Genomic DNA, 118,520 nt, shown 5'->3' with positions numbered 1-118,520 from the left:
AACGCAATAAGTCCCACCCCACTCAGCAAATCATCTAAAACAAAGGACCCCACCAAGACGGACCGTTGAAAACTAGCCATGGATCTGAGAAAAACCAAGTCTGATGTAGCCTACCCTTATTATCACCAGGATAATGGATATGGGCTTAATGACTGGATGGTACAAAGTAGGGGGGAGAGGATGTTCCCGAAGAAGAACTCTCCTCTATATGTAATAGTATTGTAAACGAAACATTTAAAGTGGTCCTGGAATCTTCATTTTTCAGAAACATTCTGTAACATTACCGAAGAAATTACACTTACTCTTTTTCTTGTGTTACCAAGATACTTTTAGATACAGTTTGGTGTCTGAAAACTGAAACTGGTTGAATATGAAGTACTTTATAAGGAATTCGGATTCTTTTAAAGGCAGATTTTGGCTTTTTTTCTCTTGCCAAGATACTTTTAGACACACTTTGAGGGATGCAAAACCTTAAAAACTAGAAAATGAAGTACAGTCTGATTAGATTTTTTCTTAAAGACTGTTTCTCTAAAAGGTAAGTTTGTGATTTTAACAATTTTCCCCGACATCTTGGCAGATGTGTGTGTAATTCTCTCACAAAGGAACTGTAAGATACATCTTTTTATGTATGCAAAACCTTAAACTTTTTTTTTTTTTTTTTGAAAATAAAATACTTTGTCTGAATACATTTTCTTTAAAGGCACTTTTTTTTATTTTAACTCTATTTCAGTGGAAAAATACAGTTTTGTTGACATCAAGGCTTTTTTTCTCTTTTCTTGTGTTACTAAGATACAAGTAACATAAAATGGGGAAACTACTATTCAAAACGCTCTGTATATATTGATCATAATGTAGTCAATACCCTTTTAATAAGTGTGGTGATGGGGAATATTGAAACAGAACGAGTAGTGACCCCCGTGTAAGCAGAATGGCTGAAGTTTGTAAACTAGAAGACATTTTGATATCGTTCGTTCTGGCAGTACTATTCCGGGTCATTGGGAACCATTGTAAACGAAACATTTAAGTGGTCCTGGAATCTTCATTTTTCCGAAACATTCTGTAACATTATCTCAGAAATGAAACAAACATCAAAAGTGTTAATCATGTGCTCTCATTGTATGCTCTGTTTGTAGATGTAATGGCATCTGTGTGTTGAAAACAGCATACACGTGAATATTTTGACTGAAGTGAAAACTTCCATCACGATATCTCCAGTAATATGGGGAATTCTATGCTGGAGACTGTCCTGGGGATGCTACAATCAGTATACTATTGATTTTGTGTGTGAAAAAAATAAAAAAAGTGGTTTTTTACATCTAACAACTGTTGTCATCCATTATAGCAAGGGGGCGTGTCTGAATACATGTGTAGTACAGTCCTTCATTGTTTGTTTTTCAGTGTTTTTCTGTGTGTCTGTACACACAAAGCACACTTCATTATCTACTTTTCAGCTTTTTTAAAAAGAAAAGTGTGTCTTTCGGTAACTTTCTCAGAGAATTTAAGCATAAATCTGTCAAATGTTTAAAACAGCCTTGTTTTACTGAAATACCCTCAAAATGACAAACTGCCATTAAGAGTCAGATTCTTAACCAAATCTACTGACACAAAGTACTTCATTATCTACTTTTCAGCTTTTATACACAAAGTGTATCTTTCAGTAACTTTCCCAGAGAATTTAAGCATAAATCTGTCAAATGTTCAAAACAGCCTTGTTTCACTGAAATACCCTCAAAATGACAAACTGCCATTATTACGAAATCTCCTCAAACAGAGTACTTTCTACAGATGAAGCCTCCCACTCAACACAATATGTCCCACCCACTCAGCAAATCATATAAAACTAAGGACGACCTTTAAAAACTAGCCATGGATCTGAGAAAGACCAAGTCTGATGTAGCCTGCCCTTATTATCACCAGGATAACGGATATGGGCTTAATGACTGGATGTTACAAAGTAGGGGAGAGGATGTTCCCGAAGAAGAGCTCTCCTCTATAACATATCCATGTAAGGTCTTTAGGACAAAAGAGGACCATGATAACATGACATATGAAGAATATCTTTCTTTAAAAGATGGTATTATAGATAACCTTTATAGAAACAGTATATCTCATGCCACTCGCCAAGATCGCAAACGACAATTAGCAGAAAAGAATAGAAAAAGTAAAGAAAAACGAAGAAAAAGAAAAAGCAACATGAAAAGGAGAAGAAAAATTAAAAGCAAACGCAGAATGCGAATGAAAAGAAAAGGGGCCATAGGACGGAAAACTAAAAAGACAAAAAGAAGGAAGGTGAAAAGAAAAAGAAACAAAGTGAAGAAATTTAAACTAGAGGATGGTGTTGTAGAGTGTTGTAGATCATAATAATCTTATAGATCATCTCCCGCTAACCGACTGCTGCGAATGTGTTGAACAAATACCAAAAGCAATGGCAGAACTTTGCTTCAGTATAATGAGAGAAAAAACGCGATACTGTGGAATTGCCCAAATTGGCGACAGTGCCAGAATATGTATTAAAAGACTGTTGGAGGATCTCTATTCTAGTGTCGGTTGTCATTACAGCGAAGGATATGCCAAAACGTGTGACGACATAGACAAAGCTTTTGAAGACAATTATATGGTACCTGTCCTTACAGCTAAACAAATCCTACGCCAGGTATTCAACAGACCACAAGAAGCACAAGAAGCCCCAGAAAGGATTACATTCAGAGCTAATAATGGAGAAACCGAAGAAGAAGCAAAGCAGATTATAATCGTTGCGGGTGAAAGGATAACACATTCGCAGCAGTCGGTTAGCGGGAGATGATCTATAAGATTATTATGATCCGGTAATGGCTCTACAACACCATCCTCTAGTTTAAATTTCTTCACTTTTTTTCTTTTTCTTTTCACCTTCCTTCTTTTTGTCTTTTTAGTTTTCCGTCCTATGGTCCCTTTTCTTTTCATTCGCATTCTGCGTTTGCTTTTCTCCTTTTCATGTTGCTTTTTCTTTTTCTTCGTTTTTCTTTACTTTTTCTATTCTTTTCTGCTAATTGTCGTTTGCGATCTTGGCGAGTGGCATGAGATATACTGTTTCTATAAAGGTTATCTATAATACCATCTTTTAAAGAAAGATATTCTTCATATGTCATGTTATCATGGTCCTCTTTTGTCCTTAAGACCTTACATGGATATGTTATAGAGGAGAGCTCTTCTTCGGGAACATCCTCTCCCCTACTTTGTAACATCCAGTCATTAAGCCCATATCCGTTATCCTGGTGATAATAAGGGCAGGCTACATCAGACTTGGTTTTTCTCAGATCCATGGCTAGTTTTTAACGGTCGTCCTTAGTTTTATATGATTTGCTGAGTGGGTGGGACATATTGCGTTGAGTGGGAGGCTTCATCTGTAGAAAGTACTCTGTTTGAGGAGATTTCGTAATAATGGCAGTTTGTCATTTTGAGGGTATTTCAGTGAAACAAGGCTGTTTTGAACATTTGACAGATTTATGCTTAAATTCTCTGGGAAAGTTACTGAAAGATACACTTTGTGTATAAAAGCTGAAAAGTAGATAATGAAGTACTTTGTGTCAGTAGATTTCGTTAAGAATCTTTGACAGATTTATGCTTAATTCTCTCAAGAAGGTTACCGAAAGATACACTTTTGTATTTAAAAGCTGAAAAGTAGATAATGAAGTACTTTGTGTCAGTAGATTTGGTTAAGAATCTGACTCTTAATGGCAGTTTGTCATTTTGAGGGTATTTCAGTAAAACAAGGCTGTTTTAAACATTTGACAGATTTATGCTTAAATTCTCTGAGAAAGTTACCGAAAGACACACTTTTCTTTTTAAAAAAGCTGAAAAGTAGATAATGAAGTGTGCTTTGTGTGTACAGACACACAGAAAACACTGAAAAACACAACAAGAAGGACTGTAATACACATGTATCAGACACGCCCCCCTTGCTATAATGATGACAACAGTTTTTAGATGTAAAAAACCACTTTTTTTATTTTTTTCACACACAAAATCAATAGTTATACTGATTGTAGCATCCCCAGGACAGTCTCCAGCATAGAATTCCCCATATTACTGGAGATATCGTGATGGAAGTTTTTCACTTCAGTCAAAATATTCACGTGTATGCTGTTTTCAACACACAGATGCATTACATCTACAAACAGAGCATACAATGAGAGCACATGATACACTTTTGATGTTTGTTTCATTTCTGAGATAATGTTACAGAATGTTTCGGAAAATGAAGATTCCAGGACCACTTTAAATGTTTCGTTTACAATGGTTTCCCAATGACCCGGAATAGTACTGCCAGAACGAACGATATCCAAAATGTCTTCTAGTTTACAAACTTCAGCCATTCTGCTTACACGGGGGTCACTACTCGTTCTGTTTTCAATATTCCCCATCACCACACTTATTAAAAGGGTATTGACTACATTATGATCAATATATACAGAGCGTTTTGAATAGTAGTTTCCCATTTTTATTTTACTTGTATCTTAGTAACACAAGAAAAGAGAAAAAAGCCTTGATGTCAACAAAACTGTATTTTTCCACTGAAATAGAGTTAAAATAAAAAAAAGTGCCTTTAAAGAAAATGTATTCAGACAAAGTATTTTATTTTCAAAAAAAAAAAAAAAAGTTTAAGGTTTTGCATACATAAAAAGTGTATCTTACAGTTCCTTTGTGAGAGAATTACACACACATCTGCCAAGTGTCGGGGAAAATTGTTAAAATCACAAACTTACCTTTTAGAGAAACAGTCTTTAAGAAAAAATCTAATCAGACTGTACTTCATTTTCTAGTTTTAAGGTTTTGCATCCCTCAAAGTGTGTCTAAAAGTATCTTGGCAAGAGAAAAAAAGCCAAAATCTGCCTTTAAAAGAATCCGAATTCCTTATAAAGTACTTCATATTCAACCAGTTTCAGTTTTCAGACACCAAACTGTATCTAAAAGTATCTTGGTAACACAAGAAAAAGAGTAAGTGTAATTTCTTCGGTAATGTTACAGAATGTTTCTGAAAAATGAAGATTCCAGGACCACTTTAAATGTTTCGTTTACAATACTATTACATATAGAGGAGAGTTCTTCTTCGGGAACATCCTCTCCCCTACTTTGTACCATCCAGTCATTAAGCCCATATCCATTATCCTGGTGATAATAAGGGTAGGCTACATCAGACTTGGTTTTTCTCAGATCCATGGCTAGTTTTCAACGGTCGTCTTGGTGGGGTCCTTTGTTTTAGATGATTTGCTGAGTGGGGTGGGACTTATTGCGTTGAGTGGGGGGAGTCAGTGTAGAATTGAGAGTTTTTAGAAAAAAGTTCTTTAAGCGTTGTAGCTTTTTCATCTCATCTCATCTCCAGCAATAGGTCATCATTTAAGAACAAGTAATAGTTTTGTCAAGATTCTACAGAAAAAAGTCAAAAAAGTATAGTACGTCAGAAATATGTAAAAGTCATATAGTATGTTGAAAATCAAAAAAAGAAAACTCAATTCAATACAAATTAATGAATATTTTACCCTGTTCTAAAGTTTTGCACCCTTAAAGAAAAACCCCTTCCTTACCAGATACTTCATATTATACCCTTTGTTAAGTGTTGCGTACATCAGGGTGTATCTCAAAGTATCTTGGTAACATAAAATAACTAAAATATGTAAGTTTATCAGAAAAGAAAAAACCTTGTTTATCTGAACAAGTGTTGCATAAACCAAAGTGTGTTTAAAAGTATCTTAGTAACACAAGAAAAAGAGAAGAAAGCGTTAATGTTAACAAACACTGGATTGTTCCACTGAAATAATAAATAAATAATTTCAAAAAGTGCTCTTAAAAAGAACAAATGTATTCAGATAAAAGTATTTTGTTAGACTATTAAGTCCACGATGGTTATATTTAACCCCTAACCCATTTGTATTATATGTTTGTTGTCCTAATAAAGCCAGAGTCACCTGAATTAATTTTGTCTCCAGACCTTTTTTATTTTTTACATTTTGTAACAATCTTAAAACATTTGTGGTTTGACTCTTTTTAAAAAAGTTCTTTTTCATCTATCATTTTCAACCAAGCAGCAAGAGGTCAAATGTAAGAACAAGTAATAGTTTGTCACGATTTTATGGGAAATAGTCAGAGAGCGATGTCACATCTTAAAGACAGCTTGAACTGGATAAATGGTTAGTCTTTTTCAAACATATCGTACGTTCTGCATGTTAGTATATCTGGCCCATCGATTTAGACCCTACTGCCCTAGACGCATGCCCTCAATAGGGTAGTCACGCTTTGGGAAGAGGTGTTTCATTTCACAGATCCACCTTGATTGTTATTGTGAAGAGGGACGGGGGAGGAACATTCAGAGGATGAAGAAGCATAAACATAACTTGTTTGTAAAACGGACAGCACGTCAGTTTCAAGAAAGATGACACCGTGTTTATGCATGACATGCAACATATCTTGAAGTCCTACAAAAAAAAAAAAAAGGGTATAAGTATATTGTGTTGAAAATATCGCCAAAAGTCGTAATATTGTATAATGTATTAGTTGCATGTTGTATTTTTGCTAGCAATCACTATGTAGTTTTTTCCAAAAATATAATGGATAAAAAGCGAGAAAGACAAAAACAAAATACGTTGAAAAGGGGATGAGTATGTCTGTCTCTCGGGGGGTTGGTGTGTTAAGAGTCACAGTCTTAAAGAAAATCTGCTCAGAAAAAGTACTTAACTTTCTACCAGTTGTAAAGTTGTCATACATAAAAAACGCTATCAAAAAAGTAAGAGACTTACTGTTCTTTTGTGAGAGAATTACACACAAATCTGCCGAGTGTCTGTAAAAAGTCTTAAAAATCACAAAACCTGCCTTTTAGAGAAACAGTCTTTTAAAAAAAAGATATGATCAAGGGGGCATTAAGATCTTTAAACTATTAAAACCCTCTTCAAAAGAGACTTCCCCTTCACTGTCCTGCTTCATTGTAGGATTTCTGCCATGTCTCTACTTCAGTTTGACCATCTCTGTTATTATGTGATGGAATACTAGATAAATAAGTAATTAGATACCTTACCGTTACTGCGCTCATAAAGAATGATAAGAATAAGAATAATGCGTATTGAACTGGTTTAATTAATTAGTGATTTTATTTAAGGTAATTAGTTAGAAGCCCTATTTTATCAGTATGTCTGCACAGCAGTTACAATGGTCAAACTACATTAACACAGAATTGTCCCCATTCTTTCTTTAATAGTTACTAACATTAGATATTTTTAATGAGATATGGACCGCAAAACAAAAGATATCCCTGGTTTTCATTTAAAAAATCAAGTCACTGAATGCAAGTAGTTGCCTTAGCTTATTTTGTTATGATATGATGATGTGAATTACTGTTCAAATTAGTTAATGAAATAATCGTTTTATGCATTGCCTAATGTTACATTTATGTGCTTAAGAATGCCTTCAAGACAGAGGAGACTGAAGCATATCTTCGGCTGTAGGCGTCTGAACCCGGCATACAAACTGTATTCGTTTCTTGATTGGAGCACCCAACGGATGTCTGTAAGTTGTCACCGGTGTCTCGCTGATTAAACTCATATCAAGACGTCTCTTGGCCATTTTCTCTCGACTTGAAAAATATTTAAGAGTGACGCCAGGTTTTTCTAAATACATGTATGACTGTTAACAAATAATTAAAGCCATCAATATATTCGGACAGCGACTGCATATCGCAGAGATCTGCTTGAATTGTTGCAGCGGTCTGAGTACGAAAACTATGTTTTCTTACCAAAATCCACCCGTGTCGACTTGTACAAATGTATATGCGTTATCCTCTGATAAATATTCTCTGACTTTCTATATATATTTAAGTATATTACCTACCTCCCTCTGTTTACAACATGTTTGTCTCCATAGGGGGTTTATGGCTTCTCCATAGGGGGTTTGGGGTTTTCCCCTCCCTTATCCTTTAGCAAAAAGGTTGACTTTTTAAAATATCTGTTTTTTATATGCTTTACTTTGATTTGGAGCACCCAACGGATGGCTGTAAGTTGTCACCGGTGTCTCGCTAATTAAATTCATATCAAGACGTCTCTTGGCCATTTTCTCTCGACTTGAAAAATGAGTGACGCTGGCTTTTTATTTAGACAGAGGGAGAGGGTGAGGGGCGGGGAAAGTGTGTGTGTGTGTGTGTGTGTGTGTGTGTGTGTGTGTGTGTGTTCCCCCCCCTCCTCCACCATATGTTCTCTCCCCTCATGTCCTGTCATGTCCTGTTCGCAAAAACAGAGAGGTTTAAATATATGTTTTTTTAGATGCTTTACTTTTGATTAATTTCATGTTATTTTGCAAGTATTTGTAAGTTACATTCGATACTATATACAGGATTAACCACACAGGAAGTGGTTAGGAGACGGGATATATATATCCTAGACATATTAATTGATTGAAAACAACGGCATTTTATTTTTATCATTTTTTTTAATTTTAATTTAATTTTAATTTAATTTTGAAAACCAGAAGCGGGGGCGGGACATCCGCCGGAAGCGGGGGCGGGACATCCGGTCGAACGAGGCGGGACTTCCGGTTTTCAAAATAAAAAGGCGGGACTTCCGGTCAAATAAGGCGGGACTTCCGGCCAAAAAGGGGCGGGGCGACCTGTCACTTTTCCTGCATACTAATGAGATTGATATGGCATTGGTAACACTACTGCAGTGTGAAGATGCCGCTCCTGGAGAAGCAGCCGTATGGGGCCATGATCGGCTGTGCTGCCTGCAGTGGTAGACAGTTGAAGTCTCATGATTTGGTCATCAGCAGGGTGACACTGGTGGACTTTGCTCTTCTGATCTTTTGTAATGAAAAACAATATCTCAAAGGCAACACCCTCCTTTTCTTTTCAACTTTGTAAAGGCTTTAAATGGTGTGCAACTCCTTTTTGTTTGGTTGCTAATCTTTAAAACCGCAGAGAAAATAAAATAAAATATAGCTTTATTTATAGTAACGGAAACATTGAAGATTGTTATTGGTCACCCGGATCATCCGTCTTTTTAGCTTGAATACTGTGAGAAATGTGGAGGGAGACAATCGTGAGATAATGATGAAAACAATTCTGCAATTTTTTGCTGGTCGAAGGGCTCTGATGATTACGCCTTATCCTTCTTCTTAAGCCACCAGAAGGATGAGATGTTTAGGTTATTATAAAATATAGTAGTAGTAGTAAAAAATCAGTCTTCTTTCTTTTAACTCAACTCAAGAACACAAATCAAAAAGGTTTGTTTTGTATGCCTAACATGATGCATCCGTTTACTGTAGAGGGGCAGAATAAGGGTATAAAAAATTGCAATAATCGTAGTTACACGGAAGCACTCTACTGGAGATGTGTTGGAGGTCTTGTTGCTGTAGAAACACAGCCTTGGAAAAGTCAACTTGTGTAAAGGCAGTCTGGTAACAAAGCCTTCTTTCACTGAACACTAAACTTATAACCTTCATAACTTTGCTAAATCCTTAACATCGGAAAGATCCTCCTAACCGTCACATTTCCCATGCAGTAGGTTGTGGAAAATATTGTATCTAAATACTGGAATTATCGAGAAAACATTGTGCATTTTCTGCTGCCCCCATGCAGTTCGTCTGGGATGTTTCTCCTTACTTAGGTGGCGTGCTGTGCTCAGACTGCAACACAGGGTTCCCTCAGTGGCATATAGAACAATTCTCCTGTCATAGTGTAAAGCAACAGGGAAGGAAACCGCTTTTCATTACACCACTTAAAGCACTGCTTACCAATGAGCGGCACAGAGCCATCCGCAGCCCCATTTGTTTGAGGAGGAAACGTTGACACTGGATAGGAAAATAGGCTTACATCTGTGTTTGCATGATAATTAGCCAAGTGTGACCTCTGGTTTTTGAGTGATGTGATAAAATTATTCAATCCAATTTATAAAGTAGATTAGGGAAAAATAACAATCCAAGCCTAATGCAATGCCTGTTCACGCTCGTATAATTGCGTCTTCATAAAGCAGGTTTTAATAGAGCATGGTGCACACAGTTAAATTGGAGTAATTACAATTAAACAGACCGTATGACACGTTCTGCTGTTTGTGTAATTCAGATTTATCTGCATATATATTGTTAATTCCTCTGGACTTTTACAACTCCATTAGTGGCCATTTATTGGATGATGCTATTTATTCTACTAATTAAAAGCCATCTCGTATCATCCTGCCTCTGAACAGGTCTCTTATTCCTTCTCATCTATCTATTTGTGTGTGTCCTTGAGAGCCATCCGTTTCTTTTGATGTATCAAAGAACGTGTGTAAAATACGAGCAGACGTGCATGTACAACACCAGATCCTGGGCACACGTGAAAAATGTTAGCACGTGTGTGTCTAAATGTTGTATGTGCATGTCTATCTGTATTTATTTGTCCAGTGTAATGTACGGTCTGGAGCACTGTTGTCTTCAAATGACTTTGGTTCAAATTGCATTACTCTAGCTAACATGAAAAGCTGATGAACACACAAAGCTGTGAGCATGATACTCTTGTATCATCATAACCTTTGCCTCTCCTTCCTCCCCTACACTTCACAAAGTTTACACTCCAGGACTTGCCACTTATGTTGATGAGCTGATTGACACTTTAAAGCATATTTACAAATCCCTTGAGATAGCCAGTACGCGTGGAGAGACTTTAAATATAAATGTCCCCGCTGTGGGACGAATAAAGCCTTTCTGATTCTGATTCCAATCAAGCAGAAAGAGACAACATCCAATAAACAAATGCCTTTTGTTCGCTGGTTTTGAATGGGTTTCACCAGAGGCACGAGCTTCAGATTTGATTAAAAGGAAAAACAAGGCACTGAAAAGTAACTTAAGCCGTATAAACTGGGGTATTGACATATTGGTTCCTCCAAAAAAGATAGAAATATCTAAAATGAACTTGTTATATCTATTGATTTAGATTTTCGGGGATGTATAACATATATAAATATCACCTAGTATACCACATGCTACAGTGAAGGCTGTGTGTGTTACACTGCCGCCTTGTCTGCAAAACCAAAACATGACAATCCAGACGACAAGAGGAAGTGTTCACTTTTTAAATGTTGTTTTATCATTTTCTTCATTCAAAAATGCATAAATCTCAAGGAACACATACAAAACATCTTTGAGCTTTACCAAACTGTACTGCCAAATCCTCAACAAAGCCAGGGAAGGAGGAAGAACTAAAACTCCAATATCCTACCAAAGCCTGTTCACGATCAAATCTCTTTTGTTATCCACACATTATGAAAATACAGCTCACAGTCACCAAAAGGAAACCAGAACACTGCAGAAAACATTCTAACATATTAACTTAGCATCAAGTCTATATAAGGTACTGAGATGTCAGGGATGTTAACATTATGAGATGTTTGAATGTGTATAATTGTTTATGAGGTGTTTATGTCAATCAACAAACAAACCTAATACACAGACAATAACATTAATGAAGCATGAGTTCAGAGTCCCATAGGATGCCTCTTCAGATGAGTAAGAGTCTCATGTGCCCCCCCCCCCCCCCGCACCACGGTATTTGAGGCAACCAAAGAAGCACCTGGGGGGCACTAGGACTTTTAGTATCGCACTTAAATGGGCCAAGTGCAGCTCTGCAGTGACATGAAGCATTGGCAATATTCCACTGGGGAACATACCCTGGTAAAATGAATGCTTTTGCATTTCAGCACTTAGAGCATAAAGTACCTCGGATTGCCGCAGCCAAAAAAGAGATACGTTCTAATGTTGTATGCAGAAGATTATTTCCATTTAGCAAAAGGTAAAGCGGATAACACTCTGCATCTCACAGTCCTTATGCACCATTAGATAGTACCAAATAAAGCAATACAACTGGTGCACAGACTCCGGTTTAAACATGCAGCTATTGCACCCATCACAATGGCAGCCGGGTCACAATACACCAGTATCAAGCACGAGCACTGGATAGCATCGAGGCAACAATGAACAATCATCCCTGCAGAAAAGCCTGAAAGAAGGACAATGACTGAATGACCACACACACACACACACACACACACACACACACACACACACACACACACACACACACACACACACACACACACACACACACACACACACACACACACACACACACACACACACACACACACACACACACACACACACACACACACACACACACACACACACACACACACACACACACACACACTATATGTACTACTATGATAACATAAATAATACCTTATAGTATTATTTTGTGAACACATGCATTGATTGTTAAATAGTTGTCTTGATATCTCACACACAGGTATAATACATATCTTCTTTTCCCTCTACCACAAAATAAAAAGTCACAGTAAAAAAAAACACCCCATGCACGTGTTCGCATTTTTCGTGTCAGAACATGACAACATCAACAAACCAATATCCAATTTGTATCAAAAGTGTTCCATTACGGCTTATTCTACTTTCCCGTCCCCCTGTCCTCTGTTCCAGAATTGCTTTCATGCCCTTTCGCTCAATTAATCTAAGAAACCCTATATGCTATTGCTGTATCGTCCTTCCTCTGTCATTCCCTCTGCTGTGTTATTTATTCCTTTTTCATTCTCCCCTTGCTATTTTCTGGCATTAGTTGCTCAGCAACATCAAGTGCTATTTGGTGGTGGAGAGAAATAGAGGGGAAAGAAACAGCACATTCAATGTGAGGGGTCTTTTGTCATTCTGCAGTAGATGGTGGGTCTAAAGAGCTTTGATGTTTGAGTCGACCTAAGGCTGTCATTTACTGATTAAACAATTCAGCAATAATTAGAAAAAACACATTATATTTTCAAATGTAGCCAATTAATGGTCCCCTTTAGTCTTTTTGACCACACGTGGTGTTGTAGTGCTTATTTCTTTATTATTCTTATTCTATTGTGTAAGTACTTACACAAACCCTATGAGCACAGTTCTACGTACTGTATGTACAGCTCGGGGCAGCAATAATTGATATTGCTAGACGCAAGGCAAGGCAAGGCAAGGCAAGGCAAGGCAAGGCAAGGCAAGTTTATTTATATAGCACCTTTCAGCACCAGGCAATTCAAGGTGCTTTACAAAAATTCATTCAGACATTCAGACAAAGGCATTCAGACAAAGGCATTTAAAAACAGTAAAAGACAATAAAAGAAACATTAAAAGAAAAACAAAAAATGAAAGACATTAAGAAAATGGCATTTAAAATCAGTCATTAAAAAGAAAAGCTAATAAAATAAACATTAAAAGATAAAAGTTACAGTGCAGTCTAAGATATGAATAGTTCAATTATTTCGGTTCTTGATTTTTAATTTATTCACAGAACCTCCCTTTAGAAATCCGAACATTTCCGTCCCGATTGTTAATTTAGACTGATTGTTTTCACCATGTTATGCTCGCATGACATCCACAATCTGACCCTCAGGAGGGTGTACTAGCCCCCTACTCTGCTCTGCGTTCCATAACAAAGTCTTTAAGTGTTACCTGAACACCCCGTGTTACCAAAACACTATTTTTCACCCGTCGGTGATGTGATACTTGTTCCTCAGTACAAATCACCCAAAAACTGATCGTAAACCCTGGCTACGATGGATATCCCAAATATCCTACTTTCGAGCAGTCCCTCTCATAAATGTCATGGAGTTTCAGACGGTTTTCACCATGTTTTGCTCGCATGATATCCACAATTGGACCCTCAGGAGGGTGTACTAGCCCCCTACTCTGCTTTGCGTTCCATAACAAAGTCTTTAAGTGTTACCTGAACACCCAACCCAGTCTCGTAAAAAAACGTGTAATAACTACGTTGGTCCACAACGTAGGACGTAGTATTTCTACAAAAACACCTGAAATTGTAAGATGCCTACGTTTTTTTTCACCATTCATTGCAATGGCTGGCGTCTATGTCACGTGATCTTCACATCTCTCCCTGCAGAAAAAAAAACCATGGCCGACATTCGTTTTATTCTCGGTGGAAAATGCCTATTTTAAGGTTAGTTTGGCGATTAAAATGCCTTTTGATGTCATTTGATGCGAGAAATATGAGTTGTTATTTCAGATTATGTGTGCAGTTGAACATGATCTTTAGTTTGCTAGTTATTACGAAGATTACTTCAAGAAATTGTGTCTATACAACGTTTTCATTGTTACCAAGGTGGTTGCTAGGGACGCTGCTATCGATATTATTTCTGTTATGTTGTGTAAAATGGTGTTATCTTTATTGCTACCCCCTTCCCCGTCAATGTATAGTGTTGGTCCACAGTGCAAACGTATTAGTTTAACAAAATCCGCATCTAAAATTGTGGCATAGTGTGGTGCCGAGAGATGGGAGTCGGAGGCGGGGTATCAAAGGTACAAGCTAGACTTTTATTTAGCATCTCAAAACACATGTAAACAGCTTCATGCCCGGGAAGCGAAGACCGGCGGAGACAGGAAGTCCGGCTCACTAAAATGTCCGTGCAGAACAATACCCTAACCCATAGATCCGTGGGTGAATAATGTCAATCACCACAATAGATACGTTATTTTCCCCTGTGCAATTCTCCATTTACTCAACAATAACACATAATTATCCATGTGTTTATTTATTTGTTTGATTAATAAACACAAGTTGGAGTCCGTCAGGACCGAGGGTCGGAGCAGCTCATTTGCTTTACAGAATATTACACCTGGAAGTAAGTATTCTCTCCGCTTCGCTTGACAAACCCCGTGATAATCCTCAAGCTCTGTGATTGGAGAGTGTGCAGAGCGTCGAACAGCACTTGAAATGGGATGGAAGACTGGAACCACGGCAGACTGTCCAAAACTGGATTTGAACGGATCCACCGGTCCCCCCCTCCCCCACCCCGTCCCCAGAACTACACATGCTGGCTATTGTGTGTTTCGCAACATGTTCTCTATGGCACGTCTCTACTGGGAATTGTAGTTTTAAAAGACGTTTTCATATTTCCCATAATAAGAAGTTGCCAGTATTAAACTGTGTACATCGCTGGAGGTTTAGGGGACAGGAAACACTCAAATTTAAAACATATAATTAATAAATGGGTGAAAATTGCTTGTGCCCATAATGGGCAGCATTAATATATACCCACACGACAGCTAAGGTCAGAAGAGCTTTATTTAACAGCTGGTCTTATGTCTGTGACCCCTCCTGTTGTTCATTGATGAGCCTGAAACATGCACTTGTCAAGGTTCAGATGCACATTTTGAAAATATGGCAGTAGCCATCGATCATCTTAAGACAAGATATACTTTATTGATCCCAAGTTGGAACATTTGCGTTACATCAGCATGTGTAACAGTTGTAATGCAGTGGTATTTATTTGTAAATCATTTAGTATAATCACACACATTCTGTGGTTTTATATTTAATAATTCTGTGTTCTTTATTTATTGATTGTTCAATACCTGACAAGGCCGGTGATGAAAAACTTTGGTCACAGGTTCCTCAACAGTGCATCACAAGACATCTTTCAATATGTGTACCTCCACCATTAAATTGTCATATTCTGCATATTTCTTATACTATCTACATACATCTTATAAGAGTATAATACATATGTATAATATCAGTTAAAATAAGTGCTTCAACATAGTTAACATTGCTGGAGGTATGCACAAATATGCACTGTTGAGGAACCTGCGACCCAAGTTTTTCATTCAGTGCAGAACTGCACCACAGTTGTGTAGGCCTATATGATATGTCAATAAACCTTAGAAAATCTTGAAATCTTGAAAGGGATGTGCAAAATAGTCATTATATACAGTCTTTAATTAACTATTAGTAGAGAATAACGAGTAATGAACATACTTTATAGGGATTCTATTAATATCTAATAATGAAATTCAATAACATGCTTTAACCACCAGGTGTCCCTTTATATCAGCTGTGCACCTTTATGGTGTAAATACAGCCTATCTACCAATTGGATCAAATATAAAAGTCAGCCGAATTAGTGTTGATACTGCAAGGAGACGTATTGTGTGAAAAGAAATGTAAGATGTTGTTTAATGGCTGATATATTTATGATCCACGTCACGTTTTCAGTTCCTCATGTTTGTCTTCTCATCAGGGCTCTATAAATACAGAACTACGGCAGATATGTAATATGTAATGCAGCCGACCCGTGTATTACAATGCCGTTATGTGATGACTTTCAAAGAGAAAAGCAAGTACACTCGGAATAAAGTGTTTTCGGTCTGTTTCCGGTATTTGTTAATAACGATGTGATGTGAGATGTGAGACTGGAATTGCACAGGGGAAAATAACGTTTCTGCACCATTTTAGATGTGGATTTTGTTAAACTAATACGTTTGCGCTGTGGACCAACACTATACTTTGACGGGGAAGGGGGTAGCAATAAAGATAACACCATTAAACAGTTACACAACATAACAGAAATAATATCGATAGCAGCGTCCCTAGCAACCAACTTGGTAACAATGAAAACGTTGTATAGACACAATTTCCTGAAGTAATCTTCGTAATACCTAGCAAACTAAAGATCATGTACATCCACTGCACTCATAATCTGAAATAACAACTCATATTTCTCGCATCAAATGACATCAAAACGCATTTTAATGGCCAAAGTAACTTTAAAATAGGCATTTTCCACCGAGAATAAAACGAAGTTCGGCCATGTTTTTTTTTTTCTGCAGGGAGAAATGTGAAGATCACGTGACATAGACGCCAGCCATTGGAATGAATGGTGAAACAAAACGTAGGGATCTTACAATTTCAGAGGCGTTTTTGTAGAAATACTACGTCCTACGTTGTGGACCAACGTAGTTATTACACGTTTTTTTGTGAGACTGGGTTGGAACACCCCGTGTTACCAAAACACTATTTTTCACCCGTCGGTGCTGTGATACTTGTTCCTCAGTACAACTCACCTAAAAACTGATCGTAAACCCTGGACTAAGTAAAAAGAACAACAGTACATTTCTACCTCAAACCTTATTACACTGTCTCCGTCAACACTTGAAAGCTGTTGCAAGATCACACAGCATCTCTACCTGCAGATTCAACATCATCCTGAAATACCACTTGCTATTCACTTCTTATTGTCAGTCACAATCGCAGGGCCAAACGGAGGCTATGAAAAAAGCACCATTTGTTTTGCGTCCGTTTCAGGGTCTTCGTATTTTGCATGCTGATAATAGTGAATCCTTCATTTTTCAATTCATTATTTCTATGTCGGGGGGGTTAAGCAATGTTGAATACAAATTGTCTACTGAAAGATACGCATCATTAAAAAAAATAAGTGTAGCTCTTCACCTTATATTTCGCAAGACCTTCACTCTCAGCAGACTTGCCTTTTTCACAGACATCCCTTGCCAGAGGAAGGATTGCTGGTATGATCACTTTAGGATATAATAAAGTGTCCTTGACGTGATGTTGCTTCTTCAAATGAAGCACAGCTAGTTGCATTGTACACAGCACCAATTAGCTCTTATATAATTGCCTCTTGAATTCTAGAAGTTGAGTGGTCTCTGGTGTATGACGCCCTCTTTGTTTGGACCTAATATAGATCTCTTTATTGTACACAACAACACTGTATGCTTTTGCTTATTAGTCCCATTTGATATCCAAGAAAGTACTGCCCAAGTTCTGATCTGATTAAGGAGTCTTATGCACCCCGCACCCTTTGCAAGATTATGTTGATTTCGCCAATGGGTTATAGAGCAATTAACTGAAAACCAAACAATCTTTTCTCCTATCTATGTTCGAGGAAATGCAATAATCCCCCAGTGGATATCGTAGAAATAAAGCTGTGTAGTGCAATACAATGCACATGTATAGCTATATGAAAAGATATACCTTGCACAATTAGAGTTAATCCATTGATCATTAAACCAGTTCATTCAGTTTGGTTTATTCGCTATTGAAAGATCTCAGGACATCTGTTGAATCTCAAATGCATGGATAATTATTACTATTACATTACAAGAAATGACTTAAACAGTAAAAGGATGGTTTCAAGGTGAAAAGAAAAGCACAACGAACATTGCTGATAAACCTGTTCATCAATGTACTTTCTATTGGTGTTGTTACAACCTTCCAAAGGCTGGAACAAATAGGGAGGCCACACAGAGTTAAATGCCAAATATGTGTTTATTTAACAGGTTATGGAAGAACACCTCTGATGAATAATGTATGTAAGAATCAGACTGTCAGTAGTGTGAGCAGTGTGTGGGTGTGTGGAAGGGTGTTGTAGCATGTTGGAGGGTGCATCACCTAACACAGGCTGTAGGCTGAGGCTGCTGCAGCATGCCAGGATCTGAATCAGAGAGTGATCCTTGCAGCTGGGCAACCTTTATACCTTCTTGTGGCTCCGCCTCTAGATGGGCGGGCACAAACAGGACGACACTCCCAGGGCTGCAGTCGAATCGTCTATTCCTTGACCTCTGAGTGAAACGTCACGGGGTTAAGGGATAGTGGATAGGAGAATTCAAAAGGACTTAGGAGAAGAGACTGCGGTACTTTAGAGAATCCGAATGCACTTTCACTAACCGACGTGTTTATGATGCGCCAGCGGACGTCATTGTGTGCGTCTGCTGCTGTGGGGAAACTATGGAAACCACAGTTTTCTATACAGCGGACTACAACATTGTCACGGATGAGTGAAGGAAGCAGGACCCAAATGCAGATAACTTTTGAGAAACCCTTTATTCCAAGGATAAAGGATAAATGACAAATACAGAACAGAACACTCTCCGGTGAACTCCGTCACCAACAAACAATGACCCAACACTGAACACAGACAGAGACAAGACTAAATACAAGAAGGGGTAATCATGACAACGAGAAACAGCCGGGCAGGGGAGGAGAAACACAAGGACAACAGGTGAACACAATCGGGTAATCAGGGAGGGAAACAGACAGAAAGCAGACAGGCAGGAAACGGGGGTGAACACTTTACACAATAAGACAGGAAACCCAAACACAAGAAAAACACCAACACAGACAAAACTACAAGCGTGACATAACATGTGAATTGTGACAGAACCCCCCCCTCAAGGGACGGATTCCAGACGTCCCTAAAATAAAAAAAATAAAAAAGTCCAAAACCCCAAGCAGGGTGGGCGGAGGGGGTCCGGAGGACGGGTCTTGGGCTGACAGCCCAGGAACACAGCGGAGGACCAGGAAGGGGTCACGGGCGGACGGCCCGGGGGGCAAGGTACAGTCCAAAAAGGGGGATTCGGGCGGACTGCCCGGGGACAAGGCAGAGAACCAGGAAGGAGTCTCGGGCGGACGGCCCGGGGTCAAAACAGAGTCCAAGGTGGGGACCATGGAGGACCGAAGGCAGCGGTAGGAAGAGTCAGGGACCCGGGTCCAATGGCGAAGGCAACGGCAGGAAGAGTCAGGGGGTCGGGCCCGAGGGCGAAGACCGCGGCTCTCAGGGGGCCGGGCACGAGGGCGAAGACCGCGGCTCTCAGGGGGCCGGGCACGAGGGCGAAGACCGCGGCTCTCAGGGGGCCGGGCTCGAGGGCGAAGACCGCGGCTCTCAGGGGGCCGGGCTCGAGGGCGAAGACCGCGGCTCTCAGGGAGCCGGGCTCGAGGGCGAAGACCGCGGCTCTCAGGCGGCCGGGCTCGAGGGCGAAGACCGCGGCTCTCAGGGGGCCGGGCTCGAGGGCGAAGACCGCGGCTCTCAGGGGGCCGGGCTCGAGGGCGAAGACCGCGGCTCTCAGGGGGCCGGGCTCGAGGGCGAAGACCGCGGCTCTCAGGGGGCCGGGCTCTCAGGGGGCCGGGCTCTCAGGGGGCCGGGCTCGAGGGCGAAGACCGCGGCTCTCAGGGGGCCGGGCTCGAGCCGGTGTCGACCGGACAGGATCAGGAGGCCGGGCAGGAAAGCGCTGATGGGCCAGTTCCGGAGATCGGGCAGGACCCGGTGTCGGCCGGACAGAAACCGGAGCCGGTCGGACAGGCTTCGGCAGGATCCCCCACGGAAAAGGACCAGGAGTTGGCAGGAACCCCGGCGAGACCGGTGATGGACATGGGGCTGGCAGGGCCCCCGGTAGAACCTCCAGCGGCACGGGATATAGGGTTGGCAGGACTTCCGGCAGGGGAGTAGACGGCGGGACCTCCAACGACACAGGACACAGGGTCGGCAGGACCCCCGGCAGGGGAGTATTCTGCGGGACCTCCAATGGCACAGGACACAGGGTTGGCAGGACCCCCGGCAGGGGAGTAGACGGCGGGACCTCCAACGGCACAGGACACAGAGCTGGCAGAACCCCCGGCAGGGGAGTAGACGGCGGGACCTCCAACGGGACAGGAGAAAGGGTTGGCAGGACCCCCGGCAGGGGAGTAGACGGCAGGACCTCCAACGACACAGGACACAGGGTTGGCAGGACCCCCGGCAGGGGAGTAGACGGCGGGACCTCCAACGGCACAGGACACAGGGTTGGCAGGGCCCCCGGCAGGGGAGTAGACGGCGGGACCTCCAACGACACAGGACACAGAGCTGGCAGGACCCCCGGCAGGGGAGTAGACGGCGGGACCTCCAACGGGACAGGAGAAAGGGTTGGCAGGACCCCCGGCAGGGGAGTAGACGGCGGGACCTCCAACGGGACAGGACACAGAGCTGGCAGAACCCCCGGCAGGGGAGTAGACGGCGGGACCTCCAACGGGACAGGACACAGGGTTGGCAGAACCCCCGGCAGGGGAGTAGACGGCGGGACCTCCAACGGGACAGGAGAAAGGGTTGGCAGGACCCCCGGCAGGGGAGTAGACGGCAGGACCTCCAACGACACAGGACACAGGGTTGGCAGGACCCCCGGCAGGGGAGTAGACGGCGGGACCTCCAACGGCACAGGACACAGGGTTGGCAGGGCCCCCGGCAGGGGAGTAGACGGCGGGACCTCCAACGACACAGGACACAGAGCTGGCAGGACCCCCGGCAGGGGAGTAGACGGCGGGACCTCCAACGGGACAGGAGAAAGGGTTGGCAGGACCCCCGGCAGGGGAGTAGACGGCGGGACCTCCAACGACACAGGACACAGGGTTGGCAGGACCCCCGGCAGGGGAGTAGACGGCGGGACCTCCAACGGCACAGGACACAGAGCTGGCAGAACCCCCGGCAGGGGAGTAGACGGTGGGACCTTCAACGGGACAGGACACAGGGTTGGCAGAACCCCCGGCAGGGGAGTAGACGGCGGGACCTCCAACGGGACAGGAGAAAGGGTTGGCAGGACCCCCGGCAGGGGAGTAGACGGCGGGACCTCCAACGGGACAGGACACAGAGCTGGCAGAACCCCCGGCAGGGGAGTAGACGGCGGGACCTCCAACGGGACAGGACACAGGGTTGGCAGAACCCCCGGCAGGGGAGTAGACGGCGGGACCTCCAACGGGACAGGAGAAAGGGTTGGCAGGACCCCCGGCAGGGGAGTAGACGGCAGGACCTCCAACGACACAGGACACAGGGTTGGCAGGACCCCCGGCAGGGGAGTAGACGGCGGGACCTCCAACGGCACAGGACACAGGGTTGGCAGGGCCCCCGGCAGGGGAGTAGACGGCGGGACCTCCAACGACACAGGACACAGGGCTGGCAGGACCCCCGGCAGGGGAGTAGACGGCGGGACCTCCAACGGGACAGGAGAAAGGGTTGGCAGGACCCCCGGCAGGGGAGTAGACGGCGGGACCTCCAACGACACAGGACACAGGGTTGGCAGGACCCCCGGCAGGGGAGTAGACGGCGGGACCTCCAACGGCACAGGACACAGAGCTGGCAGAACCCCCGGCAGGGGAGTAGACGGTGGGACCCTCAACGGGACAGGACACAGGGTTGGCAGAACCCCCGGCAGGGGAGTAGACGGCGGGACCTCCAACGGGACAGGAGAAAGGGTTGGCAGGACCCCCGGCAGGGGAGTAGACGGCGGGCCCTCCAACGACACAGGACACAGGGTTGGCAGGGCCCCCGGCAGGGGAGTAGACGGCGGGACCTCCAACGACACAGGACACAGAGCTGGCAGGACCCCCGGCAGGGGAGTAGACGGCGGGACCTCCAACGGGACAGGAGAAAGGGTTGGCAGGACCCCCGGCAGGGGAGTAGACGGCGGGACCTCCAACGACACAGGACACAGGGTTGGCAGGACCCCCGGCAGAAGAGTATTCTGCGGGACCTCCAACGGCACAGGACACCGGGTTGGCAGGCCCCCGACAGGGGAGTAGACGGCGGGACCTCCAACGACACTTGCGTAGGGGCTTGAATAGGGAATGGAGAGGGAACTCGAGCGGAGACTTGAGAGGGGACTCGAGAGGAGACTGGAGAGGGGACTCCAGAGGGGATTTGAGAGGGGAACTAAAGAGGGGACTCGAGGAGGGACCAGAGGAGGGACCAGAGGAGGGAACTCGAGAGGGAACTCGAGAGGGGACTCGAGAGGGGACTCGAGAGGGGACTCGAGAGGGGACTCGAGGGGGAACTGGAGAGGGGACTCGAGGGGGAACAGGAGAGGGGACTCGAGAAGGGACTACAGAGGGGAAACTCGAGAAGGGACTACAGAGGGGAAACTCGAGAAGGGACTACAGAGGGGAAACTCGAGAAGGGACTACAGAGGGGAAACTCGAGAAGGGACTACAGAGGGGAAACTCGAGAAGGGACTACAGAGGGGACTAGAGGAGTAACTAGGGAAGGGAACTCGAGAGGGGAACTAGAGAGGGGACCCGAGGAGGGACTAGAGGGCCTAAAGGAGGGACTAAAGGAGGGAACTCGAGAGGGGACTCGAGGGGGAACTGGAGAGGGAACTTGAGATGGAAACAGAGAGGGGACTCGAACAGAGACTAAAGAGGGGACTAGAGGAGAGACTAAAGAGGGGACTAGAGGAGAGACTAAAGAGGGGGGACTAGAAGAGTAACTAGAGAAGGGAACTCGAGAGGGAAACTAGAGAGGGGACTCGAGGAGGGACTAGAGGAGGGACTAAAGGAGGGAACTCGAGAGGGAACTGGAGATGGAAACAGAGAGGGGACTCGAGAAGGGACTAGAGGAGAAACTAGAGGAGGGACTAGAGGAGTAACTAAAGAAGGGAACTCGAGAGGGGAACTAGAGAGGGGACTCGAGGAGGGACTAGAGGAGGGCCTAAAGGAGGGAACTCGAGAGGGGACTCGAGGGGGAACTGGAGAGGGAACTTGAGATGGAAACAGAGAGGGGACTCGAACAGAGACTAAAGAGGGGACTAGAGGAGAGACTAGAGGAGGGACTAGAAGAGTAACTAGAGAAGGGAACTCGAGAGGGAAACTAGAGAGGGGACGCGAGGAGGAACCAGAGGAGGGAACCCGAGATGGGACCGTGGCAGCCGGGACCAGATCCGGGTCTGGAACCAAGGCAGCTGGGGTCGGGACCATGGCTGCTGGGACCAGAACTGGGGCCGAAACCCTGGCTGCAGGGACCGGAATAGCAGCCAGAAACATGGCTGCTGAAGCCAGAATCCTGTCTATAAGCTCCAGCTTCGACGCCGGAAACACGGCCGTATAGGGCGCTCCCGGAGCCGGGACCATAGCCGCTGGGGCCGGTCCTGGAGCCGGAAACATGGCTGTATGATCCAGCTCTGGAGCCCGGATCATGACTGTGTGGGGCGGACTCGGAGCCGGAAACATGGCTGCGGGAGCCTGCACTGGGGCAGGAACCGTGGCTGCTGGGGCCGAAACCGTGGCTGCTGGGACCGGAACCATGGCTGCTGGGGCCAGGACTGAGGCTGGAACCATGGCTGGTGGCGCCTGTACTGGGACCATGGCTGCTGGGGCCCGGGCTCCTTGTCTGGCCTTGCGACGACTCCTCTTAGCAGCCGCCTGAATGCTCCGTGGGCCTCCATAAGCCTGACGAGTTCCAGCATAAGACTCATGAATAGGAGCAGGAACTGGGGAAGAAGCAGAGGTTGACTCCAGACGGAACACTCCGAGACGTCTGTAGTCAGCAGGCTGGAACTCACACCTCCAGAGGAAGTCCAACATCCAGTCAGGTAAGAATTCCACCAAGTCGGGCTTCTCCATCGCCAACCGGTGCGCCTCTACCAGGGCGGCCTCCTTCAGCCGAACACTGGACGCTTCCTTCCACCAATCGTGGCAACATTCCAAAGGAAAAGAAAACTGTTGCAGCTCCACCTCAAAAGGGTCATCTGCTGGGTCCATTTCTGGTTGGGTCATTCTGTCACGGATGAGTGAAGGAAGCAGGACCCAAATGCAGATAACTTTTGAGAAACCCTTTATTCCAAGGATAAAGGATAAAGGATAAATGACAAATACAGAACAGAACACTCTCCGGTGAACTCCGTCACCAACAAACAATGACCCAACACTGAACACAGACAGAGACAAGACTAAATACAAGAAGGGGTAATCATGACAACGAGAAACAGCCGGGCAGGGGAGGAGAAACACAAGGACAACAGGTGAACACAATCGGGTAATCAGGGAGGGAAACAGACAGAAAGCAGACAGGCAGGAAACGGGGGTGAACACTTAACACAATAAGACAGGAAACCCAAACACAAGAAAAACACCAACACAGACAAAACTACAAACGTGACCTAACATGTGAATTGTGACAAACATGGATGTTTACTAAGAACGCGGGACTACTGTGAACTCATCTAGAGACTCTGCACCGTGCTCTGATGCTGTTGCTTTGCTTTATGAACGTGGACAACAGAGACACATATTCTTCAGGACCAAAGTTGGAATTGAAATACAAAAGGAAAGTGAAACTTATGCTCGTCCCCCTCTCCCTCCGGTCCACATTAATACAAATGATCCCAATACGTATGATTGTATGAACTAAAGATCTTAAAATCAATACAGATGTATTTATTATAAACGTTAGTCCTTAACATCTATCACTGTGTATATCACCATTCAAACATCTTTTAAAAGTTGAACAAACTCCACACAGCTCAGTAAAGACTGAAATGTTGACTTTATTTGATCATTTCAGTGAAAACTAACGTTCATATTTGTCTTTTTGATTATAATACTGATGAACGTTCAAAACAAAGCACTTTGGCAACTTACCACCTATGTTTTAAAATGCTTAATAAGCACCGTAACTTTCATGATATAATTTCTCGGTCATAATCGGTTGTTTCCGTGAACGGCCGACTGTTGAGTGACGGCAAATGCTGCGGCTGCAAGGCATTGTGGGGCAGCATTTTCGCTTCTCCTGTCGGTTAGGGAGGTCCAGTGGTTCCTAAGCTAAAGGAGGTTATAAAGGAAGTTTGAAACCTCCTTTCCTATCATTCTCATCATTCTAGAGAATTCGAACGGCACTTATCATGGCTGCCACTGAGGGACTTCCGGGTCATTTCACTCCTTTAGGAAGGTTCCTAAGCTAAATGGACTATTCGACTTCAGCCCCAGTACCTGCCAGAGGACAGCAAGGCAGGGAGCACAGCCAGGCAGAAGGGGGGAGGGGTCGTCACAGTGTAGATTCAAGCCTGGCTCTGCAATCTGCTGTCTAATGTTTCCTGCCGACCACTCACTAACATAATGCCTGACAGAAGAACACACTGACTACTGATGAGGATTTTCTCACTGATTGGCTCAACAGTAGAGCTGAATGAGTAATTATATACTGAATGCTTGTAGCAAATGTACACTTGTCTTCCTTCAATCTCACTCACTTCTACTCATGACGCTTATCCCTCCATGATACTGTTTTGCTCCTGCGTTGGACATGAAAGCTGTTATTCTGCAGAGCTGTGGGGAAAAACAATCTTTCTGCTTTCTTGCACGAGTACAAAGACTTGGGGAAATGTCAGCTTGCCCATGCTGAACCACGGCGGGTCCACACTGCTCGTGCATGATCAGGTTCAGCAAAAGTTCATTTCTTTGGTCATTTTTTAATTGAAGCTACTTTTATCCATCTAAGACACTTCATGATGAATAACAGACTCACACACAACACTTAATGGTCCAATATTGGCGCTATACATTACTCTAACACTAAGTTTATTGAGCATCCAGTTCTCACCTCATATAAAAAACCTCAAAGGCAGAGATAAGGATTGCTTGTTCCAAACCCAAAACATACTCATTTACTATTACGGCCACCTACACTCTGCTCTCTCCACCTACATTCTGCTCTCTCCACCTACACTCTGCTCTCTCCATCTACACTCTTCTATTGGGATTGTTGAGAGTCCTTTGGGAGACCAGTGGAAATCATTAACTAAAGGAGATATGAAGTGGTTTCAACAGCGGGGGAAATTACAACATTTCATCACCTCTCCTGCTTTAGGGGAGAGTGGGGTAAGTTGAGCCATTTTTTAGTTATGCTGGCCTCTAAGCAAGGAGAGATGATACATAGTAAAAATTAAAACACACACCTATAATTCAGGATGTCTCCTATCAATGGCAGTGATAATATTTGATAAAGGGCAGTGAAAATATTGCTTCTAAAAAAGTATGGCTCAACTTGCCCCGGGTTAGGGGTAAGTTGATCCAGGTCAGGGGGTACAATGAACCACTGTTCAAGCCTGGGCATACCTGTTCAAACCTGGGCATACCTACAACAAATCTTAAAGGTAACTTTAAACAATAAATAAACCAAATACAAGCTTAGTTTTTCAAATATTTTTAATATCAATTTCGATTGAATTGATTGATTTTTAAAATTGATGTTAAAAGGAAAAGTAATCATACAAATGGTGATACAATTTCATACATCTTACCAATCAAACACAGGGTAAATTCAACTTTAAATGTAGCCTACAATGAGCTCTTATTATCAACTTGGCCTACTTTCATTCATTTCTCCATTGAAAAACTGGCTCAACTTACCCCAAGGCCCATGGTTCACTTTACCCCATAGCCACCATTTTAGAAAAAATAGCCTAGCATTAAAATTCAGAATCATCTTTAGCTTAATGATTCACATGGTTTAATACGCTGCCAACACATCAACAATATAAGTGTTTAAACCTGAATACTTTTTTTTGACATGACAGCCGATATAGCTGACATCTAGAAAATGTACTTTGACAAGCAAAACACGTTGTTTTGTAAAAATGTTTACTTACCAGACCACAATGAGTATCTCTCTTTCACAGGCAAGGAGAAATGGGTGGAGCTTGCATAATTTCTGGTCACTTGATTACAACTATAAGGCGTTGCCTGGTTACAGGGGGTGGTTTAACTTACCCACTGGCTCAACTTACCCCCTTCTCCTCTATATTGATGATCACATGCTAATCAAATCTCAACGCCTGAGGTTATTCGAGGCTACTGGTTTCCATTAAGACTCAAGCATACTGATATTAGGGAATATATTAAAAGTGCTGTGGGAGCGGTTAACAAAGACAGAAAGCTGTTTCTCCAAATTAAATCCAGTGATTTCAGTCTTCTCAAAACATACCCAAACTTTAGAAAATGTTCATATTCTTGGCAAGAAATAAAAGCCTCTGAAGAATTAGGGCATAACCCACTCACATTTTTAAATATTATAAATGGAATCAAGTAAACAGTAACACATATTAATGAGTTTATATTGATGATAGAGGAAAAACCAGAAATCCACTGAGCAAAAGCTGATACAGTATCCTATTATACCAGCGTTTATTGTGCTAATGTTAGCGCATAACTATAGCTTTATGTAGCCTGCTGCTATCATCAACTGGTGAGGATGCTGACTTTATGCGTGTTCTGACGCAATGGCATGCAACAGATTTGCCATCGAACGCATATTTAGGACTTCTTGGTACCTGCTTTATTGAGTAGATTGATGCTTTAAATCCTTAGCCATACAAAATGATTTAAACCAGCTCATGACGCTAACGCTAGTTTAATTAGCTAGCGATTCATTTGGGGACAGTTGTCAATTCAACCGACAACCTCTCCAGTTGCTAGTGAGAAATGAGAATTCTGAAAAAAATATAATTATTTTTTATTTCTACTGTGTGAAAATGGAAAGTTTGCCAGGAAAAAGCAGCAGTAACCAAAAGGGATGGGAGTAGAAAACGGTCAATTGCATGTCTAATGCAGCAGAGGGAACATTGAATGAAACTCTTAGAGAATGTTTTGTAGGTAGTCAGGGTCCGCTGGCCCGATTTCAGCCTTCACTGCAGCTTAATACTGCTCACTGACTCATCATCCTCCCTGTGTTTAACCCCCATGTCTCCCCTTTCTATCAGCCCAGCATGCATAGGACTTGGTTCTGAATACAGCCATCACTTCATTATCTCGTCGCTCTAAGCACACACATTTTCTCTGAGTCTGCGTGTCTGTATGATTAGGGTCAGTTCATTCTCTCAAAAGCCCCGCGAAGAGAAGTGCCGTAAATCCTCCTTCAACGTAGCCACACAGACGTAAAGTGATCCCTGAAACGTGTCAAATGCTCAAAGTCAATGAACCCCTCTGCAGCTGAAGCTCTCAGCTAACCACCATCCCTGAGCATTTTCATTTCTGATGCGAAATTGCCTCTCTAATTTTTAAAATTGAAATGCAGGAATAGTCCTTGCTCCTCTCTTCATGTAAATAATGCAAATAAGTACAGTTACATTCAGAAATAAAAGCTTGTCTTTAATCAACATGCTCTGAAGTGATTAGGCCGTTATTAGAATCTAGAAAGCTCATAAAAGCACCACGGCTTTCCTTTTGAAATTTGAATATAAAGTGTGGTGGGATTTTTCAATCCCTTGAAGGCAGTAACAGAAATGATTCTATATTCCATAACATCATTCATTTCCTCTTAACTAAATATGACTTGTTATGGAGGTAGTGAGGCTGAATGGGCATAATAGCTTAGATCACATTATGTCATTTACTTACTGTAGGCAATGTGAGAATTTCAAATCGAGAAAAAACGTTTAAATCTCAGGGGGAAAAGAAGTTTTCCTGCAGACTGCATGCACATGTCATAACACACAGGGCAGAATGCACAGGCAGATAGTGGGGGGGGCAGCACTGCCTGGGAGGGCTGCTTCACCTCAAAGGATTAGACCACTGATGTGTGACATCATCGACTTTCAGCTCAAATAGGGTTTAGCTCACATAAATATTCAAGTGCACAACAATGGCCCTTTAACTAAGTCTGATGCCAGTGTTTTTTGGGAAATGAATGAATTTTATCCTATGAGTTAAAGCTTTTGATGCTGCATGTACAAAAGTATTTTGTATATATAGTGTATTTCAGAGTTTTATGCTAAGGTCATAAGTTATGCAAATCAACACAATTTCAATGAAAAGAAAAAAACAGTAATAGGAACCAGAAATGGTAATACTTTTCGGCTGAAGTGAAACATATCAATCAATCAACAGAATTTGATAGCTCTAAAATGATAACAGCACTTTGGCGGGTGTACTGTATAGTTCCTTTCCAAATGAAAATGCCAATCTCCCAAGTAGAATATTTCCCCCTCCCCGAGTGTGACAAGACTTCAAATATCCGTGATGTGAATAAGGCTGTATCGGAGATGTGGGCTAAATATCAAATCCATCAGAGGCAGGTCGATAGGTGTGACCTTGTATGGAACATTCTTTCTAACTTGTGTCGGAGTGAACACACTTATCATGACTGTGACAATAGAAGAGTGTCCTTTGAGGAAGAAACAGTGAATGGGACATATTTCTGTTTCTTATTCTTTCTGTTAGCTATCCAGTGGAATCAAGAGATCAATACTTGAGTTAAAGCACCAATACTTCACTGCAAGAAATACTAAAATACAGGCACAAAACTGGGTTTGAGAAAGTGAGATAGTCACGTACAACCCTGAAGGTCACACGCTTTTATGCAAGTTGTCACAAGCCACAACATGGATCTTTTGATATTTGTTCTATGTAGCTTACTAACTGATTCGTGAATAGCAACTAACTCTGTCAAATAAAACACAAGTGCCCCACATTGTACCAAAGTACAGTATGTGAGTTTCACAGAAAAGCGACACAATATCAATTTACTTTCATGAAGTTAAATAAAACTACTTTTATGGAAATATAAAGACGACAAATGTTATACCGCAGCGAAGCGCTACCACTTTTTATGTCAACATTGAAAACTGCGGTATGATAATGTGATGTAAAAAAACATGTGATGGAAGAAAGTTGATAACGTCATGACAATGTCTAGCCCCAGTCAGGTTTTAAACAGTGGTGTTAAATGAGGTATAGAGTAGGAGAAGGAGCAGCTGTGATATTAAATGGAGACTGTGTTTTTGGCAGACCAAACCGAGTGGAGTTCCCTGCTCACAAAGTATTTAGTGAATAAATCCGTGCTTTATGTTGCCCAACACTGCGCAACAAAGACTGAGAGGGCGACAAAAGAAAAAATTGACAAACACACACAAACCCACATTATACACATGTACAATGGTAATTGCCATTTGCCAAACCAACTAACACCGGCATTTTCAAAGAATTAATAATTCACAGAATCAATTGTGCAGCCACTCACACAGACACAGGCAAGGTCTGCTTCAAAGACCATAACCCTGACTCAATAGACAGTATTTTCCTTTACAAAACACCCACATGAGGCAGGTAACACCAAAGCAATGTTATTCATTATTATCATTAAGAGAGTGACTACTTCACGGTGTTCAGAGTGACTTCACGGTGTTCAGAGTGACGCAGCTTTTCTCCAAAGTATCAGGGTTGGCTAACTTTATCTTTATTCCGACCTTATTAATTAAATATGAACATAGCTCCATCCCCTCCTTGACTTTCATTTTCTTGAGATCTACTCTTTCCCTTTCAAGTAGAGGAATGTCTTTTTGGAAAGTCTACCTATTCAATGTTTTAACAGGTGCTGCCAAGATCTATTGTACGCTGTCTTCCCTCGCCCGTGAGATTTGCCTCCCTTGTCCTTGGCTGGTAAACACACTCTTCACGCTTGTCCCATACCTGCTATTTAAGAGCTCGCCGGCTCACTACCTCGCGGGAGAAGCTCTAGAATGTATTGGCAGGGAGGTCAGAGCGCCTGCTGTCCTGCTCGGGATTCATTGCCATGCACGGATACAATTCCTCGTGCGCAGGAGTGCTCATCTGAACTTATTCAAATGAGAGGGTGTCTTTGAAGCGTTTCACAGGGTTGAGCTTTGTTATGTGTCCCAGTGGATCGGCTGTTGACAGTCTCTCAGGTTTTATAACGAGGGGAGCCTTGGCACTCGCCGAAGGGCTTGTTCACAACCACTTGCTGTGTCTCTCTGATCACTCCCCCCACTTCTATATCTCCTCTTTTAAATATGGCCTTGAAGACGTGAGGATTTTGAAAGGCAAACAGAACAAGAGCGTATACAAACCAGGTACCGGTTCAGCTCTACAACAGGAGCGCCATTTAGTTCACTGAATCATTGATGGCAGTCCGAGGCTTTCCTACAAGGATGTTCTGGGAGTGACTGATGCCTGGAGTCAACTCACACTGAAACAATGGATTCAGAAACTCATGCATGTCTCTCCGCTGACACTCCCTATCTATTACAACCACTGCAGGGTCGGGGATAGTAGTGTTACTCTTCATGACGTACTGCAGGAAGAGAGGATGCCAGTGATCAACAAACAGGGAACCATTATTGTCAGTGTAATGTAAAACAAAATGCTTGTTTGCTTTGGTGAGGTGAGGTGAGGTGAGGTGAGGTTTACCGAGAGGGAAATGGTTTGAGCAAAAACGACTTAAATCCAAGAAATGCACCTTCTTGTTTGAGAGGCTTTCCCACACACTTTGCAGATGATGCCTCCAGAATGAGAAGGCTATTGTGAAATAATTTATGTCTTCTAAACATCAACCTCACATATTTTCTCCTGGAGTTAAACACTTCGTAAGGTCATAACGTAATTGTTGTCATTTTTTCTTAATTGCTCCTAACAGTGGTTAATCGTGCCTTTCATGTGCTCTGTAGAGAACACAGTATCATCAGGCCACTGGAGTTGTAATGAACTCTGAGCATGTTACATCCATTCATTTCACTAAGAATGGATGTGATGGGAACGAGTGGCAGGAGTCAAGAAGGAAGATCATTCCCCAGTGTTTCCCAGCCGGTCTGCGTAATGAGCACATTTCCCAGGATGCTTTCTGAGGACTGTGACGAGCTGAGAGCCAGGATCGTGCTTTAAAATCATTGCCACTAGATTCCTATCTGTGCTGACCGAGCACTCTGCCTGCATGTTTAATGCACTGCTTCGGGCTAGTGAGTAATATAGGAAAAGTACAAATGAAGTGCACATGAGGCCAAGTGTCAAGTGGAGGTGCTATAAATGTAAAGAAGAGGGAGGGGCATACTGAACATCAGCAGGTGCGAGACAGGAGAACATTAGGGGTCTATTAGAGAAGTTAAAATCCCACTCCCACACATGGTGTCTTTGGCTTCTCTCTCTCCCCCACTGGCCCACATTTACCATGCTGCTTTAAGTTTATTTTAATGACTTTTTGTTATGCACCTTAAACACTCTTACACCACTGGTTATACAGACATTACATCCGAACCCCAGACTTTGAATTATCCTAAATTAGCACTTTATTTTACTTAATTTGTTGCTATTTGGTTAAAAATTTGTTTCTGTTTGTTGTTGCCACAGAAGTGGTTATCCTCCACCAGGGCTAGATCACCGAGTGTACATATTGTTAGGGTTAGGTTCAGGCTGCATTTTCTTGTGTTTGCACATACAGTATAATCTTCCAAAATGAACGACTGAAGAATTTATGAGTACATTGGTTCGGTGTATTTCATAACAATTTGCCACTGAGGAATTAGCTTACTTTACCTTGGAAATAAACATTGTTTTGTATCAACAATCCCCCTATTTCCAAGACATGTATTCTGTGGTCAGCAGTATTAACCATTACGCATTGATCATGATTGCCTCTAGAGAATTTATTTTGCGTTAAAGTTGGAAAGCTTCCACTGAGCTGGTTTACCTCGTGTGACCCAGAGGAGCCGATCAGAGCCCCCAGTGTGACTGTGACAACTCCTGCTCTTCGTAATATATTCAATTATAAGCCCTTTTAACTAAATTACATTTATTTGCAGAACATCAAAAAGCAAATGTTCTTGTTCTACGTCAAAATAAAGTTCTGATAATTGAGTAATACAACATTTAATTAGTGTTTTCAATATATTTGTTCTGGTGGGACTCAGAAAGCTATCAGCTCCAGGCTGGGTGTATTTGCCGCTGACATTAAGACTTTTTCCGCCCCTCTTTTTCACTAATTGCAAATATTAGAAGACAAAACATGTTGAGCTATGGTAGAAAGGCAATTTTTCAACAATCAGATAGTGATCTTAAGAAACCGTGGCAACAAATGTGAAATCTGAGAAAAGCCAACATTTACCTCTTGCTGCAGAATGTGAATTATTAGGTATTCAGCACCAAAAACACAGACATTGTTCAAGAAAGACATTGTGGTCACCTCCGTCCCTCCATTTCTCTAGAGGCAGGTAAAATAACTACATCTGCACCATTATGTCAGTAACTAACACAACATATTGTTCTTTGCATTTCTCACAAGTAGTTTTTGGCTATAGCTAGCACCATTGTTGGCAATGACAGCCAAAACTCATGAGATGTTGTACAGACGGTTGAATAATTGTTATCTTAAAAGAAAAGCCAAATTCTGAAAAAAGTTACAGTTAAATAATAAAAAAATATATAATGTAAGATGCATTGTGGGACATGTAGTTTATGGACATCGTGCATCTGTAAATCGGCCTGTAACCGTATAATAAACATATTACATTCTTTCAGAGCTCTTGCGGGCCAGATGAAATGAAGTGGCGGGCCGGATTTGGCCCCCGGGCCTTGAGTTTGACACCCCTGCCCTAACCTTTGCTTTTGCTCCACCAGCAGGTTGTCACATTCTGTCTCTAATATATGATATTTACCCAACTTTTCAACTTTTCAACCAGTCAGAACTTAGATCTTTCCAATACTTTTTTTTTACCAAATACCCGCAGACATTTTCATCAGCATTACTTTGTGCTGATTGGTATTGTTAGCACACATATATGCCAAACTTCACATGGTAAGCGTTACATCGATATCCTGTTTGCATGCCAGGCACAATTTGCCCCACATCTGCTTTGCCCCGAGACACTTCCTGTGAAAGAGTGCTCACGCTGTGTCTCAGGGTGGGGTGAGTTAGATTGTTCCCTGATGGGTCTTGATGGAGAATTGCTGCTCTTGTCTCAGATGAGTATCTCAGCTTCGCTTAAAGTGCACTGTCACCGTGCTCCCTCAGGCTGTGCAGTTTTTTCACATCCCCTGATCTGGTAAATGCTGCAATTTGGAGAGTCGCTAAAAGTTGGGGTAACTGGGAAGGTTGCTGAGGAGAAATTGGTCCCCAATGTCCTTATACACTCAACACACAGGTTACAATTAATATAACAGAGCCTGAATGTGTCAGTGTCATGGCGACGTCTTTCTCTTCTTCCTTCACAGAATGCTTAAGGGAAAAAAACGTCCAAAAAAGTGAGATATGGTAATGAAGGAGAATAATACTGTGATCTTCCACAACAACTCAAAGAAGTTTGATTGCTTCATTTAAATAAATGTTACGTCCTGAATATGTAAAAGCACCGGTTGAGGATGCAAGTAATCTCCGGAGACAAACAAGCTGAAAGTAACATAAGTGTGGAGTGAATCCTCTCCTGAAGCCATTCGGAGGGTTTCTTTGTGCGTGTGCTGTTCCACATGAGTATTCTCTTTGGTCGTTTCTCCACAAAGACCCACATAAGATAAAAAGAAAATACAAAGTCCATTTATTTTGCTGCTCAGCACAGACTTGTTTGTTATTATGTGGATTTCGTTTGCACTCTTCAAGGAGAGCAGTGGTCAATCCTTTGAAGTGACACGGGCCACAGCTAACATTTGTTCAAGGAGTCTCAGGCAGACTGAATACTAACGAGGCCTGTTTTTTCCCCTCTGTGGTTAGTAATAGAATCATAATTAGAAATAGGCTACCCATAGACACTCGTGATTTCAACACAAGGGTCAGAGAGATGAAAACGCAATAGTGTGACGTATTCAGAAATGAGCTTTCTTACTTTTTTGTAAAGAATAACATCTAAGGTTGATAGCACGTGTCCGTACAGTAAATGTCAACGAATATTTTAATCCGATCTGTGTATTTTAGAGATTTTCAGTCTTTCTTGCATGTGCCCTGTCTGTAACTTGAGGAGGACAAAGGTCAAGAGGTCCTCTGTCTTCCAGTGGGGGAAGTTCGGACCATGCGAGTTGATAATAACAAACCAGTCTTTGTTCCAGATGTCTGGTACTAATTAGAGAAAGGGCGGGCTCTTAGGTCCCTCCTTTCTTCATGTATAGATCTGTGTTCCTGTCTTCCTTTGTCCAGAGTTGGCTTGGGATCTCATAATGAAAGTTGTGAATATACCTTGTGAACTCTCCGGCCGTATTTTCTCTCTCAATAAATATCAGTGTGTTGACTAAAGACGTTCCAGTTTCCATCCTTTCTTGAGCATTGGTTCTACATTGATGCACAGAAGTTTTCTTCACAGTAAATATAAATATGAGGCTTTGTTTGGCAAAAAGCATTTTCATTTTCCTTTGCTTCACTCCAAACTCTTTATCCCAGCAGGCAATACCAAATTGAGGAAGAACATTTTCTCACTCAGACGTCAGACATGCAGTTCCTATTTGTATTAACAATCAAAGCACTCACAGGTCATTCCATTATGAGAAAAAACGATATCACATAGGTCGTAAAGTCCACATGGACATTCAGAATCTGTATAAAGGGTTTTTGTCAGGGAAAATTATTTGCATTTGTCCCACATATGCTGAGATTACTGTGCTAAAAAACCCACCCCACTCTATTGGAGCTGTCAAATCCTTTGTGTGAGATATGCCTTGATATTTCCCATCTGAATGATCAAACAACACTTCTCCTGTGAAGTGAAATGGCCTAAAGTGTGTGCTTCTTGAACAGCCACTTATTACGCTGAGATCCAAAGGGAAATCCATAGCTATTGTTCCCGGTGACCATGAAAAAAGCAGCAAATATACAAAACTGTAAATTAGATTGAAGTTTAAAATATTTCCATGACAAACAAAATGAGACATTTTATGTACTCAGAATGAAAGGAACTTATTGTAAGATGTCTTTATTGGTTTCAAGAGAGATGGAATTGCACCAGCCCAGTCTTAGTTGAATTATCATATTGATTTAAAGCATGTACAGTAGGTAGATCTTACACAAACCATTGAGACATTCAGTTCACTGTTGTTTAGAATCCAGTTTTTAATATTTAAATGAACTATAAAAAGCACATTAAAACATTTTCTCATTTTAGTTACAAAAATGGGTCACCTAAAGGGCTTCTCATTGCATTCACAGAAGGATTTGAACAGTGGATGTCTAACAGTTAAAGTATTTCTCTCTTAAAAAAAATCCCCACCCAAAATATATAAACTTAATTGCTTAACCAAGGTATATACAGGGCATATCATCCTTGCATCTTACAGGTTATCAAGAAAGTTTGAGGTATACAACCAAAATAAAAAGCCTGTCAGAAAACAAAACAGAAAAAAAACAACAAAAGGAATTAAATAAAGGAAAAATTAATGCCATGATTGCTTCCGACAAGCACAGGATCACAACATTAGTGGGAGATGGTGTGATCCTGCCAGTTGTTTCACCTACGGTCACAAGGGCAACATAGCGAATAACCTCAAGCTTTGGACTGTCAATATATACAAAGGGAATACAGTCAAATTTAGCGATAGAGAATTGTTTGAATGCTCAATTTATTTGCTTCATGACAAATACACAGTATGTGTTGAACAAAAAAATATCAGAATTAGAAATGTATTCGATTGAATGATGTCTTTAACTTACACTGTATAACTTTGAACCAACATTGAAATCAAAGAGCCGGAAGCAGAATCAGATACACATGCAAGTTTTGAAAGTGGATTCAGAAATAACAGTATTGTACAAAATAATAATTACAGTTTTTTTTTTAATTATTATCAAAATACACCTTCTTTCTTAGCACCTCTTTATATTTTTTGTGTGTTTGAACAAGCCGTTTTCATACAGCACCTGGAGAAACCAGAGAGGAGGTCTGTGTCCCCCCCCATGTCTCCTGACCCCTCTGATGGTTACCTCCAATTCCCCCTCCTCTGCCACGCGTTCAAATGTCCTTCACCTTTGCTCCATAACGTGGTTAGTCATGTGGTTCGAGCCCTACAAGGGCAACAAGTATTTTCCTGGGATACAGGTACATACATGGAAAGACATGTTTGCTACACCATCTCTTATTCAAAACTTGCATGTGGCATTGAAAATGGTGGGGGGCTGGAAATGGGGTTTGGTGGTACCCAAAACGTCTCAACTTGACTTTCTTTGCTGGCCCCATCAAGTCCTTTTTTTCTCTTTGTTTTTATTTAGCCAAGGAAGCAGACGGGCCCAACTTCAAACCCAAACTTCTGGTTGGCGTCCCCAAAGTCAGTCAACATGACATCGATGATTGGAACCTGATCGATTTTGGGAGTATTAATCTCCATCACAGTCTTTCCATAGCCCTTCCTCGTCTGCAACAGGAGAGACACACAAAACACAGAGAAAGCCATTAGACAAGCAGAAAGATGCACACACATTGGGTTACATGTTCCTAACTGCACAACACGTTGTACTGTGTGTTCAGGCTCCTCATCAGGTCTCCAGACTTGAGCTACTAGGAAAACGTTGCTAATGTGTGTCTGAAAAGAGTTTCACAGTTATGAAATTGACATCAGCTCCAATGCTAGCCTTCCATTCTTCTTGTTGCACCGCTGATGTGATTTCATTTCAGGAACACATTAGTGCCAAATGGCAGAGACAGTGGACAGGGCTTACCGCACATCCGTCTGAGAGGGCCGTGATGTAAGGGTTGTTGTCGTAGGACATCTCCTCATCGTTGGCGCCCAGGAAGCGCAGCGACTTGTCGTAGCTGTCGCTGCTGGCCTCGTGCCACGCCACAGACTGGTGGCAGCTGTAGGTGAAGTTCTGCCTGGCAGAGGCTGTCAGCAGTCTGAGGAAGGTCATCTGGACCATGTTGATGGCGTTTCCATCTGCGTCAACGTAAGAAAGCTAATGGGGGAAAACAGAGAGAGAAACACAGGTTGAAGGTAAGAAGAATGACGAGTCGACACCGTCATGTATTATTCATCAACATTCAGCAATCACATCAGCATTTGCCATCATTCTGAATTTAAAAGCAATATGAATTTTCCTAAGAGTGAATAACTAACATTTATAAAACCCTAACCCTACCCCCAATAATAAATACATAGTATTATTGGACAGGGTTTTGATAAACATTAACCATTTCTGCCTCTCTTAACCCATTTAAAACCCAACACAGCTTTGACAATAGTTGCATGGTAACATTAACCCTAGTTGCTTTCCTACTTTTAACATTACTAACTAGTACTTTCATCAAAAAACATCTCCTTAAGAGAGTGAATATGGCCACTAGAAGACATGTTACATTTTGCTCAGACAGACGGATGGGCTTCTCGTCCCCCAACCCAAATGAAAAACTACTTCACTGACTGACGATTTCTACACTCAAGCGTCAGTTATTATGGTGCTTAGATTGTAACATCAGCAACATTATCACGTTACTTTATCAAAGCTGGAGGTTTCATTAGTTGGTTAATTTGCAGTGGAATATTTGGTCCCTTTCTAAATGGAGTAGGATAACAGGGTTTCCAAAAAGGCTGTGAGAGATGCATCAGTGTGTTCTATTGTGTGTGTGCGATGAAATACATTAACAGTTTTTCTTTTAGTAGTATAAATGGTAGTTTAAAAGCACATGCTTGTTTGTCAGCAAAGGAAAATAAGTTAGTCTCACTTTATTACATTTCAATTTATTTCGACTTGACTTTTTGTCTCTCAACCAAGTTTGAATCTAAATATCTTCAGGACACACGTGACCCTGACTGAGCCTTTCACTTTGTGTGAACCTCGTCTGAATATGTGCATTAAAAGCACCCCCGATACGTTACCAGGAGATGTACGGTTCTGTACAACGCTCTGTCAACGTCAGACCGTTAAAGTCTGTTTTATGTGGAAATACATCAGCTTGACAATGGTTTGATGGAACAGGACAAACTTGTTTCTCTCATGTCTGACTAGTTGATGTTTACTGTTCAAGGACAACGTGGGGACCCCTGGAATAATAAAATACTGAGGCATTGTTCTAGAATCCTCTGTAATGATTTATTGATGCTCGTTCTATATTAAAATTGTTTTTTTCTTCATGATTATCTGGTTTTGCCTAAAGTATGAATTTATCTAACTCACTTAATATTTAGTTGTTTCTTTTTGGCGAGCATCTTTTTGTCTCTGCCTCACAATTTCAAGGGTAGTGCTGCTATTTGAATATATATGCAGCTCCTTGCCATTTGCAGAGTCCCTGCACAGGTACAAAGGGGAATGCAGGGGGAATAGGAGATGGAGCAATCCATTCAGTTTAGCACTAAGTGAATGAGGCTGTGTTGTGCAGTAAACTGAAGGGGGGGTGAAAGAAGAGGAAAGAAGACTTACTATTTGACCACGCTTAAATTCACTGAACCATGTCCCAGGAAGTTCTTTGGGCCATGAAGATATTTTGACCTGTGAAAAGCAAATCACATTAATACCAGACAGTGTCATGGGTATTACACGTAGTGATGAGATCATGAACATGCGGGGAAACGTCTTGTTGAATGAAGTAAAGCATGAAAGTTTATAATCCAGGAGCAGAAAATAAAAAGTTTACTATTTTAACATTTTTGGAATAGTGTTTTCAGAAACTTCCTAAAGTAAAATCATTCGACAGTATTATAGTCACTTACTCCATCAGACTTCTTATCAGGATAGATGCAGCTTTCGCCTCCAGCGGTGAAGTTACAGTAGACTTTGAAGGAATCCCCGGAGCAGCCTTGGTTTGGATCGATCCAGTACTCGCCTGAGGAGAACCAAGCACACTCAAACATCCTGTTTCACTTGTGTCCACAGAAAATGGCTTAATGCTCCTTTTCAAACGAAGGCATGCTAGAAATCTTTGATTCGATGTAAAGTTCTGTTATCCAGTAATTTAATTATCTTTGTCATGGCTTATAAACTGCTCGATAATAAGATGCTTTTATCGTGATCAGGTCTACATCTTGAGCAGCAATTTTCTAAATATTCTCCTCAATTATGTAAACTGAGGGCTCAGAGGTCAAATTGCCTCAATAGAGTACAATTGGGACATATTTTTAAAGTTAGACGAACCAAAAGTAAAAAACTAAAATTGCTGAGCCCAATCTTCTCAGGGCAGTGTTTTCAATCTCTGTTCACAACAGAGTTGAAGTTTGATTTTCTTTCACTTGAGTATACGTTTGACAGATGAACAGGTGTATTGATGAAGAACAACATTTGAGAAAATGGAGAGAATCTCTAGAGACTACATTGGATTGAAAGAAGCTCTTCTCTGCTGCAGCCTGTCTTTGTGAAGTTGTTTTGTTGTTATATAAAATCTCTAGCAGCATTTATTTTCTCTAAACTCACACCCTCCTGCTTTGGTTGAGCTTACCATCGGGGAACTCAGGTTGGCTGAGCTGCAGGTCCTTGCATGTCCTGGCAGGATTGTTCTGTGTGCCCATGGGGTATTTCATGCGCTCAATGTCTTGTTTGAGGTTGTTGAGTGAGCCGAAGATGTCCTCCATGCCCTCGCCGTAGTCCATGATGTTAGCAGCTGCGTCTGACTGCATGTCAATGGAGCGCTTGCTTCTCTTTGGAGACCGGATGGGCAGGGGCTGGATAACTTCACCAGGAGGGCCCTGTAGATAAGATTTAATGAAAGAAAACAGACCTTAATTGTTGAACAATTTTACAGTAGAGACACAATATTACATAATGGGAAAAGAGACAACAGTAGTAGTCTTAACTACTTACAGGAGCACCAGGGGGACCAATTGTACCGGTGTCTCCCTTTGTACCAGCCGGACCCTGAGAGAAAAGAAACCTTTTATCCACGATAAATGAAATGTACTACTATGATTATTTATATAGCACATTTAAACACAAAAGGAGCTGCCTAAAAATGATTTATAGTCTCGGCAGATGGGTTACCACATGTTTAAATACTGGTTTGAAAAACAATATGGGGGAGTCTCATACTGTGACGCACGGTGACAGTATGTCTTTCAAAACACGATTGTACTCACAGATGAACCCTTGGATCCCTTGGGACCTTGAGGACCCTGCACAACACAGGACATAAGCACAGCAATTTAAGAAATGCATTCCATCATCAGTGTAGATTCTTAATGAATGACTGAATCAGTAAAATACTTACAGGCAGACCAGGCGGACCTGGAGGACCAAGAGGACCAGAAGATCCACTGATACCCTGGGAAAAGAAGAAAAGTCAGATATATGTTAAACAAACAAAAGGAATTATTGTGAGGCTTCAATAATGAGTGCAATACAAATATATAATATTAGCACATGATTTGGAAGTGAGATTTAGTTTGTGAGCTGAATAACAGCAGCATATTAACCCATAGAGAACACATCTTTATTTCAGCCATCAAGGGACGGCTAATCACTGCACTTGTAAGATTGTGTTTCTTTGAACCTAGCCATTCACAATCTTAAAGCTCAATTTTGTCAGGAAATAATGGCAAACATTATGAGGCCTATCTTTTTTAGTTTAAAATAGAAATGGTAAACTGAGTGAAAACTTTTCTGAAGCCTGTGTGCTCTGACAAAGGGGTCATTATGATTTCATTAGGCTTAATCTCCAGATACTTCATCCAACCCATCATCTTAAATCACTAAGCTAGGGCAGTCCAAGGGCCACAGCGGGACAGAATAGCATATTCAGTTATGCTGCAATGTTTATTTAAAAATGGATGAAGGCTGCCATCAGTCCTTTATCCAGACTGAGCCTTAACCTTCTTTCAGGACTGCTGCCTGTTTTTATGGAGGGCTCAGTGGCTGACAACATTGATGGTGACTTTAATGCTTTAGTTCAGAAGGAAACTGTGTTTTCCACCATGCAGTTATATTATCAGAGCAGGCATCGCATACACACAAGTGATTACAATCCAAGCAAAAAACTATGTTGCGTTTGCAGTGTTGAAGATGCTCATTGGTAAACAGTGGGGAATTAGGAAGAATAGCTGAATTCCTTCTAACATAGATAATTAACGAAGTGTTATCCTCCCCAAACATCTATTTTTTACACATTCTTTGTAATCAAATCGGCCAAAAGCTAAAACCAACAGAATGTTTGCCCATTGTGGATATTGAGAGTAAAGGGATGCAGTGCATTCTGGGAAGCTGAGCCCCGGACTGCAATGTGTTTTAGTCAACAGAAAGGGACTGTGGAAAGACCCATGAGCCACAGTGGAAAGACCCATGAGGTGAAGGGCGAATGGCGAATGGCTCGAGGACCATGTGGGAATGGAGTCATTATTACTTACACCATCACCCTTGCCACCGGAAGAACCTTGGGGTCCGGGCAAACCTCGGTCTCCCTTCTCTCCTTGCTCACCAGGGGGTCCGATCAGACCAATCAAACCTGGATGACCCTGTAGGACGAACACAAATGTGAAAACACAAATAACAGTCAAGTATAACAGCAATGTCCCTTTGTGTCCTCAAACTTCAAAGCCTTTGCATACATTTCTGACATGGGAAAAACTGTAATGGCTCTCTTTCACAAAACTAAAACGCACATGGGAGGCTGTGAAGGGTGAAGTTCCATTACCATACAAATCCTGAAATGTCTCTCCAGCAAAAGACCCACAAAAAACACTCTAAAAAAACCAAACAATCCACAACAAAGAGGATGACTTTAAAGTAGGCAAGCTCTAACCAGGCCCAATGATTTGACAGCATTATAAACGCACAACACGGTGCCACTTTGGTGTGCTTTAAACTGCCATCATGTCATTGTGTGGGAGGCAATTTAGATGTGTAGAGTAATGTGTGCTGTCTGAATATCCTTTGCAGTTATATTTCACCAGCAAATATGACGGCGGCAGCGAAGAAAAATAGTGAGGAAAAGATTAGACAGATTAGAGTGATACATCACATTCAGCTGCATATTTAATCCGGTTAAGAGTTTTTCTCTTAAAGTAAGGTAAAAACTCATTTTGCTTCCATAATGTTAACATAATAGCTATTATCAACGTTGCTTTGTAATACTAAAAGATGTCTTGCATTGATCAATTGCAAAGATTTGGAAGCTGTGTACAGCTGTGAATATAAATCTGAACCTCGATCACGGTCCTGCAGAGTCCCGTCACCGTTTCTGTGTTTATTGTCCAGCCTATTTGGAACCTGGGAACTCTAATCAGCTTGCAACCAGTGACAAGAACATGGGGGTATGCTCACCTTTTCACCCTTAGACCCAGGGTCTCCTTTCAAACCAGGAAGGCCAGGAGGACCCTAAACAACAAAAGCAGAAGTAAAAACTCAATTTCACAGAGAAAGACTGAAAAGAGAGAGGATAGAATAAGTACTACTAGCTAAGACAGACAATGTCCGAAAATTAGGCAACAAAGACACATGAAATGACAAAATGTCACGTAGGAAACCATCAATGTTTTACAGATATAGGGACAGTTCTGTTTTTTATTAAACTTCTATAAACTATTCCAAATCAAGAGAGATTGTGAGGAAAAGGGAGAGAGATAGCAAGATGTTATGCGTACTAACCATAGGACCAGGTGGACCATCTTGTCCTGGGGCTCCAGGCAGTCCTTGTTCACCCTGTGAAAAGGCATTCAATTGAAGTGAGCATTATAGCCTGCTGTATTTTCTCCGGCCTGCCATTGACTTGCTGTTGTCAATCATTGTGCTCAGCACAATGATTAATAGCCCGAACAGGGGGAAAAGTGTGTGGAATAAACAAGCAAAACTAAAGTAAAAGCCAAATAGGTGTATTGATTATTCCATGAAGTCTATCATCATGCCTAGCAGTTCCTTTTTATGTGTACACTGTATCTGTGTGTGTGTGTGTGTGTGTGTGTGTGTGTGTGTGTGTGTGTGTGTGTGTGTGTGTGTGTGTGTGTGTGTGTGTGTGTGTGTGTGTGTGTGTGTGTGTGTGTGTGTGTGTGTGTGTGTGTGTTTGTTTGAGAGTGGAGCTGGATGAACAAATATTGTATCACAGCGGAAGATCACTGTTGTAGTTGAGACTTACCACAGGGCCAGGGATTCCACGCAGACCCTCTGGACCGGGCTTTCCTGACGGTCCCTGGGGTCCAACTGGTCCGGTTTTACCTGCTGGACCCTCAAGTCCTGCTTCACCCTGTATACAAATGTTGGAAAAGCATGATGAAAAATATATCACAATTTTAAAGTAGACTACATCTGATGTATTGTTTTTTATATTTTTGAGAATAATTAAAATTTCAATCAAATTCAAGTCTATATTTATGTACATAAATTACAGACCCAATTGTGCAAAATGTTGTTTTCAGGTTTTCTTTGGAGCCTCTCTGTATCTCAGAGCATTTTATCAAAATGCAGCTGCAGGCTGCTTGTAGCTTTAAATGATGCTGAGACAGTATGCAGTGTGAAGATGGGGTGGAGACAAGTATACAAGAGTCTAAGTTATCACATGTGCACAAGTGCTCCGGCTCCTCCAACTGAGGTTGTGAACAGGCACAACAATATATGATGCTCCATCAAATGATGTTGTTATTTTAGGTTCATGAGACATATTTGCCTCAGCTGACTTTAATCTGAATACATCAATATTTACAGATTACAGGCTTACTGCAAAGTGTTCAAAGTAGTTTACTTAGTTTGTTGCATATGTATATTGAGAGTTCAAAATACTTACATAATATAGAAGCATAGCATACTAGAATGTTTTAAATCCATACTGACGTAACCAGAAGGGCGTAGTAGAGAAGTATGTTTGTGTAGTCAGTTGAATATATTCAGCATGCACCAGCTGGGTATGTCTGATTGAGCTTATGCACCAACCAACAGAACATATGTATAGATCGAGACGATGAAACCAGTAAGTTATTTAAAACATGTGTTGACTCAGGAAAACTTTATTTAGGCTCTGATATAGACACACATAAATATGATAACTCTGAATATCTGAGGGCCCCTTTTTGTTAGACTAGAACTAAAGTTACAGTACAATGGAAGAAACAAGGGTGTCTTAGTTTTATTTAAATAGGCTGGATCCATACATAACTGTCTAATGCGTGTGTGTGTGTGTGTGTGTGTGTGTGTGTGTGTGTGTGTGTGTGTGTGTGTGTGTGTGTGTGTGTGTGTGTGTGTGTGTGTGTGTGTGTGTGTGTGTGTGTGTCGGGGGGGCGGTGTGGGGTTAAATGACTTTGATATTTTAGCACTTTTAATTCAAGAGAGGGAACACCGTGGGTACGGTGAGGGGGGTAGATGGGGGACTTGCTGAGAGGACTCTACTGTGCGGAGGATGAATTGATTTGGTTACCTTAGTGCCCTTCTCTCCTTGCCTGCCCTCTAAACCAGCAGCTCCCGGGGGTCCCTGAGGAGGAGAGGACACTGCATGTCAACACAGCATCAACACAAACTGACTGTCCAAGACCGTACAACAAGTAAATGTTCATCATTGACCTTTCACAATATTTCAGAGAAGAAAACACAACTCTATTCATCGGTTAGTATTTTGTTTCATTATCCCTAACAAGGGATGATCATCACCAATAGATATTTTGTAAGGTCATCTCGGGAGCCTCTTGCCATTTCAGTTTATTTTTTAAATATATAGCTTGCCTGGTAAATACTTGGTGGGTGCTGTTTCTGAACAGGGCAATGATCCAATGTGCACTCCTTGAGTGATTTGAAGATCGATTTGAATGATTGGACATGCCTTTGTCTGCCCTAAAAGACGTAGCCATGTGTGAAAACACACAGGAAACACACACAGCCGTCTCCAGCCATGCCATGGGTTGGCAGGTTGTCTTGTCTGTCTGGTGAGCTCCACCTCCAGTCGTCCATCTTCAGAACCGCTCTTCATCCAGATTCCACTCTCATCTTTGGCCGACTGAAGCCTGAGTGCTACTGACTGAGAGTCTATAATGTAGGCTCGCCTCCTGTGTTGGAGCTCTCATCTTCTTCTGATGTGTGCCTCTTAGAGGTGGGGAAGAGGCAGGCTCTTGATCAGCCCAAAGAGCCATCTCAATGATATAATGCAGCTAACGTCTTTGTGTAGGGGCATTCTCTTTTCGAGGTTGCGAGAGCGCCTTTTGGTCGGCTCTGCAGCATCAGGTGTGTCTTAAGTGCGTACAATTGCTATGGATAAAAGGTTAAACAATTAAGTAGTAGAATTAAAGCCAGATAAGACTAATTACTTTTTAATGAAGCAAAGTTTAATGCATTTTTAAGCATTAAGGCATTAGCAAATGAGATTGAATACTATTGGCTGTTATGCTAAATTGACTTATTCAGAATCATAGGCTGTGCTGCTGAGAGAGATTGTTGCATTGTATTCCTACAGGCCGAATGCTGAGAAGACAGATTCTGAGGTTGCCTAAACAACTCCTGCTGTAGAATTTTGTATTCTAGAGAACCACCTCTCGGGAGCAGCAGGATTCATCTTTGGTCCTATTTTTTCCCCTAAGCGATTAAAGACCTATGAGTGATAAAAAAAGCCCTATTCCTTCCCATAATCCCTTGGCCATTTAGCTGCAGCATGTGCTGATACCATGCTAAATACTCAGAATGCAAATGTCGTTGGGCACATTAGAAAAGCAATCAACCCCGGTTTTAAAATGCATGACATGTTTTTCTCCCATTAGACTGAGCCTTGGAGTCTTTCTTTGAAATGCAGTCAGTCATTTGAGATAGTGACTTTTCTTTCAAATTCGGGAGAATAGCAGCTCATTTTCATGTGGACTTGGAGCTTCACGGCATATTGGAAATATGTTAATGTTCAACCTCAGATGTGTGCATTCAAAAAGCAGCTTACTGGCTTTGATTTCAGTTATCTCAAACTCATAATGTAATATGACATACAGAGAGAATAAACATCAAATAAACATACACTTTTAATTTGGTAAAATCTTAGTTTTTTCTCCTAACTTGCTTTTTATAACTTTGGAAATACTAACCTAATAACCTAGAAATAAAGTATAACCCACTTTCCTTTTAAAATCACATCAGAAGTGGGTGATCCCAAAGTCCCCCCCTCTCCATAGCCTCCTAACAACTTTAGCTGGTCCATGTAATGCCTTTGTTTTGCTCTGACTGTCGGTCCAGCAGCCACGGATCAATATTGTGTCAGACTTGCTGTACATCTCTCTCGCTTTCTTCCCACAGCCACAAGGGCGTAATGAGTTTGGACCCAGGGCTCTTTTGTTCCAGCTACTTTGGAAAGCCTTTTCAATTTCTTGCTAAAAAAAAGATTCATGAATTTCACATCCTGCCATCCATTTCTCAACAGGCTTTAAGGGGGATTCATTTTGCAGACAGCGCAACGCCTTGACCCCTGAAATCTTCCACTTTGTTTCCCCACTCCACTTTTAATGAAAATGAATCTCTCCTGCTTTTCTGCCAAGATTGAGCGGTTGATGAGATGTTGTTATAAAGCAAAGTGGGATACCGGTCTGTTGGCTAAAGAGCCAGAGTACAATGCCAACAAATACACACAATAATGTTTACAACACTGTTGAAAGGAGATTTGACTGAATAAGACTGAGCAAGAGATTTGATATCAAAACAACACACTCATGCATTGACACAATGGTCTATCTTGGGATGTTTTGATGGCATCACACTTACTCTTTTGCCAGGTGGTCCAGGTGGGCCAGATTCTCCTGATGGACCTGGAGGTCCCTGAAAACATGAAAGAGAAAGGAGGATGCTATTACAGACACAGACACAAGTTGTGTTAGCAAATGAGTCAGTGCTGATATGAATTTGTATTGAGCAGCATGCTTCACTAAAGCTCCCATTTGTTTGCCAAAAGGACAAAACAAAGAGAACATATTGACATTGGGGAATATTCAGCCAGGATCGTCCAGAAGAGTTGAGCCAAAACTCAAAGTTGGACGAGGCACTTAACGGCCTGAAATGATACATACTGTGCTTCCTGACACACTCTCTTCCAATTATGTGAGGTAATTGCAAGCAATCAAACCCTTTTTTATCATTCGCATTGTAAATGTTTGGTAGGCAGCGTTATTCAGCTGTTTGATAGGACACAGTTACATGTTAATTACAAATAACTCAAGGATAGATATGGTTTCCTCTTAAATAGCACCGTGTCATTATACAACATTTATCAGATTTTAATATACCTTTCTAAACACTGTTTTCCATTTCAGAATTCAATCAGAGTTCATGAACATTCATTCATTCAAAATTGAAATATGTAGCATTCATGTTCAATGGTTTATATGTTTCTGGCATTGATAAAGGCTCATTTACATTCATGAATGTTAATTGAGAGTTGTGAATCATAGCGCTTTGCACAGAGCCAGGACATCACTGGCTTTTATTTCTAATTACATTTGATGAATCTGCAAAGCAGATAAGTCTATTTACCTTACTCCCCAGAGTATGGACTAAATATCATGAATTAAAACGCTGCAGTGTTCATTTTTTACTGACTAGATGTGATAACAGCTATCACTGCAGTCCACTGTTGGTGGACTTCTTTAATATAAAAATAATGTCAAATGTAAATATTTATACACAGTGGTAAAGTAGCTGAATATTATGAAAGTTACATTATATAAGGTGTTTGTAAAGCGTCCCTTAACTGAACCATACAAGGTGCCAAATATGTGTGAAGAATCAACTTACCGCCTGTCCAGCCTCCCCATCATCTCCTTTCTCTCCTGATTCTCCATCAGTTCCCTGTAGGAGAGGGATGTGCTGGTTAGATAATGTATGCCAATCAAAGTATTTATCTTATACCTTAGATATCATAATGCTCCAATAATGGAGTTAACATCATTTACAATACGAAAAATTGCATACATGAGCCTGTATGAAGGAAATATGACTACAATATTTCATACTTACAGCGACACCGGCTTCTCCAGGAGGACCAGGGTCTCCTGGGAATCCAACAGGACCCTGCCAGAGAAAAGGAATGCATCAGAGTGGCACTAGTAACCTGAGGCGCTGCAATTGAGACCTCATTTCCCTGAACATTGGGATTAAGGAAATGTCAGTAATGAAGACAGTAATGTATTCTAGGTGCACCTGATGACAACCATTGAAGGCACTTTGATGGACTTAATGATGATGTTGCAAATCCATGAGAAAAAGCCCCCCTCGCATTCCATTACCGTGCGGCATAAAATATAAACTCTGTCAATTAAAAGGCTTTTTAGCTCTTGAATATGTTCTAGGATAAAATTGCCGGATTCAAGGCTGGTGAGGGAGGTTTACTCGAAGCAGTGTATTTGAGCATGCTCGTCTGCGCGCTGGAAAACACTCTTTGCTGATTGTGAGAGTATTTGGCAGACTTACAGGGTTGCCCTTTGGACCGTCATCTCCAGGGGGTCCTTTGGCACCGGCAGGTCCAGCAGATCCAGAGGGGCCAGACTCTCCTTTCTCTCCTCTCTCGCCTTTAGGCCCCTACGTAGCGGGGGGTAAAAGAGGACATTCATCAGTACAGCACCACAGGAGGCCGCAATAATAGTCTACACTGAACTGGGTAAAAACTGATGTGTGGACACAGCCTGCTGAGAGAATGTTGGATTCAAAGCGGATATCAGTGTGAGTGCCAGAGGACCGCAACACTGCTGATGTTGAATAAGGCGTTTTTCAGCTGCATGAGCTCTTAGGTATGATGTTACAGTTGTTTTGTATTATGCATGAAGGGAATAAGCATAGCAATGTATTGTTATATTGTGTCAAATCGTCAAATGAGTCATAAGGGGACGAGGGGACGGGTGGCGCAGTGGTCTGTGCATCCGATCATCAGATCAAGGGGGAGTGCTGGGGAACTCCAGTTCGAAACCCGCTCCCGCCGCCACTGCGTCAGGCCGTTGTGTCCTTGGGCAAGACACTTCACCCGGATTTGCTCCTGTGGGTATTGTCCACAGTACATGTATAATACTAATGTGTACTTGTAAAAGCGCCTCGATGACCTCGAGGCGTGAAGATGGACGGTGTGACGCAGTGCGCTGTGCAATGATCATCAGATCAAGGGGTGAAACCCGCCGCTGCTGCGTCTGTAAAGCCGGTGTGTCCTTGGGCAAGACACTTCACCTGAACTTGCTCCTGTGGGTATTGTCCACAGTGACCATTGCATGTATAAAACATATGTGTGTAATGTGTATCTGTAAAGCGCTTTGAGCACTGGAAAAAGCGCTATAATAAATGCAAGGAATTATTATTATTATTATAACATTTCTTTTTGTGAGTAGTATTTAATGCACCCACTAATGATGTCTCCAGTCAATTGTATAGTTAGGAATTATTGAGTAATTACTGTCCCAATGCCATTAGCACTTAATGAAACACTTCAATGCAGAATGACTTTAAGGATAAGTGAAAGGCTATGGGTTGGGCTGTACTTTTGATTGAGACTCAAGCTGCACACTGACTTTGGCAATGTCAATGACACCAGCCGTTTGCTGGGAAATTACTGTAGCAGGGGACATTATGAATGATTGTTATCATGCTCCACTCCCACTGGAGATAGGCCATATTTGCAATCTGCTGTTGTACTCCAATAATGATAAATGACACAGCCATCAATGATGGATGATTAGTAAAAGTTAAAAAAGCGAATCGAATAAATATCTGTGGGGCAATTACATAAGCAAGCACCTGGATATGGTACTTAACATGCAATCTTTAGAATTGTTTACTTTGTTGGCAATCACCATAACAAACACTAATACGAACAATCTACAAACACGGTATTGAAGCGGAGTAACACACCTTTGTATATCCTTCACTTCTGCACCATTGTGGCTATCGAAATAGGGTACAACTTAAAGCTCTACAAATAGGGTGTGTTGTTGCAATCATTGTTCTTTAGGACAGAAGCACCACAGCGTATCCTCCTGGTAATTATGTCTTAAGAGTCTGGGAAGAGACTCAATTTGGCAGGCCATGTGGACATGGTGTGCAAAGCAGAAGAGTCATGCTGAGATGAACTACCAGCCCCAATGTGAGGAGAAATTACTTTCAGTGTGATGAATACACAGTGCCACACCGAAGAAAAAAAGCCTTCTCGTCAGATTGGATTTTGCTCTATATTTGCCTTAAGCTATCCATTAAGCTTCTGTTTTCCTGGCGATAAACTTCAAATGTATATTGCTGTTGTTGCTTATACTGTTTACTACCTTGTTGCAGCAACACAACATGTTACCAACCTTAGTAGGGTGTACTTTTAAGTATTGTAGAATAAAGACAAGGTACTTTTTTATAAAGAAAGGCTCTGTAAATAATCATGCTAAGGGTGATTGGTATGTTAAAGCCTAAAAAAACGTCATACGTGTTGATAAGCTACCTACACACACACATAATCATGATGGCATACACATACTTAAAGGAACACACACATTAGTTACTCCTGTAACACATATCCAGATTCACAAACAATCTCACTCACCCCAGTTCCAGCCTCTCCGGGTTGTCCTGGGTTTCCGGCCTCACCTTGTTCGCCCTGTGGTTAGACAAATGTCAGTCTGGACAAAGAAACCTTTACCCTTCACATGGAGAGTTGCAAATTCACATGAAGTATTTTTAAAAGTTACATTATTTGCTGAAATAGTTCTCCATACAGTAATCCATATCAACAAAAGACAGTCATATAACTTTACTATTACAGCATTTGATACAGGAGCTGTATTCAAGCCCTTTTAAGAGTTGGAAGCCCTTCATTTATCATATTCCAGACTCATTTAAATTGACATGGTAAGGCATTAAGCATTTATAGCCTGCAGTCAAATGGACCAATCTTGTGTTGTAAAACGGACATTACTAGGGTTAAGTCACTAAGTCAGACGGAAAGCCTGGGTCTATAAAGGGAAAGACTGCTGGCAGTAACAAAGGGGGCTGGAATTAGTTGGCCAGCAGTATTTCAGTCTCATTGACAAACGTCACGTCAGGCAGGCTATAGTTGTGACTCTTACCTTCTCGCCAACTGATCCCATGGGGCCCACACCACCTGGAGGGCCTTGGGGACCCTGCAGCAGGAAATGAAGAAAGAGATGAGTCATCCTCCATTTGGTAGTGGAGTACACTTGATGATATCCAGGTAAGACCAGTTAAGATAGGTGAGCTATTGCCACTAATGATGTGTTTAACATTATGTCACAGTCTTAAACACAACAGGTACTATTATATCACGTTGTCTGCCATACGTACATCAGCTCCACTAGAACCCTGAGGACCTCTGGGACCAGGGGGACCGGGAGGGCCCTGTAGAAAAAAACAGTGGTTTTAAAGTGCATTAAACAATTAAAGTAAATTGAAGTGTTTGCAAGAAGCAGAGGAGTGTCTTACCATGGGGCCAACATCACCGTTCTCTCCCTTCTCACCAGGAGGCCCAGGAAGCCCCTGAGGATAACAAAAACAAAGAAAGTTGTACTATCAGTAAAGAAAGTAATCATCATATGAGCACAAGATGCTGTTGGATGAATAAGCAATTGTTATCTTATTGATTGATGGTTGTTTTGCTGCTGTTAAATGAACTAACATCAGCTGTAACGGCTTGATATTCATTTTTCTAATTTGATTTGACTGTGGGAATAAAGTGATACACTGATATGTGTGATACCTCCGTGGGCCAGAACATGCATAAATGAATCATTTTGAATCCATGTTTTAGCTGCAGTCTAGTCCTATTATCTGTTCAATAACATATTCAATGAATATATCCTGAGCAAGGTCAAGAACAAGTCCTACTAGATGAACTAAACCAGAGACCTTACAAAACAGACACTGTTGGGCAGACAAACTGAATAGAGGACTAACCTAATAAGGAGCAGTGCAATTCAGTGATGACACAAGGAGTCATCTCAATATGTATCCCTAGCACATATACTACATATATCAAATAGCTATTTGAATGAGACACAAGGCATAGAAGGGCAAGCATGCCATGCATTGACAAGCCAAATGTAACCAGACTTTCTGAAATATCTTTTGATAGTGAAGAACTCAGTTATGTGTCTGAAATGTTCACATTTGGATGTCAGCAGGGTTTAAGCGTCCTTATCTCAGGCAAAGGGGGGATTGTTTTATTCTAAAATGCTCCGCTGACATGTAAGACAAGACTGTTTGCTTTTCCTTTCTAGTCAGTAAAGGTTTCATCTTCACACAAAAGGTGCAGACATAGATGTAGCTCACTCATGCATGGGAAATGAGCCGTTTGGTCAAGACCTCATATGTGTGTTGGATCCCTGACATTTCTTCCAGTAATTGCCTTGATTAAATAGCTGTACCCTGTTTCACCTTCTGTGTGCGTGTCTGTTTTTAATTCAGAAGCAATTTGTCATTAGTGTAAGGTGTATGATTGCTAGGGAGGATATCAGAAAATGCATTCCTATACGCTGGCAGTTTGTGTATATGTGCATTGCTATACATCAACGTTTTGTTTGACATGCCCCTGTTTGCAAGCATTTTCTGTGGGGACTAAAAAGTGTAAGAAATCTCAACTGTGGAAAGGTCGCCCCAGTCCTAGATCATTAGTCGCGCTACTAATTATGCAGCATGGTGAATGTGCTCGATGAGGAACTGACTATTGGAGCAGGTCAATCCCCACAATTGATGGAATAGCTATGGGAAGTAAATGACTTTCAATTAAAAGTCCATTAAATACAATCCTGCTGAGATAGGATAGTTCCTTGGAAGGATGAACAGTAGTTTATGTAATTTCATCAAGACCCAAATCTCTGCAGTAAACTCGTAAGGTTTTTAGCTTTGATTACTTATAAAACCGATAATTACTAACAAATGGGTTACTAAAGAGGGGAAAGACCTATCTCGTTAGATAATTATTACAATGATACAAAACATAATTAAGCCGAGTTGTAGCATGGATTGGTTTTGTGTACATTAAGTTGTTCTATTTCTTTTTAACCTTAGCTTTTTCAGTGGGGCTTAAACTAAATCCTTGGTTGCGTAGAGCCTACTTTACCTTACGCTTATAACATCAAAAAGCAAAATGTAGCACAGATTATCATGCCTTTTTCTGAAGTGGCATCAGTAGATGGTGTTGGCAGGAAATAAAGGCAGCAGATGGAATCTTTGAGGCTATTAGCTTGGTCAACATACACAACGCACCAAAGATCTGATCAAAAAGTATACTACATACTGTGTAGGTGTTGACCAGCTTAACCAGCTAGTGCTTTCATTGCAACGGGTGATTTTTTGTAGAGCATGCTATTCCAAAGCAGTTCAAACATATCATCCATAGTAGATAACTGTAGTTTAATATATCAGCAAATGTTTGAATGGTACTGACCTGCAGACCAATGGGACCAGGAGGCCCAGGGAAACCTCTGGAACCTTCATCTCCCTTCTGTCCAAACATACCCTGCTGACCTCTGGGACCAGGCTCTCCATCACCTCCCTTCGAAAACACACACACACACACACACATTCACTGGGTCCATTCCTCTCAGGTTTAACAGTTCATGCATTTTCATGTGTTGTTAACAAATATGTCCTTCTACACGCTTTCAAAGCACTGTTGGCAAAGATGGAGTTGCATGCAATTACTCAAATAGTCATTACAATGTGTGTGTACAATATAACACAAAAGACACCTTCAAAAGTGTCTGGTCTCAATCAGGAAAAACATTTTTCATTTTAGAGGTCTTTCTGTTTGTGATGCTGCAGACATCATACATTCAATCAGGTATTTCGGACAGTTGTACTTACAGCAGGACCTGGTGCACCTATGGGACCTTGGAGACCAGATGGGCCAGGAGGACCCTAAACACAAACAAGAAAAGTTTACACTAATGTAAAACAATTATGCATTGGGTTAAGTGTGTGGTTCTGTAACTAGGCATCTCTTAAGGAAATCTGTAACACCACAAACTACTTAATTGTTTGTGTGTTATCTATCAAGGAATAAATGGACTTCCGAAAACGCACCTGTTCTCCCTTGTCAGCTTTGCTTCCTTTCTGACCGGGCTCTCCAACCTCTCCCTGGAAAAGAGAAACACACTCAGCTCAGATTCACTTCTTTTCCAAATGTCAACAACTTATGAAAAAAAGACTACAGCTTTACAAAAACAACCAATATCTGCAGCTATACCTGGTTGAAGGCACAAATATGGAAATGTGAGATTATTACTGTCCACTTTGTTGCATCGTTAAAGTCCTCAGAGAATGCAGCTCAGTAGAATGCCATAAAGTAACATGCAGGGGCATAATTATTACAGCAGATGGAACGAGCAACAGTATTTCACTTTAACATCTCGTCTAATTGTGTTTGGCACATTTGGTTATGAAGATGGATAGGCAAAAGTGATAGAGACATATTTCCCATGCAGATGGAACGTGTGAACTTGGGGATGAAGATTGATTGGCAATCTGGTTCCATCCTTAAACTAGTCTCAGTTTGCAATGGAAAAGAAGTTGTAACTGGGCCAATAAGATGTGGTGGGTGAGTGTGGGGGACTGACCTTGTCACCATCTTCTCCAGGTGGACCCTGAGGTCCAGCAGGTCCGGGCAGACCAACAGGACCCTGGACACCATCACGACCAGCAGGACCTTGAGGCCCTTTCTCACCCTATGTGAACAAATACATTTGTTTTAATTATATCTTGAAACACCTAGCACAGCAGAACACAAACACGTTTTCGATAACAGAAAGATGTGTTGTTGGCCACTGTAGCAAAGAAATAAATACTTACAGGTGCTCCCTTCTCTCCTGCAGGTCCAGGGGGACCCTGAGGGCCAGGTCTGCCAGACAGGCCAATTGGACCAGCCGTACCAGCAGGACCTCTTTCACCAGAAGAACCCTGTGAGTGTGAGAAAGAGAGGGTTATAGTTCTGTTAGCCTGAGTCTAAATATAAGTATTCTGAACAAAGCCACAACCCACAAGGTCCCCGTGCTAATGGATCAACTCACACACATGAAAACACACACAAAGCTCTTTTTTCAGAAAAATACTGAGAAAACAACAGGTGGCTTTTCAGTTCTCAGAAAGCTGTTCTTAAAAGCAGCCAGCATTGTCTGCTCTCGGGAGCCGGCATCTTGGTGGCTCTCTGAGCAGCTCGCTGCGGCTGCTGAAAATGCATTTCTGGATGAAAGAGGCTGATGCCGTGTATCAGTACTCAGATACGCCTAAATCCATAAGACATGACGGTGAAAGACACTCTACATTTTTTTGTATCTCTGATGCACTCAATTATCTCAATGTACATTTATACATGTACACATTTGTACAGTTATATCAAAGTATTTATTCAATGTATTTAGTTAATGTTCATAATAAATGCATTCTCCTCATGCAAAGGCTGCGTGCTAGCAAAGTGAATTACACTGCTATCGTGAAAAGGTTTTTCTTTTAAAATAAAAAAGCCTTGAGGAAACACAGCTTGACAACAATCTTCAAACTGGTGTAACCCTGTTATTTCTACTCTACAGTGTAAGGCACCTTACAGTGCAACAAGTGCTGATAACACCTGTATTCACTTATGCAGAAGAGTGAGGGAGGCGACGGTCGTGATGTCTCAATGACAGATATATAAAATTAAAAAACAAATATTTAACTAACGTTTGTGTGCAGGTTACTTATTTGTTTAGTTAGTTTAGTTTTTTGTTTTTTTTCGAGCGTGTAAAACCAAAGAAAATACAAATGAAGCAAAAGATGATACAGACATGATACAGTACTATACAAATGAATGCAATAACAAAACGAAATACTTAATTAATAATTGAATAATCTGTAGTATCATTGTCTGATATCAATAAACAACAAAGCCTTAGCTAATTACACGTCCGTTACTTCTCCCTTCTCTAATTTTCTTTTTCTTTTTACATCTTAATATATGTTAACATACAATATCAATGTATACTTTAACCTTGAATAATTTATATAATCATTCATATAATATATACAGGCAAGTTAGGAGAATGGGCTCTATATATTTATATATATATGTACATACACAAATTCATACAAACACAAATTTATAAATAGAATACAAAACAAGAATATAAACAGTTATGGTTTAGCAGTTCCTTTTTAAATAGTTTGATGTTTGGACATCCCTTTCGCTCCTCACTCAAATTGTTCCAGATCTTCACCCCACAAACAGAAACACAAAAACTTCTCTTTGTTGTGCGCACCCTAACATTAGTGAATATAAATGAACCACGTAAATAATAACTCCCTTGTCTTTCATTGAACAATATCTGAATCTTCCCAGGTAATTGAACGTTGTTTGCCTTCAACCTGATTTGTGCAATTTGGAATTCAACAAGATCTGACAGTTTTAAAATGTTTAGCTCTAAGAATAATGGGTTTGTATGCTCCCTATAGCCGACATTTTTAATAAGTCTTATTGCTCTTTCTTGTAGAATAAATAGGGATTGTGTTGTAGTTTTATAATTACTGCCCCAAACCTCTGCACAGTAACTTAAATAAGGGAGCACCAATGAACAGTAAAGAATGTAGAGGGAATTTTGATCAATTGTGTTGTAGTATTTTACGAGTCCAATAATAATTGATGCTAAATGAATCAACAAAAGGTTCAATCAAGATATTGATGCACATCTAAGTGCTAGAGAATATCCTGAGCAGAACATTAAACACAATACACGCACCGTTTTCCATGAACACAATCCTATTAACATAACATTTGAAACTTCAATTGGGGCCGATTTGATGATATAACATGTCTTTTCATATTGTGTCATAAGTGTAGCAGCTGGTGTTTTGAGATTTGACTGTTGTTATACAAATACATGGATAGGTGTGAAAAACAACAACAGCACGATTAAGAATGAAAAGAAAATCAATCTATTTTGACAGCAGCAGCCCGTCGCATCATGCTAACCATACCGATGGGTTTTGTGAAGAACCTCTAGAGACTCTGTGACAATCTGAGAAATATGAACACAGCAGGCGTAACATGCCACGAGTCAGCCTTTGCGACGGGCGAGGCAGGTGTAGGAGCAACACCGGGGATGACTAGCCACTGACTCACCGTGTGGCTGTGGGGGTGATGTTGTGTATGTGTTTGTTTGGGTCTGCTTCTGTGTTCCAAAGTGCAATGGAGCAGACAGCATTGATACTCAGATTGTCTTTCGGATGATCGCTCCTACGACAAATCGCTGTGTGCATTGGGACAAGATGACATGTGGTGATGCTTTCATTGGAAAATTAATAAATCACACACTGATTACGTGACCATGATGGCTTAATGAGTTGATGTTTACTACACATGTACTTAGTTGACTAATTTACACAACTAAATGGATTTTCTTTGACCTAAGTTTGATTTTCTCTCATGTCTGAAATGTCATTGTCTGACTCTAATGCTAGTGTGGCTGCAGTTTTAACTGATCTTATTTACCTTCTAATACCTGCTGGATTTGAAAAGTCAGAGGCTCTCCTTTATCTACTTGAGTTTCAGCTGTGATGATCTTGGGCAAGGCATTTAACAGCTGCGACAGTGCATTTCCATAAAGGACAAGACAAGAATGTGTGAGTGTCTGAATTCATAAATGTACAACACTGTCCAGCTAAGAAAGAGCATGCAGCTAACCAGATCTTACCTGGGGCAATTGAAGTTTAAGATTAATAAATAATCCAAAAAATATATATATAACTCTGTTCACAAGTTTTCCTAAAATATCCCGTGTGACATTTTTTTTTTCTAATCTTAAAGGGGCTTAGTCGATCAAATAAAGGTTTAATTAAATCATAAATCATAAATGAAAAGCAAGTATAAAGATGGGAAATAAGAGGCAGCTTCAAAACTTTCGTCTGATGATGTAAACTGCCCTCTGGTGCTTGGCATATGCAGGCTGCACTGAAACATGAAGCACAAGCCTTCACGCTACGCAATATCACAAAAATAAATATTATATGTCAGGAAAAAAACAAGACGGAGAGGAAAGAAGATACTTAGATCTCAGGTAAAAGTATACTTACAACAGGACCAGGTGGACCTTGGGGCCCCTCTCCTCCCTTCAGACCTGCAGGGCCCTGAGGAACAGAAGGGATCATTCACATGAGATGTCTTTTGAAAACGGTGTTACATTCACCGCGCATTCTTTCTACAGTGTTGCTCTGTATTTAAACATCTCTTAAACTAATCCAGTCTGGACTGTATGTCTTTGTTTACTACTTTGTTGAATTAGCCAGACAAAATAATTGTGAATGTGTACATGCACATGTGTGTATAATTTGTGATTTCTGGAATGATTTGTAATGCCAATGTTCATGCCTGTGTGTATCTATGTGTAGCTCCCAAGTGGACCACAAAAGAGCACATGGCAGTATGGGTAATGGGTCTCTGTTGGCTGTGGCTGGGTGCTGAAGTCAATTCCAATGGGAGGAAACAATCAGTAGTGCTGCTGGCCTGCAGTCTCCCTGACCTTGAGGATGCAGGCAGCAAAACCCTCCCTCCACAGTCTATCCATTTCCAAACACCTCAGTCTAATGCTAACATTTCCCACTTAATAATTTATTATGTAAATAATAACTTTGCCGTCCCCTAAAAAACGGTTGGCACTGAATTAAGAACAATTTAAGTTGTTGACCTAAACCAGCGACATTCTTTGCAAATGGATCTCTAACCGACTATTCCCTACTTCTATAATAGCGGCCCATGATGCATTGTGGCGGTATAAACAGTGGTGTCAGTGTTGGTGGAGCGATGCATAGGCACGCCTGTTCATTTGTCAGATGTCGCTTTGGGTTTCCTCTGAACCCGATTGATTGCTAGAAGTGAATTCCAGGGCTGTTGTTTCTAATGAAGTGAATGGCTCGAGATAGATGCTGGTTATTTGTTATGTAGCAATGTTCTGTCACTTTCTACCAGCAAACACATGGAGGGGGAAATAGGTTCAGGTGAAGTGTAGCTCTTACCGTGGCGCCAGGTAGACCTCTTTCTCCAGGGAAGCCTCGAAGGCCGGGAGGTCCGTCTTTACCAGCAGATCCCTGGGGTCCTGGGTCTCCCTTTACACAGATACACACATGTTTGTGTTAGAATGTGTGTACTTAAATGTACTTGCTTTATTCCATGAGTGGAATTAATTGCTACAATATAAAGCTTGGAGATTAGCTAGAGGGAATTCAAAAAAAATAAAAAGATTATAGATTATAATATAATGTATACGAATGGCTTTATACATCCCAGCAGGAACAGAAGTATGTTTGTTTTGTAGCTGACATCCATCTCAATGGGCCATTAGCCGCAGTTAGTTTGAGATATGTGTGTTTTCTGTGGATTCAAAAACAGTCAGCACTCGGTCAACAAGTCTCAACCAAGCTGGTATTGCTTTTACAGAATCAGCTATAACATGAACAGATTTTAGCCTCAAAACTCCAATCTAGAGACAGAATTGTGTTTAAAATGTTTCATAATATATATAAAACAATATTTATTGTTTAAAGGATAAAAAAATCTAAACAAAAGTGTAATATATCAAGGGTGACTGACATCAAAAGCACAAAGATATTTTGTGACAGAAATGAGCAGAGAGTGAGTTTGCTATAAGAAAAGACAATAAAAGCATGGAAGCAAAACTTGGTTCAGATTCTACAACTGTACACATGATGTCAACCTTTCGTAACCCTCACCACAAACACTGAACTAACTTCTAGAGATAGTGTAATACTGTAATTGCATGGGAACCTTGTTTACTTCTTGGTTGATTTTGGCTTTGTTGGCTTTCTTTCTTTAATGGCAGGCAGACTAATCTGCAAACATGGAGGCAGAGTAGAGTGGGCTTGAGAGGTACAAGAGGATTTGGGTCCCTGGCATACAGATGCACAGGACTGAATGGAGAGGGGAGGAAAGTGGGACTGTGAGTGGCAGAGGGTTTGAAGGTTGCCGACAGACTTGATTAAACTGTCTGCTTGGCGAAGACGGGAAGAAAATGAAAGCAGAAGACGGGGTGTTTGAGGGAGGGGATGATCAGGGCAGGCTGAGTGCTTCTGGGAGTTATTTCTTCTTTTGGAGCAGCCCTATTTTTACATAATGTCTGCTAATAATGGGCTCTCGATTGCTGGCCAGGAAGAGAATGCCCCATGTTTCCAGAGTCTAATCATGTACATAAGGTATTGGTGGGACTCTGGTGTTTGCTGATGTGTACTTCCGGGTTGAATTTAGAATTGAACACCAGAAATATAACTGTTTGTGAAAGCAGCTGGCCAATCTCCAGAATCGAATCCTGTACGATAATTGCAACTGTTCATCTTGCAGCCAACCTCCGTACTGTTTATCTGAAAAATCTGATAATAACTACATCTGAACCCACTCTACTATTAAGACCACAAATGAGCATTCATTTAAGAACAATAATTGTTTGGAATACTTTTCTGCTCTAAGTACTGAACATACCTTTGCTCCCTCCTTGCCAGCAGATCCTGGAAGACCCTGCTCTCCGGGCGGGCCGGGGGGTCCAGGGTGTCCTCTCTCACCAACGGGACCTGTCTCTCCGGTTGGACCCTAAGATGCCATAACACAGTACATTTGCAGTTCAAAATATCAAAACGAGAGCCGTTATAGCTGCATTGGGGCCGTTGGTACACAACACCACCAACACAATACAATCCACTGCTTGCTCTACATGTACATACATTTATGAATGTTAGCAATGCCCTGAAAAGCTGTTACAGTTTTAATACACAGAAACATGTGTCTGAGCCACTTTAGTACTGCTGCAGGGATTTTCCAAAAGAATAAGCAGTTGTTTAAGATGATAACAATGTCAGGTGATAAGATGTCAATTCAATGTATTCATTCAATAATAAAGGTCTCTTACCTGGGGCCCGACGACACCTCCTGGACCCGGTGGACCAGTTTTCCCTTGGAAACCCTGGAGAGAAACATTACAAAGGGTTATTTAAAGGCTTTATACTATCAAAGGGAAGCACATTGTTAATCTACTAAAACCCAAGGAGAGACACCGAAGGGATTCCACTGGAATTTGTTTCATAATCAGGGAAATATGTCTTGGCTTTGTATTACTATAGCTTAATGTAGTAAAAATACGTTCCAAGGGTATATTATACAAAAGGGGATTAATTTAATAACACTACATTGCTGGCCGGTAATTACCTTAAGGCAAACATACAGTATTGTGATATATTGTAAACAGAGATCTTTTAATTGATTAGACATTAGGGGGAGATGGGCATATGTCAGAGGGTGTACATAGGTATGTACAGTAGGCTGTATACACATGGGTGAATATAGATGTGTATGTGTGTAGATATTGTATGTTCAACTTATCAGGGAGTGTATATGTAGATATATATACTACTCAAGTAAAGATGTGGGATTGAAAGTTTTGCAGTGCAGCTTGGAAACCCTTCTTATGCATAAACATATCAAACTGGATAAGGGTTTTATGTAAAACAGTTAACAAAGTGAACTTAAATTCAGAAATCCCATTAAAATTAAATTGCCTTGACATGATTATTAAATGTAACATAACACTAGTGGTCAGAAATCTTCTCTTTGATATAACCAAATCCGCTTCAAAGAGCAATACAATAAATAAAACCTGAAGCGCATCGTGCACAGTTCTCTGTTGCAAACCCTAATATGATATCGAGGGAGTCAAGCTCCAGTGAAGGCACAGAAACAAAGGGAAGCAACGGTCTCTCGCTGCAATGAAACCAAGCTTTCAGGATGCCCATTCATGAAGTTCATGACAGGAGACAAAAGTGCAATATTTGACACAAACGATGAAGCACAACTGACAGGATTACTTGTCTGGCCACTGGACCAAGGGGCTGGCAATAAGATCACCAACCAATTCAGGACAACAAGAGTGATCCCCCTTTCCAATGGGGACGAGAGGGCTGCCTACACTGCTAATAACAAAGAGCCATCTCTTGCTCTGCTCTCGGCCACAGACCTGTGATCGGGTTGCCATACCTGCACAAATCCAGACAACTATCCCATTTGCATCTTGTCTGTTGCACTCTTTACATTCAAAGCCCATAGTTGATGTGCCTTGTGAACAAATGTAAACAGCGGAATCGGACCAATCAAGAACGATACAAGTTCAACATCTCAAGTATCGACTCAAACACTGCAGCACAAATCAAATGAATTTATGTCTGCTGGGTGAAAAACAATCCAATCTCCATTGGATTAAGATAAGGAAGGACTGGTATCTTTACCACGCATGTAGTCGTCTAATAGAGACCTATCTGCCATATGTAAGTTGCTAAATGCTGGAGTAATGCCAGGCATGGAAACATGTAGATATCCATTCGTGAAACAGTACATGGGAAGGGATTAGCATAAAGCAAGCACATCAAACTCCAAGGTCAGAGTTGTGGGTGCACACTGACAGTTTGACTTTGCCACTTGATTTTTGAAAACATTATTCATCACACTTTACACAAAACCACTTTTTAACTGAGGCATTTATATATCATTTAATATTACCCTAAAACCAAGCAAGAAAGTTTCCAAGCTTCGAAGGCAAATCCTGGCTGACTTATGACTTCCGTCTTATTGATCATTGTGTTGCGATTTGTGGAAATGTTTTATTCAACGGCAACCCTCGAGCCAGGCTGTTCAGCCACAGCCCTGATTCAGAGACACCAATTCAAATCTTTATTTGCCCTTCCTTAAATGCAAGTTGTGTTGCCGGGAATGTGTGCCTTTGAGCGTCTTTATTGCTGTGATCTATTCTCATATTGGATACTTGTGGAGCATGTTCATAAGCGCATACATCTACAGCCATTAGAGTAACACCTTAATGACGACTCTATTGTTATCGCTTGAATAGCAGCAACGGCAGGGAAGCAGCCATGTGTGGGGTATTCAGTATCTATGGGGAAGAGGCAGGCGGACAGGGGAGCTTTAATGATAGAGGCCTGTCAAGCTTTCAGTATTGCTTCTGAGTCTCGTCAAACCAAGGTTCACTGACGCATACAAGGTACAGAGGTGTGGCAGTTGAAACAGGGGATTGCAACTAGACATGCTCACAGACTCAAATGTGGACTTGATTCTGTTTTTTTATGTCCCATGGGAAATGCCATCTTTGCACCGATACATCTTCATGAACAGCTTTGAAACTTTAAGGTTAAAAAAAGCCTATTCTCATTAAGCTCATAACTGTAGTCTTTAAACTGCTGAACCACTGTGTTGTGCAGCTGCAACAAATGTGTCTACTGCCATTGTTTACCTCGGTTACAGTATTATTGCTCAATTATTTTAGAGCAATGAAAACTTGTTGCAACTGGACACTCTTAGCTTAGCATCGTTCTATTGCATATGTGTAAACTTGCCAATGTAATAAGAAGGAAAAGCTGCACTTGAAAATGATCATTTCCCATGTCCATCTCTATGCGATAGGAGTCTGAGCCATCTGGATTTACTCAGAGAGAATGCGTGTGTGTGTGTGTGTGTGTGTGTGTGTGTGTGTGTGTGTGTGTGTGTGTGTGTGTGTGTGTGTGTGTGTGTGTGCGCGTGCGTGCGTGCGTGCGTGTGCGTGCGTGCGTGTGTGTGTGTGTGTGTGTGTGTGTGTGTGCGTGCGTGTGTGCATGTGTGTGTGTGCAAATAGAGACAAGCAGATAGACTTAGACAATGTTCACAAGGGCTTTGTCTTTAGAGTTCTGCTTAAAGAGGAAGGCCTGCACTCTGAGATGATGCACCAGTGATTGTAATCCCCTGCATATAAGAGCAACAGAGATAAGATGTGGGAGAGGGAGAGTGGGAGATTGAATTGCAGTGCAGCCCACTGATTGGAAGGATCAGGTCTGTCCTGCAATCGAAAGGCAATTTGAAGAATGAGAGCTAAAAATGGTCTTGTTGGAAACGTTTACATAAATAGCAGTGGGTACCAGCCATTCACAAAACCAACCCAATGTATGTGGGATTAAGATTAGAGCAATGTGAGGAGATTCATAATTCAACATTTCAAAACATATTTAAAATGACACTCTTGTACTATTTGTTTCAGTGGAAATCTGTCCAGGTGTGATACATTGTGTTTCATTGAGTTTCTAGCTGAACTGTAGTTCTTCTCTTTCTACACTCAGCAGGAAGTCTCAGAGATGACTGACATCTCAAACAAGGCAATGCATCTGTAGGACTCACCGTCTCTCCACGCTGACCGGGGTGTCCAGGCAGTCCATCCTTTCCAGATGGGCCCTGTCAGGTTGAATTCACAACACACCCTTCGTAAGTTACAAAGTGCATTTATCTTAAATACATGCATATCTGAAGTGAATAACAGCAGTATGAAATTGGCTTTATTGCTTGCATTTTTCCAAGCATTCATATTTATTATAGCAGTATATTGCAAATGTTTTGTAGGCACAGAACAAGTTACAAACATCATTTTCAGATTGGCAAAGTCATAGTTAGACAACAGGAAGACTCTAGTGAAGAAATAACAGGTTCTGTTGAAAGGAACAACATCAGTAGCTAAGGGCTAACAGCCAGCTATGAATCTAGCCTGAATCAATATGTGGAAATGATCACTTGTCTCCTGCCTAGACTGGGGAGTGAGAACATTGGTTCTGCTTCACTAAAAGTTTAACTAATGATCCCATCACAGAATTAGGGTTATTGCCATATATTACTGCACTCCATGAACTTCTCAAATGTAATAATGTAGCAAACTAAGCTAATCCGCAGCTGGAACAGTAGGAAGAGCAGACAGTAGACGGTCATACAGCCGTACTAGTGGTTTTACACTTCGAGTAAAGTGTGAACGCAGGAGGAATACTTACAGGGGGGCCCTTTGGTCCAGAGAAGCCCACTGGTCCCTGAGGTCCTTGAGGCCCCTATTGAACACAAAAAAGAGTCAGATGAATATGAGGTGCACAAAGAATAAAGTGATGCAAAAGATAACATAGCAAAACACTGCTAAATGTTCACTGAAAACCTGAGCTCAAATCATTAGAGAACTCCTCATATTGTATCACCTACTGTACAAAGTGAGGTTTGATCAACTAACAAAACTGGTTGCGACAGAAGGGTTGCGATAGACACATGGATGTCAAATGAATGAGTAAATATGAATTGTTTTTAATGTGTGTATCCCCACAATCGAAGTGCTATTTATTTAATGTGTGCATTTAATAATCTAATGATGGTTGAGAGCAGCTGAAATAAACAATGCCAGTGAGAAATGGTAGAAGAGATAGAAGTTGGATCCCCATCAGCACACATATGCTGATGTCTGGAATGTGTAACTGACAGAGATGTTCATATCCAAAAGACGTTTGTTAAAATCAATTTATATTACGCTTTAAAGTTTATAATATGTTGAAGTCTAAAAACCATCATCATGTCATTAATATGGGGATATTAGGGAAATATTTAAGATAGACACTGAATGGCCTGAACAGAATAATAGACTTACTCTCTCTCCAGGTCCACCCGGAGGGCCGTCGTTGCCTGATGTACCCTGAAACACACAAACACAGCCATCATCACCTAATAATAATGTGTTTTCACAGTACACGTATTAAGCATGGAGTATAATAGGAGCAGTAGAAGCGTTGTTTAGAAATGGTTTAATTTCTGCTTGAAGGAATATTTAAAAATGTGAGTTTTGTTGTGAGTGGTATAACTCTTGTACCTTGGCGCCAGGTTTCCCTGTTGGACCTCTGGCTCCTCGACCCCCACGAGGACCCTACAGCGAGAGAACAACAGAGTCAAAAGAAAATCCCGAAAACAAAAAAAGGTATATTAACTAATCATAACATAACATAATCCAAGAGTGAGATATACATACCGTTGGCCCTCTTTGGCCTCTTGGACCAGATTTGCCTGCAGTGCCCTGTTAGAGAACCAACAGAAAAACACCTTTAGATATTCATTTGAAAAGGATCCTTTTTTTCACTATCTCCATGAATTAACAGTTTTCCGAATGTGAATCAAGAGAGGCAATGTCATAGTTTGCTGTTGAATGCAAAACCAACATCATTTTCTCGTGCATTTTTTAAATCGTGTTGAAGCAACAAGTTTTACACGTCTAGAAATAAGGGAGAGGGACTCGGTGAGAGCACATTCTTTCCACAGCTTTTGTTCCCTCCCCAACATTGTTGTTTTTGTTATTTTCTGTGCCAAGACACAATACAGGTGCCTTTATTATAGCAATCCATTTTCTTTCGTGCAGGGATATCATTGCGTGGTGAATTTGAAACTGAAACAAGTAAAGTGTGTATTTTCAGTGAGTGTGTGTGTTTTCTTACCCTTGCTCCTTTCTCGCCATTGGCTCCAGGGAACCCAGGGAAACCGCTTGAGCCCTGTCAATAACAGAGGGAGTTATCATGGAGGGGTAACAGCAGATTCTGGATCGGTCAGGGCATGCATGATGATGAAGTTTCATACTGTAATTGTCGGCACTATTGTTAGGTATGATCCTCGGTTATCCGCGATTATTTGACACGGTAACTTCCATGGCCTTTGATTTTTCAGATTTCTTAATTTTGTTTTCTAAAAAATATCTTCATGTACTTTTTTAAATTGTTAAACCCATCCTAAATATTCCTGTTAAGTGAAAGTTTTGCATCAAAATCACATTTCCAGCTTTTTCTACAATGCTTATCAAGTTGGCATAATAGAGGAAGTTTGCCATGCAAATTCTCTAAAGTAATATGAGCACACGAACACATACTCAAAGGGAGGAGAACTTAAAAACAAAAGGCTTAGCGTAAGACCATTGTAAACACAAGCCAAGGTGACATGTTTTTGCCTTTAGTTAAACTCTGTGAGCAGGGGATTAAAAAGCAGCTTACCCCTTGTGCAGCACCTCACCACAGGTTGCATTTGGGACATTCAATAAAAAGTCAATCAATGACAAACCATGACTTCCTCCAAATGTAATAATTCCACAAATCCCTACTTCCAAATAATGTTGAAAGCATTATGTTTAATGAGTTATTGTCTATAAAATGTTGCTCTGTCAAACGTTGATTTGATAATGGCCTTTAATATGTGATCTAAAGAAACACTTTGGAAATTGTGCATGATTAGAAAGTGGTACCAATATTTACTAAAGGCACCATCTTTCAAAGGTATGCTTCATTTCATAAACTGTCATGTTTGAGTATTGCCATATCAAAGCATGATGTGAAATATGTATTTCACAAAAGATCAGCACCATCCCGCCGTTCTCTCCGGGATTGCATGTAACGTTTGTCTGCTTTGACTGCCACTCTGTACTCAATGGTTTATTTTTCATGACAAGGTGCAAGTGCAGATTTAGTTAAAAAAACATCCCCTATTGTTGTGAGAGTGTAGTAAGTTACCTTAGGTCCTTGTCTTCCGGGATAACCTGGCAATCCTGGAACACCCAGTTTACCCTGAGAGACATTAACAACACGAGACATCAGCCCAGCAACACAACTTAATCACCATGAGAGCAACAACATCAACTCAGAAGAAAACACATGATTCTTTCCATCATCCCTGGTCATTGAGCTATATTACCTTTTCTCCAGCAGGACCGAGGGGACCTGACTCTCCGTTGGGGCCAGATCGGCCTTTAGGACCCTCAGGACCATCCTCTCCACGGGACCCAAGCATGCCAAGCTCACCCTATGACACAAACACGAAGAGTATGAAGATGATGTACGGACATCACATGTGTCAGAACTGACTGGACACGTGGAAAGAGATTTGTATGACAGACGATCTTCCTTACCCGGTCTCCTTTGATTCCCATATCTCCCTTGAAACCAGGGAAACCATCCTCGCCCTAAAACAAGACAAAAATAAGTTATTGCATATGCCGTAATTGTTGGGCTATTTCATTTTATTTGGTTTGAGGCATTTGCTTATTTCCCACCAAGAGACTTAGCATGGACTGTTTTGTAATATTTACCAACTGCAGGAACTACTGAAGTGTTCTGATATGTTGTATTAAACGAACATCTGTTAAGAATTCAGCCTGCTCATGTTCACTCTGTGGAGGTTTGGTGCTGCCCTCTGCTGGCCAGAGAGTTGAACAGCATGTGCAGGGACTTAAGTTCAGCTGTGCTTTATGTACATATTCTCCAGCACCTGCACCAACTGATTAAAGGCATGTGGAATAGATTGATGTTATACTAATATCTCATACTCAGATATGACCATTTTAAAGCATTTTAGCAGTACATTAAAAATATCTTTTATGCAATAAACCTTAAACCTTTTTGTGAATCTTAAAATTGAATCAAAAGTGTCTGAATCAAATCAAATAGATTGTGAAGAACACTATTTACTTTAGCCAGAGTCCTTTCTTTTTTTAATTCTGTCGCCTGTCCATGTTTTCATCCTTATCTGATGCATAATGCAGCAAGGAGCATGTTTGTTGCCATCAACTCCCGTCACAAAGACCACACACACACCGACAGGTACACTCACACCTGAGGTAGAGCGCATGCTTAATTTTCATAGAAAACCCTTTCTCCTCAAGGTTTGGCTTTTGAATCTCTTTCTTAAGTATAAATAATGTAACAATAATGTACAGCAGCATAGTTTTATTGATCTCAAATAAATGTCATGAATATTAAGGGGCAGCTTGCTTACTTTAAATTCTGCATGTTGGCACACACAGGCACACTTCAAAAAGGCTTGAGATGGATTACAGTGTTCTTTAAAACCAAAAGCCTCAAGCATGACAGCTTTACATTCAACAACTCCAAGAAAGTCTCTGTCTGCTCTGAAGATATCCAGCCATCCACTCCAGCTCAAAAGAGCCAACACACAGTTGGGAGGGAAGGTAGACAGCCATAGCTACAGACAGAATATCTGTGACATGAATATATTTACAGGCTGCTGTCTTCACCTTTATCACAGAGTGAGGAAAGTTTAGACAAACCCTGACATAGTGCATGTGGATTTGGACGTGTATTAAACTTTAAAGTCTCAACTTGTCCAAGCAATTTTTGCTGGATCAACTTAAAGTATCTGCTGTCATCAGTGGTACACATATTTAAATAATCTGCCTTTACAAAGCTGCAAAAATCTTTCTGGAATTAGTTTTTGTATTTAGATTAAAATAAACGATATCAATTATAACCTTTGTTGCTGCTCAGTGGCTATAATCAATTGAGAAAAGATGGGGAAAAACGTGGCATTTTAAAAAGGTTCATACCTTCGCTCCCTTTCCCCCCTTAAGACCACGGACACCATCAGCACCCTATTGGACAGAAAAGATGGATTCATTAGCATCAACAGAATTCAATACAAGTAATTACAAATAATCCAATCCAATGCCCACATAATCAAAGTGAAACCGTACCTTGACACCACGAGGGCCAGGATAACCAATAGGACCCTGTGGACCTGATGAACCCTGTAGAGTAGAAATCATTGCATGGTCATGATAGTCAATGCGTTACTGTGGTAATACAACAGGTCTTTAGAGATGTAGGGGTGTGCCACTGCATGTCTTCATAAGCATATAAGATGCAACTTTGAGGACTTTGTATGAAATAACTTTAGGTTTTCAGTTGTTCTGAGTTTATATTATATTTCCTAATACGTCATGACGAGTTTAACATTATATCCACATTTGTTATGAAAATGTTGATTATACTAACTGTACTATAAAATATTAATATTCATCCATGAAAAAACTCCTGAAGAAGTATTACCTGATCTAAATGTAAACAAAAAACGAAATTAAATTTACAATATCGCCTCGTAACCCTAACTATATTTTAATTAACATTAATTCATTAGAAACAATACAATTTGAATTGACAAAAAACATGTTATTCCTTTCTTGAAACCTAATCTCAATCGCGTTATTTTTCATAATGCAAGAAATGTTGGTAAACACTAAAGTGACACACATGGTACATTATCCTGTAAACACTACTATCAGTACTTCAACTGCACTAAGACATCTTGGTAATCTTCCCTGATGTAGCACACACACATGCATATAAATATCTTTCCAAATTATTTCTAAAATATGTAATACACTTACCAGGGCTCCTTTCTCTCCAGGTGGTCCCTCTTTACCAGGATGACCCTGTAAAATAAGCAGTCACAAAGTTGTTAAAAGTGCTTGTTATAATGATGTGTTGGTCGTAAAAGCTAATCTCGATTGCATAGCAAATCTGAGAATGACAGCAAACACCGGGCAAGGAGCTCACTAACCAATGAACTGTGTTTAAGAAACTCACACAGAGGAATCTGTGTATACCTTCTCTGGTTGAACCATTTTAAAAGGACTTGGTCTGATTCACACCAACAACACAGGTGTTTTTCTCTTTTCTGCTGCACACATTTGATTGTTTGTGTGGTGGCCACTAGTGGTGTCAAAGTGATGGGACAGGTAGGCATGCCCATACAAACTTCTGCACACACATCTTTGCACACACACATGGAGTCCTTCAGCTGTGAACACCTGGCACCTCCAATTTGAGGCGCGAGGTTGAAGCAGAAGGCTGTAAATCACGAGGCGTTGGGGCCTGAGGGAAACTAAGGGCTGCCTGCATCTTGAACTTAGACTCCTCCCCCAGCGAGGGGAGAGTGGGAGGAATGACATGAGCTGCAACAGGTCGAGAATAACTGAACACAAAAGGCACATTTCTTATATATTTGCCTTGAGAGATTTCTGGGGGCATAGAAGTATTTGACAAGAAGGCTCCGTGTGTGTGTCATACACCAAAATGGTAAACCCATCAAAACGAGTGTCCATAGTCTATATATCATACATAATTGTATTTTGTTAGATAAAACAGTTTGCAAACCTTCTTAAGACATATAGTCTAAATGCATTGTTATACTGTATATCTGAATACATTTCTAGATGGGGATTTGTTTTAATATCAAGATCTTTAAAATAAATAAATACTATAAATTAAGATGAATAATGTCAATTTTGTTTATAAACTGGCTGTTATCTTTAGGATAGCCACTTACACCATGTTACACTATAAGCTAGGGTATCCAGCAACTTGTAAATTAAAATAGTTTTAAAAAGGCAGGACTGTCTATGGAGTACACAATGTCACAAACTACCTGACCTGCACTCCATGCTTATATATTGTGCAATCGTTTGATAAGCATATTACAGGTTATCAAATGTGCTTTGAAGAGGTCATACACAGGTCAGCTCTGTGTTGGGAACCGTAGGTTGAACTTGAGCTGAACCTCTACATCCATCACTTAGCTTGCTGATTTAAAAGGGATTATTGTATCCATTGCATGTATACTGTATGCGAGAGTAGTGTCTGAGGTTTAGGTTGATTTAATGGGACTTAACGGTGACATATTTCTATTTGTGTGTGTGTAATACTGATATACTAAGAGCACGCACAGGAGGTCCATCAGCTCCAGGTAATCCAGCCAATCCCGACCTGCCGTGAGGTCCCTGTATGGAGAAAAGAAAAATACATATAAGTTCAAAGGTCGGAGGTTACTAGTTTCAGAACACTATATTACCTAGGTCTATTGAGGTTTAATTAAGAGTATCTCAGACTTACAAAAAAGCAAAACATAAAACATTTTAGTGTTAATTTCCTTATGAAAAGTGTTTAATATCAAATGTTTTGCTTAAAATAAAAAGCAGGAAACGTAATGCCAAGTTGTACTAACAATAACTTTGATCTTTTAAAATGATAATAATGATCCGCATACAGTATGATAATATGGTGTAAATTAAACAACGTTAAGTCATTGTGACACATATATTGAGCTCGGATTTTATTTGTACTTTTTCACATACTATAACAAGAAATAAAGGTTACATACTTTTTCCCCAGGTGGTCCAATAGGGCCTTGGGGGCCAGGAAGACCCTATAAGAAAGAGTCAATAAGGAATGAGTCTGTTGCTATAGTTACGACACACATACAAAGTATTCTCAAACACACATACAAGTTAGATAAACAGAGGAGTTTTTTGGAGCTGTAAATAGTTGAGCTAGTAAATGTTTGTGAGGCTTGTACATTTGTGTGTGTGTGTGTGTGTGTGTGTGTGTGTGTGTGTGTGTGTGTGTGTGTGTGTGTGTGTGTGTGTGTGTGTGTGTGTGTGTGTGTGTGTGTGTGTGTGTGTGTGTGTGTGTGTGTGTGTGTGTGTGTGTGTGTGTGTTAGTATGTATGCGTGTGTATGTGTGTGTGTGTATGCGTGTGTGTGTGTGTGTGTGTGTGTGTGTGTGTGTTAGTAGGTATGCGTGTGTGTGTATGTGTGTGTGTGTGTATGCGTGTGTGTGTGTGTGGTGTGTGTGTGTGTGTGTGTGTGTGTGTGTGTGTGCGTGTGTGTGTGTGTGTGTGTGTGTGTAATAAGGGGGGTATGTAGGCACATTAGCATCTAGCATGCTTGTGATACTGCATACACAGCATTTCTGCATGTTCTTTTTCAAATATGTGTTCCTATGTTGCTACCGTGTGTGTGTGTGTGTGTGTGTGTGTGTGTGTGTGTGTGTGTGTGTGTGTGTGTGTGTGTGTGTGTGTGTGTGTGTGTGTGTGTGTGTGTGTGTGTGTGTGTGTGTGTGTGTGTGTGTGTGTGTGTGTGTGTCGCAGCGGTAATTTGAGGCACTGAAGCTTGCCCCAACAGGTGTGGCAGCTTTGCAGGAATTCCACCAACATGAATAAGATGCTTTCAACTGGATCAACCCCGAAACATTCCCCTTTCCAAGATAAACCCCTGAAAAATATTTGCCAAAATGTGTTTGGGGGGTGCGTGCATGTGTGTGTGCATACATCTAAAGTAAATCTTATTTGCTCTGTGTGCGGAGTTAGTGGAGCACGATATAAACACTCATGAGGCACAACACAGTATGTATCTGTGGCCACTCCACTGTATAAAGAGATTATGAAGCATTTACAGGCAGTGCAGTTTGTATATATTCCTTTGTCATGTATGCTTGATCTGTTCACCTGTGTTCCAGGGATTCCTTGCTGCCCGGGTGGGCCTGGCTCGCCTTGTGGTCCCTGAAAAAAAATGGAAAATGTCAAACACAACAGTAGGCCCAGACTAATCTGGTTTCCCAAAAACGTCCACATGAATAACTCACATTAAAGTCATTGTGAGCAACCTGATGGGTACCATAATGTTTGAGGATCAACCTATTCCACAAATGATTTGACGACATAGTTTAAACAAGTGTTTTGGTGTATACTACTATCACTCCAACATGAATGCCTGTCAGTTTGCCTCTTAACTAACTGGGGCTGTGAACCTATTCTATTGTGTCCTGATGTGATCACTTTGTTCAATGTTTTCAAAGGCTTGTTTATTTATTAGCTGTTGCACATTTCAAACCTGGCCAGTTAAACTTGCCACACTACTTTACTTCTCTAAGGTCTGACCTTTGAACTCCAGCTAACTAAGACAGTGCAAAAACAGTCATGTACAGCTCACACATCCCCCTGAAACTCTGCCTAGTGAGTTTATCAAGCAACATATGTATCAGTTTAGTAAGAGTAAGTTGTGTTTATACCATGTTTCCTTTTGGACCTGGAGGTCCGTCAACTCCAGCAACACCCTGCGAAGGACAGGTGAGAAGAGACTCGTGAATATCTTATACAGTATATATTGTATCCATTCATAAAATGATACCAGGGATAGGTATGTTAAAGGGAATGGTACGTACAGGAGATCCAGGGGGTCCGGGAGAACCGCGAGGTCCCAGCAAACCTCTAGGACCCTATGACAAATCAGAAGCAATGTCTTGTATGAATGAATACATTTTATCAGGGCAATTGTGTCCTCTGGTGGACACTTTTATCAATGGGAGATCAGACATCATCGTGATGTTAGGATTGAAGACGATTTTGTTCCAACACATTATAATCACATGTTTTGGATAGCCTGATAAAACCAAACCAACAGCAGCCTTACACTCTCGCCAGCTAATCCTCGTGGCCCAATCTCTCCATCCTCGCCCTAAGGGTAGAAAAAGGTCAAAGGTAAAAGATTACATGTATTGAATTGGTCTTTATCACACAGGGTTATTGTTTCATTTAAACAAATACAATCTGAACAGTAAATATCTATCACCATATTTAATAGTAAGTCCTCAAAGGCCTGTATTAGGTAAGGCTTATTCTCAACCTAACCAATATTATTGAATGCAGTAACTGCCTGGGGGTGGAGGTGGAGGTTATTGTGGGGTAGTTAGTTTCATAGGGAGGAAAGGTTAAACACAAACCCTCCTCCTTCCAAGTTAATAGTCTCCGCCCAGCTGCCGCTGCCTGAGGGCTGGGCTGGCGGACCACAGCTAAAGGAGCCGACTGTAGTGGTTCCTCCAAGTTGAGGGCAATGTGCTTATAATTTATCAGGGTTTTAGTAAAACAAAAACAAAAAGTACTTACTCTCTGTCCATCCTCTCCAGGAGATCCTGTGGGTCCCATTGGTCCAAGCTCCCCCTGAATAGAGACACAGATAAATAATAACAGAGATGAGAAAGAGAGACAGATTTAGTTTAGTTTATCATTTTATGATACGGGAATAAATCAACTCTGGGCTTGTTACCGGTGTAATACCTTTTTCTTTCCATTTCTTACATATTACTTAACATATTCTGCCTAATACGTTGTTTTCATTTTTTAAACTCAATAATAATGATACTGTATCTCATTCAATATACTTCTAATCATACTATTTTACTCATGGGCCCTGCCGTGGTGCCCTTGAGCAAGGCACTGGGCAACCCCCTTCCCCCCACACTCCCATTGCTCCCCGGGCGCTGTACAATAGCTGCCCACCGCTCCTAGTACTAGACTCCTGGTACCAGGATGCGGTAAAGGCAGAGGCCAAATGTCGCTGTGTGCTCTGCATGTGTGACCATTAAAGAGGGGTTCATCCCTCCCATTCTATTCTATGCGTTAATTGTAGGTTACTTAAAAACCTTCATCATTCTTGTGTAATGCTTGTGTTTTGTTGTTCATATATGTTGCTATTGCATCTCCCTAATGTAGGATTTGTAAATATCAGTAGATTTGATCAGGCTCAGTCATAAAACATACTTGATTTATATGTATCCGCCCTCCACAGTGAAGTCCTCCCTGCATCCAACTTTATAAACTACAGCTTATTTTACAAACTTGGAATACATTAAATATGGCTAACCGGCTTTGATACAAAACTGTCATCACATTCTTCCATGTAACAGTTAATAATGTAGGCATATTAGTGGAATGATACAAATTACAACTTCTCCTTCCATGTCATTGCAGTGTTCCCTCATCACACTGAAATGTGTGCAACTCACTCAACATGATCTCTGACTAGTGGCCGCAGCCAGATATATTTCATTACATCTAAAATGCTTGCCCTCTTAAAGCTACCCAACCCTCCAGTAAATCATAGTAATCTAAGAATACAAATCCCCAATAACTAAACGATTTCATTTTAAGGCCAATTTTGCATCTTATCAAATGAAGAAACGTTGTTTTGCTCATAAGCTTTCATAAGCCTAAAAACATCTGCAGGAGTAATTTTTCAGGCGAACACTACTCTGTTGTTCATGAGGATTCCAAAAAACAAATCTGGTTTATTATTACTTTCAATGGACATATTTCACAGGTATCCTATTTCAGTGGAATCAGCAACAGTAAAGGACTTCAAAAACAGTTCAGTTTGATCACAACTGGTCACAACTACCATGCTTTACTTACCCTGTGTCCCTTTTCACCGGGCAGGCCGGGAAGACCATCAAAGCCTCTGTCACCCTGTAAGGAAACACAGCAGCACCATCACACATCAAAGTCATCATGCACTGCACAATGCAGGGAGCTGTATGACAGTAATACACTATTTCTTATTAGTGACATAAACATGAACAGTTGTGTGTTGTCATGGGTTACCTTGGATCCTGACTCTCCAGGCATTCCACGGGATCCGTCAGCTCCGGCACGACCCTGGAAACATTAGCAGAATAATAAGAAGTCGTTTTATGGTGTTATTGTTGTGTTATCTGTTTGGCCATGTCCTGATGGTTGGTTGGATTGTGCAGGTCTCGCCAGAAATATGAAAAATTAAATCTGCTTAATATTTCTTCAATCAGTCTAAAGCATTAGATAATGTTGGCACTAAAAGTGCAGGTAATCGAGAAAAGTCATGCTGACTGATCCATAATGGTGTTAAACGAAGTATTAAACTCAATATATTAATCAATTAATCAATCAAGAGGGGTTACTAAGGAAGAGTGGTAATCTGAAGCCTGCTGCCATTATACATTACTGATGAAGTACTGAATTGATAACTGCTGATAAGAACAGTAAGCACGCAAACAAAAGACAGACGAAATATATTTCTCCTTATATTACTCGGATTTTCTGTTGCATCTGTTTATACAATCCTTTGAAACAATAACCTTTTCCCTTTTTATTCTTTAATAAAAGAAGTAAGAAAAACTGTACCAATAAAGAAGGAGATGAATAAGTAATTAATGAAAATTCACATAGGAAATACCTGTTATCATATTTAATGTCGTCAAAATCAGCGGCTTTGTGAATAATACTTAACAGTCATATAATCATTCAAAAACACTCCTTTATGGTTATGAAATTGTCATTTATATTTTTAACTGTTCAAATAAAGTGTTTCCTAATGTTTATTAGTAATCAATTTGGTCAAAAGTGTAGCCATGCAGAGGGGCTGCACGATGCACTATCTTTGTCCCAAATCCAAAGCCAGTTTTCCCATTTTGGCATTTTCAGACAGATTTGCCGCCTGGCCATTGATCCGAGGATTGGAGTGCAGGCCTTTAAGCACATATCAAGCAATTATGTGTTGGATTGGAAATAAGCCTCTCAGCGTTTGAGCAGTGACCACAAGTACAAACAACCACGCAACAACAAGCACAGAGACATGTGAGCACACACACACAGAACCGTGAGAGTTGAGCAGGTCAGCGAGTACACTCACCCTCTTGCCAGCTTTGCCAGGTTGTCCTGCAGGCCCTTGGATGCCACGGGGGCCCTGTACAGACACACGAGGACCACTTAGTGACAGAGAACTAATAACCTGGGAAGTTGCCTTCAATCGCTAGTGAGGGATTTAATGTTTGCATTATTAGGATCATCTCTTCACCTGAGGACCATGGTCTCCACCTTCACCTTTAAGTCCATGAGAACCAGGAAGACCCTAAGAAGAGGAAACACAAACCAAACATTAATACTTTGTATTTCAATTGGGAATGTGCAGTTTGCTACAGGGACGAGAAAATAAAAATTGCGCAAATTAAACAGCAGATGGCGATGTTTAGCTCAGTGTGTGCATTCTGTTTGTGTGTTCGTCTGAAGAAAAATGAATCCACACATTCCTGTTACTACAGATGCATGAAGTACCTGAAAAAAGTGATGACATTCAAAGAGAAAATGATACTTTAAAGTCTTATAAAGCACTCTTCGATGAAAAGTTTCTAAAATAATGGATTATTTGCCGCTGGCACAAGCATTGATGTTATTTGGATGTAGAACTGAGTGTTTAAAGTTAAAAGACAAGCAGGCACATCAACAAAACAGGGTTTCTTTTAGCATATGTTATACTTAGGTCTATAATGCAGTGCTACGTTCAAGTTATGGGAAGAGAATTGGGGAATATACAATAATCTGTCTGCGGACAAGTGTGGATTCAAAGCTGGTGTTTTGGCAATTACAGACAGAAGTTTTACAATCATAAATAGATTGAATGTCTGAAAATGTGGGTTTTAAACATGTTATCAATCAAAAAGGAAAACTTTTTGGAGATGTACAGTACAGTACATTTCAGCAGCCTATCTATTTATTGCCATATCATTTCCGATCATTTTTCTTGGCCTTGAGTCTGAGGAGAGCAGATTTAATTGAGGGTAATTCTTGTGTCTTTTGTATGGGACTTTTCCTGCAGATAAATAGTGGATCTTGTATCAACAAGCCCAGGAGAAAGGAGGAGTGCTTTTCTTGGCAGCTGCTTGCCCCGGCACACAGGCAGTGTGGCCACTGAGCCACCAACCATTCATACGACAACACTTCTCAACTGGTTTCTGGACTCTTCCAATACATTGTCCTGAAAATGCTAGGATGGTCATTCTTAGACAATGCAGATCTGTCGACAGCGCGTTTGAATACACTTTCTTTTTTTTTCAGAAATATTGGTTTGTGTTTGATAAAATGATAATACCTATCACATGCACCTATCACAGGATGAATAATAAAGGTGGAGAACAACAATTGTGTATTTCTAAATTCCTACAAACAAAAGAAAAAGCAGACTTACCACTGGTCCTGATCTTCCTGTCAAACCCATCGGCCCTGAGGGTCCCCTCATGGCCAGCTGTAGGGCAGACGCACAGACAAGAACAATGTCAAAGGTCCACCAAACCTCATCAAAAAATTAATTGTATATCCATTTTTAGAAGGAAACTCCACTTTCCAAATTGATCACATATTATGTGTTTTCACCGGTTTGTATAATTGTTCTCACTTTTATAGTTTTGTTCCCTTGTACGGCTTGAATTCTATACACAATAACTTGTTCATCTTAAAACGATATTAGTAATTTTGATGAACTCTTCTTGCATGTTGGTGTTACGTGCCTAATTGATTCTGTCATTACTTCCTTTTTACTTTGAGTTATTGTGGTTGATAAGTATTTACTGTTTTATAACAGAATCCAATCAAGGAAAAATAAATATGATGGCTAATATGAAATGTGTTTAATGTGGTGGTGTCCAAAATATATGTTATTGTTGTCATGATAGGCAAATGGCCAATCATATTTCATATTAGCAATTACATATTCCAATTGGACATTTACCTTTAAGCAAAACCTTTATTTTTTTACAAAGATATATATTTTATTTTGTAAATCTTATTCTGCTTGCATAGTGTTTAAAAAAGGTTCTTCAGTGCAAAACATGCACAACAATCATTTCTTAATTGATGTATATTTTATAACAAGGTAGCCGATGCAATTACTTTTGGTCTATGTCCGTATTGTATTCCTTCTGGATCATTCTTTAATTGCTTTCTAATGATGTTGTTTTAAGGTAAAGCAAACTCAGCGATTTATTTTCACAATGAATCTCTTTGTTTACGGTGGTCTTTGACTGTGTAATTAATGTGGGATATTTCACATTAATTACACAGCTCTCCTAAATACCAACAGCAGATTTTCTCCCTTTCTCTTGACCGCCCACCTCCTCTCCCACATATGCACAAGACATTTTCTACACCTGTTGGTTTAGCCCACCCGCAGGTTGAGAGACCCTAAAGTATTTTTAACAGTCTCTCCTGTCCATCTGTTCAAAGTGGCCTTTTTATGCTCTTCAGCCTGCTTGGCATGTCTCCTTTTAGCCTTGCAAGGCCAACCAAATGCAGTTTTCTCCCCTCCCCACCAAAATACTGTCTCCTTCATCCTTTCCCCGTACAGCTGTGTGTAAGGAGTGAGCGGGGGTGGAGGTTTGCCCACAGCCCTTTGGCTTCGCAGTGGCTTTTTAAATGTCCTTTTCTACTCACTCTGGCCTGGGACAGGATGGCCTGGGCTTGGGCTTCTTGGGCTGACACAACTGGACCCTTCTCACCATCCCCGCCAAAACGGAACTGTTAAACACACACAGACATCAAACTGTTTATCATGCTGTTTATATGAATAATTCAGGAAGCCAGTAATGCACCTTATTATGGAATTACTGTATATTGGTAACATATTTAGGTAGCTGGCATGTTTTCTTTTGCATTATTCTGAACACGTACTGGCAGCATCAGCATGGTACCAGGGGGTCCTGGCACGCCATCAGCACCAGGCAGACCTGCACGACCAGTAGGACCCTGTAATAAAGAGGAGACAGACAGTTTATACAACTTTCTTTAGATTAACTGTAAGATTTGTGTAGGAAATATAATATAAATACAATTATATTTTTTTTTAAAAGGACAACATGATGATGGGGAATTGGGTTTCCTCTTCTTGATTGTCAGTGATTTGAAAAATAAAAAGGACACATCTGCTTGCATGTATAATGTACACGTTTTCTTTCTGAAATAGCTGGATACAAAAACTGACATGTTTTAAATTAAAGCCGTCTTACTTTCTACCCTGCACTGTTCTACATATGCACTTTTTATTTTTAATTGTTATTAATACCGATTATTAAAAAACACTCTTGATTGCTGTTAGACGGTTCAACAACAAAGACTAGTCAAAATGAAATAATACAACAACAAATTCTTAGAAATGCTGTGTTGTTTTTTTGAAAAATGTCCCTGATCCTATGTTGTTTTCGTTTTAAATTGTGCTTTTTAATTTAATGTTGTGGAAGTAATATCTAATATATAATGGAAACACAAACATGAGGAGACACACAGATGAAGCTGTAAAGGCTGGAGGTGTGCCGTTTGTACATTTGATTAACATGCTCCTCCTCCATCACACAGACTGGGCCTGTGTATCTGTAAACCACGCTATGTCTACAGTCCAAACACAACATCCTTTTCCACTAAATCTGGTGCGCATGTTTGTGTTTGAGTGTGTGTTGCATGTTTGTGGAGCGTAACATATGGATACCTCTTACTAAAGGAAAACCAGCCAAATATCTTTACTTATCTTCTAATCCTCCAGAGGCCAAAGTAACTGGTGTGTAAAGGGTTAAAACTCACCCACATATTTTAGGACTCGATTTCTCCGGAATTATGTGCACCCATATTAAGTTTTAGTATGAGCAGTAACAATTGTGAAAACAAAGGATGTAGTGGAGCTTGTGAATGCCAAATCAATGAAATCAATTCTGTTTTAATAAGAGACCCATTGGAGTGCTCTGTTGAGCATAATGGGGGATTGCAACGCTTGTTTGTGTCAAATTTGACATACATTTAAGCCAAGGTATGGTGATTGTCAAACTGTTGAGCAATATTCACTGCTCCTAGTACTACGATGGGTTAAATGCAGAGACCAAATGTCACTGTGTGTGCTGTGTGCATGAACATGTGTGACCTTTAAAGAGGGTTTCATCCTCCAATTCTATCTATCTATTCTTAACTGCTGTCCGGCAATCAAAAAACATGTTCTACGGGGCCATTTGGAGTCAATAGTTGTATTGATCTTTATTTTAATGCAGCACATACAGCACTGGGTTACTTATCTTTTGTTTATCAAATTCATTTCTGATACGAATCTCTGACCGGTGACGTTTTGAAGGGATGAAAAGATTAAATTGAATAGATTATTGTCTGCAGTGTTAAATGCTAACACATGGAAAGTAACTAGCATGATTTCAATACATAATATCAATTAACTGTAGCAGCACTAGAAGAACATTTATTTAAACAAAACGCAGCTGAGTAAGAACATTTTATGCAATTATTAAACATATATATATATTACTTACACAAATGTAATTTAACATATTAGTCCTAGCATGGATTAGCCATGTGAATGATCTTCCAGTTTGACCTTGGTTGGATTATTTTCGAACACACATTATATTTACGGCTTGAAAATAAAAAATAAATAGAAAGACCACTCACCCTGTCACCAGAATCTCCAGAAGGACCTGGGGGTCCCTGAAGGCCTGAGGGACCTGGAAGACCCTAAAAAGACAACGCTCAGTTAGCACACCACTAACAATGGTGTATAATTAGGCCCAGCTGAAGAACACTGACTGATATTGATGTTTAAACAGTATACTCACATATGGGCCTGGGGGTCCAGGGGGCCCTTCAATCAGCATGCCCTTTAAAAACAAACATTGTGTTTCTCATCACAAACACTGTCCTGTGTAACATCAGGCAAACTGCACGTTGTGGGTGTTTCAAATGATTATATTTATCATTACTTACTTATTTTTTGCAATTTCCAATAAAAGTGTAAGAAAAGCTCAAAGTAAATAATAAATTGGCCAAAAATGATACGATCACATCACTTACAGGCTCAATGACAGCCGGCTCGCCCTGGTCTCCCTTCTGGCCGAAGGCTCCTTCAGCTCCAGCAACCTGTAGCAACAAAGCAAGCACAGAGGTGACATTCTTCACACACCAGCTTTAGTCCACAGGTGAATGAATAGCAAAGATGAACAAGGAGGAGACTGTTTAGCCATCAACAAGAAGGGTTAGTGCCTGAACAATCAATAATGTCATCACTACTGCAGCTATGTCAAAGGGAGAGAGGGAATCAAATCATGTTAGTTGTGATGAGCAAGAATAAACCTCTATGTGCCCAGAATGGAGCAATGCAATCATTGCAGTGCCATTGTGCAGTGTGGCTCGGGTGATCAAATAAAATGTTGCTCAACACCAACAGGTTATTTTTGTCATGCAAACCTCACGGAATAATATAAAGAGAGACACTGTATTTCATTGGTGGTAGAATAAGTTCAGCTGTTGTGTGTTTATGTCTGTTTTGGGTGTAAAAGGGGAAGGATTAAGAGGTTCTTGTCTGCGAGTGGGGGGGTGGGGTCAGTGGTAATAAAAACCATTTAACGTCTTGTCTATGCAACACTAACAATACTGAGGCCAAAATCGCAATAACAAATACAAATAAAAGTAGAAAAATAAGCATGTACGACATGAAGTAGGAGGTCTAATGTTTGACACGGGAGTGAAAGGACTCTATACCATATGGTTTACAATATGTGTGAGAGTGAGAGTGCACTGTGAAGACAGATGCCTTTGAGTTATGGGCCAATTGAAGTGCATACAGGGAGGGATATGTCAAAGACGGGCGGCTTGTTAAAATGGCAGAGGAGAAGAGGGAGGGATCAAATCCGACTGTTGAGATAAGGGGTGTGGAGGGGGCGGTACGGCTCGTTGGGAATGTATTGGTGGTGCACAGGTTGGGTCCACATACAATGACAGAATGCTATGAGTGGAGAAACATGAATTTGGAAGAAAGAAGACAATAATATGTGAGTGTATATAACTTTTCTAAGCATACACTGTACAGTATGCTATAAACTAAATTAAGATGTAATCAGTTGCACCCATTCAAGGTAAACACAGAATCATGCATTGTCTCATAAACAAATAAATCACCAAACACACACCAGTAAGACGGCAGAAAGACCCCACACTCAACATGTCAATGACACATTGCCAAGCAACCAACTAGAAAGGCGTGCACTTGAAGACAGAGTGAGTCCATAACACAAACAAAGTCGCGTGCCGGTCATGCTCACACCCCTCAGTCGCCAGGTTAGGGTGTGGTACTTACGGCGCTCTCAGAAACGTCAGTTTCAGCAGCGACCCCAGGCCCCACCTCCTCATGGTAGGTCCCCGTGGGTTTGGGCCCCGCCCTGCCGTACTCATCATATGCCCCGTAATCATACAACCTGCTGTCAACCTCGCCCAAGTCATACTCCTTTAGGTCATAATCCTTTAAGTCATATGCTTCCGCACCAGTGTCCATGTTGTCCACTGTTTCTGGGACAATGGGCTCCGGTGCAATGGGTGTGGCCTCGGTGACATATGCACCGACAACATCCTCCTCCACAGCCTTCCAGGTGTTAACCAGGCGGAGAGGGGGGAAGTAATGGTGACCAACCAAGGAAATAGAGATGTTAGTTAAGCAATCAAGGCAAATTGTCTACTTTAAGATGTTATTAAAGCAAATTCAAACTTCAGCATGATATGCAAAATAAGGAATTTAAAATAGCAATGGTAACACATTATTTATACCAAGAAGAGCATTTGGGTTTTTTGGATTGTAATTATGTGATTGTAATTTGAATATAACCAAAGGGCCAAACTATAAACTGTTAAGTACTGAAGCATACTAATAAAAAGTACCAATAAGGATCATAAATGATGTACAACCCTGTTGGTAAACCCTTTCAAGATAGATGTTACCAACACTGTAAGCTCTCTTAAATCGCGTACTCAAGGAATACATTATTGCAGTATTTCCTACAGCAATACTTAAGTTCAGTAAAAAGGTATGTTATAACTCAAAGGAATAAATAAAGTGTTACCAAAATAACTAAATGAGATAATGATAAGATGATCAAAATGTTGTTTACTACACATATCAAAACATATGGGATGTTATTTCAGCCTTCTTTTCTTTCTTATCATACACTCATACATGATAAACTGCTACAGACAGCATCAGAAAGAAAGGCTGAAATGGATGTTTGAAATGACACAAGCAGCAATTAGCAAAGGACAATTTATCAATCATCAGATTGTAGTGGCTGTGCAGATATATAGAGTGCATAAAAAAAACATGTTTGCTACTTTGTTGATTTGTCATCAAATCTGTTTTGATAGAATTAGTTTTAAGCAGCTTGTAATATTACCCTGGTCCACTCACACACTGTATTCGGCACAACCAGTACAATCACCTGGCAATTTGTGTGGTTTGATTCTAAACTGACCACTGCTTAGCGTTAGCTTTGAAGAACAGCAAATTGGATGCAATTACACAATATTGCCAGTACTCCATCTCGCTGAATTAGTTATATTTAAAATTGCCTGTAGAATGACATCCACTTGTCAAACACATTGGTAGATATTGCACATTCATAGCTGGCTGTGAGCAGTTTTAAGCCTTGGTGATCACAGCTCACAGAGGTAATTAGCAGAACTCGAGATCAAAACCAAGCCTAAAATGTGATGGACAGGGCAGATGTTGTTAAACAGATCATCTCCACTATCAATGACTTTAACTAGTATTAGCTAATAGAGGCTCTGTCTTTGTCAACCATTTTATGCCTGGATTAGGCTGCAAATCTTGTCAGATCTTTTCTCACATGTATCTTGCTGAGAACTGAACAAAATCTGCAGCTTTATCCAGATATATATGACATGACAGGAAGCTACAAGTAATCGCCACATTGTCCACTGCATTATGTAGCATTGCATCCTTGTAAATGCACATGGTGTATGCAGAAGACAATGTGTGTTGCAGCTTTTTAACATAAAAAAAAATCTGCCCACTGTCCATCAGTTCTGTCAAGCACACAATTAAGTCAAAAGACACATCGATTCATTGGAATGGTTGTGTCTTAGTCATTTCATACCAGATACTTCCTTGGGTCAAAACTTCCTGGCTCACATTTCCCAAAACGTCTAACACTGGCTTTTAGAAGCAGATGAGAATGAAGATCAAAATTACCTCATGTGGTCCGCTCGTGGCAAAGGGTGACTGAGTATGAGTATCATCTACAGTTCCGTAGTCAAAGTCTGTATTGTAATCCACTACATTGTTTGGCTGAGTCATGTTGAAAAAAGGAAAGAAATATAAAGCGAGGGTTAACAAAAAGGCTCAAACCAGAGGTTATTTGCTAGGGGCCCTTTCAAGCTGGCTACAGACTCTGCTACTTCTACACAAGAGAGGTTAGGGAGCTTTAAGTCTGCCATCATAGATTTTACCTTCAAGGCAGGAAGATCTTGATGGCATTTAGCCTTTACTTTACATGAACCTTTACCCTAAAATTGCCTCTGTGTCGTGCTGGCGCTGTGGCCTGGTAGCCAGGCATCTGTTGTTTCTTCTTAGCGGCCAACTTTTTAGCTGATGATTTTTTGGCAGCAAAGAACTTTAAGGGCTTGGCCTTAGTTTTACTGAGGGACTTTCTGGTCCTCTTCTTTTTCATGGAGACACTACGTTTCATTCTCTGGAAGAGGTAGCGGCGACAAAGACACCAAGACAAACATGGAATATTTAAAAGTGGAAATGACTTAAAGGCACAATCCGGACTGTAGTTCAACATATGTTCCATCCCAACTGTTAGTACCCATGTGCTCCACTTTCCAAGAGCAGCCCATGTACAGTAGTTGGCCTTCATGGTATTCCCTAAAACGTTGACCATGAACATCAACTACAAGGGCTGTGTTTGGAATGCCGGCCAGGTTAACATTAGCTTTACATGATTTAGTTATAGTTGGGTGAAGAGCATGCTGAACAACAATGGAGGACCGGACCTTTCATATAACACACAGGAAAATGTTTGGACACATATGAGTTTCCATCTGGGACAAATGCACATATAAAAACACACAGGATTTGCCTTTCAGCAACTCTTTGGAGCTATTGCAGTAATAAAATAGCCAAAGTGCTTTTTCTTTTACACAATAGTTATAAAGACTTGCTGGAATGCAAAATACAACAATCAAAGCAGGTGGCAATTACCAGTGAGAGAATAAAACCGATGCAAGGAGGACTGGCTCACTGAGTCTGTTTACTTGCACACTTAAAATGATACCTCGGCTAACCTATTGACCAGGTCAGAATTAGAGTAGGTATAACTATGTTAGGACACCTAGAATATGACTTATTATTTAAAAGTTGTCAAATCAACACTTTTGGCTGAAATATTCTTATAACAATATTATTATTAAACTGATTACACCAATTACTTGAGTATTGGTGTGCAAGTAAACATAATCTTGAGACACACAGACAACACATAGGACACACGGAGGGATGGGATAGAGTGACAGAAAGAGACATTATAGGAGAAACATATTTTTTCTTTTCCTTTTTTCATTTACCTGTGGTTCAGAATACTCATCGGTTGGAATGGTGTCTGTAGCTCCCTCAGAGTAATCATAGAACTGAGAGTAATCTAAATCATCAGTAGTGTACTAGATAGGTTGAGAGAGAGGGAGAGGAGAGAGAGAGAGGAATGAAGGGAGGTCTTAGTGTTAGCATTAGTGCTCTTTCAGCAAGAAGATGATACATATGGTACATATCATCCTGGGCATGCATCCTGTTCACAGAGTTAAAGCATTATGGTGATGCTATGGTGCATCATAAAGCATAACTTATTAAGCAAAAATATGTAAAAAGCTTTAGTTAAAGAAATCCAAGTGTTTCTAAATCAAATAATGGCCTTATTATGGTGAACAAACAAATAAACAAATGCTGAAGCTAGCCATGTGGGTTTAAGCCTTCAGACATATTAGCAGGATGTTTAGAAGGCTCATAAAACACAGGAACACAACCGGGAAACCTCAAAGACACAAATACCAGCTGCTTTTCAGGGATACGACTTTCTCACTGAAAGCATATGAATTGTAGACTTTAGGCCCTTTAAGTTCAGCAAAATTAAAGGTGTGCGATTTAAGGAAAGTGGTTCATCTACCTCTGTTATATAGCTCTCTTGCAGTTTTTTATCAAAGACGAAAAAAATTAAACTATGCAACATCAAAATTCTCAGATAAAGTACATGTGGGAAATGTAGTCGTAAAGGTTTATCATTTTATGCTGCAACTTAGAGGTGAAGTCTACACATTATTAATAAGCATATTTAACACAAGTGTTAAGCTGTTGCACTGATGCAGTTTTAAGGGTGTGAATGGTTACATTGGCTAAAGCATCTTTGAAATGACAAAGAGTTAAACATAGTGCCCTGTGACCTTGGCAGCTGCTTCGTCTTTTTGATCTCTTATTCACAGGAATAAGAATTATAAATATACAGTTTGTGTTAATAAGCTTTTGTAAATTGCAGAAAAAGATCAGAGAAATAGAATTGATAGCCCTATTGGATGCTTTCATTATAACTTCAAACTTAACATGTTACTCTTCATGTTGATCAGTGCTGATGGAAAACCTCATCGTGGTACTGCTACACAGTTTGCCATATGCTACATTTTGTGTGCAAGGGGCACATCTTGTCAAACCTCCAATTTGACCCTTGGCAGCTGATGGAAGACACCTGCTGTGCAATATACAGTATGTCTGCCAATGTGTGCACATAGCTAAATGCTGTTATGTGTGCAGGTTGTTTCGGGTGAACACATTTCTATTCCACCAAGGATGAGGCGTTTGTAATTAGATCAAATTCAAACATTAATATTCATATTACGCTTGTCACAGTAATTGCCTTGCCATTACTAGTGTAAGCAGACGATTAACGAATTGAAGTGTTAGCTTACATGATCTCATGATTCTCTTTTGTATTATAATTTTCCTTATTTATATTATAGTTGTATAATATAATTTCCAAATATATAGAAAAACCTTATCAAAACACGAAAAATACGTGTTAATCAGTTACATTCATTGACAAACTAAGAACATTAAACAGCAAAAAGCAATACACGGGTTAGTCAAGTGAAAAAGTCCTCGACATCTCCTAGTTAGAAAATAGAAATGATTATTTGGGGCACTCAATTAGTTCATTTTTTGAATGTCCCCCGCCCTCCCTGGTTGGCTGACCTCATCCTCTGGCTGCTGGGCCTGCAGAGATTCACCGTGGGGGGTTTCGCAGTCGGGGCTGTAATGCTCACAGTAGTCATATGCTGCCTTGGGATCAGCCACAATCAGAAGTTGCTGGATGTCACCCTGCAGGAAAGAGAAGAATAAACATGTATTACATCACCTATCTTCACATATAACACACGGATAGTCTACATCTACAATGACAGTTTAAAAAAACATACGGTTGGTATTAGAAATAGCTATTTTAAATTGGATCTATTTACAAAGGTTGATGAAAACAGAGCACTAGCTATCTGACGAGATAAGGCCGCACACACACGGCCGCACACACACGGCCACACACACACGGCCACACACACACACACATAGTAAATCTTAAATTGTATTGAGTCTGGCAGGCCCCCCCTCCCCCCCCCCCCCCCTGTATGATTAAACAGCTTGTACACACCCCTCAGAGTCCAACCATAGGAGGGAGGGAACTAAGTTAAGTTCAGACACTGGAAAGATTATTATTATCAGCGCCAGGGTTTACCTCAGGATATCAAATAAACATGTATCATCAAGACACAAGCAACACCTGGAATGGCCCTGTGCGCTAAAGGAAAATACTTTTTAAGTGAGGTTTACTCTTCAGCATTCATGTTTGTTTTATTAGACATATAAATAATGATGTCAACATGCATGGCTTTGTTGTAACAGATGTTTTAAATCATTGCCCTAAATGTTGTGCAAAAAAACTATTTACATGTTTTCTTTCACACTTAATTAACAATATTGCTACAAGCCACAAAATCCATCATGATCAAAATCCAAACCATGTGTCAACAGCTCCCCATTTTAAGTTTGAAGTATCTCACAAGACCCGAGGATAACTAATGATACAATTAGTGTCCAAAGGTATTTAGCTAGAAATGAAGCCTCGACAACTGTCGCTTGAAATAAAGGAAATATATAAAGAAACAATGCACAATGGCTTTGTCTGAAAACTATTAAAATAGCACACAGGAATGAACCCTGGAAATACATGGTTTGGGAACATTACTGAAGCCACAATGTTCTCTCAATGGTCACCACAATGTCCTGACACCATTCCAGCACTGCCTCGCTTTGTTATCAGTCCTACAGCTCACTGCATGAGAGCAAACATATTGGTGAAAGCATCTGGATTTTATCTTTGGTGTCTATAATTGCTTAAACAAGTTCCTTGAGGCTGGTTTTTGAGGTTTAATTCACATTGTAAAGACAACTGGGGGGGCGGGGGGGTTCTTGAGAGGTGGAAGAAGGGGCATGTCTTTGGTTAGGAAGTTTGGCAGGCGAGCACACGGAGATGCCTGAGCCCAGAGGTAAAACCCTGATGCACTTGTGTGAGCAGGGACACTACATGTTGAAAAGCAGAATAGACATGAGGCAGAAAAACATGAGAGAAATGAAGCAGGCTGCAACACGTCAAGAGAATTGTGTATCTTCCATGAGTTAAAAACTAGATCTATGGATCCTCAACATGCACCTTAGTAATACACATCCATCTGCTAAGGCGTGTCCCATTGGAAAACAAGCAGTGCTCCTTGAAACTTTCTCTCTGCAGCCATCCATCAACATCTCATTACACAGCTCCAGTCTGACAGTGGAGAGACTCCTCACTGTGTGCTCAGGAGGGTGGAATTCTACTTTAACTTGAATGCAACTCTAACAATTTAAGTATATATATATTTTATATATATTAACATAACAAATGTGAAACTATAAGCAACCCATCCAGTCATTCTCCAGTCTGAAAGAATCAGCTGAGAGTGCAAAAAGAACAAATAAATATCACTGTTAAATATAAGTTAAAACCAGCAGCTGTTTAGCTTGAAATCAATAGCCTGGCTCTGTCTTAACGTAACAAAGTAACTTCCAGCATCTCAAAGTTCACTCATCTAGTCTGATTTATCTGTACAATTAATGGCTCCAGCTTCCCATTCGATGGACACATGTACGAGTGTGAGAATTGTGCGCCATTTTTAAAAGATATGATAAAACGTAACATCTTTGTTAGAATAGTAAATATTTTAAAGGCTGAGTGTCCATGAAAAGACAAAGTCGACCTGCCAAATGGGCACGAAACAGTCTGGAAAGGCCTCAGCTGAGTGTGTGTGTGTGTGTATGTGTGTTTGGGAAGGCTCGACCGAGGAAGAGAGATCCAGCTTTGCTCTGAGTCAGGTTGACATGTATTACCTCATGTGTCACCAACAGTGAATGCTTGAACCCTGCCTACAGTCAGCTCTAATTAGTCCAAGTCTGAGAGCCACCCGTCTGCACACAAATAGTCTGTGGAGACATGGTGTTCCACCGCTGGACCAGATCAGGACAACTGGCACACTTTTGACCGTGTCATGGGAGGATAAGAGCAACATGAAAGACACATTCGTGTACGCGGAAACAGGAAGAGACTAACCATAAAACTGTAGGTGTGAGCAAAAACTCAAGTCTACGGTTTAGAATAAACAAATAAACGAATAAGATACCCATCTTTACTTGCCTACTTAACTTGCAGTATAAAAAGTAATACACATAATGTGACATTCTGAACAGTGTGCATTAAACTTCCAGCTGAAAATAAGAGCCAAGTTACCTAACAAACAAGAGCAAACTCACAAAGCCAAAATGAAGCAAGTAAGAAACCGTTGTGAACTCGGGGGGCAACCCACGAGGGATCCAGAGACAGACGGGCAGGGATTTAGAGAGAGCAGCTGGGATGGTAACATATGTTTTGTGCTGGGGAAACACCTGGGGATAGTTATGCTGAGGCTGAGTCTGTCTTCCATTGTGAACTGCTGAGATACAAGCCCATGGCAACTTGGAGCAAAGCCAGCGTTCCCTTCCTGGTACAGCATAGCATAGTACAGCAGAAACAGACCCACGAGGCTGTGTTAATGACCGCTGTGTCAGAGGTCAACAAGAAAACAGGGAAGCAGGTTCAAGATCAATAGGTGAGACTAGTGAATACTTGTGAAAATCCATTTGCTAACATTACTGTTACATCCTTTGTTTTGTTTAGCATTTTTGCAGCATTCAGTTTTCAAATGGAGGCCTACAGTAGTTTAGAACGATCTGTAGTGACCTCATCTTAGGATACCATTGGATATAAATACTCGAAGGGGAGGTCAAAGGTTACAGCAGTGCACGGGGTAACCACAGAGGAGCTGCATGAAGACCACCTCCATGTCTTGAATGGTCATTACACAGCGCTGGTTAGTTTTGTTGTGACAGATAGCTCTTTTGTTTTTTCCTCGACTAAAATCCAACCACATGTTGTAATTACAGGGCGAGGGCAGGGCATCACCCTGGCCAAATCAAAACACCATTGGTCCTTTGACGTACCTTTGCCCAGGGCAACAAACCTATAGTCCAACCATAGCTAACTGTAATTAGACCTTAGCCCTAGACAACAATTAGTCACTTCCCCAAAGCCTATACAGTAGAGTGTCTCTGGCAAGAGAGGAGAACTGAGAGACCAAGAAAAGGCAAAAGGGAGTTTCCACACCAGACAGTTGCAAGATCAACTCTGTAAAACATGAGATCAGAAGATAGACAGAGAAGAGCTCATTTAAAATATAACATTTTAGAAGGCTATATAGTCGTTCGACTGTTTTATGGTATTATAATCCATTCACATTTTTATTTTGCTTCCGGCTATCCAGGCTAGTAGACAAATCAGTATCTTGTTTTTAAAGGTATCTTCTGGCAATACTGCCTGGTGGTGTGGGACTGAGACATAGACCACCTCAGCCCAATGTAGTCCTTAAGGTAAGACACTTGAATGTGTGGAGGAGTGCACGGATGAGTGTGTGCTTCCTAGAAATAGAGGGAATAGGTATGTAAACTAGTGTGCTCAATTCAGACAGGTAATGTCAGCGAGGCATGAATAGACGGTCTCATGGCTTTGGCACGGTAGGGAGGCCTCAAGGTGGAGGGGGTGGAGAGGGAGGAGGAGGTGGTGAGCAGGGGTGACTATGCGGGGGGAAATGAAAGACTCCCATTCATCTAAACCAGATCCCTTTGCGACGGTGGTCTACTCAAACGTGGGGCAGGTATGGCATGAATAGACGGTTATGAAGAATGTGGGTCAGCTTGTGAAAGCGAAAGTTAGTGTTTGAATAAGGGAGCAAATGTTTTATTAACTCTGAAGTGAATTTATTAGAAAATCTACCACTTGAAGAATACGTAAAAAAGTCACTGCCATAAGCTTAATCCATGCATTTTGTGCATTCCTACAATTTTGCTATACATAAATTGCATCGTAATCTAAACATGTTTCGTGACAGACTGAAACAAAGATGTGAGAAAGAGAATCAGAAAGCCAAGGTATTTCCTTCCTTGATATATCCCAGCATGCATCAGGCCCTGTGGATCTCTGAGGAGAGCAGGGACAGAGAACAGACAGGAGACCTGTTCGAGGAACCACACAGAGAAGACCCTGTTAACTGACTTATGGCTCCTATTTTCAGCCCTTCCACCGGCCTACCTCTGACTGGACACACAGTTTCATACAAATGTTGGTCTCACTGCCCTTTCATAAATCTAATCCAAACTGACAGGAGATATGAAAGCAAATCTGCTCATAAAACTTGCACCTAAATAGTCTCCAGCTCTAACTTGATGAATATTATGACACAGTAACGTCAGTCTCCTATAAGATATAAACTGATTAGAAAATGTCTTCCTAATAAAAAGGTCAATTTTAAGTGATATCAGTCGAAAAAACTGTTTTACTTTATATGCATCCTTATACGAATCATAAAACATTTAGAATGTTTATATACAGTATGATGAAAATATATTTTCAAACAAATACCATACAACACTTTCCTATAAAGTAAATTGATATTTCTTTCATTATCGCATCGGACGAAGGATATTAACAAATGTATCTCTGAACTCCTGCATGATCCAAATAACCTCACAAGGTGAAACATTTAAAGTATGATATAATGAGCAACACAGATTATACAAAAAAAGATTGTGGACACAAACAATGGCTTTAAATATACCGGACCCTCTGTTCCCATGAGGATGACAAAGAATGCCAAAAAAAGGCTTTAAAACAAGAGCAGCAGCGTCAATCATTCCAATGTGGCATTTCAATGCAGAGTCTTTACAGCTGACAATAAAGAAACCAGCACCCTCTCAAGCAAACACAATCCTCATGCAGCCTTAGTGACGTTTACTTCCCACCAAAGGAGACTATGAGCGTCGAGAGAATTCAGCCATTGTCTGTCATTATTTACATCTGCCTGACCCCACGCCAGGCTCCACCTCTGGATAAACTGTTTAGGCAACTTATGTATACCATTAATGGCTAAAAGTCAATAACTGCCTACTGCCTATTTTTCAAATCTATTACTTTTGAAAATAATTTTTTTAACAAAGCCGGTAGAGATAGAATAGTAGAAAAACCTTTTGACATTCATTTCCGGGCTCAGAAAAAGATTGACTTCAGTGTTCAACACACACTATATGGGAGAGCTAATGTATAGTTGGTGCCAGTTCTCTACAAGTCCAACAAGACCCCCCACCATGATTGCTTGTGGCACAGTGACACCTTAAGCTTACAACTGACTCAAACTTACAACTGACTCATTGTAAAAGCAGCACTCATTCTTCTCTAGAGACAACAAACATGTTCTAATTGACAGAATCATAACATGTTTTTTAAATGTACATCTTTGAAATAACATTTGACATAAGTGCAGTTGCACTTGATAGTAAAAGGACAACAACGTTTTCCATAGCAGAGATACAAAAATGACACCACTTTACTCCATGTCAATTCAAACGATAATATTAAACCATTCCAAAAAAACATTTGAACAAGGCCACATATGTTTGGTAAACCTATTACACGTGAAACTCCCATAGCACTAAGTGTGTCTAATTACAAGGTAAGAAGAAGCTTTAACAACGGATCTGTGAAGTCTGAGAAGTTGACTGATAGCCAATGTGTGCTTTGCAGAAAAACACAAACAAGCAATAACAATGCACAAAGGTGGCAGATTGCATCCGATTAGACATGGCTGAGGTCGACATATCACCACTTCCATGTGTTAAAGTTTCCACAACCAAGTCCTCTTAGAAATGGTGGCAACAAGCAGCTTAACAATCACACCAAAGACCTTACCTGGAAAACGTCCTCATCCATGATCCTGGTGCCAAACACGGTGATGCCATTGGTGTTGATGGTGCCATAGTCACTCCTGAGAAGAGGCTTGGTGATCTTCTTCTTACAGTCTACAATGATGGTGACCGTCTGCTTCTCCACACTGATGGCCACACGATGCCACCTGGTCAAGGACACAAAAGCATCCAAGGTCAATAATTGTAGATTCATTATTTACGAAAGAGATAGGTTACTAGGAGCATATAGGGCATTGTAAAACATTTTAGGCATGGTACTTACTTCAATCAGAGGTTGCTACATAAACGACACGGTAAAATGAGGACAATTTATTTCTGTGTGGGACAGGTGTTACGGACAATACTGTGGTGGTTGATTACATTCTTAGGTAATGTTATCATTACTTTGAAAAGGATTATAATCTGCCTTTGATATATCACAACACACAAGTCCAGGAGAGATGCACTCTGGTGTATCATGTGATTCGTCACAGAGGTAAATGCTCTAAGGAACACGAACCTCAGAGTTATTTATGTAGGATATATTCTGATAAACACCACCCATAGAGGCACAGAGTTAACCGGGGTCACACGTGAGTCTGACACCTCCGTTGCCTCTGGACCATTTGCCACTGCACTTAAGGGCTATTGCATACCAGGCAGCGGTGGACCACATTCTTGCCCCCACACTCTGGCCCTGTTTAACACAGGATTACACTCATTAAACTCCAAACTTAATCCTCCTTCTGGATTACTCGGCATGACAGACATGGTGAACATTGTGGAAAGTGTGTCTCGGGATCCAGGAAGGCCTGCCTTGCCAGAGCAGGAGACGCACAGTCAAAACATTGTTCTGAGGTGCAAGATGAGTCCTGGCACCACTGTAGCTCAAGATACAATATAAGAAGCGTGTATAGCCTAACTGTAACTCTGACATCATATATATATATATCTGTATGGGAAATCTTGGTATCAGAAGAGGAAAAATGTCCAATTATTTTGAACACGGCTTGATTATATAAACATATTCCAGGGTAGGCAATAGAGCTTGGAGGCAAATAAACATGCAATGCTCTCTGGCCTCAGCAGTACAGCAGGACGGATTACTTGTCACCTTATATGGCAGCAAAGCAAAGGTTGACAGATTTAAGAAATGTCTCAAACATTTGAAGTGCATTATGTTAAAAAGAAGAATAGTAACATTTCATTTGGAAAAGTATATTTAAATGCAATCTTTTGAAACCCATGTGTGAACGGCTTGAATTAGAAACCTCCGAGGGTATACATTGTACTGTAACAGCTCATTAGAAATCCTCCTTTTCACCTACCCTTCCCTCTAAAGAAAGGATGATGCTCTTTATAACCTCATCAATTCCATTATTGTGCGTCTCTTTTCAGGCGTTGCAGATGCCTCTTAGTACCAATGAATACATCTCCAAGGGTTGTAGTCTGTACACAGCCTGAGCTGTAGTCAATGACGATTTAGAGAAGGCATGGAGCTGGAACGCATCCAGATCAAGAAGTGTTAAAATCCTCTGCAGAGAACACTGCTCCTTAGGCCCCGTCCACACAGAGACAAAACGGGTGTTATCCGCTATAGTTCTTTATCGTATGGATGGTTCGTCCACACGAGGCCGTAACGGAACCGCGGACACGGAGCCCTCAAACGATAACGCATCCCAAAGTGGGAAGGTCTGGTAACGTAACGCTTGCGGCACCGTGTATACGCCCTAAACAATCATAGCACCGCCTCTCCCCACCTCTCCTGCTCACCCCCGCGTCATTGCTGATGCTTTCGCCAACAACAACTACACAGGGTATCGTTCGTGCTCCAGGCGCTACTGACCATGCTACAGATGTTAGTGCAACATCTACAGCTCCTCTACCACAACCATCAGCAACAAGTGGACAAGGAGATCTACATGAACTACATGTTGCTAAATCCACCGCGGAGAATAACCAGAAGGGCAACCAGGCAACCATGGCAACCATGCTCGGGGGGTCTTCTTCGAGCTTTTTTTGACATCGGTTCGTTATCATTTTCGTCTCCGTGTGGACGGGGGACTGGGTCACCTAAACTACACATGGGACATAACAGCTCTACAAGATGAACACAATATTGGCTGACTTTCTCTTTGTTGCAATCTGCACATCTGCGGACACATCAAGTCTCATTGGAAGTTAATTTGGGTCGCACAACTATTGTGAGGGTTATGACTACCTTCAAAAGCTGAACTATCCTCCCATACCCTGTTCGGCAAGTGAAACAATGTGTAGAATAACACTGAAAGACATTATAAAATACATTTCAAGTGATGCACTATTTCCCAGCAGCCAATCTGTTTTTGTATCCCCTCTTGCCCCTGCACACCGGCTCATGTCAGCTAAGCCGAAGCTCTGAGCGAGAGTTCTGGGATTTCTGAACCTGGGAGCAGATAATCAGGTTTATGCTAAAAGGTTTGGAGCGCTGTTTCTGGTTGGGTAAGGTAATCCAAAGGGGTAAAAAAGGGAGTTTGAGACTGCCCCTTTCCCTCCTTCCTCCCCCCCCCCCTCTCTAAAATAACAGAGGCAGTGAGTTCATGGATGAGGTCAGGTTGCCCATAGCAGTCCCTGCTGTGCCCCAATAATCCAGTGTCTTCCTGTCTCTGACCTGTCTCTTTGCCCATGGACCCATGATGGGATGGATTATCCGGTCATGAGCACCTGTGGCGCAAAAATGGGAAGATGTTGTTTTCTTACTTCTTTCAAGAAGAACAAGTCGGGGAAAGTGTGTTCTTAGCTGATAAATAAAATCAAGTTTTAAGATGATCAAAATGACTCCAGCGACAATAACAATGTGAAATCCATTTCGATCTCAGACAACAACTGTACCCCCCTCCCTGCAAGCAGCAACACCCATTCCTTCTGAATCAGCTTAAACGATGAGTCGGAGGGTGTGTGGGTTAGTTTGAGTGTTATATTACATGAGTGGATGTTTGAGCTTTGACTTACTTTCCATCAGCGAGGTTGAGAGTACGGAACAGAGGGTAGTCCTCCGGCGCTGGCTTGCCGGTCTGATCCTCATACAGGAAGACAGGAGAACGTCCCACCTCCACACCCAGCTGCTGGACTCCCTGCTCATTGTAAATGGACAGCAAGAAGGACTGGAGGCCGGATTTGGGGCGCACTGTGGTCAGGATGGAGAAGTCCTCGGGAAAAACACCTCCTGCACGGCCAGAAGGGGAGGGGCGGCAAAGAAGGTGAATGGGTTAGAGGTATTTAATAATAATAATAATTCCTTACATTTATTATAGCGCTTTTTCAATGACTCAAAGCGCTTTTCATATACACACATTACACATATATCATACATGCAATGGTCAGAAACTGTGGACAATACCCACAGGAGCAAGTTCAGGTGAAGTGTCTTGCCCAAGGACACACCGGCTTTACAGACGCAGCAGTGGACACTTCAGTATAACTAGTTAAAACGAATTCAATGCAACAAGACAACTACTTTTTTTGTTGTAATAACTTGTTTTATTACACTGTACGGTAACACTTATCTTTAAGATTATAATGATGTGACCTACAGCTTTCACACATCTTCAATTTATTCTTTATAGATGTCTCGTATGACACTTTGTTAAAACACAACTCATTATTTTGCGCCGTCGTACAGATCTGTTGGTAGCCAGATTTGCTCAGCCTTGAGTCTTACTTAACAAGACACGATCAAATGAAGAATCCACTGTCAAAAGACACCTTTGAAACACACTTACTAGTAAACACATAGTGGAGGAGAGATGTTAATGGATGAAAAGTTGATCTTACCCGGGAACAACTGCGTGGTGGGGGCACTGATCTGGACCTGCTTGGCAACTCTGTAAGCTGAGTCCGGCTTTGATGCTCTTCGGTTTGTGCAAAGTCCTGATGTTTTCGTCACTCCTTCGGGGTAATTTTGAAATTCTAATACATTTAGCACGTCCACTGGCTCTGCTGATGGGTGGACACATACAAAAAGAGTTAGGTCATAGCAATGGTTGATGGGTAACAATATTGAAAATAACATGCATACTGTATCAAAGTATGTTATCGTAAATTGGTTATATGGTATATTGTTATACTGTTAAAGGGCAGTGATAGTGTCAATGCATTATTCATGAAACTGGAAGACTAACCCATCTAAGCTGTGGAACATTACCTCCTTCACTATGTCCCTCCTATACCAGTCCATCGATCATTACAATTGCACTATAGCGCAGTATCATGGACACGGTAGACCCAATTAATGATAAGAACAATATACCCCCATTGAGCATTACATGTTTAAAGAGTTTTTTAGGGCGGAGGATCCTTATCTTCCTGTGGTTCTACGGGACATTTCTCAGTCAATGCCAACCAAAGAGCACAAGGAGCAATGTGCCAACATATATCTAGTTGACAGTAAAACACCTGGATAGGTTTACCTTGATAAGGCTCTCTGGGTTTTCCATTCTTTTAAATCTGATTCACTTTGTATAAAAGAGCCTGTGTGGTGATGGTGCCCATAGAGACGCCTGGGAAAGGATTATAATCATGCCCTCACAGTATCAACCGTTAGCTTGGTTAATCTGACAAGGGAGAAACCAAAGTTCTGCAGTATATGCACGACTGTAATGTAGGCTATTTGTAGCTGGAAGAATATTATCGATGCAAGGTTGAGAAAAGGTTGAAACTTGACAATGTTCTCGGTTAGTGGGAGACCACATTTTGATGCTAAGGACATACTGTGGGCACTATGAATGAAGCCCCACATAAAAACTTCAAAGCCATATGTTAAAATAAAATAAGCACTCAATTCAGTCCACAGAGCAGCTTTATCCCACCAAAGCCAGGGAATACAATGGCATACTGTTACATGGAATTGCCCTAATCTGTTTGTGTGGGGCAAATTAGCATGCAGAGGTGTCTGAAAGCATTAGAAACTATTTTCCTACAGCTCTTCAGAAAGTTTGTAACTTCTTGATACAAGGGGGATCTTAAAAAAAATGCGTGATGTTGCTCTCGACACTCTCTGGTCAACATTCCATCTGTGGCATGGAAAAGCTCATTAAGAGCCTGTTCCAGTCTCTTTGAAGAAGCATGTGCTTTGGGGACAAGTCTCTTTTTCAACAGGAATATATTCCTGATAAATATAAGCTTTTAATATCACTTAATGATCCTGAAGGAATCGTCAAATAAAAGGGCTTGTCCTACATCTGGTCTCCTTATCTTCAAGTACCTTATACACCTTCAATGGACCAGATGTATATCATGAATTAAGCAAACCAATCACACCTATACTCACAAAAGCAATCTTAACATGTTGGTAAAAAATGTATGACCTTCTAAGGGAAATATGTGACATGGTTAAGCTCCTCACTGTGGCAACGCAAAAGCTTATACAAGAACATTTATGTAAAAACATTGAAGAAAAGTTCAAGTTGAGAGCGAGATCAGCAAACTGTTGCGCCATATGAGAGCCATCACTAAGAAAACTGTTTTGAAGCTTGTAAGGATGAACCAGCTACTTACTTTGGAGAGTGAACTGAGGACCTCATTGTGAGTTCCTGCAGCGTTGCTTTCAGTTCAAACTCCAGGACTCATATGTTCCAGATGTGGCCATTTGGCCAGGCTACGACCCTCACACAGAGGTGCTGAGGAAACGTCAATACTGACCAATCCATTAAGGTTGCCAAATGAGTGTGCACAGGTGTTTCATCTGATGAGCCGGTGTGAGTTTGCCCTCAGGGCTGAGCAACCAGGCCATATGGAAACAGGCCAGCAGAACCCAGGTGGCACGGAGGGATGGACCTACCTACGTCTGGAAAAGAGTGATCATTCTATCCAACCCTACGTTCAGTCAAGCCAGCCTCTATTGTTCAGTTGTCAGAGCATCTGAACATCATTATGCAAATAGCATGCTGAGAGGGAAGGTGCAGTGTCAGACATTACCATAAGACATAAATCTACTAATATGCATCATGTTCACAGGTGTACATTGATGTAAACAGTGTTCCAAGAGATAACAACACCTGCTCTCGGACAGAGGCCAACAAAAGTCTCTGTCTCAGCTCGTGCTTTATCACCTAGTCTGTTAGACTTGAGCAAACTGATGCCATAAATACCCCTCCTGTTGTGTCATTTTCAGCTCTCACATTTTAACAGAAAGGTACAATTGGCAGATAAACAGAGGACCTTTTCACCTGCAGCTCCCTTAGACTCTAATAATATATTCAGCCAGAATGTCTCTCTATACTGTATATCCCCCCCTCCTCGCTCTCCCACTCTCCCTCTCTCCTTCCACTATGCTGCCGGCTAAAACAAGACAGCTTTATGCTGGTGTCATACCAAAGAAACTTTACAGAGACCAACCCAGTTTTTCAAAGCATTTCCCCCCCTTGCTTTTCCTCTCATTTACTCCTTTTACTGTATGCCTCTAACTAACAGGGCATGTTAGTGTTTCTTTTTTTTTCACCAATCAGGCCATGTTGCAGAAATAGATCTAAATGTAATCCTACACATTTCAGAGTTTGAGTGATGATTTGCAGTCTTTGTACAACTTCCAGCTGTGGTTTTTTTAGTGGAGTAAAAAGGTCTTGTTCATTTGATTCATGATTTACAAATGAATATGGATATGTGACAGCTACACAGGACAAAGGTCCAGCAAGGAGCTGATTAGCTGATGTTCCCGGGTGAGCACGTTCGGGAGAAGGCTCTGAAAATGCTAGCTTTGTCTCCTGGAATGTACATGCCTGCGCCCCAGGGGCTGCGAAAACGTGTCTGTACATTGCTAGATGGAGTGGGCACCCTGCAGAAATGGTTTTGGTTGACTGAGACTCTTGAACACAGAGCCTGCAGCAGAATGTTTAGGATACAAATATGCAGTAGTTGATGTGTTGTAGAGGTGACATTTTCAATCATTGGAGGCCAGTATCTTCTGAGTTAAAGCCAGAAGAAAATGACTGTAAAAAGAATGTTGTCAAATTAATCAAATCAACAAAACTTGATTTGTGCTGTACAAATTCAAATAGCAATAAAACTGCATTAAATCAAATTGTGGCCATTACTTGCTTTAACTAAATATTTGGTTGAAAGGTTGAGATATCTGACTACTTATGTGCTTATCAAACCTTCCCAAGTGGAAATAAAAAGGTAAATGAAGTCTCTAATTCTGTATCTAAATATGTTTTCAACAATAAATCCTTGCAGAATTGTCTATAAATGAGGTGTGAGGCCTATGTAATCCTGCACCCTGTGACTTGCAGCTATTATAGCTGTAGGCTAGGCCCATACGCAGGCCTGCTCTTTGAAGGCTCTGAAATCATAGGGAAGTGCAACAAGGACCATCATCAAATAACTGCTCAGTACTTAGAGGGGAAGCATTCCCACCACTCACACAACACAGCCTTGTCCAGCAGCCGACAAAACATCTAAGTGCAAAGTTGAGGGGAAGAGCTGGGCACTGGGGGGGTTGCACAAGCCAGCTTTTGGGCTTCAGTGTGGACCAGGGCAGTGTGGAGATAGGGTGAACCTGCCTGACCACATAGCCCCCTGCAGACACCCAGGGGCTTTGTGATATACTTTATTAATCCCTTACAGGGACATTTCTTTGAGGGATCTATGGTTTCAGCTCAATTCCACATCTGTAAGTAGCATGTTATCAAAGTTCAGGTTCTGTCCATGAAATCCACCCAAATAACCATGTCCACATCCACCTAGCGGACCATAGTGCAAACAAAGAGCTTTCTTTCAGCCTAAGTGAATCTTAAAAAGTACAGTACACTGCTCTGCTCTGCTCTCCATAAACACATACCAGAGGCTTAGGATGAAATTAATTGGACGAGGTGTTTCATCTTCTGAGAGGATGCTTTCCATTCATGCGTAAAAGTAGCCCGCTGTCAAATATGTGATAATGATTATTGTGTTCAAGCCACAACATATTTGCACCTTATGCAAGTATCCCCTGATAACACGTTGGCTACCGTTTTGCTGCACGTTACCGAAGTTTTTTGTTTGATGTATTCCACATAACGCTCAATCATACAGGTGGCAATACGGGGTATTCTCGCTTTAATGTTTCTACTCTGGTTGTGGAACAGTGAAAATACACGAATGTAAATGACCACGAAGCTACCGTGACGCCGCTGTGTCCAGGTAAATCTCCATCACAGTTACCGAGTTATCCCAGCCGGTCGCCCTCCGTCCGCTTTCAGCCAGATAAAGTTCGAGGCGTTGAATCCTAATAATCTTACCTGCTCTGACATGGGTAGCTTGTAGAACCAGGGTTAACGTGATGAAAGCGGTTACAGTGGAATCCATAAGCCACCTTTTCGTTTTCCACCTTGTGGACCACCTTTGGATCTCCATGGTCGCGCCGACAATTAAATAAAACTTTTGAGCGACTTCAGGTGATTTTTAGTGACGTCCCTTCCACAATTCCAAATGACGATGAAAACTGTCCTACAAAAAAGCCATATGTGAGAAGTTTCAGCCACACCGAGGCCCCCGAACCTCCTTTCCAGTGCCCAGCCTTCAGAGTGAAGGAAGTCGGGCTTTAACCATAACGTGCAGAGTGCAATCGGTACACTTGGTGCGTCCACGGGCAGGAGGGCTGGGCAAGCTCCACAAAGCGGAGCCACGGTTAGAGGGAAGTGACAAGGGAGCCAGCCCCCGATTAGCAAATCACGGGGCTGGAAATTCTCCTTCAGGTCCTCCCATTAGCTTTGTGTGTGCCCCCAAGTCTCTCCGAGAGCACTGAGTAAAGAGATGAAAAATAAAACCGTGACAAAATTGGTAACGACCTGAGAGTGATGAAAAAGCAGGATTGTTCATCAAGAGTGTATATTAGGCTACTCATTATATCCTTGGTCAACTAATCTTACACCTCCTAAGCTGGCACATATAACTGCAGTTATTTGCAGCATAAATACAATATTAAGTGAGTAAGTATATGCATAGATTTTCACATTTACTTTATGTAATGTATATAAAAAGAATAGCTGTAGGGAAACATCATTATCATAAAACACCTCAATGCACATGCCACAGTAAACTAATGGAATTCCTAAAGACCTCTCAATGTTTGTCTTGTCGACGAGCTATATGGATTAGGCAACTTGTTTTGTTTCAATTGGCAAACTTCCTTTACTGTCTTTAGTGGTCTATAAAAGACAGCCATGCATGTAGCCTATACTATAACTTTTGATCAAACTACATTTATCGAAGCTCCAAACCAATTGTTGTAAATATGCCTAATTCCACTTTCTCTTTTGCAGCCTTCAAAAGCCTGCTTCATATTCACTTGCCAGCTCAAAGGAAACATGACTACTGACAGGCCTGATATACAATTGGTAGTTTAAGGGCATTTCCACAACCTATGTTGTCTGGGGTTGTGGAAATGAGGCTTGTGCACCCTGACAATGACAGTGACACAAAGAAGCAGGAAAAACAAATGCACTAATGTTCCAGCCGTGTGAGATGAATCAAACTATTCCCAGACCGACTTTTGGACAACCCTAAAGACGATGAAGGATTCAACGATTCCTCATCTAATATGACCTTTTAGAAACAGGGGTCACGACAGAAGACAATCAGCTACTTGTATCTCTTGGCTTCCACCGGTAAAAGCATGGATCCTGACCAGGTTCTGTCTGTCAGCCCGCTCGTCCTTCCCAGCCAGCCAGACTGTTTCCTGCCAAGCCGTATCAGATGCTCCTCCTGGATGGCCAGTGGCAACACACAGAGCAACTTCTCTGGGAACAGTTGGTGGCTGGGCAGGAAGCGTTTTCATGCTACATCCCATCTTCTCATGGTTCAGAGAGCAGGGGCAGTCATTTCCAGTGCTTGCTCCAGTGTGTTTTGTGGCTTCTCGTCGAGGTCCAAGTATTATCGAGTAGAATATCTTTACAATTTGGCGCAGAGGATGATTATTAAACAAAAAAATGAAGAAGTGCTTGGCATTGGGCTGACTTTTCTAGTTGAACTTTCTTTACTATTTCATCAAACAGTTAGATGTGCACTTCAACAGAGATTTGAGTTCTGACAAGGCACTCAGCATTTGGTGATGCAATTGAAAGATGCTGCAGTGACAGCAGCAGATGGTAGCCTCATGGGTGCATTTGATATTTGGAGTTTACTGGTTTGATTTTCCTGTTGGATGATATCTGGACAAAGACGCCGTCAGTACACTTGCCACCAAATAAATCACTGTTTTTCTGTTAGATGCACATTGTGACCAGCTGTTGAAACTTGAATTATAATGTTAGTAGTTGTTAGTTCTTTTATATGTTGGATTGAAACGTTTTAGAACGTCAGCTTTGTGCCTATCAATCAGGTTGGAACAGCAATAATGTATTATTCTTAAACAAAGAGCATAGCATTTTTTTCCCATCATTACCACCAGCATGTGCATATAATTATAATCAGCCGCAACTATAATAGCAATCTCCCTTTGTCCAAAATGGTTACTGTCCACACTAATGAGATGACCCTTAAACCAACAGATAACCAACCCGAATAAAAGCTACCAGACAAGTGATACATAATCTCTCCAGCAATGCAGTCTACACGCTTTCTTTTGTAGTAGTTATAAGGAAGGATTATGTAAAGGAACGTGTTGTTTTAATGCTAAGAAGTAAGTTGCTGTGCAATAGCTGCGACTGCCGGTGAGAAAAAAACAAAGCTATGTGAGGATTATTTATTATTCTTATAAATGTATCAGAAACTAGTCACAGGACCAGATATAGCCATCACTGAGTCCAGGTACATTCTGCAATGTAAGCACTGAGTATAAGAAGTAGACCTTTACCCTCTTCAAACTTTGTTTCTGTTATTATTCCGCCCGCCCCATGTCCTCCTTTGCCCTAGACAGACACGAGTCGTAATCACTACAAACACTAGCCTTTGTTACAACATTCATTTCCTTAAGACAACATACTCTACAAACACAACTGCATGTAGCTCTTTTTCTGAATGAAAAATGAAGAAAAGCAACTTTTACTGAGGAATGCAAAACCTCAAAGAGATTAGGAGGGATTTGCTGCTTCAATGTTTTGACAGTGAGCAGTTTTAGCTTCATGTTGTCTATACATATGGCCATATCAGGAAGGAGACCAGGTAAATACAGATCAAGAGCCTAGGAGCAGCCATACATGTTATACATATGTAATACTACATTTGTAGAACTAATCATCCAAGATGGACCTTATAAGAGGTTGACTAAATAATCAGATTACATATTTATTTAACAAATTGAAAAGTACAATCATAATATCTTGGAAGTACACGTGTGTACGAGAGGTTGTATCAATAGCCTTATGCAATACATACTCAAAACCAGTAAAAGGATCACTTTATAAAATGCTAAAATAATCCCACTGCTGCCCTTTATAATGCCCCAAAGTAGCAACAAACCACAGCTTGGCCTCCTTCAGCACAGTGGCTGATAACTATTTAGTATAACAACACATGATTTACAGAGGCCAGTAACATTTGTAGAAGAAAACACAAGACCTTGTTGGTAGAAAGAGACATGGATTTAACATCTGATATTTATATCAAATATATCCTGTTAGTGAATGAGTACTGCATGGAAAAATGAGAATAGTTCTTGTACTTGCCATGAGTTTTACCTGACATGGTATTGAAACAGAAGCACTTTTCACAGGCACACTCAAGCCAACCACCCGCCACTGTCTGTCACTGTTTACACACTGCATAGAGGAGAGTATAAAGAGCTCTTTCTCCAGCTCACTCTCTGTCACACAAGCAAGAAAACGTTCCCTAACTTCACTAACATTATTTTTGGCTACCATAGTATTTCATTGAAAATAATACATTTTATAATCTTGTACGAATTGGTAAGATAAGTCATTATAGGACCAAAACACTTTTTTCGAACTAACTAACCAGGTATTGGGTAGTTTGAGGTCACCTGTGGAAAGCCAGGCCTTTCTTTTTAAGGAGGTTTCTTTGCCATGGGTTTTGGTGGCTTCCAGAATTATTTTTGCTCTCGAAATGACTCTTCGTTGATATACAATTCAACGGAACAGTATCAAACGTGTATTTTGATACTGTGGTCTACCATATAGCACACCAGAATTAACAAAGATTAAGAATATATAAAAAGAGTAGTATTAATTGAGCTACATAGTGATATGATGAAAAAACTGCGCTACAGGTGTTTGTAATAGGAAGCAGCCTGATTCTGAAACACATCAGAGAAAGGAAGGAGAAATCTTGCAGCCAGACATGCAACCCTTTATATGTCTCAGAAAGGCAGGAATGTTATACACATTGTGGCTGAGGTATCTCCATTGATAGCTTTAGCTAAAAAAAGAAATACATGTAATTTAAGGACTGCTGTGCTGTTCCTGTGTGAGATCACTTGATAATTACAGGGTTTTTTAAGCTGTATGATGTACAACCGCATGTTGGAATAATAATTGTTGGCAACCAGATCTGAGGTAAGCTAGTCTTAATAGAATTTAGATCTAAATCTCCGGTTGAACCTTTTTCTTTAATACTTTTTTTGGCCCTTACACTTTGTTTTACAAACTACTCTCGACTTCGTGCTCCTGAACAATAGTCTAACACAGTCACATGTTGTAATACCGGGCAATTGTGAAATAGCATACAACTTTAGTTGATCTGAAGTTGATGTGAAGTTGATGGGGCTATTGAAAGTTTTGTGAAATTGCTGTGGAGTTCAGCACAATAGCTCTTATGTGATGGCTTCATGGACAGTTTGAGTGCTTCAACAATTCACCTCCCTTAATGGAACACTTTCAGCCAATTATGAAATTATGAAAGTAGAGCTATGTTCACACCACCTGGATGATGGATCTTCAGTGAGCCCTCAGGTCGAAAATGCAGAGTTGAAGAGTTGCATGACAACAAAAACAGATGGTGGACATATATTGTAGACTCTCTGTTTCACCCTCCCTATAATGGATGGAAGGGTGAAAGTTAGAGGTCAAAGCTGTGAATATAATCTGATTTGGTATGGCTTGGCACAGACCAGAAATTATGTCAAGGTCATGGAAAAATGTGATTAGGTGGTCAGATTCAACCAACAACTGCTTCAGCAGTAACACCTCAGCACAAGATCATTTTGCAACTTAATATACTCAAATATGACAAGCAACAGTAACTGCTGTTCGATTGAATAATGGCTGCAACACAAATACTTGGACTTGGATTCAAATTCATTCCCAGACATGGACAATGGTTAACCATTAGACATCCGTGGCAACATATGTTATTAGACTTGGAATGTGGGTATATTAAATAATAATAGAATGACACTTCTCGAGAGGAACACAGCAAGTGCAGAGCCTGTCATGAAAAGGCAGTTTATCTTGCTGTTATTAATGAAATAATAATGTATATAATAACGGCTGAATGTCTGAAATAATAATTTAACATAAACGGAAATGTGGACTTTAATTGAGATAGCGCATGATCATTTTATGATGCAATAGAGCCTCATAATGTGCCTTGGGAGCACTAGTTTGTAATATAGAGCCCAGGTTTGCTTTACTTAGTCGGCAGTGGCTAAAATGAGTTTTCCTGGTTTGCTCTGTGTGCAAGTCAGCCTCGATCACAGAGCTCCTTTCATATGTCTCAGTGTCTCCCTCCCACCCTGTAACTGAGTTGTTGAAAATGCCCTGTAACAGCATGCAGTGTGCACCGACAGGGGCGGCACTGAAATACTGTGGGTCCTAAATGGCCGCCAATGGGACAGGGTGTGCAGACTGTGATGCATTTGAGGAGGTGTACTGTTGAATGTGTCTATTCATATTACAAAATTACAGGCTGTGTTTGCTATAGTAGACATTTGATGTGGTGGAGTATATGTTTGATGCAAGACTGTCTGTCTGTCACAGCTATATAGCCTTTGATTGTACCGGAGCACAGGAGCACAACCAGGTTTTATTAATTATCTCATTTAAGTGAAATCAAAATCAAACTGTCAAACTAGGCAGAGCTGTTTTTGAGTTTAATTTAATTTGGTAGTTCATTAACCCACTGTCTGAGGACTGATTGAAAAACATAAAAAAGGTATGCAGTTGTCCTGTTAGAACTTTTGACCACTAAGGGAGTCCAGTGAAGAGGTCACAACCCAGCCCAAGACCGAGTCAAGTAACATTAACCTTTGGACAAACCTGCCTGTCCTGTGCTGCTTGTGCCATCATTTATTCGGTCAGGCTCTAATTAATTATCCAACGAAGCCCCTCAAGCCAAAGTTCAAGTACAGGCCCTTGGAGTTCAGGTATGCTGCAGACAAATGTTAGAAAAAAGGTCAGGGTGGGTGAGTTCAGTGATGGGACAAAATAGTTCAGCTGTGTTTTAAAAATGTTACCTAGGGTTAGGCAAGTATACAAAATAATTTTAACATTATTTTCTTCACTGTTTCATGATATTTTAGCATCATCTAAATCTCCTCATATCACGTTAGGTCTTTGCACATTTAATTGAATAAAGAATTGCATGGTTAATGCAAACCAAAAATGACTTTTAATTTAATTTTAAGAAAAAAAATGTAAGGACTAAAACTAAAATCCTTGAGGCATTTCTATGGTTCAAAACTTTTATGTCGTTATTTTCAAAAAGAACAGGTGTATCAGGGCCTGGGACACATACATGGAATACAGGCATCGTTAATCAGCATCATGGTTATATTTCACACAGGCTCTGCCCTCTACTGGACTCTATGGGTACTACCCTTAACCATGCTATGCGAGCATTCACATACTGAGTTGCATAAACGTAGCCGGCCAATCAGGGCGAGCCTACCTGAATGCGCGCGCAGGCCCACAGTATATAAGGTGGCTACGCCTCCTGCCTGTCCTCTTCAGCGAGCAGCAAACAACTGATGAGAAGTTAAGCGTGAGAAGAGGAAAAAAAAAAAGATTACCGTAACCCCTAGATTCCACCGGGTCCGTCTGCGTCGCGTTACGGCTGCGCCGCGGCGTTCACAAAGATTGCGGCTAGGGATGTCCCGATCACCTTTTTTTGCTCCCGATCCGATTCCGATCATTTGATTTTGACAATCTGCCGATACCGATTTTTCCCGATCCGATCTTTATGCAATGCATTAAGAGAAAAAAAAGGTAACAGATAACGACTGGTCATCCAACGCGATGAATTCAGCTATCTTGGCTGTTATTGTGTTGGCCTTTTCACTGTTCTGGGGCAGTTTCTCTTTCCTTTTAAAAGCCTCTGAAAGTGTCGGTTGTTTCAGTGCCGTTACCTGAGTGGCCGCTGTGTACTCGCCGTGTTGTTGTTGGTTTCTCAGGTAGCGTATTAGATTGGTCGTGTTGAACGTAGCTCTGTTCTTTCCACCACGCGGAACCTCTGCCTTGCAAACATTGCATCTGGCTGTTCCACTGCCTTCGCTTTCAATTTTATAATACTTCCAAACTCCTGACATTTTCTCTGTCCCGACTACAGAGTCACCAGCTGAACGTAGCCTCTCGTTAGCTTACTGCTACTATTAGACACTGCACCCTGCCCACTCTGTTGCCAGATTTCAGAGAAATAAGCAACCAGGTCTATGAAAACAAGCCCAAAGAAAGCAACACATACATGATGTTGTGTAATTTTAAACCAAAACTAAGTCCTCAGGATGACTTTAAGACGTGAACATGGTCATTTTTGTTTTGTAACATTAAATTAAAAAAAATAAAATCCCGATCCCCGATTTTTTTCTCCCGATCCCCGATTTTTTGAAAATCACGTGATCGGCTCCGATCCCCGATCACGTGATCAGATCTGGACATCTCTAATTGCGGCCACTCTAGTCAATGGGTGCTATTCCACCAGACGCGCATTACTGCTCAGAAGCGTCCCAGAAGCGTGTCGGCGCTGGGCTCCGCTCAAAATAGGATTCATGTCTATTTTTCGACGCGAGGCGTTGCAGGCGCGCCGGGCAGGAAATGGACCGGTCAGAGCATCCGGCCCATCCCCAAAATAAACAAATCTTGCAGACCCTAGCCCTCCATAGTCTTTCAAGTAGGAGGAGAAATGCCAGCGTTCTCCTCCGGTTTACAAGCACTGTGTAAATTATATTTATAGAATAATTATGATGATGAATGAATTTTTTTACCACTAAAATACAGCAACACATCTTTGATTCATGTCGTTTATAACTGGAATATTACAATGATGATTAACTTTGTCTGTACAAAGTAGCCTGTCCAGGAAATATGCCCAAATCAACAAAAACTGCGAGCCGGCAGGCAAGACGCTCCGCTTCTGAAATGCTTCTGAAACGCGCCCGGTAGTGTATGACGATGGTGGAGGCCGGACCAAAACCGCGGCGCAGCCGTGACGCGACACAAACGGACCTGGTGGAATCTAGGGGTAGTAAGCGAAGATGGATTCACCACTCCTCGAGACCCGGCCCTGTTCTGCATGCCCTGGCTTGATTGTGGGCGCCGATCCCCACCGCTTATGTTTCAAGTGTTTGGGGCCTGACCACGCCGTGGATGGCGTGAACCATTCCCCGGCCTGCAATGCCTACCGAATGCTCCTGCGGCTCAGACGTCAGCACCGCCTGGAACATTTCCAGGCACATTATGTCTCACCGGGTGAGGCGGAGGACCGGCTGAAACTCGACGTGGTGGAGATGGTGGAAGAGGATGTGGTCGGAGAGGTGCCATTTACATTCGCCATTCCGGCAAATCGGCCGGCCACGTCTGTCGAGGAGGAAGACGACGAGGACTTCTCGGTGTCGGACGCTTCTGGGTCCGACACCGACCCAGAAGCGGTGTCGGACCCTTGACACCGCTGATGGTGATGGCCTTGGCGGCGGAGCGTGTGGAGCTACTGCTCCCTCCACCACTACCACCGAAGCCGGTGAGCCGCCTCCGGGGTACTACGGCCCGTTCTTCCGGCGCAGCCGGCCTTCGTTTCGCCTCGGTTACCAGATATCTGGCTATGTGTGGAGGCGACGTGGCGGCTCCAGTGGCTAGTATGGCAGGAATCCTCAGGGTGCAGGGCTGCACGGACACAGCGTGTCCCGGTGTGCCCCCCCTTGATGAGAGCCTGGCGGTTCATCTGCTCCCACAGGCAGCAGGTTGGGCGGAGGGGAGAAAGCCTCTGTCCCCAATGCTTCGTGACCGGGAGACGCCGGAATATCTGGATAAGATATTCCGGCTCGGAGCTCAGGTGGCGGCGGCGGGCAATAATCTGGGTGTGTTGGGCGTCTCCCCGTCTCAGGACAGGGGTGATTATGCGGACCGCTGCATTGGACAGATGAACAATCTGATCCATGGCGTGGTCGGGTCACGTCACGTGTGGTTGGGACTCACGGCACTTTCTAAGAAAGATCGTGAGGATCTCCTTGGGGCCCCGTATCCACGGACGGGCTCTTTGGATCGATTACCTCTGTCACGCGGCGCATTAGTCGCTTGGAGGAGGAGAAGGCGCAGCTCAGCCTCATGCTGCCTCTGGTTCCTCCTCAAAGGGAGCCACGATAAGAAGGAGAGTGCGTTCAAGGAGAAAAGTAGAAAATCCGCCCCTCTGTGTCAGTCCCCCTTGGGCCAAACTTCCTTTTATGGAGGGTTTGGCCGCGGAGTGGGCTACCAGGGAGTACCACAGCTTCCTAGCTATGGCTCCACAGCTGACTGCTTGTCCCCTAACACAGTGTTATGGGGAATGGAAGCTCAACTGTGTACTAACAGAGTGGATGGACAGGACACTGAAACTGGGTTTTTAGGCGCATTCACACTGCAGTACTTTTCCCACAAAGGTTCATGAGAACTTAGTTCATGAGAGCTCTTTAGTTCTCATGAACTAAGTACAGATCGCGTTCAAACCGGAATAAGTTCCTGGATAAGGATTAGGCAAATGAAGCCGCTGACGTCACTTCTTCTTCTTCTGCTTTGGGTTTACTGGCAGGCCGCTAACAACTTCACGGCGTATACTGCCACCCGAAGTCCCCAGCCAGAAGTGCCCGGAGTTGGGGACTGGCTTCTGTAGAAGCCGCTGGGACTCCCAGCAGCTTCTACTGAAGCCTTCCGAGTAAATCGCCGAACGCCGACACCTCCTCATCTCCACCGCTCCCATGTTTTATTTTGTGTTGCCATAAGTTAGTCTCTCTGCGTTTCTGCGCTGGGCTAATGCTAATAAGGCTAATGCGAGGATAATAAAATGGCGGCTTCACAAAACTTTTTGGGAGTTTTACGGGCGTGGTTTGCATTCCACCCAGCCAATCAGACATAGGAACCTTTTTCTCCCACGAAAGTACCTGCTCTCTAGCAGGGACGGAAAAGGGGGTAAAAAAGGTTCTGATTAACTCATTTTAGTTCCGGCTCTTTTTGGTGTGAACGCAACATTTCGGAACTATATCGGAACTAAAGTGGGAAAATTACTGCGGTGTGAACGCGGCTATTCACTCCAGTTTTGCAGCATCTCTCCTCCATTCAGGGGCATAAGAGAGGAAAATCTATCGTCCCAGGAGGAGATAGATTTCCTTGCCACAGAGATTCAGGCCCTGTTGCAAAAACAGGCGGTCTCTGTTGTGCACTCTCAGAACAGAGAAAAGGGGCTTTATTCCATGTACTTCCTGGTTCCCAAGAAGACAGGAGAGTTCAGGCCCATTCTGGATCTTCGCAGCCTGAATCAGCACATTGCCTTCAAAAAGTTCCATATGTTAACTATAAAACAGTTACTGGGGCTAGTGCAGCCAGGCGACCTCAAGGATGCTTACTTTCATGTCGAAATTGCTCCAAAGCACAGAAAGTATTTGCGTTTTTGCCTTCCAAGGGATAGCCTACGAGTACAGCAGACTACCGTTCGGCTACTCCCTATCCCCAACCACGTTCAGCAAATGTGTGGCCAAAGCGCTTCAGCCGCTTCGCGACCATGGCATCAGGGTTTTCTTTTATCTGGACGACCTCATAGTCATGGCCAGGTGGCGATGTTTTACACAGCACAATTGATCCTACACCTAACCAAGTTGGGTGTTGGGTCAATTGGAAGAAGAGCAGCCCCAGACCTCACCAGCAGGTGCAGTATCTGGGGGTTCTGCTCGATGCATGCAGACTACGGGCCACCCTGTCAGAGAGCAGACAGGCATCCCTGCTTCGGGCAGTTTGCAGACTGTGACAGGGGGCAACAGTGACAGCTTTGAGCATTATGCAGACTCTGGGTCTCATGGCGGCTGCGCACTTTGTGGTACCACTGGGATTACAGCATATGTGTCGCCAGCAGAGGTGGTTTGTCGGTCTTTGTTTAGATCCCAAGAGGCACAAACGACGTCTGGTGACCATTCCCCCCTCAATGGAGGGCAACCTTCGATACTGGGGGTCCCCAAAGCATCTGGGGAGGGGAACTCCACTGGGGCAAGTGACCTCTTACATCACGGTGTTCACGGATACATCCGTGACAGGATGGGGGAGGACCTGCCTAGGGAAAGCTATAGGTGGTGGCTGGCAGTTACTGGTGGACAGGTGGCTTGCTTATTCCACAATTAAAGTGTTACATTTGGCGGCAGGTCAGCCTTCAGTCAGCCGCTTATGGCGTGGTTTTTGCAGGGGGTCAGGAGACAGCGCCCAGTGGTGCACGCCTCCTCCCCGCAATGGGACCTGCCGTTGGTGCTCGAGGCTCTGGTCACAAAACCATTTGAGCCTCTGGAGCGCTGCTCCCTGAAGGCTCTGTCATTGAAAGCAGCTTTGCTGCTTGCCTTGACTTTGGCCAAATGAGTATCCGAGCTGACCGCTCTGTCGGGGCAACCGAGTTGCCTTTTGATCCGGGGTGACCATAGCAGGGCGACACTCAGACCGTACCCCTCCTTTGTTCCCAATAACCTAAGGAGTTTGTTCAAGTCGAGGGTTATACAGTTAAACGGCTTTAGTCTTCCACCCCATATTGGGGCCAGGGAGGCTAAATTACACCTCCTCTGCCCGGTGCGTGCGCTGGCATGTTATGTAGAGAGCACGGCTGCCATTAGGCGCACTGAACAGCTGTTTGTGTGCTTTGGGGAGGGTGTGGCCGGTAAAGCTCTGTCCACGAAACGCCTGACAGGATGGCTCTGCGAATGCATTTCACATGCCTACGGACAGGCGGGGAGGGCCTTCCTCACTGGGCTCCGTGCACACTCTACACGGGGTATGGCTGTGTCAACAGCCTTGTTCAACGGTGTGAGTGTGGAGGACATATGCACGGCGGTGGTTATATAAGCACAGGCGGAGCCCTCTACCTAGGGGCCCTGTCTTTCCTATGCCGCTCGCTGAAGAGGGTGTAGGATGACAGGCAGGAGGCGTAGCCACCTTATATACTGTGGGCCTGCTCGCGCATTCAGGTAGGCTCACCCCGATTGGCCGGCTACCTTTATGCAACTCAGTATGTGAATGCTCGCATAGCATGGTTAAGGGTAGTACCCATAGAGTCCAGTAGAGGGCTCCGGCCTGTGCTTATATACCCAGGGTTACAATTAGGGGTGTAACGGTACACGTACCCGTACCGAAATTATTCGGTACGGGCCCTTCGGTTCGGTACACATGTGTACCGAAGTGTACCGAACGAATATAACGTTAAACGTAAAAAATTGAGAACGTGAACAACTTCTTGGAAGTAATCTCAGGTGCTGCGTCGCAGCATTCAGAGTAATTTGCTCCCATTGTGTTCAACGCGTCACAGAGCGAGCAAGTCATTTCATTGGACGAGCTGGTCAGGGGGATGCGTTCAAATGTAGTCAGTAATTTGAGGAACTGTCGAAATGGCGAACGCAGATAAAGTTGAGCTCGAAAATCCTCCAGCATCATTGAAGTCTCCGGTTTGGGAACATTTTGGTTTCGCAGTTACGTACAAGGATGACGGACAAAGACAGGTGGACCGAACCAAAGCTGTTTGTTGGCATTGTTCAACTAAAATTAGTTACGCGGCTGGCAATACATCAAACTTGCACACTCATTTGAAAAGGCATCACCCAAACGTGAATATCACCGGTACCAAAAGACTGAAGTGCAAACCCAACTCCCACTAGCATTTAAGCCTCCACCAAAAACTTCAGACCGAGCCAAAGCTATTACAAACGGCAAATATCCTTATGTTGCCATGTTAGCAAAGCGCTACCTGGCTGTATCTGCTACTACCTCTGTCCCTAGCGAGAGGGTGTTCTCCACGGCAGGAGACATTGTTAGTGCCAGCTGACCTGCCCTTTCGGCAAGCAATGTGGACAAGTTCACCTTTCTTTAAAAAAACATGAAATGACACCTAATGTCAAACTGGCTGCTTAGGTACTAGTACAGTATAGTACAAATACAGATTATTTCAGTTCATCGAAAAGCTGCACCTTAATGTTTATTTTATTATATTTTATATTTATTTGAGTGAATATTCATAGTTTAATAATAATTAAAAACCCAAAACTAATATTTTATGTTTTGTGAGTACTAGTAGGCTACAGTAAAGTTCAAATACAGATTATTTCAGTTCATCGAAATGCTGCACCTTAATGTTTATTTTATTATATTTTGTATTTATTTGAGTGATTACATTATTCACAGGTTAATAATAATTAAAAAAATATATGTTATGTTTTGTGATAATTTTTTCTGCTGTACCGAAAACGTACCGAACCGAACCGTGACCTAAAAACCGAGGTACGTACCGAACCGAAATGTTTGTGAACCGTTACACCCCTAGTTACAATACTTAACCCCCTGTTATTGGTTACACCTGCATTTAAAGAGCCAAAATGAACCACATTGAAAAAGTATACTGTACATGCTAGCTTAGCTGTAGAGCTAGCTTCCTGATTAACACACCTGATATTAAATGCAGTGGAGACATGGTTAATCATACCTATATGAGTACCCTTTTGAAACAAGCTTAAAACAATGTGTTTGTTTTAGATCAACGTTAGGTTACATTTAACTATTGCTATACTGAATAAAAATAAGGGTCTGAAGATGATGCTAGAAGTTAGCAAACTAGATTTCACAAAACAAATAGACAGTAGTTGGTTTCTTGTAGTTTCCCTAACTTACACTTTGAGCTAGTGTGGTTAATGTTTATATGTGTTGACATTTGTGAGTAGCTGAAGCAACCTGCTGTGATAAAACCACATTTAAGCTAGTTTTTCCATTACAGAACAAAACCAAACTATTGCTATGCCTTACTTACAACAGCAGCTTAGCTGTTAGCAGTTAGCTAATGATACACCAGCAGGTCGAGGTAATACAGAGAAATGTACACCTTTCTTTAACATGTTTAATTACATAGAGACCAAATAAAGTTAGCTTGGAAAGGAACTTACCCAGTGTGGTATCTTTAGCTGTATTTATTTATTAAATACTTTTCATATCAAGCCCCCCTGTCACACAGCTGCACTCAATTTCTTGATTGTGTCTTCAATCTTGCACATGATTGGCCAGCTGGCCTAACTGTCAATGATGCATGCTGGGTAAAATATAAACTAATGAGAGCAGCTAATAACCAGTTTAGGATATTGTATTACATGTTTGCTACTGTTCTGACAGTTATCTAATTGAGCAAAAATAATCATCATCGGATTGATCAGTTATGACTTGATGAGAAAGTATATAAAAATGCTTGTAAACGCATAATATGATTTTGACTGGCTTACGGTAAGTTATGTACAGTCATTGAGCAAATGCATCCTACTAAGTGAAATTCCACCGCTGGCCACTTGACAGTATCATCAACGACTAACAGGAGAACAATGTTTTTTTAATTAATAATAACACATAATACTGGTTAAATAATTTCACCAGTCTGGTTTTGAAGACACCATGACGCCCATGGAGGCAGGGAGGCCTTCTATAATTAAAGAATTGCAGCCAGCCATGGGAGGTTGTGGAGACAAGCAGTCGAGACATGGAACAAGTGGGAATCCTAATGTCAGATTCTTAAATCCTCCCTACATTTTAATTATAGGTCTGTGCGTGAATGGCCATTTTACTTTTTAGCTTGGTTGACAACATATCACTTAACACTTTGTGGATTGTTGTTGTCATTCTAGATTGCAGGAGGCTAAAATAAAAGGATCTATTAAGACAAAAGTTGATTATGAAAGACCATTGGTTCATGATACAGACTCTATAAGCAGTGGCTTGGACCTGGGCTGCGGCTGGAATCACTTAAAATTGTGAATGATCTCCGTATGTGCATTATTTCGTAACCAATGCCAATGCACTCTCAGTGGATATACTTTGTTGCCTGCTCAGATGATGTCAGAGCAATGGGGAGTTTATTTAACAGAGATCTTTCTTAATTGATACAAGATTAAAATTGAAGCAGCCAAGAGAAATAGTTT

General features: G+C 41.5%; 1 protein-coding gene across 2 annotated transcripts; it reads right to left on the bottom strand.

Annotated features, from left to right (window-relative positions):
* Nucleotides 1–36,880: 36,880 nt before the first annotated feature.
* Nucleotides 36,881–103,770, bottom strand: col11a1a (collagen, type XI, alpha 1a). Of its 2 annotated transcripts, none has more exons than XM_034108295.2 (67): nucleotides 103,486–103,770; nucleotides 99,044–99,208; nucleotides 98,222–98,435; nucleotides 95,235–95,397; nucleotides 89,072–89,197; nucleotides 87,403–87,495; nucleotides 86,027–86,122; nucleotides 84,125–84,406; nucleotides 82,843–82,908; nucleotides 82,608–82,649; nucleotides 82,444–82,506; nucleotides 80,674–80,748; nucleotides 80,437–80,520; nucleotides 79,196–79,252; nucleotides 78,029–78,082; nucleotides 77,864–77,917; nucleotides 76,801–76,854; nucleotides 76,612–76,665; nucleotides 75,307–75,360; nucleotides 74,834–74,878; nucleotides 74,586–74,639; nucleotides 74,433–74,477; nucleotides 73,870–73,923; nucleotides 72,745–72,789; nucleotides 72,311–72,364; nucleotides 70,973–71,017; nucleotides 70,280–70,333; nucleotides 70,133–70,177; nucleotides 68,699–68,752; nucleotides 68,485–68,592; nucleotides 68,304–68,357; nucleotides 67,245–67,298; nucleotides 66,785–66,829; nucleotides 66,629–66,682; nucleotides 66,410–66,454; nucleotides 65,775–65,828; nucleotides 65,137–65,190; nucleotides 61,838–61,891; nucleotides 61,414–61,521; nucleotides 59,937–60,026; nucleotides 58,998–59,051; nucleotides 55,746–55,853; nucleotides 55,514–55,621; nucleotides 54,981–55,034; nucleotides 54,762–54,815; nucleotides 54,343–54,450; nucleotides 52,380–52,433; nucleotides 52,242–52,295; nucleotides 52,007–52,060; nucleotides 51,484–51,537; nucleotides 49,386–49,493; nucleotides 48,933–48,986; nucleotides 48,711–48,764; nucleotides 47,685–47,738; nucleotides 45,376–45,429; nucleotides 44,104–44,211; nucleotides 43,620–43,673; nucleotides 43,296–43,349; nucleotides 42,380–42,487; nucleotides 41,248–41,301; nucleotides 41,117–41,152; nucleotides 40,845–40,898; nucleotides 40,483–40,729; nucleotides 39,761–39,873; nucleotides 39,471–39,539; nucleotides 37,776–38,009; nucleotides 36,881–37,471 (listed from the first exon to the last, which is right to left on the bottom strand). In XM_034108295.2, the coding sequence occupies exons 1-67, from the start codon at nucleotides 103,598–103,600 to the stop codon at nucleotides 37,325–37,327; spliced, it is 5,430 nt and encodes a 1,809-aa protein (XP_033964186.1). In that variant the 5' UTR covers nucleotides 103,601–103,770; the 3' UTR covers nucleotides 36,881–37,324. The 2 variants fall into 2 exon arrangements, with proteins under 2 accessions (XP_033964186.1, XP_033964185.1); XM_034108294.2 differs by having other exon boundaries at nucleotides 99,044–99,205.
* Nucleotides 103,771–118,520: the final 14,750 nt, after the last annotated feature.

This window comes from Pseudochaenichthys georgianus, chromosome 20, assembly GCF_902827115.2.
Source record: "Pseudochaenichthys georgianus chromosome 20, fPseGeo1.2, whole genome shotgun sequence".
NCBI lineage: Eukaryota > Metazoa > Chordata > Actinopteri > Perciformes > Channichthyidae > Pseudochaenichthys > Pseudochaenichthys georgianus.
Note: the sequence above shows the minus strand (reverse complement) of the source record. Positions and strands in the feature narration are given on the sequence as shown.

Excerpts from the sequence above, each read along its gene's own strand:
- col11a1a (XM_034108295.2), bottom strand. The coding sequence starts at position 103,600 with ATGGAGATCCAAAGGTGGTCCACAAGGTGGAAAACGAAAAGGTGGCTT. Across the intron at positions 61,892-65,136 it reads CCGGTCAGCGTGGAGAGACG|GGTTTCCAAGGGAAAACTGG; the intron begins GTGAGTCCTACA and ends GTTTCTCTCCAG. Across the intron at positions 43,350-43,619 it reads ATGGTCCACCTGGTCCTATG|GGTCCTCCTGGCCTTCCTGG; the intron begins GTTAGTACGCAT and ends TTTGTTGTTTAG.